General features: G+C 42.7%; 3 protein-coding genes across 8 annotated transcripts; 2 read left to right on the top strand and 1 right to left on the bottom strand.

Moving 5' to 3' along the window:
* Window positions 1-2,848: 2,848 nt before the first annotated feature.
* serpinh1a (serpin peptidase inhibitor, clade H (heat shock protein 47), member 1a) lies at window positions 2,849-8,492 on the bottom strand. The gene is made up of 5 exons (XM_083768688.1): window positions 8,306-8,492; window positions 6,445-7,067; window positions 5,829-5,927; window positions 4,333-4,565; window positions 2,849-4,158 (listed from the first exon to the last, which is right to left on the bottom strand). Exons 2-5 carry the CDS (start codon window positions 7,040-7,042, stop codon window positions 3,856-3,858), a joined length of 1,233 nt encoding a protein of 410 aa, XP_083624814.1. The 5' UTR covers window positions 7,043-7,067; window positions 8,306-8,492; the 3' UTR covers window positions 2,849-3,855.
* Window positions 8,493-12,055: 3,563 nt separating this feature from the next.
* gdpd5a (glycerophosphodiester phosphodiesterase domain containing 5a) lies at window positions 12,056-33,665 on the top strand. 3 transcript variants are annotated; one of them, XM_083767123.1, is made up of 16 exons: window positions 12,056-12,376; window positions 19,085-19,253; window positions 25,211-25,314; window positions 26,327-26,420; window positions 26,545-26,604; window positions 26,695-26,793; window positions 27,014-27,107; window positions 27,769-27,914; window positions 28,527-28,609; window positions 29,105-29,255; window positions 29,525-29,746; window positions 30,334-30,479; window positions 30,750-30,897; window positions 31,299-31,381; window positions 33,037-33,149; window positions 33,249-33,665. In XM_083767123.1, the coding sequence occupies exons 2-16, from the start codon at window positions 19,134-19,136 to the stop codon at window positions 33,335-33,337; spliced, it is 1,752 nt and encodes a 583-aa protein (XP_083623249.1). In that variant the 5' UTR covers window positions 12,056-12,376; window positions 19,085-19,133; the 3' UTR covers window positions 33,338-33,665. The 3 variants fall into 3 exon arrangements, with proteins under 3 accessions (XP_083623249.1, XP_083623250.1, XP_083623248.1); XM_083767124.1 differs by having other exon boundaries at window positions 29,525-29,755; window positions 30,750-30,873; XM_083767122.1 differs by having other exon boundaries at window positions 29,525-29,755.
* Window positions 33,666-47,358: 13,693 nt separating this feature from the next.
* Window positions 47,359-128,094, top strand: nrip1b (nuclear receptor interacting protein 1b). Of its 4 annotated transcripts, none has more exons than XM_083785582.1 (3): window positions 47,359-47,390; window positions 94,075-94,156; window positions 121,689-128,094. In XM_083785582.1, exon 3 carries the CDS (start codon window positions 122,160-122,162, stop codon window positions 125,805-125,807), a length of 3,648 nt encoding a protein of 1,215 aa, XP_083641708.1. In that variant the 5' UTR covers window positions 47,359-47,390; window positions 94,075-94,156; window positions 121,689-122,159; the 3' UTR covers window positions 125,808-128,094. The 4 variants fall into 4 exon arrangements, with proteins under 4 accessions (XP_083641708.1, XP_083641706.1, XP_083641707.1 ...); XM_083785580.1 differs by lacking the exon at window positions 47,359-47,390 and adding an exon at window positions 86,436-86,709; XM_083785581.1 differs by lacking the exons at window positions 47,359-47,390; window positions 94,075-94,156 and adding an exon at window positions 86,436-86,709.
* Window positions 128,095-135,562: the final 7,468 nt, after the last annotated feature.

Raw genomic sequence — 135,562 nt, 5'->3', positions numbered from 1 at the left:
AGAAGTCTGGCCCCATGAAGTGAACAGAGTTTGCGTAACTCTGTCTATAGGGTATGCGCGTGACATCATCATGCCACTCAGTAGGAATGCAAAAAACTTTCTGGCCTTGACAGTCCATGCATCCAAACAGAAAAGTCCTATCTGATTGCATTAAATAACGTTAAACAATGTTAAACCCACTTTGCCTATCCGAAAGCGTGGATATCTCGCCCAGAAGCGTGGATATCTAGCCCAGAAGTGTATATCTCGGCCCATATTTATTTTACCCTAGTTTTCATATTTTTACACACTAGTGGCGTATGTACAATAAGGCGAGGACGGACGGCTGCCTGTCCAAATCCATTTCTGCCTGCCCAAAATCCATACACTGAGAAAAAAATCACACCCGTGTGAACTGAGTGGTGCAACTCCCCTCTCCCCCTGCCTCTCTCTCTCTCTCTCTTTCTCTGTAATTAGCAGGCAACAGTGCAACACTATCTCTCTCTCTGTTTCTGGCACAACAGCGCCACTTTTGCCCCTATTGGTACTGTAAACATAGTCACATAGACTATAGTCACATAGGTTAGGACATAGTCACATAGGTTAGGGCGGACATTGCTGTTCCTTGGAGCAACACCACTCAAAAAGAGAACAAACACCAGACCTGAGAACTATTAGTGGGCGTGACCCTCAATCACCCATTGGAATGCAAATGCCTTTCAGCCTTTGTAGCTTCTTCTGTCCGCGCATGGAATCTTAGGTGTGCCCAGACCCTGTCTGTCTGTCTGTCTGTCTGTCTGTCTGTCTGTCAATACTTAAGTAAATGTACTTAGTTACTTTCCACCTCTGCTATCACAAGCATTGTGAGCTTGTAGATTATGGGCTACCAAGTATTTATCTATCTACTTTTTTGCTATTCTACTATGTCAACTTTGAAACCATTTATTTTACACTCGCAAGAGGTAAAGATCTATAAAGGTCCATTTGGTTACCAACTCTCCATCATTTAGCTGGGGACCAGCTGCTAAATGACCCCTCAAGGGTTAATAATCCGGTAAATATCTCCCTCCCTCTCCCTGCTGAAATCTGAAATTATCTTGTATACAGCCCTCTCCCTGCTGAAATCTGAAATTATCTTGTATACAGATTTATTTGATTGTATAGTAGCCTAGTCGACAAGTAAAACAACCCTCTACAAGCAACAGGCTGGTAAAGAGTTAATTTAACTGCACCCTGTCCCTGACCCTGGCTACCCAGATTGGGACCTGTACAGGATACACTGTGATTATTCCCCTGTCCAGGAGGGACGTAACACAAGCACGCCCACACTCGCTGATGGCCTATTAATGCAATATAACAATAATTATAATAATACACTGCTGGTGGACCGAAACTTTGCATGCATACACTCACAGTAGGCCAAGGAAGAACCCCCCCGGCCATCCCCCCAACAAAAAAAGAAGAAAAATAAAACATTCCCCAGGATTCCTTGGATCATGACTAACAAAACAGAACGCAACTCCCCATAGGCCATGCCCGTTTCCACCATTTTTTGCTACAGATTGTATTCAAAACTCACACAACTCTGTAGTAGTCATGTGATAAACATCATTCTGATTTTCCATATTCAATTCTGATAGGCTATATGCTATGGCTTCCAAAGGCCTAATTTTCAAAAAAGAATTACAGATCATGAACAGTGTCATGATTTGATGATTAGGCCAACATTTTGTTGGCCCTGAATCACACATTCAGGGCTATAACACATTTCTCTTCCACCCATGCCACAAGAAATGTCACTATTGCAGAAACATGTTATACAAATATACAAATATTTGTGTGTCACGATTGATATAATTATGACCACAACATCCAATCTACATTGGGTAGCAAGTACCCTTAAAGGCCAGTCCACACCAATGCAACTCGATCCTTGATCCTTCAACATGCAACTACAGTACTTATTGCAACCATTATCCGCAATGGCAGTTGCAAGGGCTTGCATTGGTGTGGACTGGCCTTAAACAGTGTTGTTGCAGTAAAATTAGCTTTTATTCTTTTTGTTTTAGCCACACCCAACACATATTTCTAGCAACTGCTAACAAGGGATAAACCCAAGGGATATTTGTCAAGCAGCTGATGTGTTGAAGGTTGGCTTGGAGAGAGAGAAAGTGGAAGAGAAAACAGCAGAATTCTTAATTTAGCACAATGATTAAGTATTGCATGTGTCCACTAGGTGGCAGTAGTCACTTAAAAAGTCCCTTGATTATAATGTGTGGAAAGATACAAGCATATTATGAGCTAGTTTCATCATACTGTTGTCACCTCAGCAATATGATGGTATTTGGAGTAACCTATTGTGCTGGAGGGGCATATGTCATGTAATATTCCACATTTATGCTATTTTGTAATTGCTGAAATCTAGAGCTGTCTGATGGTGAAAATATCTAAAACTTCATTACTTGCGCAAACAGAGAGTGCAAGTACTGCGATCAGCTGGGTATGTATGTATGTATATATGTATGTATGTATGTCGGTGTCCTCCACCAGCCAATAAGGGAACACCATTCTTGGTGACACTAAGGTACGTTTCAAGGTTGGTATAAGGTCAATAATGCTCTGCTTGCACACAAGTCTGTAGGCCATACATAGCCTACTTGTGTGCAAGGCGCAAGTTGGCATACAGAGTGCATTTCTAGTTTATACTGAAATTGTCTCGTCATTCCAAATTCCACAGGATAGTCTTGACTTGACCAACACTGCACAAGACTAATCAGTCTTGGTATAGCCTATCATCAAAGCAACATGAGGTGATTGTGTTAGGCTAAGACATTAGCACCAGATATAATGAATGACGATTCAATTATTTTCATACTTTTATTGTAAAAAGTGGTAACAGTCGTAAACAATTCCTCTAAAAATAATTGTTTGTGGAAAAATATTAGCAACACTGTGTGTAGACCAGAGGAAACATCTCATAACCTTTTAGTTTCTAGTGCAGCACAGTGATATCACTAACTCAAACAATGCAGACTATATCATTCTGGGAAATATTTTCTTTGTGTGTGAAAATACAGATTACTAAGGTCAGAAAAGTATACAATTTTATGGTGGTATGTGGTGGAAGAATACAGTATTTATTTCATGGCTCCACAGAAAGTATGCCATATGTAAAGTATGGTAAATTATTGTGTCACAGTCTAGAATTCTCTGTAGTTTCAAGTAACGGCAAATGAAAAGGTTAAATGAAAAATGAAATGTATTCTGGGAGTTTATACTTAATGTAAGTATTCTTCTACAATGTAGAACAAAAACACAATTATTAGTGCAATATGTTACACAGTGAGAGCAAAAACTTCTCCAAGGAAACTTGGCGGTTTTGGAGACTTTGCTCAATCAAACTAATATCTCAAAAATATCTTGAGTTGTGCATTGTGAATTTTCTTTTACAGCAGTAATTTCAGGGAATGTACTCACAGGATATCAAATTTACATTGCTCGCCTTACATTTATCTAGAAATGCACACACACACATACACACACTCCAGGCTCTAAAACTGCGGTACCACAACGGGCTGCGCCGGGCCGGGCCTTAACTCAACAGGCCCATATTTTGTGCCCATGCAGGGCTCTGACACGCACGCACGCACGCACACACACACACACACACACACACACACACACACACACACACACACACACACACACACACACACACACACACACACACACACACACACACACACACACACACACACACACACACACACACACACACACACACACACACACACACACACACACACACACACACAACACACACACACACACACACCAAGAAGAGCAAACATTTAACTTAGTAATATAAAAGCATGGTTATAATTCGTCTCTCATCTTATCTCCCTTAGGTCGAACCATCCTGCCAAGGAAGAGGATTGTGTTGGTCTTCTGGTCCTTCACTAGAAAAATGAATGGGTGGTCAGCATAGAAGAGCTTGGCGTTTTTCAGCTTATCTGTATTAAAGACACTGGGGTCAATGGGGTTTCCCTCAGTGCCCCATTCCATTGCAGAGGCATGAAACACATTAGACAGGTAGAGGTCCTTCTTCCCAGAGATGTTGGAGAAGTCAGCCTTGGTTTTGTCCACTGCCTCCGTCAAACCCAACTCCCCAAAATGTTTCTACACAGAGGGAGACAAGAGAAGGTCCAGTTTTGACTATGAGGGTCAGGAGGTTAACTATAAGCTCACAATGCATTGCATTGAGGGGGACACATGGGTTAATGTTGTTGACACAGAAATAAACATTCTTAATGGTCTGTAATGTTTTGTAACCTTGGTCCCTTTGTCGCTTACCTGCAGATTGTGGCTCACTTCCATGCTGACTTTGGGCAGGGATACGGCTACAGGGGTCTGTTCCAGCTTGCTCATCCAGATGTCCAGTTGCTCCTTGGTTAGCATCTTCTCCAGCCTATCTAGAGGCTCCACACTGGTGGACATGATCAACACTGCACTGGACATCTTATGGGCCAGAGGCATACTCAATACTGACAGCTTATTGGCTGTATCCTCATAGAAGCCATAGAGTCCTGTGATGAACAGAGTGCACGTTGTTAAAAACTAAACATGATATGAATATTGAGACTAGTTGTGTAAGCATTGTGTTAAGTGTCATTTCAAACTAAAAACTCCTTGATTCTCACCATTTTCAAGGCATTCACTTAGCTCTTCCTTGACCTACTGTACCTGTGGATTATATCAGGGACAGTCACAAGGGACTTGACTTTTCTTTCTTTTCTCTCCCTCATGCACATATCTCCCTAGTATACTTGCGAATTATACCAGTGTCAGTCTACTTTAGGATTATGCCATTGACACGCACCGACTTTTTGCACCTTAATAGAGGATATGCACTTGCATAAAGTGAATGGCAAATTGAGTGGCAAATTGAGTTTAATGCAATCAGGACTTTTCTGTTTGGATGTATGGGCTGTTAAGTCTAGAAAGTAGTTTTTTGCCACTCAGTAGAGTAGGCGTTCCCGCATAACTTCCGGCATACCCTCTATATCATGTACAACGCACTGACTTTTTTGGTGTGTTTCTCTAGCACCTTAACTAAGTACAGTATATCATGCACATTATATATCTGCTGCTATGCTCACGCACATTTATATCTTATCTCAAGTATCTCAATGTGTATATCTATAGATATTTTTGTTTCTTGTTTTCTTGTTTGAACAGGCCCGGCGCCACGGGGGGGGGGAAAGGGGGTGTTTGCCCCCCTAAATTAACCTCTTTGCCCCCTTAGATCAAATAGTTACAGACAAAACAATGGTACATTTCCAGGCATTGAAAGGAAGGAAGCCAACGAAATCGTGCGCCTCCGCCCTCTATAGATATGCAAATGTGGCGCATTGTCTTCATGTCCAATACCTGCCCCCGATTGCCCCCTCTGTCATTTCATCCTGGCGCCGGGCCTGTGTTTGAACAGTACAGTACAGTACAGTACAGTACAGTACAGTACAGTACAGTACAGTACAGTACAGTACAGTACAGTACAGTACAGTACAGTACAGTACAGTACAGACTATAGTACAGTACAGTATTGATCACAATACAAGTATAGTTGCACCGCTCAGTTCACACAGGTGTGATATTTCTATGGAAATAACGATACGATGGGAACTGTGCACGAAAATGAATTTCACCCACTTTTTTACCGTGTAAACCTGTGATCTGACAATAAAGCTGTTTCTGATTCTACAATGTCACAAATATTGACATATCACTTTTGTACCAAATAAAGCCTAAGCCTGGGCCTGGCATAGAGATTGAGTCAGAAAGACCTTTACCTGTACGATGCATCATTGGTACCGACACAGTGTGGCTACGGGATACCAAGAAGCCACGGTTGTCAACCATCTGATGATGGAACTGCTCATCCCAGTGGGCTGCATACATAGAGATTAGATAGATTAAAGGTGCAGCAAGTTATTCTCTTTAGTTAAAATATGTGTTTAAATGCATGGCTCTATATACTGATAGTAATCATTCAGTGGAGTAATCATTCACTAACGGAGGTCTCCTCATTCGCTACAGCTTTTTAGTAAACAGAAAAAACACTTTCAAGTCGAGAGACACATTTTATCCAATCAGGATATGGATATTTTTTTACTGGATACAGGATAAACAAGTGAAGTTGGAAGTGAAGACATCAAATGGAACATTTGAAGCAATTCTGATTGCTGAATTTGGCAACCCTTCTGAAAATGTATTTTCTGTTGGTTAAAAAGCTGGAGAGACTAGGAGAACCTGTTTTGATTTTTGAACCCTCATCATAGCAATGATTAGTATCAGAATATAGCTTTAACTTTTTAACAAAAACGTACAACAAAAAACTCTACCTTTAAGGAGATCATGAAAAGGTCAAGGATAAATGGTTAAAATAAAAGTTCCATATGAACTCACGTTTGAAGAACATTGCATTAATGATCATGGCTCCATCTGTTTTTTCCACATCCTTTGTTATTTCAGGAAGTTTGCCATCTGTGGACTTGGCTGCCCACTGGTTGATGGACTTTACAGCACTTTTCTTGTTTTTGAAGTTAATCTTGAATTGGTCACATTTGTAGTGCTTCTTGCTGCTCTTGATGAAATCATTTTGAAAGGTGATAGAGCTGGGCCCATACAGGCGGTTATTTATCTTCCAGGTGACATTGCGGGTCTTGGGATCGCTCACCTCAGTCAGCAGTTCGGCCAAGCCAGAGTGCAGCTGATCATCTTTAACTTTATCAGCGTTCAGCATGGTTTTTACCTGGGAGGCAGTGGAAGCCTTGCCCCCAAGAGCCACCAGACCTAGGGAGGAGGCGACCACCACTGGGGAAATGAGGATGTTCTCCAGGCTCTTGTCCTTAACCATGTTCTGGTAGAGACTAAAAGCCAGATTTGCACTGTTGTCAGCCAGGATGGTGGCAATGTTACTGAGGACTTGGTCGGCTGTGGCAGAGGTGGCAGCAGAGACTCCTGTGGCCATTAGCACCAGTGCCACTAAATTTGCGACCCACATAATTAGCACAGAAATGGATGAAAACCTATGAAGAGATAAAGAGATAATCATCACTTACAAACATTATTAATCATTTCTGATTCTCTAGTACGTTATGATGGTGTAAGTTCCCAAATCAATTCAAGCACCTCAGCCCCCACGACTTATCCCAGATCAGGATGGCCATGGTTTTTACTCTGCAGTACTTTAGATGATAGACTGATAGAACAGTGATAGCAATGACAATCAAGGACTCCTGCCACGTAGGAAGCTGCAGGATGCAACATTGGAGCCAAAAACATTGGCCAACTGAGCGTATGTGTCATTCTTTTGGCAATACTGGAGTTATAACTAAAGAATGAACAAACTCGCTTAGTGCATAATACAACCTAAACCTGGGACCTTGCTATGAACAAATGATAAGTTCCTACTCAGGGCCTTCATAACATTAGCGTGTAGCAACAGGCCCACTAAAGTCACGGTCTGAGCAAAAGATGAGATCTGATCTGACCTCAACATGCTTCAAATCAATGTCTTTTGAAGGATTAAAGTTATCCAGAAATATTTTAACCTATGGTATATGCTGAGTCTGACCTGCAATTTCATATGATTTTATATGATATATCATGTTATGTTAAGTAGCATATTTACTGTGTGCAATGAACAATGATGTTCACTCATACTCAATGTACAGCATCTTTATCATTTCAAACAATTTTAGTAAATTCCATGTCCTTGTAAGGTAAAACTGCTGTCATGTATGAAGTGATGTTCATTCATCTTATTGGACATGGGACTGGCCAACCAGAATTAACACAGTTGAAATGGTTAAGAATAAGTCTTTGTCAACGTTTTGTGTTGTATTTATTCCATGGATAGTGCATTGTGAATGCATTTTAGTTTGTTCTAGCTTTATTGTCAAGGAGTGTATCCCATCATAATAAAACTACGGTAGAAATTAAGTAAATGTTGCAAAAGCGAGCTATTGATGGGTGGGTCCCTTTACTACTGTAAAGGCTACAAAATGGCAGTCCTAGCAATGGTTTCACATGTCATTCTACCCATCTATGGGGAATTATAGCCATGCTCTTAATGTCTTAATTCTCATGTCCTGTATTTCCAATCATGTGATGGATTTTTGCACAGTTTTCACTGTACTTCAAGTACCACACTGCTGAAAAACTAAAATGCAACCTCACTACTGTATACTGTATGCAGAGGCAGATTTCGTAGACCAGAAACTTTCCACCATTAAATACACAGCTTTTCTCCTTTTGATCTTACCTTTTTAGGCTTGTTCAGTCATTTATCCTATAAGCTGCCCTCGCCCGTTAGCTGAGCTGATAGATGAATAGATCCTTCGTCAAATCTACAGTATAAATACAATAGATTGTTGTAGAAGTAGTAGGCCTAGGAGAGTGTTTGTGTGAGCTGCAGAGATTTCTATGCACACTGCAGTGGGCTGACTGGGCCCACCCTAGCCCCTAGGCCCACCCATGGTATCCAGTTACTTACCAGAGCTATGAAAGCGGAATTCCCCCCTCCAGGTCCTAAAGCCTAGGAGACTTTAGGACACATTGGTATTTGGGAGGCATTAGGCTCTTTACGGGTGCATTCTCAAATGCCACCGCATTTTAAGGTAAAGTTATACTGTTTGACTGCCATAGTAAGTGTACCCAGACTGTACCACAATCATCCTGTGTATTGGCAGAGATATATTTACATATTTTTTCCTTGGTGTTAAATAATGGTGTTTGTTGTTTTACAACTTGTTGTATTGTCCATTTCCTCCCCTCCCCCACCCTGCCACGTCTGCACTGCAGCTCTGCCTGTCTGAGCTGGTATGTGTCTGTTCTGTTGGTGATCCTATTCAGGGGGCCAGTAGCACTGCATGTGACGTTTATAATGTGACTTCACATTATCCATATTGATTTGGTTAAAACTAAAGTATACACTAGTAAAACAAACTACTCCTCTTATAGAAGGGTTGTTGTGCTAGTGGCAACAAAGTTAGTCTGTAAAATGCTTACTAAGCATGCCACAGAGATACACAGCATCCAGAGTTAATGTGACCTAATTACTAAATTAGGTCACATATAAGTCTTAGAATATGAACGCAATTAAGGAGACAGCAATATGCTCCATTGAAAGACAGAAATGAAATTAATAATATGTATGAATATGATATTATTTCATAATTCACTCCCAATGGTACTCTAAATTGCATGTCAGAAACATTTTACATGATTGAATCACGCCTTCTTGAACCATGGCACAAGCCTGTCTTTGAGTAGCCTGAGGGTAAAGATTACTCATTTTCTTAGGGAGATAAATGGTCCCAAACCATATGTCTTTGATGTTAGGATTTGAAAAGGTTAAATACTGTTTAAAGACAGGTCAGGTGATGAGACAGAGGAGGAGAGCAGAGAGGACACAACTGGCAGGTGAAGGTAGGATCGAAGCCTTACTAGGCTAAGATGCTACCTGCTTGACTTAATTCATAATCTTCTAATTTTAAGTATTCATCAGTCATCACCTTTTCCACAACACAAAACTCTATGTTTAGGAATTTAGCAGATGCTCTTATACACAGAGTGACACATAGCAGAGTTAAAAAACGATTACATGCTACAAAGTAACTAGGATAGCAAGTAAACATCAAACCATCTGTCTAAACAACATGCTATCTACTGTAAATAACATGGGGGGGGGCAGTAGGCCCAGGGGCCCCTGTGAGTCTTAATCCGTCCCTGACATCACCACTATTATACTATATGTTGTCAATTCATAGTTTCACACCAATATGAATTTACTATTTTAATCCAGAAAGTGGTTGTTTCAAATTAATACAATTAATAAATTAATAAAATGACATAGCACAATGATATCTAGCCAAATCCCTTTGACCTAAATTCATCGTGTATTTGATGCCATAGAAATCATATAGGCAATAGGTCCTTCAGTATAAAACGGCTGTTTATGAAACGAGAAGTTCAAGACATGTTTTCCCATGGTTCCTCCTTGCATTTTCTGTAAGGTCATGTGTATCCACCCACACCAGCTTACATCACTGCTCTACATTCTGAATTAGAAACGAACAGGCAGTGGAGCAGCAGGAAGTTAGTAACGGATGCATGTCCTGTCAACACTGTTACCATTATTTCTACATCTCTTCATTGTGCAGCTGTCGTCAACAAAACACAACACAACACAACAACACAACACAACACAACACAACACAACACAACACGACACAACACATTATATAAAGACAGTATTTAGTTAAAGATGAAGATTATGGTGATTACAAAGAAGGATACTAGTCAATGTTGTATTGTCTTCATATGACCTTTGTAGTTAATTTGATGTCTTTAACTGGTCCTAAGCAAAATAAACGATAGTTTGCTTGCTGTTAATTTAGCTTTATGAATAAAACAAATACATTTCATTGCTCTATTATTGTGATAGTGTTGTATTAAAAATAAAATAATGGCAATTTCTAAAGTTCTCGAGTCATATCATTGAATGAGTAAGAGTAGTAAAAGTGAGCTAGCTAGAGCAAGCAATGGCACCACCCAGTGGGTGAAATATAGAAATATAGAATTGTAGGTATAAAGCAATATTGCTGTGACCCTAGAGAGGATGACCATGACTCCCTGAGCAATGTTGAATGGAATGGAATCCTTAAGAGAACAGAACCAGAATGCAACATAAATAATTTATAAGAGGAACTCATTCATTATTTAATCGGCCAATGGTGGCAGAGAGAGGCAAGAGACAGACAAGCCACAAAGTGCAGGGAAGGAATGAAACACATGAGCCTGTCTTGTTTTTCCCTGGCACTTCAGGGGCTAGTCAGATTTCAGCTGGGACCAATGCCTCTTTGGTCTCCCCCTGGATCCGCCACTGCTGGCTGTAGTCTAAAGAACACCTGTCTGCAATTTGCATTTTGAATTTTTTAAGCTTAACACCAGAAATGAACCCCCCCAACTGTTTACTGTACATACGTTAAAGTGTATTGCTACTAGTGTTGATAATGTCTTGTATTATATTGTATGTGTCTTTAATTGTCTCAACGAATTGAATACACAATGGGAAACAAGCCCTTAGGGCTTTTTGTGTTATCCTTTAGCACCATTGTATACTATAATTGCACTGTACTCAGTGTACTGTACTATTTGCAATCAATCAATCAATCAATCAATCAGGCGCGCCCACACACACACACACACACACACACACACACACACACACACACACACACACACACACACACACACACACACACACACACACACACACACACACACACACACACACACACACACACACACACACACACACACACACACGTCAGTAGGTCAAACCGGTGTCAACTGTTCTGTCTGGCTCTCGGTGCAGGCAGCAGCACAACCTCTAGGGGCCGCTAGCGGGCTTTAATATTGTAGTCTTGTTACTTTTTGTTGCAGTCGGTTGCTTTAGGGCGCTTCAGTGAACATCAACAAACTTCCCTGCCTGGTATGATTTAAAAGTTTGCCTATTTTGTTTTCAAAGTTAAAAGTCAAAGTTTTCACCAGACCAGAGCATTGAGAAGATGCCCACGCCCCCACGGCCCCCATCTCAATGTAATCAGTGGTTCTCCTCAAAGTGGGGTGCACAACTGTCAACTGCACATTATATCTATGGGGGTGCAGGCCAGGGGTCATTGGGGAGTTCCAGGGACGCGTGGGTCCTCAGCAAAGTTATAGCATCCATTGATCCAAATCAGTTTAACAACAGCATCATGCCCTGCCTTGGCACAAACTATTTTCAGATGGGGGTCCGCGGACCGCGGCCAAATTCATATTAATTTGCGGTTCCATGACAGGACATGAAAAGGTTTGACAATGACATCCACTGCTGTAAATCAGTTAGCAAATAAAACATGTAAAGTACTCACAGGACAGGAGTCACAGCGGTGATGTATGCACATCGCCCTCTATCTACGGGAGGCAAAGGTGTCATTTACTCAACAGCTCCACCCACAACGTGTCAGACGGATTAGTTTCTCTTCGTCTATTAAGTATGAAACATGTAGGTGCGTCTAAATTGCACCACAATTTGTTGATATAACTTTAATTCGCCTTTGTATTAACGTTATGACTCGCCGGTCAATAATTTGTACAGTGTAGTGCAGGCTAATGTGTTCCACTGGATTGTACACCGCTCCTGAAACAAACTTTGAAGATTTTCTGCAACTCAGGACTGAAACTGAAGCTGAAAAGGCAATAATATTTCAACGTATATGGGGATATAATCGATTATTTGTGAGCCTTTACGTTTTTAACCTCATCCAGAAGATACACAGTCTTGTTGGTAAGTGATTATATTTTAAGTGTGATGTTTGTGTGCGTAGTTTATCGGATTATCCTCCTCCTAATCCCAGAAACTGTCAGCCGTCACCGTTTTGTTTAGCTGTCGTTTTGAGAGAAGTTCTGAGTGATCAAAGCAACTATCTCTTCTTGTTGGTAATAATTAAATTTAATAATTTATGGAGGTGTTTTTCCCAAGTGACATTAGCCTTAGTTTGATCCAAAACACAATTGATATTCTTTTCTGAGCACCTCCCATCATCATCATCATCATCATCATCATCATCATCATCATCATCATCATCATCATCATCATCATCATCAGATTCATCATCTATTACAGACTATTTGACACGTTAACTTGCTTATTAATTGGGTGCTGTACGGTACTTTAGCCATGATCTTTTTCTCATGTTAGTTTAACTTAGTTAACTGGATGCTTTAAAAAATATATCTAGTCGTCTGTATTTTACTGCATTTGCAATGGTACATTCAAGTAATCAGGCCTGCCTATATGGGAAAATTTTTGTTCATTTTTTCGTTTCTGGATCTCTGTAAACGTAGGTTTCTAGTCTACTTTAGGCTACTGTATCAGAAACATGGGTGTAGAATAAGAAATAATAACTGTTGGTGACTGACAAGGAAGTGAACCATGGCTAGGTCAGTGGTGGCCATTTTCTGGTTCCATCAATCCAGATCCCATTAATTTTTCCTATAGAGATTTAAACAAATATTTATATACATTGTTATTTATGTTATTTGATTCTGTGAAAAAGAAATAGAAATTTGAATTAGCCTACATGATAATATACTATATAAATAACCTTTTGTTTTTTCACAGAATCAAATCTTTTGTGGTCATGATTCACCAGGAAATAAAAACGTCTGGGTTTCCGAGGCTACCAGGATCCTTAATGTTTGATTCTAGAATTAAAATAATTTGATATTGATGAATATTTTTCAAAATCTCCATGGGAAAAATGAATGGGGTCTGGATCGATGGAACCATTCATATATTGTCTTTGTTAGGATGTTATCCATGTAGCTTGTCTTCTTACCACCATGTGGAGTGTATTCTTACCACCACCTGTTGAAGACTTATATAGGGTTTGGGAGATAACATCTCCCACAGTAGGCCAGGCTTAAAACTCTCCAGTGATACCAGACTTTACTGTGTATGTCCTCAGATCCTGGACCCTAACTTTTGGGGATTGATAGGCAAATAGCGTTAATGAAAACTCTATTTTTGGCTAAATCCTCTGGAAGATCAGGGGTGTTATTTATTCATGCACATATATTTCATGTTCGAATGAATGTTGGAGGGAGTCCAGAAAGAGGCAGATAAAGGTCTAGCTATTACTATAGTAGACAGACATAGCAGAGATAGACTCATACTACATGGGCCAGACCAGAAGTGAGGGACACATAAGGTGGCAAAATCTCTTTGCTACCATTTTGTTTGTCAAAAACAAAAAGTGTGAAAGATTGGGAATAATTTGGAAAGAAGATAAAATAGAAATCATGGCACAAAATCTTTGCAGCCCTAATTTGGGTGTCCTTGGCATGAAAACACAGAACCACTGCCATGGAAGTGTGACAGTCAGACAGATGTTTCTACTGGCTTTTGTGTTGCTATAATCTATTTGTTCAGTGATGAGGACATGGGACCAGTCTTGAGGAAGGTTGTCAGGAAAAAAAAATTGTCCTTAACTGACAGCATTTACTGTTACTCTGCCATCAAAAAGACAAATGAATAGATTCAGGCATTACTCAGCAGAATTGTGCAGAATTTGTGCAAGTCTTACAGATTTCCAATATATTACCATCCAATTTTATTCCACTCAGCGTGCACTTAATGCTGAATTAAATGGAAACCTTGAATTGAATGCATACTTTGCAATTTGGCCTTCAGATAACTAGATTTTGATGGAAGCCTACATTTTATTTTAAAGTTGTCCGTTAAGCCGTTAACACATCAAATGCGTGAAACGTATCCATACGCTTTTTATATCTCGATCACGGTATGCGCATAGCGTATCTATACGTTTTTATGTTTTTTTTAATGATTACTGTACTTCATCTTTATACGCGCCCGGACAACATAGAAAGTAACACCGATCGGCTCTACAAAGATCCGGTATGTGATCCGGGAGTTAAAAGCCCCCCCCTCCTGAAAAGAGGTCTGGTCTATGCGGTCAGGCCGCATCCATTACGACGTAATGGAGGCGGCCTGCACGGCATAGACCAACGCAGATGTCAGGGGATCTAAAATGGACGTACCCATGCTCTAGTGTGTGTGAATACACTCGATTCCCCCTCCCCTCCTGTTTCTACATGGTTTCTCCCGAGGAAGCATTGTGGGGGAGGTCTCTTTGTCTCGGATTGCATTGGCAGTTTGAGTTCCCCCCCCCCCACTGCCACTGTGCCTTGCGATCGCCTTGCACCTCTCTCATTCTCGGAAAAAGATATAACGCACGCAGCCGTGTAAGCATCGATTTGCCCTCTGCCCGTATATAAACCAAGAATAATCTGCAACGATCGGCATTTCATAACGTTTTCCACACACACGGAGTCATGGACAGATGCACGAAACGAATGACATTATCGAGGGACCGCCATGATCAACTGGCCGCTTTACATGTCTTTTGTTGGAGATCGCCATTAGCCATAGCGTCTTCGCCAGCCAATGCAGCCATCACTATCCGTTGTGTGATTGTAACCTTTTTATTCATTATAATTGCAGTGATAAGACCGCAATGAAGGCGTCTGGGAAGTCATCGACCCGTTTGTAATGTATAACGAATACACATGTCTCATCCTAAACTGCGGAAGCCAGAGTTGTCATTTTGTCGATCACAGCCGGGCTTAGCGTCTCTCATACCGTGGATGAAGCTCCTTTCCATCGCTGATCGCTCCTATACGTGTTTCTGTGCTTCTTTGCCCAAACATGTCCAGACATGTCAACCACTAACCTCACCGATCCAGTAACAAGTCTCACCGTTATACTATCGTTCTGAAACGATCGGTGGAAGGTAGCCTACACTGATCAAGACTTTTGTTGCCCCCCCTGTTACTGCGATTGAGACAATGATCAGATATGTGCGCATAATCATCATCATCATCATCATGAAGTTATCATCATAGCGAGTTATAAAGGTTTAAAGTCACAGAGATTGACAGGCAGATATAAAAATAAACATAAATTAATTATTATCATATACATACTACACACTGAATGAAAGCCCTAAATGTCTACTTTTAGGAGGAAAACAAATACACATTGATCCCATGTACAGTTTGTCAGTAGGCTATTGAATGCAGTTGAATCCATGGCTTGTCTAAACTTCTCTTTTTCAGAGAGAACTATAGAAGGCATGGACCTGAAGAACTATTATTCACAAAATAAGGCCTATAGCGACATGTACATACTATATACCGTATGAAACAGAAGACTCTCTGCTTTCATAAGAAAAAAACTAATACTGTAATAATAATAAAAATCACACCCCTGTGAAGTGAGCAGTGCAATGTTGTGAAGTGAGCAGTGCAACATTGCACTGCTCACTTCACAGGGGTGTGTGTACATTACAATCTAAAAAAACAACCATGTATGCTCATAAAATGTAATATGCTCCGATAATCGGCCAGCAATCGGTGATCGGCCATATCGGCCGATATTCACTCTGATCGGTAATCTGCATTTACCCTATCTGGAGAAACTGATCTTTTACACCATTTAAGTGGTATTAATGTCAATCAGATCATTTTGCATTTTTGTGACAGAGTTAAACATTCTCCCCTGCATAGGAAAATGAGCTGCAGACTTCAATTTCAGACGAGCTCTGGGACAGCCTTGAAGAAATTTATGCATGCTCTATCAACTCCAGACATTGCCTTATCCAGTTTCGAGTCATACATAGACTACATTATTCCAAATTAAAATTACATAACATATTCCCAGATATTTCTTCGCACTGTGACAAATGTAATGCAATAGATGCAAATCTTCTTCACAGCTTCGCCCTCTGATACAAAGATATTGGATGAAGTTATTTGAGACGCTCTCTGATATTTGTATTTTTTCTTTCATTTTTTTGTTTTCTATAAAAGAAAAATGTATTTCATATCATAATGTTTGTGTAACAATTCATAATCTGTTCAATAAAAACCTATTTGACAAAAAAAAACATTCTCCCCTTCCTCCCCACACACAGTTTTGATGTGGGTTTTGACATATAATCATTTTGAAAATCTTAAAATTTGCAACATTTTACAAGATCGGCCGATACAGTAGGATAATGATTGAATGAAGGCCTAAAGGGACAATTTATTGAATATGCTCATTTCTCTATGAGAGCAATGAGCATTGAAAAGGAAATGTCAAATAGAAGATAAATTCTTTTGTTTCTCTAGTCTAAACCATCTTCCTCATGCTGAGCTCATAAAATTGTAAAAGCTATATTGCAAATGCATGAAATTACAGGTTTACATACAGGTTGTTGCCATTAACATCATGCAACAAGTCTAAAAGTTCCACTAGTGGTTCCTAGAGGCAGTGCTGCCCTTACACCAGCCAGACCAAATGAGCTTAAACTAGATAAAGTGCCCCTTGGGGCACAGGTCTCCACCAGGGCAGGTCAGATTGTGGCCTCCTGGTGGCGCTATAATAGGCCAATGTGAAAAGGGTGCCATTTCTTCTTACGCCTTGGGTGGCAATTGGATGATTTGAGGCATTTTTTTTCCAAAAATGTGTTTTGCAAACCTGTTGGTGGTGGCGCTATAACAGTCCAATGTGAAAAGGGTGGGATATATTCCTCAGCCTAGTAGGAAAGTTTTCGTGTAAATTGCACGCTGCATTCATGATTTGAGGCTTTTTGTTCAAAACGGGCCAATCCTGCAAACTTTGAAAGCCAATGTTAGCCAATTAGGATGGAATATGAAATATTGGACAGACCCGGCTTGAACACATGACTATAGAGATAGTGTGTAACGATTTGCAGGATCTTTGGACAGAATCTGGAGGAGTAATATCAACAAATGTGTTTTTCAAAAGTCGGCCTCCTGGTGGCGCTATAACAGGCCGTTCTCGAAAATTTGGGGCAGAGAGTCATTAACAGTGCCGGAGATTAGCTGTACACAGACGGGGACACGGATGGAGTGCAAAACATACTCTCTCCCCATGCCGGCCTGGTGGAGACAACTAAGTGTCCATACTTAAAAATACAATTAAGCAGGTGTATTTTGTTTTGTTGTTGTTAAATTCACACAGATTTATTCAGCATCTTTAAAAGACAACTTTAGTTTTTTTTCAACCACGGTTCATGTTTTAGGTTGTTATTAGAAGAATTGTAAGAAAGGTGATGGGTCGCATGCACTCCAAGACTGCATTTTAGTTTTTATTCTTTATAACATAACTTCATCAGACACTGATGAAGGCTAGATATTTATGTTATAAAGAATAAAAACTAAAATTCAGTCTTGGTGTGTGTGACCCATCGCCTTTCTTACAATGTTGAAAGGTGATGGGTAACGGGTAACGCACCATAAGTCAGAGCGCGGTGGTCACAAAAAAAAAAAAAAAATGTTATCAGTAAAAGATGAGTGTTCTTTTTTCATTTGCTGCTTTCTTTTGTTTAAGCGATTTCAGCTATTTTTGACAGGGGGGCGGGGGCATTCGGACTGTCGGACAAGTGGCTTTACAACATTTTGCTGTATTGTTATTTACTATAGTGCTACTAGACCCCAGGAAATTACATCTGGCCACAAAAGATCATGGGATCGACTGAATTTGAAGGGGGATACTACTGCTATACTGTGTGTCGTAGGCCCAATATGACAGTTTGTTACCTCCCCCTTCACATTCAATAGATCCCGTGATCTTTTGTGGTCAGATGTAATTTCCTGGGGTCCAGTTACTTCAGTAGGACTATAGTAAATAATAATAAAGAAATCGCCGCAAAAGTTTGTAAAAAGAAAAGACATATATAGACACAAATGCCCCTCCGTCCCCTCTGTCAAAAATAGCTAAAATCGTTCAAACGAAGAAAGCAGCAAATGAAAAAGATATAACACTCATCTTTTGCTTTCTCTAATAACATACTAAAACATGAACCTTGGTTGAAAAACCCCCGAAAGTTGTCCCTTAATTTGAGATATATCAAACCTGTCAAATCAGTTATAAGAACAGAAATAATATAAAACTGGTCAAACAAACTAGGTCAAAACCTCTTTGAGAATGAGAAAGAGAATGACTCTTGTTGCCATCTCTACCAAAACAATTCTTTGTGCCAAGACATTTCCTAAAGACACTAAGGCAACGAACATTTTTCTCTCAAAGTTAAAAGCAAGTGTCAGAGCATCATGCTGTGCCTGTCGGCTTTTGAAAGGCATGTTGCCAAGTGCACAAATCCATGGATATCTAAGTTTTCAATGACAGTAAATCATACTAGTCCACTTGCCAGAATGTGAACCCAGGCATGTTGAGTACACCAAAGTTTTATGTCTTCCACAATATTTAACTTTAACTTTGTAATGGAATTGAAAGGCAGGGGAATCAGGCTGAAACATACCTTTCTTCGGATTCATACTTTGAGACCCACATGCTTAGATTATTTATTTCTCATTAAATGCATCTGATAAGAGTTTGAATTGCCTGTATGTATGAAATGAGCTGTACAAATAAACTTGTCTTGCCTCCCCTTGCCTTGCCTAGGGTTCCCTATCGTGTGTGGGATGTTAACAGACTGGTGGCGCGTTGAGGCATGGTGAAACACCAACCCTTGCAGCAGGTCTATGAGAAGCAGGTGTTTGTGTCCTTTGTCACTGGGATCTATGGTTGCCGCTGGAAACGCTACCAACGTTGCCATGAAGACACCTCTTTGGTAAGAAAGTAATTGTTACAACCAAACATGACATGTACAATAAGAATGAGTGTTTGTGTCGTCCTGCAGGATTATTCAGCTAAAAAATGGCTTTTTGAGTGGTGCAACCACTCCTACAACCAGCAATGTCCGTGCGTATTTATGTATACGCGTATGTATCAGTGGTCATGAGCACGAGTATGTGACTTATTAGTACCAGTAGGGGGCGCCAGAAACGGAGAGAGGTATAGTGCTGTGCCTGCTGCCTGCTAATGAGAGAGAGAGAGAGAGAGGGGTGTGTGTGGGGGGGGGGGATTGCACTTTTTGGAGATCTATCAGCCAATCTGTAATCAATTAGGGTTTTTGACTTCTTTTTTTTTTTACACAACCAACGGCCAGTGACCCGCCCGTCAGAACACAATAGAGTAGGCATATAGATGTTCTGATGAATTGAAAATTGAGGACCCCCTGATGTAAACAAGTCTTAGTGCATTTTCTGGTTTTATCCTCGTAGAAGTCAGATTTTGTATTGACCTGTACTTTTGTTTGAACTGTACCCATTCTACAAACTGTGAATACAATAAAATTTCCAATCAGTCAATATAACAGCATTTGCAGCAGCAGTTTCCACAGGGACCCGCCAGCCGTAAGAACACACTACAGTAGGCATTTGCAGTTCAGTTGGCACAGCGGCCCAACTGATAATATTACAGTATAACATTAGATACTGTATAAAATAAAGTATAACAAGTTAAGTTATAGGGACCCACTGCACTGGCCCATCATCAGAACAGTACGCAATGCTAATAAATACCTGTGCGTTGTTGTTGTTGTCCTCCTCTTCCTCCTCCTCCTTCTCCTCTGATGACAACTCGATAACCTCATCAACGCTACTACATTCATGAATCCACTTGCTGACCGGCTGTCACTATTGGGCAATCTCTTTATAGGGGTTTCTTGTGACCCTACCATTAACATCCTATGGCAGGCAAAAATGTCAAACTTTTCTTTTGCTTTAAGTAGCATGTGACATGTCAAACTAAGGGGGTTTCATGATTCTGAATCCATTCCAAGCATTAGTTTTGCACAAAATGCACTCCTTTGGCTAAAAACGTCATGACAAATGTGATGAGGCCAGCACATTTTGGGCACATTTGGGCAAGTGGCTATGGCTGCTTTTAGCCCAAAAAATCGGGACAAGTTGTTTGGGTTGTTGTGCTCTGAAAATAGCAGATCTACAAGCTAAGCTAAGGGAGCCTGTGGTGGTCAGTGGACACATAGGCAGCCAGAACTGGCCCAACAGCATTGGCCCTGGCCCGGAAAATACCTTTGATGATCTGAAAAACAAAATATATTTTTCTTTTCTTTTGTCGTTTAACAACATCACACTGGCAGTCCCATACTCCCATATGCTTTAATGTCTAAATTGAGCCCCACTTGATTCATTGTATTGAATCAATGCCAGGCACAGACAATCACGAGTCAGGCAGTGGGGAGCACTGACCGCCTCATAGTGCAATCACATGTGTGTTTTATAAGGAGTTCTCTCACAAGTTTCAGATCCCTGGCACAGTCTCTAGTATGGCTCCACCAATCACATGAGCAACATTTCTTCCATATTAATTATGTACTGGTCTGCCATCTAATGACCTGAAGAAAATGTCCAGAGGCCAATTTACGTATACATTGTCTGACACCTGTCCTATACTGTCAAAGTTAAGACTGAGCTGTTCCTTGGAGACCCGTTCACGTTCATCGTACTTTTAGGGTTATTATGAGTGAATCTGTGCAATATCTGTTGGCAAACTGCCATGGACTTTACCACTGTGGAGAAATGGATTGAGAACTTTGTAAATGACTGATGTTGCTATACCAGGGGATCCCTCTCGTTTGGACTGTAGTGTACAATGTTTTCAAAACATTGTACTGTACTGCCCAAGATGATCTGAAACTAAAATAATAAAAACAGATTGAACTGTTCAATAGAAAACCAAATCACTGCTTCCAAAGTGAAATACGGCTGATTTAAATGAAACCCTTAAAGTTGTAACCCATCCTGAACCCCAAAGAATTATTTTGACTTGACCATACAGTAGAAACTCTGGGAAAGAATCTGGGGTCTAAAAATGACCACTGACCATCTCTTACAGAGCTACAACGTAAAAAGCTAGTGATAGTCAGTGTGGTGTTGAGATCCTTTGCTCAGAGTCAGAGCCATTTCAGCCAGACACCCAGCTGTGTTTGACACTAACTGTGAGCCCAGAGCCAAAACTAGATCAGTCCTGTTAGTACAAAGAGTGGGCCAACCATAAATTTGTCCATTTACGGGATGTGTGAACTGGGAATGGTGTGCTTACCAAGGGGACAAATATCCAAGCACAAAGCTGTGTCTCTCCCCTTCTTTCCCTATTTACAAAGCATTAAGTAGTTGGCCACTAGTAATCATGTACTGAAATGTTGTTTGTTTGGACCCAAGTTCTATTTGTCATAACTTGCCCTGAAGTGTTAAGAAACATGATGTATAAATTTATGTGCAGAGCAATTGAGTCATAAAATGACATCATTACTGCTGTGACCCTGTATACAGTTCGTATAGATTCTCTTCCAAATTGTGGAAGCACTGGTGGACCTGTCTGCATGTTAGACACTGAAAACCTGTTTTTCTACTGTACTGCATGTGATTTATACTGTGTTGTATGTTTTCTATTCATCTGTATTATGGATCTCCCTGGGTCTGAAATAAAGCATTGATTGATTGATTGATTATGCAGCCTACTGACGTTATTGAGGACAATATTCCTTTCTTTCTGAACTGGTCGTGTTTACGCTCAGTGCTTCCCTGTTCTTGTTGACCTCAGTAAAACTATACCTAACCCTAAACCTAACCTCAAGAAAACTATACCTAAACCTAACCTTAACCTTAGTAAACTTAACTTGCCCGGGGGCGTGTTTATAAACACAAACCGTGTAGGAATTAGTATGTAGCGACAAGGAGCAGACTATTCGATTTCGAACAGTTAGTCAGGCCTCTATGCAGCTCATGGGTTAGGATGGGCAACTGTGGTGGTGCTGTTCAATTTGGGGATACAATTTTCAGAAATGTGATACCAATTTAATATTTAGGCATTAAACGTAGGGTAAGTGATTTTCTTTGGTCATAATAAGTGTTATATAGCTCAATATGCTGATAATAATCATTGCTATAGAGCAGTGGTTTTCAACATTTTTCATATCGTCCATTATTTATCAGTTATTTGAGCCACGGACCACCATGACATTTACCCTCTCAAAGATTTTGTCCACAATTCCATGCTGTGTTGATGTAGTACCATAGGAAAGGCAAACAATAATTAAAAAAAAAAAGTACATTATCTATTGTAGTCTATTGTGTAGACTTCTTGTAAATTAACAGTAATTCAGATGTTTAACATTAATTTGGTTTCATGTTATGCTCTCAAGAGTTAAAGATCTATAAGAATCCATTTGGTTACCAACTTTCCATCATTTAGCAGGGGATCACCTGTAACCCCCTCAAGGACCACTGGTGGTCACCGGGCCACTGGTTGAAAACCATTAAAGTCTTTGTTCAGTACTATGGAGTCTCCTCTCCATGTCTCTCCAGCTCTTTATTAAACAGAAAATAGATTTTCAGATCAGAATACCAATTTCATCTAATCAGGATATAGAACGCAGTCAGTTTGGATACAGATTAAACAAGTTTGATTTGAAAAATTGAAATTGGAAGTGACACAAAGAAATTAGAAAGACAAAATTGGATCTGGAACACTATAAATGGGTAAATTGGTACCCTCTACTGATTAGCTGAACTGTCAAATACCTGAACACGTATTTTCTGTTTATTAAAGAGCTGGAGAGATGGGGAGACTCCTGTTACTGAACACATTTTATTACTATAAATCAGAAAATAGTGCATTAAACTTTTAACAAAAAACATTTTTGTTTTAACTAAAATATATCACTTACCCTACCTTTAACTCTGTCTCTCTCCAGAGTGACATACAAAGTGCAGGATTTAAGTAAAATGCCTGCAGTTTAGATTAAATTGTCTGTCTGTTTGGCAAAATAAGGGAGTTAGGGTTTGTGATGGTCTATGTCTCTATGGGGAAAACATTTTAAATTTTACTACTTCATGTTGAAGTCGGCATGCTGACTAATGTTCAATTGATGTTCTGCTGCGCAAATCCTCACTCCCAACCAGCGGTGTCAGCACTGAGAGCAGTGTTGTGGAGTGAAGAAATGCACTATTCGCCAACTTGGATTTTAGTTGTATTTTCGACCCTGTACACATAATGTCTCTAACTGACTTGTTTGGCTAGTTGGACTAACACTACTATTTATACTACAATGTTTTGGCTTGCAGCGAGCCCACATTGTTTCTTCAGGAACAATTTCTATAGTTATTAACATGATCTTAGTTAATAGTTATAGATACATTCTCAGATACGTTTCTCAGCATGCCCCGTGATTTCAGTTGAGTGAGGTGAGATTCACGATGTCACTCTAGTCTAGCCAGTTGCCTCATAGATTCACCAGACCTTTTCTAAACCATTTAAAAACACCCCCTATTTGTTGTCATAGAGATTATAGTATTTGTAAACAGCCTTATTTGTTGTCATAGAGAGTATAGTATTTGTAATCACATTATGTCCTCAATCCATCATTCTGTTCAGTAGCTGCATTAATTGCAGATCACTGGTTCGCAGCGTGGTATCCGGAGACCCCCTGGAATCATTGAGGGGGTTCCAGGGAACCACTTTTTGAGGGTATATTATGGAACCCCCTCAACTAGTTAGGAACGAAATAGGCCATTATGGGTGTAATTTGTACACATTTATTACAATGTAGATTGGGGTCCCAGAGATAAATGTACTGTATGTTTATTAATATAGCATTTTTTTGCAAAAAAGTGATTTACAATGTGCATTACATTCACCCATTGACACACACATATATGAGTGGTGTAGGAAACCATGTCGGCACAGACCTGCTCATCTGGAGCAGTTAGGACTAACAGTTAAATGTCTTGCTCAAGGACACTATCACAAAGCCAGGAATTTAACCGGGAACTCTACCTCCAGAGCCACTGCCGCTCCAGATAAAGATAGTATCAAATGTTACTGTTTTCGATGATGTCTACAGCCTCACCAAGTTTATTTTCTAAATTCTTTACAATACCTTCCTTTTACGAAACCTATCTGCTATGAGCAGTTCATTATCGTCCTGCCTCTAATATTAGCCGAGGTGTGGTTAGCTGAGGAGTGGTGTGGTGCAAAGCTGATCAGAGCTCAACAGAGATTTTAGCCTCTCACTGGTTCCCACCTTCCCATGTGGCGTTAACCTCTAATCCTGTTAATTACTGAAGGAAAAGTATCCGTGTACAGTGCACACTCTCTCCTCAAAACCTTTGCCCCACATGTCATGTCAGAGGACAGATGAGGGGTTAAAAGGCTTAGTTAATGAGCAAAGCGAAGAGAAACTCTTAAGTCATCTATTTGAGATACCAATGTCAACACTTGTAGCGTAAATTTACATTGGATGTTACTGTCTGTGTACATTAGTGCAAATACTAACATGTATATTCGAGCAGGGTGACATTTGTGGAAGCATCTTCAGCTCAAGTCACACATAATGCGTGTTAATCATCCACCATTGTCCTGTACTCCTCTGTTGGACGTTGGTCGTCATTCACTGTGTGGTTTCCGTTGCATGTGGCTGTGTTAGTGGACGGAGGAATTAATTCCCGCTTTTTGGATCAATCAAATATTTCTACTGTACAGTAATGCCCTACAAAGCCAAAGAGCAGTAACTACAGTCAATGTGTCCCAAAATATAGTTAGTGCACTTTCGCTTTGTAGTTGTCCAGAAGAAACTGCTCATTCATTGTGAGTGCATGAAGTCGGGTAAAAAGCTAAATGCCCATTGCCTAGCATGTACAAATTGTGTGTTTTGCTCCACAGTGGGAGTGTGCATGGTTCTCTATCCTGTGCAGCTCTTTCCTCCTGCTGCTGTTCTGGGTCTACTTCTGGTTGGTGGCCCAAAACGATTACAATGAGTTCAACTGGTAAGTCAGTCATCTAACTACAAATTAAAGGAGAAGGGGATTTCTTCTTGTAAATGAAATTAGAAAACATTGAGTGTGAATTCATCTCACATATATACTGTATCCTATTATAACTAAGCAAAATTCTGTCTGTCTGATAGCCCACTGCTCCTCACTGGCTTGCAGTTGATTTTGCTGTGTTTGCCACATATTTATGCGAGTCCCAGGAATACACCGCCCCACCCCCCCAGGGAATGCTTCCCAGACCACATTTTTGCAATTTATCTAAAACGATACAGATGCTTTCCCGGTTTTAACAGGTTATAGGGACGCACGCAACTTTCATGTTTTTTTTGTTGTAGGGCTAATGTTCGATTAGCAGACATAAAACTGAGCAGTCTTCCACGTGTCTCTGAAATGCCATGGAGGTTAAGCTGAAAACTACACCCCATACTTTCTGGTCTTTAGTCACTAACCTTGGTGGCTTTGTTTGCTTTGTCTACGGCAAAATAGTGGTCTGTACTGATAATATGATGCATGTCGACGCTGTCGGCAGAAACCATGTATCTCCATATAACCTTTTACGCCTTTTTTTCCTTCTCATAAATTAATGCCGCAATAACAGCAATAATGAATGAATAATTGAACCAATATTTAATTAAGTCATTAATAAAAGTAATTAATTTAAGCTTGTGACTAAATAATAACTACATTGGATCCCAGCTGGAACACAGGTTCTTTTTTTTTCCTGAAAAGTAGCCGTCTTGGACATGCAAGGTTTTCACCTGACAGCAACTATATGATGCTGATGATGGCATGATGAGTTTGATGCAGTGACGTTTATAGACAATATGGGCATGTCACTGGACTACATCATGAGACTTGTAGGAACAGTGGAACACGTGAACAATTAACTGAAATGCACAGCATGTATGTCCCTCCCTTTAAATCAGGCCTCATTGTTGAGGTAAAAGTAGCATCTCATGAGATATTGTTTTAGCATTCATCAAATCATCCCTGTCTGATATTGCAGGTTATTGTACAACCGGTCTGGAGAATGGAGGGATGAGACTGTCCCCATCGTTGTTTCCACCGCTGTTGGATTCAGTTACATTACATTCTTAATGGTAGGTGGGTTTTCCTAAATGTGTGTGTGTGTGTGTGTGTGTGTGTGTGTGTGTGTGTGTGTGTGTGTGTGTGTGTGTGTGTTAATGGATAAAATAAGCTATTCTGTTGTTCTTAACATTGCAGATTTTGGCACTTTTTCATATTTCACTGGGGCAGCAGCTAAACCTCTATTGGGTTCACAAGGTACATTCAATCATATTTCCCTTCTATGCTTTTATATTGCTCCGCAAAACAATTCTCAGGTAACAAAGCATTTGTGTCTTGTCACTTCAGATTGGAGTGCTGGCCACTCTGCTAACCACTATCTCAGGTGTGGTGTCCATCGATGATATTTGGGGCGATGAGTGGGACATCGTCCTTATATCTCTACAGGTTGGTCTTTAAACACAAAATAATTTCCTGTAAGAATTTGACTGTGTATAATCATTAAACAAATTATGCTGGATTTATAACGTGTATGTGTATCTGCCAGGTACACAGTTTTTCCATTGTTGTGGGGGCCAGCATGGGAAGACCCATGCTTGTTAAACTTGAATTTCTCACATTTCCTAATTACTATTTTCCTCTTTCAATGAATGTGTTTTATGTGCAGTTCACTGCACCTTTCCTGCACATAGGAGCCCTAGTAGCTGTCACAGCTATGGGCTGGTTGGTGGCTGGATATGTGGTCCATAAGAGCAGCTCCAGTAAGTCTATTTCAATTATATCTCAAACCAATGGGTCAGTCCCTTGGCAGCACCTTTTTTCTTTCTTTGCGTCTTTCACCCCCTATTTTATAGAGGGACAGACAGTAGGCTGACAGGAAATAGGGGAAAGAGATGGGGAATGACATGCAGTAAGGGCCGTCGGGATCGGGAGTCGAACCCGCGGCACACTGCCTGCAGACTCTGACTGCCGGCCAAGGTGCCTGGACCGCTGAGCCACGGCCCAGGCCGGCAGCACCTTTAATGCACTAGTACTAGGTCACTTTCAGGGTATGATGCAGACCTGATTCAGAACAGGGCAATGTTTCCATTAAAAACACTGAAAACTACCGGTAGTCTGAAAAGAAGGACAGGCGTGCCACTTGAAACAAGGGTGAAGCTCGCTTCTGCTGACTCAACGCAGTCCAAGTTGCATACTGATAGGGATCGGTTTTGATCTGTTATTGTTAACTTGATATGGGAAATGGCATAGTCAGCATCGGACACGAAAGGTCCCTGACGAAGCATTGAAATATGATGAGCTGGGAGGGAGAATGCATTGGCAACAAAACCTAATACCTGTCTAATATATCCCCAAAACTGGGCTACATAATATAACCCTGTTTACGTGTGGATCTAACTGTGAGGTCCTCCTCCCTGTTAGGTTTTCAAGTGGCTGTGGTGCTGGTCTACATAGCCATCCTCCTAGTGGTCTGTTTAGCACCGCTCACCTTCAACTGCCCCTGCATCATGGAACGTGACAGCCTCAAACCTCAGCCTGAGGTCATTGGAAGACGGGGAGCACCTATGGTGAGATCTGACTCCCTGTTTTGTTTTAAAATGTTGAAAACAACATGGTTCTATAGATGGCCTTATAAGAAGTACTTGTTGTGGAGTTAAAATGGTGTATTCTGCATAACTTGATGTACAGTATATGTATATAATTATGCCATCAGACCAGCCACATAAGACCACTGTATTAAGAATTTAGGATTTTAGACTAGAAAGTAAACGCACCGAACTGCTGCTTCACAGCCAGCCAGCCAGATAAGCAAATACTGTTCCACTTCACTACATGTACTGTAGACAAACAAACACTCTCTCTGTCTCTCTTCCCCCCCCCTCTCCCCCTCTCTCTGTCTGACACACACTCTCTCTCTCTCTCTCTCTCTCTCTCTCTCTCTCGCTCTCTTTTCTTTTTATATGAATATGATTGTATAGTATGTAGACCGAAAATGTATTTTCTGTTTATGAAAGAGCTTGAGAGACCCTCTTACTGAATAAACAAACACTATAGCACTGATTACTATCAGAGCATAGAGCTTTAACGTTTTTAACAGAAAAGCTTTTATTTTAACAAAAGTTTGTATATGTCTCACCTCACCTGTGACTTCCACTCTCGTCTCTGTATGTCTGCGGCAGCTGGCTCCAGAGAATACTCTCTTGTCTTTCAACAGAGCTCTACAGCAGGGGGCAAGCTCCCTCGAGGCAGATGTCGCTATCAGGTTATTAACTATACATATCAGGTTATTAACTATACATAAATAATATAATAATCTTGTAATATTTAACACTTAGTTGAGTTTGTACTCTAATGACTTCACATTATGTCTTGGTGTTCGGTCACAAAGAAAGTCATAATGTTCTTAACATAAAAAAGTTGACTATTCAAACCACCTCACAAAATGCACATAGATAGAATAAAGTTGGATGGTCTTTACTTTGATATAAGTACGCAAACGATTTCCATTGTTTCATGTTGTTTGTGTTTATGCATATGTTGGTTTTAAATGGACCCCAGGAAGAATAGCTGCTACTTCTAGTAGCTACTAATGGTGATCCAAATATACAAATAAGTAAACACATTATAGGTCAATTAATTCCTTCTTACATTATATTACTCGATAAAAGGAGAACCTACTAAACAACAAGTGAGATACCTACAGTAATTACTCCAACTTTAGTCTAAATGTTGTAATACGTTTGTTCCCTTCTCCCAGTGTGGATGGGGTTCCCTTCTTGATGCGGGACCGTACCTTGAGGAGAACCACTGATGTCATAAAGGTCTTTCCAGCCAGGCAGTATGACGACGCTTCGCTCTTCAACTGGACTGAGATACGGTCTCTAAATGCGGGCCAGTGGTTTTTGAAGGTATTTGAACTTGCCTCACCTTTCCCCTATTACAAATAGTATGACAGCACTTCATCATTATCTAGTTGCTGATGGGGCCCTTAGCCCTTTCATGTCTTCATCTCCTTTTCCATGGCTCTGTCTGTGAGTCTGTCTTTTCTCCCATCTATCCACACACATGCGCACGCACGTGCACGCGCACACACACACACACACACACACACACACACACACACACACACACACACACACACTCCTGCCTCACAGTCCATTTCCCTTCCTGCCTTCAGAGTGACCCGTACTGGACAGTCCATTCCCTGACACAGAGGGATCGAAACAGAATAGGGAACCAAACGGTATGCAGTTTGGTGGAGATGCTGCGTGTGGCATCCAGGGCCAACCGCTCGGCTCTTCTCACTATCCGCAGTCCCCCCCCTGAGCACCCGCGCCAGAGCAACTGGTTCATGGACACACTGTGGGCCATCCAGAGGGCAGGCATCTCCCCGACGAGGGTGAGAACTGTAGGTGTCTCCAATGGTGCATTCACATCCTTTAATTCAGTGGTTCTCAAATTGGGTCCTTGGTGGGGTTCCAGGGAGTCTCCCCAGCTACATTAGCTAATTTAGTTTAAATCGGTTTAATTTCTTTAATCCTATACACATCGGTTATTTGAAAATAGCCGATCTACAAGCTCGCCATTGAAAACAATTTCTGAATAATTTGAACATTTTGGATCATGGGGGTCCCTGGCAAAAACATGTTTTCAGATGGGGGTCAATTTGGGGGTCCTTGACAAGAACATATTTGAAACCACTGCTTTAATTGACCACTTTCACACAATAGGCATTTTGCTTTTACTTGAATCTCGGTATGTGGAACGAGGGTCCCCCTCCCAACCTCCTGAGTTTAAAGTAAGAGCAAAATGAATATGGCCAATACATTTATTTATATATATATATATATATATATATATATATATATATATATATATATATATATATAAAACATTTCCATTGCTTTATAATTTGTTCAGTTTTATGGTTCAATTACTAAAAAAGAACATGCCCTTTAAAGAGTAACAGTGCATATTATCTCCTAGGCAACTTGGAATCCTGACACGGATAGGGGGAGAGTCCGTGGGCTGCAGCAGACCAGCAATGAAAAGCTGTCAATGGAGGAGATAAAACAGAGGGGCATCACTAGCCTCACCCTTCACTACAGCAAAACCAGCCACAAAGACATAGAGTAAGCACCAACACCAGCTGTTAGGTGTCATTGTCTTCTTCTACTTCAATGTGAAAAAGGGAGAAGGGGAAAAAAGGATTAAAATGATGTATGGTTATGGTATGATTTAAGCGGGTGCTTGTGTGTTGTAGCTTTATCATAGTAAGAATGCATGGGTTGATCACTGTTTTTGAAGCTACACATGGGTACAGAGTTGGTTAGGTGCTACAATGCTATTATTATAAATGCTGATGGGACAGTCATGATGTTACACTATTTTTCTTCCCTCAGGGCGTATCTGGCCAATAATGTGAGCGTGACTGTGTACCCAGTCAATGAACCCTGGCTCTACTCCATTCTGTGGTGCAGTGGGGTGCCTTCCGTCTCCTCCGATGCCCCTCAAGTCCTCCGAAAGGTGCCTTACCCCATCTGGCTCATGGTAAACAGTGCCTCCCTCTTTCTTTTCCTCTGACACTGCCGTAATAAAGACAAGGGCACGCAGAAAGACAGCATACAGTACAGCAGGAGAGAGGGCAGAGAGTGACGAGGGCACAGCGAGACTCGAGGGCGAGGGCACAGAAATATGTGAGGCAGCCCAGCGGCAGGCTGCAGCGCAGCGTGGTGCTGAAGGAGTGCAACGGGACACTGGGACACAGTCACACACACTTCACAGCATGGGACAAGGACACACAACTCAGGCTAGAAAGCAGCTGTCCCACATCCTCATTCATAGTCTGTAGTGCCCTGTGCTGGGCTCACAAGTACAGGATGTGGGAATAGTGTCCTCTAGTGGTGTGCATGGTAATACTCAACCTTTCTCTTTCCCCCTCTATGTTGCAGAGCCAGCAAGCATACAAGTTTATCTGGATTGCATCAGACCTCGTCTCCATCGCCATAATCCTAGTAATATCCGTTTTTAAAAAGTAAGTTGTCGTTTTGTTGGGACAGTGAGTGTTCAGACATAAATATGCACATTGAACATCTATGGCACATGTGCAATTGTAATAGCACAGTTTTGTTTTGTCTAGTTGTTCTACAAGCTATGTAACTGTTTGTGTGAGACTAGATTCACAATTGATTCATAATTAAATCAATTTATACAATACCATTTTCACCTTTAAAAACAGGAACAGAACTAAAAACTGAGGTACAAACTAAACCCTGTAAAACGACGAGTGAACCTCATATTCAAAATCATGTTCCCTCAATTTAGTGATGGAAAGAAAACATTTCATTTTAGGTAGGCTATAATGTGCACAAGCCACATACAGTAATGAATTTTAACATTCAGAATTTAAGATATATTATCTTAGCTCTTTCCATCGAGTTCTATAATTGTCCCAGTGCTGCAACTCAATCTAGGGGTCACTCACCATCTCCAGCTATTCATCAGTGAGGATAGTTCATTTGCTAGCTTGGAGCAGATGGTTTTTTCATGGAGAGTTGACTTGAGATATCTTTAAAAACATCTTGAAGCATGGTGACTATTTCAGTTTTAGCACTGCCTCACGCGACAACTGCAGCTCTGGTCTTGTTATAGAAAAGAGAGAGCTTCTTCTTTGCCGCCCACCATATTGGAGATTCAGTCACAGGCTTGTTCAAGGGGCTGACTCATTCCAAATTGTATAATGTTTAAGATGATTGCACAGAAATGTGGTTCTTAAAATAAATTATTTGGTCTAGATTAATGTGATTCATTAATTCAAGTTAGACATAGCATTGCACACATTGTGTCTACTCCATCGTAGCGGATGCTATTTTTATAGGTATTCTCCAAATTTGCAATGCCATAAGTTGGATTTGCTGAAAGCCTGACTTTGCAGCACAATGTGTTTTATAGGTATTTTGGCCGTACAACATAATACCGAAGAAGTATGGAGTCTGCTGTCTCTCTATATTGACTGTCATGCTTTCTTTGCGGTTTCTCTCTCACTACCCCACATTTCTCTTTCTTGACCTTACTGCCTTTTGTCCTCTCGTTTCTATAATCTTTTCTATTTTTTTGTTGCACATTCGTACGCTCTCACTCTCATCCTCTCTCTCGCTGTCTCTCTCTCTCTTTCTCTCACGCCCTTCTCCCCTTTCATCCTACTTTGTCCTCTGCTCTGCCTGATCTGCATGCAACCTCTTTCTGCTGCCCCTGGCATCTGTCAGCTATCATATGATCAGGTAACTGGTGGGACTGGCCTTGGCCTTGGTTTGCTGCCTCCTTGTTCGTCCTCCTTGTGCTCATTCTGCCCGAACGCCCCAGTGTCAACGTGCACAGTTCCCTCATATGTTTTATTTTGGTGACCATTCTTTTTGGCACTGGGTCACCGTCACACTGTGTTGTGTATTTCATCCATGGTAGTTTTCAGAATCTGGCAATCTTTGTGTTTGTCAAATCCTTTGTTCATTGAATTATATTTGTACACTTTGTACAAAAATAGTACACTCTTAGGATACAAATAGTGTACAAATAGAACACTCTTACTCCTAAGAGTGTACATATAGAATTAAATGAAAACTCAGAATTGTACTGTGCAGCTTGACGTGTGTGTGTGTGTGTGTGTGTGTGTGTGTGTGTGTGTTCTGACAGGTGGAAAATGAGCGACCTACAGAGCTACAACCCGGAGCAGATCATGCTGAGCACGGTGGTGCGCAGGTCCAGCCGCGATATCAACATTATGAAGGAAAAGCTCATATTCTCAGGTGTGAACGCAGAGACGTTTTGTGGAATACCATTGTTTTCTATTAAATAAACGTTTTGAGTGTTAATGAATTGTCCTTTTCTATTTGCCTTCGTCACAGAAATTGACAACGGGCAGTGCAGTTCTGAAGAGCTGTCTCTCTATCCAGGGAATGGTTATGCTACTTACCACTGCAGCCTCAGCCACTGAATCTACAGTAGCACTCGTCTGGAAAATATATATAATCTAGTCCTTACCCATTCTGAATATCTGAACAGCAGATGATGTTCACCAGATGGGGCAGTAGAGAGCAGTAGAGAGTACTCTGTACTGCCCCATCTGGCGGAGTCAGGTTAATATAAGGAAGTGTAGGCTACAGACAGAAAGAGTGACAGACATTTTTCGGTGCTAATATAAAATAATTAACGTACATCAAATCAAGTAAAGTCTATAGACCAGATGAAATCCTGAATGTTAATTTAACTCAGAAAGTGAACAAATCTGGTCCATTTGGGTCCCATTTGTACACTTTGAATTAACACTCAAATTCTTTACTGTGCAAGGTTTGGTTTTTGCCACATGCAAATTGTAGCTAATGCTAAAACGGAATAGGAGTAATTGTGCGTATCCACAACATCATCCATCAAATCGGTCTACTTCTACAGATCTCTGTATGCGTGTATGTCTGTCTTTGCATATCTCAAGAACCAAGACCAAGTCAGACCAGGCTAAATATTGCAAGAATACACTAACCCTTTAGCCTGCTCGCTTCAGTGTCCTTTTCTAGACTTAAAGTTTTTCCCTTGATACTTTGCTATTGTTTTTTAAATGAGGACAAGTGTGCCCTACTGTGTGTGTGTGTGTGTGTGTGTGTGTGTGTGTGTGTGTGTGTGTGTACAGTATATACTGTAGATATTCTGCTTATACGGTATAAGTTGTTTTACATATATTTTCCCCTCTGAGAGGAATTTCATGATATGGACTTGTTTGATATTTTATGGTTGCATTTATTCTCTTGCCATGAACTGTGTGAAACCAGATTTGTTGAGTAGTCTCCTATTGTCTTGAATTATGGTTTCATGGTTTTCATATTTGATAGTCATGATGGCATTGTGTTCCACATTCCAGTCTTTGTATTTCTGCCTCTTCTGCCTCTCTGTTATGCCACATTTACTTAAGTACTGTACTTAAAAAATCTTTATCTGTACCTTACTTCAGTACCATTTGGATTTTGGATACACTACATTTCAAAGGCATATATTGTACTTTTGGACATTTCTAGGAAGGGAAAAAGTACTATTAATTTGAATTAATAGCTTCTAATTCAAATATAGTGAAAATAGCCGATCTACAAGCTCACATGAGGCTGTAGATGTGCTATTTTCCCTTGATATTTTTCAAAACTTTCTGAAAACGTATACATATTTTTGTATGTATAAATTTATATACAGCAGTGGATTGATATTAAAAAGAAAATGCACTTTGTAATTTATACTTTTGAAGCTCAGCCAATTTTTTGTTGCTATACTAGCTGAGTAATATTTGAGCAGGAGTTTCTATAGCCTACTTTGGCTTAAGTACTGGAGTTGAGTACTATGTCCACCATTGGGTTAGCTATACTATAACTTTCACGTGGCTGCCTTTTAGTACAGCACAAGAATCATGAGGATATTTAAAGGTGTGTCATTAAATAATAAAGTACAATTTAGAAGACCTATTTTAGTAGCCTACTGAGAAAGTTTGAAATAAAACTGGTATAACCTTTCGAATAGGTGTGGGTGGGCTTGTTTGTTATTTGTTCAATAAAAAGAAAAGCTTGTACTGCATCACATAAAATTCTCAATCAAATTCAATTACTATTTCTATGCATTTGATGTACCTTGCTTTATGTAAATCGCTCTGGATTAAGGGTGTCCTAAATTGATTTATTTTATTTGGCATGCAGTAGGCCTACAAATTAAATTTACATTGGCTACCTTTTATTCCCTATTTTGTCATGCTACAGTATGTGGGGAAAACGTTTGAATGAATATGGTTGTTCAGGGTTTTTTCTTTATGATTTCTATACTACCTGTGTATATCAAGTCTCAGATTCTTCAAGTTCTTTGCTGCTCGCACTCACCCCACGGCTCCCGACTTAAAGGTGCTACATATATTTCAGAACTATAGGCATCATTACAAATCTAACAGGCATTTATTTTATGACATTTGTTTTGACTATATCTTCAAGAAATCTGCTACATTGGTTGTTGTAATGTAACCAATGCCATATTATGTAATTAAATACTAGAATCCACTTGTTTATTCTCACTCAAGTTGACTCAACTCTGAGACTGAAGTCTAGTCAACAGTGGACTGTGCAGCCAATCAGCTTTACAATTAAATGGTCGCTTCCGCTCGTTTTTAAAGATGGTGTGAGAAAGGGACCACCACAGCTGTCATGATGATGAAAACGTGACGAATGCATTAGGCCTACAGGCAAAAAGGTAAGAACCGAATGTTCAATTTCAATGTGTCGGTGTACAATTTGGTTAATAATTAGGCTAGGCTATAGCCTACTAGGAAAGGTAATTTGTTCTTTGATCATTTAGCATAAAAAGTATTCAACTTGAGATTTGACACAGCTGGCTCAAAGTATAACCTCGCATCACAGACTAGGCTCCGCTCGAAGGAACATATTTACGGTATGACAATGTTAGGCGGCTAGGCCTGAAAGCCTGGCATTAAAAGTTACAGCTCAAATCGAATTTTCCTTGCAAAGCTAATGCTAAGCTGCCAAGACATTTTATATTGGTGTCTTAAGTTATTAGCCATGGTTCATGACTCGTATTGTCATGATAATTATCATGGCAGTCATGTTTCAGGGCTAGTGTCAGTGTCTTATGTTCCTGATGGCTTCATTGGTCTGCGATATATTTTGATTACAGGACCAATCAGTAAACATATCACAGCAAGCACGGTCAGGACCTGGAAACCAAGACTAGTCACATCTGATTTCAACCAACATAAATTCTGCTCACCAGACACTAGATCGAGGCACTAGTCATATCTGGCCCAGAATAAGTTTTATTATTTATTTCTGGTGAAAATAACGTATTAAAAATAGATATAAATTGTGGATCATGTTAAATTCAGGGGCTGAAAGTTGGAGTACCATTAAAAACCTATAAGGCAAACTATCTAATTTTAATTATACTTAAGAAGCATGTAATGTGTCAAACTCGACAGTTTTCATGATTCTGAATCCATTCCAAGCATTCGTTTTGCACGAAAAACACTCCTTGGGCTACAAACGGCCATAGCCACTTGCCCATTATATGCCCAAATGAGTGAGGAGGTCAGCACATTTGGGCAACTGGCTATGTATGGCCTAATTTAGCCCAATGAGCGTTTTTCGTGCAATACTAATGCTTGGAATGGATTTTGCCTTATCGGTTTTTAATGGTAGCCTACTCCAACTTTCAACCCCTGAATTGACCATATGATCCACAATTGATATAATACTCTATTTGTAATGTTATTTGGATGAACCATAAGGATCATAAACCTTGAACGATTACTTTTGCAATTTCTTTTGGGTCAGGCCCTTTTTTAGCTTGCCGTAATATGGGCTGTGAACCATAGAGTAGGCCTAAGACAGAGTTACGACAACTCCGTTCACTTCATGGAGCCAGTCCAATGGACAACTCCGTTCACTTCATGGAGCCAGTCCAATGGACAACTCCGTTCACTTCATGGAGCCAGTCCAATGGACAACTCCGTTCACTTCATGGAGCCAGTCCAATGGACAACTCCGTTCACTTCATGGAGCCAGTCCAATGGACAACTCCGTTCACTTCATGGAGCCAGTCCAATGGACAACTCCGTTCACTTCATGGAGCCAGTCCAATGGACAACTCCGTTCACTTCATGGAGCCAGTCCAATGGACAACTCCGTTCACTTCATGGAGCCAGTCCAATGGCGGCTCTTCTACATAGCCAACAGTGACAAAGTCCTGGACCGGAAGTTGGCAGAATGCACTGGACTCAGGCAACAGCCCAGCTTTAATGATCTTGTATCCCTTTATTTTAGACCGTTTTTTAGTAATAGTACAACATAAACATTACAGAGATTTAGTTGTCACTGTACAATACTTTAAAACAGTTGTCATGTTGCACACATGCCTAAAATAGATCTTATTTGCGCCGCCCTCGTTGAAAACAATGTATTTCAAACTCCAGCTTGTCACTGTCAAGGCTGCATGAACAGCGCTCGAGCGCTCAGTTTTCTGCCCCCTCAATGTCGTAACTCTGTCGACATCATCATGACGTAATTTGGCTTGCTGGGGGGATGTATCTCCCCTGTTCTCTGACTGACAACACTGGACAACATCTTTGAGGGGCGATATCCCTTCCTATGTCCAGCTTTTAGTGTGTGTGCTAACACACACTCTTGGACTTTATCCTAACACAAACATTAAATGCCATTGACAATGAATGGTCAATTTTGAGTGTTTGTGTAAACACAAACCTTGCGTAACGCAAACATTGAAGACGAAGGTGAGGACGCAAATTCTGATTGGCCGGAATGAGATGATGTATGATGATATACGATGATAAGAGTGCCCCTCACTTCACACGGGTGTGATTATTTTTAATGTATATATGTTGTAATGTATACATTATACATATATATATATATATACAGAAAAATATACAGAAAAATATACAATTTCCTTAAATGAGTTAACATTTCTGAGTTTCTGTTCTGAAGACACACATTCACTTGTATTTTGCTGTAGTATCCTGCTGAAAACCAAATCAGTGAAGGTACAATTTAAGGAGCAATGGGATTAAAGGCTTAGAATAGGGTCTTTACCCTACATCGTTAGCGATCTCACTGGTGCAGGAAATAAGCTGTCTGCCTCCAGTGTACAAGTTGCATGTAAAACAGCAGCTGTGTCCAACAAGGGCAATGCAAAGTCTTGAAAGAATTGATTGTTATCAAGTTGCTCTTGTCTCAGCCAGGGCAAATTGGGTAGAAGGAAAGTGGAATTCTGTGTCTTCTTTGCCATTATCAGAGCAGTCAGATGGTACGTGGCAGCCAGAGTCTCTTGAGTGGTTGTTCGTGTTGGCCTTGATGGGCTCAGTAGGGCTGTCTGGCTTCAGTTTAGTCACATTCTCCCATGGACATCCAGCTATAATGCACAAAAGTAAAGTTGGGCCAGTCAGTCGTGCATACTATATTGCAGTGACATAGATGAATCATGTTGAGCTATTACTCCTTGGTATTAAGAATGACCTGGCTATATCTGTTGAAGATGTCCTTGTGCATCCCCTCATCCCTACACTATTCTCAGACTCTCTGGCATTATCCTGTTATCCCTAACCTTTTTATCTGTGGCCCCTATACCACAAAACTTCCTTCATCCCTTCACAACCTTATCTTATCTGCTTGAGATGTAAAACCTGTGGTCTCGGATACTCATGCATCTTACTCAGATATTCTTGGTACAACACGCAAAGCAGAATGTCCATCACACTGCAAAATCCTGAGTTTTAGTTGAACTGGAAGTGCAAAAATAGCTATTTTTACTCTCTCAGAGTTAAAGCAACGCTCAATATTTTGCTGCATTCATGGCGGTGTCCTAGGATCATCTTTACTCACATCGCAGTGCACGGAGGGACTCGACAGCCGTTGGCATGCATTGCATGTGCTCTAGATGCGTCACATTCATCTCTCTCAGCAGCCTCATCAGGTCATCTACTGTTTGGTAACGACTCAGCTTTATAGCGGAGGCACACCTCTGCCAAACCAAGAGAAGCAACACTTGATAATGATATGCACAGTCAACCCAAAAGTAACTGAGATTTTACTTGATAAATCGAGTGTGGTTTTGCCATTGGATGTTCAAACATAATATCTGTGTCTAAATAGCAATAATAATATAATACCTGTAAACCTGGGTGCTCTAATGGTTCCTGATGCGCTTTTGTGGTAGATCTCTGGCTCATTCTATGCATTCGCATGTTCTTACATGGATCAGATCCTTTGTCTCCCAAAACATCCACATAGATGAATTTGAAGTTTCCTATTTTGTTGTTCAGCATGCCTGTCCATATTCCCATCGGGGGCCTGGCTATTATGTTAATAATGTCTCCCACCTGAATAAATAATAGTTGTTGTTTAATATAGTGTCCATATAGCTTACAGCTAAGCATAACCCTAACACACTATATATTGATAGCTCAATCCAATTTGGTATTCAAACTTGTTTACCTTTAGTGTAAGGGATTCTGTGTCATATGGACTAGGTACAAAGTCTGTGTGGACTCGTGCTCTTCCACAAAACTGTTGTGTTGTAAACGTGACGTCTTCCATCAGCCTTAGGCTGCTTCTGTTACTGGTGCAGCCTGACCCACTGGTGACTCCACCTGGGGAGTAGCGCATAAACAATACGGTTCAGTGAGGGGTGAATGACTGAGTTTGTTGACTTCTGCCCCATTCTGTGTGGATTGTTCAGGTCAATAAGAATATAACGAGTCTATGTAAACAGTAAAATGAGCCCTGCGAGTAGCATAAAAAAATAAATCAGTAAACATGTTAAATGGTGAAGACAGATCTTAAATAATAAAGACTGAAGGTGATCCCCAAAGTACTTCATATGGAATGGACGGGAAAGGATTGCATAACTCGCAGTGCAAGGATGTGGATGGCACATGTTGGCTCTGTGCCAAACCGTGCTTACTTGAGGAGCTTTGTCCACTGCTGAGACTGTAAAGGCTTTCCATGGAGTTACTGCTTCTTCTATGTCCTTCAGTAAATGAACGTCCACAACTGTTGTTGGCTTTCTCTGTCTCTTCACTCTGTGCAGTGGAAAAAAGTAATAATCTGCTATGCAGCAAAATCCCAGCAAAAGTGTAAAAGTGTACCCAAATTAGGTTCATTTGGGGGGGTTTTTGGGAACATAAATGAACACTGGGGATTATACTACCGGTATTCAAAATCTTCTTCCTCTGTCACAACCTATCTCCATCATCTACCACATGCATGGACGAGGAACAAAAGGAACAAGCAAGCCAACCAGAAACTTGTGTCAGGGCCCCTAGGCTTATGCACTGCCACTGTTTTTGTGTGATGAAACGACTCAGTATCCTAGTTGATGCAAGGGCACAGAGATCCTCTGCCAAGCAAAGACCTTAATCCAGCAAGAGTTGACTTGCTTTTTATAGCCAACCTAGAAGAAAGAGTGCTCTACATAATCCCCCTATACCTGCTCTCAGCTTTGGAGTTGTTTCTGTAAAGGGACTTTCCGGAATGCACCTATACATCTGTATCTCAACCTGCAAGTCCTATCTTTTACTTTTAGGATGAAATAACTGGGCATATAATGAGAACTCTGATGAAATGTGATGCAGATGGGGCATGCGCTGTATCCATCTAAATGTCTATTGCACATACTATGCAAAGATGCAAATGAAATGGAGTTTAAAAAAAGTAATAAATTCCAGTATTATGCTCTCAGTGTCACTATCTAGGACAGTTGTAGCCGTGACACACAGACACTTAATGTTATTTACTGTTGCTACTGAAATATCTCTTGAGTACTGGTCTGTCATCCTGGATTATCCCTTTGGTGCAGTGTGTTTTTCTATGTCAACAGTAGTGTGCTTCAAGGAAGAGAGAGAACATCCGCACACTAGTTTGTAGAGCAACAAATTGCAACAAATTGCAACTTTTCGACCTACTAGGTCTTCATCAGCCTCCTTGATGTTTGCCTTGATGCCTGACATCCAGCACCTGGCCTAAATATAGGCATTGAGATGTACACAAAATCTTCTCTGTGAACTCCCTTGTGTGCTCCCTTTTTGCAATAGAACATGCCCCAGCCCACAGGTTGAGAATCGCTGCATTACATGATGTGTGGGCCCTGTACAGCGCATGACACCAGATGAGTCTGATTCTCACCAGTTCTTTTGGCACGACCTCTACATGGTTCATGCCTGCTCTGGTGCACGTCATTTGTGTGGCGATCATCTCCTTCCCTAAAAATACACTTGATTTGATGGGGTGACCTCTCTCCATTTGCAATCCCTGTGAAACAAAACACAACATGTATGCTGCCCTCTTGGCAGCAGCAAACCACTGGCACACAAGAATACAATAATATGTTACTATATTATATTATACAGTATGTCAAAATACAGGCCTTGTGATTTGTGAATGCACATTCCAGAATTCTAGACTATATGTTCCTAATACATCAACAGAGTGCAAGGGATGTTTTTCTTACCAGAGGCCTTACGTTATCCTGCGGTTCCATGAGAGAGTAGTGGTGTTTCAGTGCATCAAATCTGGGTGACCACTGAGGACATTGAGAGATTAATTGTGTGTTGGTACTGTGACAGATGGGTACATTATCGGTTTACAACCATGTTTATAATTATCGCATAGCAACAAAACACAAACATGTCTCGTCTGTGTTCAGTTATCTGATGTCACGTGTGCTATGAAAGTTGGTTAGTTAGCATATATATATATATATATATATATATATATATATATATACACTAGAATTTCGCGGCCGCTTTGTGGCCGCTCATCCCAGAGTTACGTTGCCGCGCACTATGGGAAGAAGGAAATTGCGGGAGTTGACTCCACAATCCACATGTAGTAACGGATGGGTTATTAGTTATTATTATGTGTCCTTATTAGTGTAGTGTAGTGTAGTCAACACGTTATGGCTCATACACACTGCCCGGTATTTGCTCCGATTATGCTGTCGGGGAGCATTTTTGGCGCTGGCCGACAAAACCGCTGATCTGACGTTAAGCGGTGCCCAAAAGGTAGATCAGGATCTACCAGTATAGATCACAAAGGTTAGACCACATGTCATGGCCCTAAAAATATATATAATTTTAATATAAAAAACGATTTTTGCATCTGCCGCTTGAGATGACCTGAGATGACTTGATTGATTGACATCAAAAAGGGCCTGTCAGCTCAAACACACAATGCAGTACTTGTTGTTGGGTACAATCATCAGTAGCATAGTCAAATACCAAAAATAAAAACCCTACCATTTCCATTTCCCCCCCTCTATTTCCCATTCCATGTGCGTTTGTCTTATAGTTCTCTGGCCTCTGTACTACTGCCACCTACCGTCCATTTATTGTATTACACAGTGGGTGAAAGAAACACACCCCTTAAGACTAAACCCCACCCATCAGAGGTGTGGCGTCCAGAGGTACCTTTGACATGACATTTTGTGTGTGTGTGTGTGTGTGTGTGTGTGTGTGTGTGTGTGTGTGTTTCGATGTGCAGGGCGTTGCTGAAAATGAGCACCTGTGCTCATTTGAAAGGTACCTTTCAAAACCTATAGAAGTCAGCCTTGTACAGACGAACGGGACACCACTGTATGTAGCTTATGAAAGGCTCCTCAATTACATTTTGTAACTATTTTCAGCAATGGGATGATAGCTTTATGAGCTGGTCGTTTTAAGTAAAGTAAAAAAAAGTGTGGGCAGCCCTGGTATAGATGTTTATATATATATTCATTCCGTGGGTAAATCCCTGTAGGCTACCCACATACTGTATTGGTAGCCTATATTAGCCCAATATTGGCGTTACGCATTTCACTTGAATAATGTTGTGTGCGCACGTGCGCGTGCGGAGAAAGACAGTTATTTAATGAAACTCAAGATGATAACGTCCTGTCTCGCTGCCGCCGTGTATAGGCTGCACAGCTATTCCTGTGTGTGTGTGTGTGTGTGTGCGTGGCGTGGCGAGAGAGAGAGAGATCGTGGCTTCCAGGCGTGCGTGTGTGTGTGCGCAATGAAATGTACTCGGCAGTATGGCTGGCAGGCGAAATGGCGAATTCGAACGGTGTAATTGTAATAGTTTGGAACAAACCAAAATCTGTCAAAGAACAATGTTGATGTAACTAAGAGATTAGCTGAGAGAGCGATATTTTATATACAGAGATTTAGAAGGAATAAGCAAAATCGTGAGGCGAAAATTCCTCTCCTTCCTCGTTTTTTTCTCCTGCGGGCTGCGGAGTCCGGACAGTGGACAGGACTGTCAGGGAGACTCGGAGATCAGAGCAGGCTGAGAGGCAGAGCTAGTAGCCAATGAAAAGACGGAGTAGTAGTTGCCAGGTTCGCGAATTGTAAGCGAGTCGTAGTGTGTGTTGAATGGCATTTGAATGGCATTTGTGGGCTTGTGAATGAATTTTCTCACATGTAATTTGTGCTCACTTGCATAGACCTGGCGAATTTAGCGTGGTGAAAGGGCAACAGTGTTCCGGGGGTGTGGGAGCTTCGGGCGATAATATTTGTAGTAAACAAATGCATTGCCGCCGTGAGTGTGGACGGGAGGCATCTTTGGTGGCACTGCAATGATCATTTTTTGGCGGGTGGTGTCGAGTGTTGGCGTTAGGCGCGATAGGAGGAGATAGGTCCCGAACACTGCGAAGGTAAGTGTGTGACGTCACTGCCGTGTGAGTGTGTGTGGGTGTAGTGTGTAAGATGGTGTTGTGGGTGTTGCAATAGCGACGTAGCTGTTGTGGCTTTGGGTTTCTTGCCATGTGTTGGGTACAAGTTCTCTAATGTTATAATATATATATATATATATATATGGTATAAATTAATTCTATATCATTTAAGTTTTAAAACATGCAGCATAACCCTGAAAGAATACTTGAGACCTCATTGGATGTATAATCTTTGCCTCTTGTGTTATGTACTGTAGATATACTGTACGGACTTGTATTATGGATATATCATAATCATTGCAGCCTCTATATTATCCCATATCGATAAACTTGTCTCTTCACTGATCAGAAGTTCAGAACAATTATCATTGTATAAGATAATAAACTGTACAAGCATCATTAACCCCTTTTGAGTGGGAACCCCTTTTGGTGGTTACATGCATGCGTTATAATTTAGCTATTGAAAAATAGCAGATCTACAAGCTCATGAACTTGTAGGTCTGCTATTTTTGAAAAATCGTTAAAATGTGCCTCAAATATTTCAGAAAATTGTCATGATTTAGAAAACTTTTTTGGCGGGGGAGGGACAACAAAAAACATCCAGTGGTGGCTAATCTATATGGAAAGACATTCAGGTTTTTTACTCTAAGGAACGGTCAGCGACTGCCATTTTGGTGTCTTTTGCAACACAGAATGATGATTAGCATAGCTTACTGTAGATTTTGAGAAGTCTAAATCTGTGATGGAGCGAAGTGGTGGTGAGAGGTCACACTGTTTGGCATCCAGTTCGTGTACCAAGCTTTCAAAATTATCCCATTTTGTGGTCCGTGGACCAAGGGTGAAGTCATAGTCACAGACCCACGGCTCATTTGGAGGCAGACGACACGTGTGGTATGGTGAATTCTGGGGGCATTCTGAAGGACTCCAGTGATGTTCAGGATTCCATCCTAGCTGTTCTATGTCAGTGAGTTGACTGAGTTCTTTATGCTGCTGTTGCTTGTGTGCTAGGGGACTGTTGGGTGGCTTCTCTGCAGATCTACCCAGCCCCATGCACGTTAAGGACGAGGGCTTGTCTTCACTGAACACAGCGTCTGCCAAGTGACATGAAAATGAGCATGAATGAATATTGAGTTATGGATATATTATCCAATTTACCACTTTAACCCCAGCATCCGTATTGTAGGGGACGCTTTCGCTGAAAATAGCTGATCAGCGTTCGTTCTGAGCTTGTCAATCGGCTATTTTCAGAAAAAGCTTTCCCCACAATAATCATAATGGAATAATAAGCCCTGAGGGACTGTGCTCAACCATATAGGTTTAATGTGGTTAAGCCCTACTGTATGTACTTTGTCACATGATGAATAGCGAGAATAGCTCATCTGAACATCTTTGAAAATCTTTGCCTTTAATGAAGATGACATGACCAAAATAGAGGTTAAAGGACCGTACATACCGGTGTCTGTGTCAATAGCAGCTTCAGCCATATGATACGATATGATCATCTCTGGTACAGTATACACCGCAGGCCCTTGAGAAACATCATGCTCAGTAACTCACCATTATTCTCCCATACGCTGTTCGTATTCCCTCTTTTCTTGACATGCACCAGCCTCTGAAGCCTCTTCAGTGTCCCTCGGGGTGTTGTCTCAGCCCTCTGGAACAGGGAAAAGTTATGTTACATGTACTGGAGTGCTCTGCACACATTAAGCTGTCTGCCAAGCTCTGAGACACTATTAAAAGTCAAAGTGAGGTGTGCAAGTTCTTTTCATTCTCACAGTAGTTGTTGAGCCATAACATCTAATCTTATTAATACAGTTTATATATTTTGCATCTCATAAATATACTGTATCGTATGTAGGTAGGTAGGTAGTTGTTTATTTTGGTCATAAAAAAGGAACATTAAATGTATTAATTTCATCTTTTTTCACAACAAATGGATTTGACCAATTTTGTAGAGTAGACTGAAGCCAATGACTTATTTTGCCTTTCCTTTTCACAACAAAGGGAAACTTAAAGAAAAAACGAGGGAGAAAAAAATGAAAAGGAAAAAAACACATAAATGAAGAGAAAAAGACAACAGAAATAAGACAAATGTGATCACTCAGAATTGCTCAGGAAAAAAACGACGTAATATATTGAGTAAATGATGTCTTTATCATAATCAATTATTCTTCATAAGATATGATTAATAGTTTTACCCTGGTAATTCATATTAATGTATTATGTTCTATGTTCTAATTTGTTGATATTATATATAAATATTCCTGTGTGTGTGTGTGTGTGTGTGTGTGTGTGTGTGTGTGTGTGTGTGTGTGTGTGTGTGTGTGTGTGTGTGTGTGTGTGTGTGTGTGTGTGTGTGTGTGTGTGTGTGTGTGTGTGTGTGTGTGTGTGTGTGTGTGTGTGTGTACCTTTGTTACCTATACATTTTCCTGCACCCCATAGTCAAGGGTCAAACACAGCAACCTAAAGTAATGAATGGTATTTCATATAGCCTACAAGTAATTTCATCTAGTTTTGCCTAATGCTGAATTCAACATTCTGGTACATTCTGGGAATGTGGCCAGGTTGAATGCAAAGTCTGCAGAGGGGCGACTGCCGCTTTCCCCACTGCATTGCGGGTTCGAGCCAGCAAAAAGTGAATACGTTTGCTGGTTTGAGACAAAGCGTTGTAGGTGGGAAAACAAAAATCAAGATGAAGCCATCACACCATGGCCTATTTCGTACGTAAAATGTGTAAATCCAAATAATCTGCCAGAGATGTGCATCGAGTATCTGCACTCCTCCGGCCTGCATGTCGGTGTCTGCTCCCCAGCCCGGTGCTGCTGCTTTGATCCCCTCGCTCCACCGGAGCTCTCACTGGAGCACAACCTGCTTATTTACGAGGGTGTCACTCTTAACCTTGGACAGACTTACGCAATGTTCACACTGAGAAGCGTCTACACTGCTGGTGTGAAATCCTTTTTGTTGACCCATTTGTAAGCAGAAATCGACCTGACCAGACCGCTACTAGTATGCAATACTAGTAGCGGTCTGGTCAGGTCCAGACCGCTACTTGATTGCTCTTCCCCACCCAGTCATGATTGTCTGATCCCCATTAGGTGCCTCTTTGTTGTTGCCTGGCCTATAGACCAACGTTTCACTGCCAGCAGGACGAAACGTCAATAAATTAAAAAGAGCTTCATACAAAGCCAGGGTATGCAACACTTGTTTCTTCTTTCTTAGGCCTGGCCTACACCTATATGGATCTTTTTCAAAACGGATATTTTTGTCCTCCGTTTAAAAAAACCCTGCCCAAGTGCCCATACAACAAAGATATCTGTGTCCACACACAAACACAGAAACGCATTGATCACAGGAGACGATCACTGCAGTAGTAGGTTTCAATTGATGAAGGCTGGATAGCCGAAACGGTTGTCCCTGTTCAAAAATGAAATAAATGCAGTTGGTGTGTGTGACCCACTACCGTTATTTATTTGATATGTTTTGAACGAGTAACGCACCTAAAGTCAGAGCGTGGTGGTCACATGAAGAGTAACAGAATGATTGTTAACATTTGTTTTTGTTGACAGTTGATTTTAAATACATTTGATTTGACTTAATCCAATTCTACGTGGAGAAACGTAACTAGGTAATAATGCATTCTATTAGTAGTATGTAATACACTCTTTCCCTTTTACAGGAGGAATGCAGGATGGAAGCAAAACTGCCATTTTCCTCACGTGCAAATCCGCGTGCACATATGTCCAGGTACTTCAGGGGTCAAGCCTGCGAGACACTGACCGGCCATGTGGGTAAGGGATTACTTAGGCAATGTTCTGCCATCTGTACTGCTGTTGTTGTTATAAATGTGATTGGCGCCAAAAATACTACAAGCTTAAACTACAGTTATTTACTCTGTATGTCACACAGGCATAACGGTCCGAAGTAATGGAAATCTGACTGATAGGTCATAGCATTAAGTGTCACTTCACTGTATCACCAAAATGACAAGCCATTGAAATATAAAGATCTAAAGACAGTGGTTCCACTGATTGAGTTGATATTTTGGGTACTGAGTGAAGCCTTAGCCATTTTACAATAGTGTTGGTTTGCCCTTTACTGATATGTGACTTGCACACGTTTGCCCTCCCGCCAAATGTTTTGTGTTATTAACTTTTCTGCACCTAAATGCCGAAATATGACTTTTTGTCCACCTAGCAGTGAAATACCAAGTCAGACTTATTTTGGTTGCTTGTTAGTATGAGTTATATGAGAACACTGATCCTCCTGTCTTTTTGATAAGTAGGTAGATTCAACACACAACAAACGTATAGCTAAAGGTCAAAAAGAGCAGTGCATTAGCTGAAAATGCATAGAGCTGACAAAAGGAAGGTGACCGTTGTGTGCTTATAGATTTTACCTGAGTTGGCAGGTCTTTTTTTCCACTTTCATAGTTCAGTTCCTCCGTTCTGTTGTTCCTCACTAACATGGAGCTCTGCCAAGGACTGTCACACATCTCTGAAGAGTTATTTTACATGTGTTAACCGTTAGTTAACTGATAAATGGCCCGTTTCTATATTTCAGTTCATGCACAAGAATGTGATATAGTGCTTTTCAGCAACTATAGAATGTACGGCGTATTTGCATCAATATCACAATCAAAAGTTATCTTTCAAAAAGTATAAATCAGGCTTAATAAATAGCACCCTTTTAGTCTTTGCTCATGTAGACATGTTTTCTTACCTGTGGTCTGAGCAGTCATTTGATGAGTGGTGTCGCTAGATGATATCCAGAATGTGTCATTCCTGTCTTTGTTGTCTGTAACAGACAGATTGGGGAGGACAAGACCATGACAAGGTGTAGAATTTTAACTCCATGCAAAATGACACAATCGGAAAATACACAATCCCTTTAGCTCTTTAACATTACAAACATGATGTTTGGATAGTTTGAATTGAAACCAACCAAATGTTTCTCTGGCAGATTTTGATAGCGGTATGTGTGACCTGCAAAGACAAAGAGTGTTATTCCAAAGTTAATTATCTTTTTTTCTGAAAGTAGATCAATGTAAATGATATGACAAATGAGTTCATTCTGTGGACCAGGTGGAAATAGAACGCCTAGATTGCTACTGTTTTAACTGTCATTCAAACTTCAACGATCATTAGCTGAGACTCAAGCCATAAATCTTGGTTTCATATATGAATGTATGCTATTCTCCCATTCTAAATAATAAGCCTTGTATACTATTTGCACTTAACCACTGTATTTTAGCACCTATTTACAAAAATGTGCTGCATCTACCTTCTGTACTTCCATTTAAATTTTGGCGAGTGGGTCTTAGGTGCCTCCTGTAGGAAACCAGTAAATGAATCAGTTGTTAGTTTCTTCACATTAATTTCAAGTTACAACCTTTGTCTGAAAGTGGGATGTAGTAGGCCTACTGTACGGATGATAGATAATGGATGGATTTATTGTTTAACATCTAACAAAAACAGTTTTAGTCTTTCATGTCCTTTTAAGAATAAGTGATTAACCCCAGCGTCATATTCTGGGGTGAACATTATATTAGCCACAAATAGCAGTTCTACAAACTCACAATGCTCGGCTATTTTCGGCTGAAGAGATTTGGTGTAAACGGAAAAAGTGGTCTATGTACAGTTGTAACTCAAGTCCAGTTCTCCAAGACTACAGTTTAAATGGTTAAATGAAATGAAGCCAAAACACGCTTACCAATCTATGGATACACGGATCAGAGCCCCCGAGCCCTGACTCATGCCTCAGGAGAGAAGACCTGTATGGGCAATGTGGAATGGCTTCATGGAAGCTCTTGCTGTATGCAGGTTCATTTAAGCTGTCTGTAGAACTCTCCTAGGCAAGAAAAAGAAAATGCTGAACTGGATTTACTGTATATTCATTTTTTTAGGATTAGAGCCTGAACTAAACCCGTGATTACAGATATTTTGTCCAAAATAAAAATTCTAAGCAATTTGAAAAACGTAGATAAAATGTTCTATTTGAGAACATTTAGCTCAAATTTATTTTACCTACTCCCTATAAAAGGAAATGTCAAAAATAGCCGATCTACAAGCTCATAATGCTTCGCAACGTGTTTTTAAAACTGAACATTTTCACCAAGAATGACATGCCCAAAATATAGGGACGTATCAATCTCGATATATCAGCTGTCTATAACGGTATTATCCAAAAAGTCAGATAATGACCAACATATCGGCCACACCAATATATAATATTGGTCAAACTCTAATTGTCTCCACCAGGCCGAAGGCATGTGGGGAGAGTATGTTTTGCACTCCGTCCGTCCGCGTGTCCGTCCGTGTGTGTGTCCGTGTGTCCGTGTGTGTGTCCGTGTGTCCGTGTGTCCGTGAACAGCTAATCTCGGCCACCGTTAACCCGGTCGATGCCATATTTTGCACACACACTCCCTGGATGCCAACCATGAACCTCTGCCCCAAACTTTCCAGAACGGCCTGTTATAGCGCCACCAGGAGGCCGCTTTGTGTAAAACAAGTTTTTGCACAGTACACCTACAGATTTTGTCCAAACATCACGCAAATTGGTACACAGTCTCTCTAGAGCCATTCAACGAAACGGGTCTTTCAGATTTAGCAGACTCCATCCTGATTGGTTAAGATTGGCTTCCAAAGTTCACAAGAGTGCTCAGTTTCAAACAAAATGCTGCAAATCATGAACACATCGCGTGATTTCCCTGAAATTGTGCACCCACATTCCCACTAGGCCGAGGACAAAATGCCACATGAACAATTTCAACTCAGCCTCAAGGTGGCGCTATAACTGGCCGAAAAGTGTTTTTACCTCTAACTGCACGGATCTGTGGATAACCTGGTGGAGACCTGTGCCCGGAAGGGCACTTTTTCTAGTTAGGATCTCTAATTGAAGTTATGCTTGTGTCATAATTATAATTAGTATGTAATTCGGACCATTCAAACCATTTCAAAGTCTAATAAAATTATATCCAATACATGATTACACGTTTTATTTGTCAAGGTCATAAAGTTTGGCCTCTGCCACAAAATAGTCATACTGTAGGAGAGAGTTATGCTTTCCACCACAAAGCTACAGTATGTGGTGTAACCCTCTCTCTCTCTCTCTCTCTCTCTCTGTTTGGACATTTGAATAACACTGAAGGTTAAAGAAAACATCTGAGATTTAGTTTCAATACCATGTCGCTTTAAAAGCTATTTATATTTGATAATATAATTTCAAATTTGGATCACAACTTAAATTAATCTCTCGACCTCCACTGATGGAATACAAATTTGAATCATGAAGATATATTGTACAGTATAAACTATAAACACTTATATAAATATAAATTAGGCTCAACTGACACTGATCCTTGATTAAGGTGTACGTGTACACCATATGTATAGTACAGTATAAACAATCATTATTACAAACCAACAAATCACAAAATAGTCAACACAATTCACAGGTTTAAAAATAATAGAGACCAAAACAGTACATGCACTCTTCTAGGGAACTTTATAAAGCCTTGAAAGTTGTATGTGTTTTGTCTCTTCACAAGAGTCCATTGCAGATGCATGTCATCAGCAATAATATCAAAAGACTAACTCTCCCCAGACTCTTACAAAACAATGACCTCCTCTGACAGAATCTAAACAAGTCTCCTTGATAGACAAACTCAGATAAGAGACAATATCAGATAACAGTCTTACCAGAGTGAAGCAGAGGAGGTTCATGTTTTAGGCGCTTTGTCGCAAACCAGCCTCAGACAATGGTGAAGAGGTGAGCTGGTGTGGCCTCCAGTATACTCTAAATACACATTCACATGACCACACACCCACACACATACACCACTGTGCACCCTTAAATGCCCAAGTACACACAGCCCCCTTGTTGTCTACAGTCCCGTAGCTTAATCCTAGTTTCAAATCCCTCCCATAATCCAATAGAGGCAGTGAGCCATCACTGTGTATCCATCGGGAGGCACCAGTAGGATCCATGCCACCCGTTGTAATAACAGCATAACAACATAACAGACGAGAAACAAAACAAACTGCTACTGGTCTTTGTTTGGGTTGTGCCTACCAGTGGAGGAGCATTGCACAGTGGGATATGAAAAACCTAATTTTACAGTTACAATATCCTTTAAAAATGAATGACAGCAGAAACATCGTTGTAATTAATGTAACACCGTATAATTTTAACCAATTATACGGTATATTGAATTGACCGGTGTCCTCCAGGGGTCTATACTCTCTAGTCTATACTATACCATTTTCCCTCTAAATCAAATAATCGCAGATCTACAAGCTCACAACGTGATGTGTTGTGATGCATTGGGAGCTTCTAGATTTGATACTTTTTGCCAAATGTTCACCTACTGTATTTTCTGTATGCTGCATTGGATTGATTATTGAGTCGCACAGAGACGATAGCCAATCTACTAGTTCACAACGTGTTGCAATGAAACGTGTTGTTAGCTTGTAGCTCGGCCATTTTAGCTCATTTTGAAATATATTTTGTTCACAAAATGAAGGTCATTTCATATGATCAGTACAGTATTATGAGCCTTTATGTCTAGACACAGATATTAAATCCATCCATAGCACTGTGTAATCTCTCATCTACCCAGAAGAGCTTTCGGGATCCAAAATGACACTGCTTTTGTCGATTAATTGAGTCATCCTTTTAGCAGACCTTGTATTGTACTGTACTTCCCAGTGCTTGTCCATGCAAACTGTTAATAAGGTAATCAATCAATCAATTGACTCAAATGCAGCATTTCAAAAATGACAATTCAAATATACATCCAAATGAAGAAGAGTCAGTCATAACAGTCATCATGGCACCATTTTATTTCCACACATTTAAATACTTCAAGCATATACAGTATGCTCTTCTCTATAGTGTTTTTGCCTTTCATGCAGAGATATACTGCACAAGACCTTTCATGTACTGTACTGTATTTACAGTTGGGCTGCTGCTGAAAGATTGGGTCATCTGTGTGAGAAATAGGTCATTATTTTTCAGTCAATAGCAAACAAAGATGGTGCTTATTACGGTATTTTTTTCAGTGGAAAATCAAGAATCTTATTTTCACAACTATATTCATTTGATCATTATTATTTCTTCTTCTTCTTCTTCTTCTAAAAGTGGTCTATTGCCTATTAGTAAGAAGTGTGCAATGTTGTAATGACTGAATGTTACAGTTACATGAAGTTACATGCAGAATACAGATTCTTACCCATTTCAAGTTAGACTGAAATTTGATCACATTTGTACACCCTTAGGTTAATGAACACTGAGGGATTACTGTGTAGTGCACATACCTGTAACAGTGTGAGTGTGAAGCGGAGCATTGCTGTGAGCCATCTGCACTCTTCTCCGGATTAAATAATGGTTTGAAAAAGTCCAACTCCAACGATCTAAAGGTGCAAATGCAATGTAGGCATTTAGCAGGTTCTCTTATTCAGAGCGACTTACAAATTGTCATGTGCTATGTAAGTGCCATGAACAATTTGTTCTGAACAAGGCAAGTGGCCATGCATTAGTCTGGCAGTGGTTTTCTGGAGTCATTCAGTGTGCTCCAGAAGATCCCCATGCAGCCAAATGTGGAGCAGTTTAATTGAACTATAATTCAATTCATGTGAAATTACAATACAAACACATTTGTGTTAGTGACTAACAATATGTTTAAATATATTTACCACAATGTATTATGCCTCTGCCGGCAACAGCCGTGGCCAGAGGCATTATGTTTTCGGGTTGTCCATCTGTCGTATGCCCCATTGAACTTAATATCTTGGATACGCCATTATTATTTGCTGGTCAAAGTTCAAGGACACTGACTTCACAAAAATTACTTATAGGATAAAATGATGAAGTGAAGGTTTTGGTGGGTCTCTGTGACTGTCTGTCCCATTCTCATGAACACGATATCAAAGGAATGCCTGGAGGGAATTTCATTACATCTGGCAGTTATGAAGTTATGCTTTTTCTCACCCTTTTATTTATTTAGAACTCATTTATTTTAGTACTGTTATTATTATGAATTATTTGCTTTTGTTAAAAGAAATGCCTTATTCAAAATAAACATACAAATAAAAGTGACCTTACAAAGCATCATTTGAGCCACAATTCAATCTATTATATATTAGAGAACTTGTACCCAACACATGGCAAGAAACCCAAAGCCACAACGGCTACGTCGCTATTGCAACACCCACAACACCATCTTACACACTACACCCACACACACTCACACGGCAGTGACGTCATACACTTAACTTCGCAGTGTCCGGGACCTATCTCCTCCTATCGCGCCCAACGCCAACACTCGACACCACCCGCCAAAAAATGATCATTGCAGTGCCACCAAAGATGCCTCCCGTCCACACTCACGGCGGCAATGCATTTGTTTACTACAAACATTATCGCCCGAAGCACCCACACCCCCGGAACACTGTTGCCCTTTCACCACGCTAAATTCGCCAGGTCTATGCAAGTGAGCACAAATTACATGTGAGAAAATTCATTCACAAGCCCACAAATGCCATTCAAATGCCATTCAACACACACTACGACTCGCTTACAATTCGCAAACCTGGCAACACTGCCCTGTCTTCTAATAGGCCCACACTAGCTCTCAGAATCTCATTCTGATCTCCCGCAGGAGAAGAGAAACGAGGAAGGGGAGAGGAATTTTCGCCTCACGATTTTGCTTATTCCTTCTAAATCTCTGTATTTAAAATATCGCTCTCTCAGCGAATCTCTTAGTTCCATCAACATTGTACTTTGTCTGTAGTTTGTTTGTGCCTACATATTACGATTACACAGAACGCTTTGGCTATTTTCGCCTGCCAGCCAACTGCCGAGTACACACGCCTGCACACACACGCACACGCACGCCTGGCTTGCACACACACACACGCACGCCTGGAAGCCACGATCTCTCTCTCTCTCTCGCCACGCCTCTCTCTCTCTCTCGCCACGTCCCACACACACACACAGGCTATACACGCACGGCGGCGCCACGGCAGCAAGACAGGACGTTATAATCTTGAGTTTCATTAAATAACTGTCTTTCTCCGCACGTGCACGTGCGCACACAACATTATTCAAGTGAAATGCGTAACGGCAATATTGGGCTAATATAGGCTACCAATACAGGACGTTATAATCTTCACTTTCATTAAATAACTGTCTTTCTCCACACACGCACGTGCGCACACAACATTATTCAAGTGAAATGCATAACGCCAATATTGGGCTAATATAGGCTACCAATAAACAACCAGCTCATATACCCACCAAATAAAACTATCATCCCATTGCAGAAAATAGTTACAAAATGTAATTGAGGCTACATACAGTGGTGTCCCCTTCGTCTGTACCAGGCTGACTTCTATAGGTTTTGAAAGGTACCTTTCTTTTTTTTTTTTTACCCAGGGAAGTAGCTGAGCACAGGTGCTCATTTTCAGCAACGCCCTGCACATCGAAACACACACACACACACACACACACACACACACACACACACACACACAAAATGTCATGTCAAAGGTACCTCTGGAAGCCACACCTCTGATTGGTTGGGTTTAGTCTTAAGGGGTGTGTTTTTTTCACCCACTGTGTAATACAATGAATGGACGGTAGGTGGCAGTAGTACAGAGGCCAGAGAAACTATAAGACAAACGCACATGGAATGGGAAATAGAGGGGGGAAAATGGAAATGGTAGGGTTTTTATTTTTGGTATTTGACTTTGCTACTGATGATTGTACGCAACAACTATTGCATTGTGTGTTTGAGCTGACAGGCCCTTTTTTATGTCAATCAATCAAGTCATCTCAGGTCATCTCAAGCGGCAGATGCAAAAATAGTTTTTTATATTAAAATTATATATATTTGTAGGGCCATGTAATGTGCTCTACCTGCAAAGCCTTTGTGATCTATAACTTTTGGGCACCGCTTAACGTCAGATCAGGGGTTTTGTCGGCCAGCGCCAAAAATGCTCCCCGACAGCATAATCGGAGCAAATACCGGGCAGTGTGTATGAGCCATAACGTGTTTACTACACTACACTACACTACGGCCGCGAAATTCTAGTAATTCATAATGCTAATTATGACACAATTTCACACAAATGTGTAATGGGATAAACATGATGAAGTATAACATAAAGGGTCAAAGGACAACTTCATTGTGACATAATGTTCTGCAAAAACACTTTTTTGGCCATTATTTTAATGCCATAACTCAGGAACAGAAGGGGAGATTGTGTCCATATTTCACATTTGGTTGTATAGTGAATTGGTGACACTAATCGAGGGTACCCACCTTGAAGCTGTGGCGATTGTATAGATCTTCTGAGCTGGCAGGTTGAAGATGTGCGTGTGAACTAGTATCAACGTTTTATAATTTGTAGTGCCTGGATTCTGGCATCAGTGCCAACAGAATGCACAAAAAAGCAGTGAGGAAGACTCCGCGATTTGCTCTTGTGAAGTAGTAATCGGCCATTTTCGAGTCAGAGTCGTGGCTGTGATTTAGCGATAGAAACGCTAATATGCTAACCGGTCGAGGTCGTATTAATGTTTTATTAAGCTCTATCGTCCTTTACCTCAATCTGAGCCCTAAAGCCACTAAAGACTGCGTGTGCGCGAGTGTGCATGGAGTTTTGGGTTTAGATGATGTCACCCCATCTAAAAAGAATACTCTTATCAAATCTCGTGTTTGGCACAGGAGGGTTTTTATTAGCTAAAAACGTGATATCTCGTGGTTGGCATAGATTGTGTATACACAATAGACATACAGCAGAACAAGAACAACAAAGCAAATGTTACACAATGTAACGGTAACAATGTCAAGTAATGACAGCATGTTTGTAACAGAGAACTACTCACTTGAGTACATATTATGTATGACATGAATAGATGTCATGATGTTAATATAGTGATAACTTACATTCCCCCAAAAACAATATACACTGACTAAATACATTTTTATTAAATTCCCTCAAAATGTTCACTGTTCAACTGTGATGCAGCATTCGTAGTTTATTTCTTATTTATAATTGAGGTATCATTTAGTTGAAGTCGGTCGGCCAAATGGTTCTCCAGATACACCTAGTACAGACATACTGTACGTACAGAGATTTGTTGCATTTATTGTAACATACACAGTATTTCTTCAGGGTCTATTGACCATAACCATGTTGTCCATGGCATAAATTATCTATGTCATAAATCTATGACATGAGAAAGATTTGTTTGAAGATTGAATATTTGACGAAAAGCAATAGCAGACAGAAAAACAGTAGCCCAAGTCGAACGTTGAAGACTCAGTCATGGATTCTGCAGTCCTGACCACATGAGTGATGTCATTCCATAGCCACGTTTTTGTAGTGAAGGGAGAGTTACATATTGTTGTTGATTGCAGTGTGCAGGTCAGGATATAGTCTGTAATGTAGGTAGGGGCGTGCCATAATAACCTTGGATATCTTGTTGGTTATCACTGGGGATTTTGAATGCAAACGGGCACCGGTAGCTAGTGACTGAGTGGTACTGTACTGTACCGTACCGGGGTGTGTGTGTGTGTGTGTGTGTGTGTGTGTGTGTGTGTGTGTGTGTGTGTGTGTGTGTGTGATGCTCAACAGTGCCATCCATTGGTATTGGAGTGGAGAGACTTGCGAACATGTGTGGAGATTGATTAGCATCCACACTTTCACGATAAGAAATGGTTTCATACCATGTATTGTAAACCCCAAATCATATATTGTAAAATGTTCTTGTATTGATGTCTTAACAATAGTTATAATGTATTTGATTTAAGCTGAGCAGTGAGCACCCACTGCCTGCCCTAAACCAAGGGCAACATCCAGAGGAAGCACACCTGTATTTCTTTCTTAATGTAGTTTCTTAATGTAGTTTGTAAATATATCCCATAACTATCAAGCTGTTTGCATTGTTGCATATTTTATATGTTAGTATGTAGTCCATTATTAGTAGTCCAATATTGTTATAAAATTCATCCCATCCATTTCCATTTCTGGCAGAACTTTGCCTACATCATTACGATTGTGTTACTGTGGCAGTCCAATTCTAATTAGCTATGTTGCATGCATTGCAACATATTCAGGTGTCAGTATGTCAAATGAATGGAACAAATTCTAATTCTACACACACTTAACAGTGTTTGGACGTGTCAATACAGCGCCCTCTTCTGACTTTGGGCAGGAACACAATCTCATTAGTTCACATTAACTTGGCTGCAGTGCACGACACGTGTCCTGTCTCTAGCAGACGTGTTTGCTCTACTGCACTTGAATGATGAAACGTAAATGTCAGCCACCCAAAATAGTCTTGGTGTTAGCAGCTTTTCTGTCCAGATAACGGTTAAGCAGATATAAGGAATGTGGCTTTCAAAGTGTAGTATCAAAATGCAATGTGACAATTACTATATATCAGGGACTCTGATTCTGTAATTATATATACTACTTTAAAAATTCTATACTGTTACACATAACTCTAAGCCAGAATGGTTTCCACAACACACAGCTGCTAGTTAGATAAATAATGCCGTCTGTAGAATTAATTAACATTATTGCCTTGTTGTAAAGTATCACATACTTGGTTTAATTTAATTATGGATTTTGGATATTTGTACAATTATAATTTACAGGCTCTTTTATGACACTCCTCAAGATGGCAGTGTCTCACCTAGCTCGGTGCCTCTAAGCTATTATAGGTGAGACATGCTGAAGTCAAATTGCAGCCAAATGCTACACAGGTAAAGATCTGAATCATTTTATTTGGCGGTGTTATGAATGTGTCTGAGGAAACAATAGTTATTTGGGTGGTTAGACTGGTTACAGTCAACCATGTATTTCTTTATTACATTGGACATCCATCCTACTGACTGCCGTATGTATGACTGCTGGCAGTGGTTACCTGTTTTACGTATGCAATTTTTATTATGACGGTCTTGAAACAACAGATCAGCGATGCATTGTCCAGTTACTTCTGTAATTGAGGGATTTCACGTTGCTGTACTGTAATTCTAACTCCAGTCTTAACAAAATATAGTTTTCTTTGAACGCGTTGGTTCATTGGGGGATGGAGACTGCACCTTCGACCCTGCTCCCAACCTCCCCTTTACCCAGCATTCCTGCCATGACCTCTGACCCCTGGGTGCTCAGAATTTGAGCCCAGGGGTCACGCCCTTGTGCCCTTTGTTGTGACCTTTTGAATGTTTGACACACCCCATCAAAAAGTGAAACTGTTTGTCCCCTTGGAATGAACGACCTCTAGTCCCCTTGTCCCACAAAGGTATGCGAGTATGTTGACCCCGTTCAACCTTTCATTAGCGCTTCCTTTTATTACGCTGCTTCCTGCCTACTGCCTCGTCAGCACGACAGCGCGAGAGAGAGACAGAGGGGGAGGGGGGGGGGGGGGGGGTGAGGAGTCTGAGGACAGAACAGAAGGAGAAGAATGAGGAGAAATATACAGAGAGAAGACAGCCTCAAAAAGAAGGACGGAGAAAGGGAAGGAGAGAGCACATGAGGAAAATAGGGAGGTACTGTAAAGTGTAGAGGGTGAGGAATGTAAAAAGAAAAAAAAATGGCCAGGAGGATAGAGCAGAGAAAAGATAGATTGGCAGCATCTGCTGCATTGACTGAAATGTCACCTTTAAATGGCTTCTCTGTCCTTGATGATGCCGGACCTCCATATCTGATCTCCGGTCTCCTTGGGAGTTGTAGTTCTGATGACTTATGTAGGACACAAAACAAATCTGTTATAAAATATAGCCCCAGTTCAAGATAAGCTTTCAACAGGGGTAAAAACAATTTCTCATGGTCACTGTACTTCTCAGAGCTGTACTGGAATTGACCATTTGAATGTTATGTCAAAGGTCACAGTGGCATGTATGAATAAGGTAATTGGATTTTGTGATCTGCTGATATGTTGAGATGTTACTTGGTGTTGAAGCTTGAAGCTTGTGTGTGTGTGTGTGTGTGTGTGTGTGTGTGTGTGTGTGTGTGTGTGTGTGTGTGTGTGTGTGTGTGTGTGTGTGTGTGTGTGTGTGTGTGTGTGTGTGTGTGTGTGTGTGTGTGTGTGTGTGTGTGTGTGTGTGTGTGTGTGTGTGTGTGTGTGTGTGTGTGTTTTGCCTGGATATAACTCGCCATTTTCTTGTACATTACTGGAATGTGAGGCACCCTTCTGGTCATACACACTCATCAGACATGCACAGAATCCCACACTTCAATGCATGGTTTGTTTTAATTATCCAATTATCAAAATAACCATAAGAATAAGTACAGCAAATAAAAAGTATGAATTGTCCATAAAATAAATATGTAGATATATCTATATACTGTGTGTGTGTGTATTATATATATATATATATATATATATATATATATATATATATAGAAGGAGCTGGGCAATTCTATTGATATTGTGATATGAGACTCCAGATCGCTTCAAATTTTGAAACATATAATATTAAATTACAAATATTTTTTTATTATTATTTATAATTATCGTCACAATACCATAGTATCGTCACAATATCAATCTCGAGTTATTTGGTCATAACATTGTGATTGTGTCCTTATCGCCTAGCCCTACACTGTAGCTACTGCAGAATGAGGCATCTACATCTGGAAGTTGGCGGTTCTTGTTAAGAGTCGCTTAGCGTGAGCCGTGGTCGACACGTGTAACGGATATGTGCACGTGTGCGTACGAGTGAACGGTTGGATGTGTGTGTTGGATCCGCAGCTTTTCAGAGCCAAGTCTGATCACACTGACATTGCTTCCATGCGGTGCTTTGCTGCAGGGCACAGCAGTGCCACACTTGATGTCATTTCTATCTTAAATGTCACTCTCAGTCCGCCCATCACCATCTACTTGAATGTCCCCAGGGCCACATTCACCCTTCCCAACCTTACAGTAATACAGCAAAGAGGAGAGGGCAGCCAGACCTCGTCCCTGGGTCTCTAAGGCTGCTGTTTACTCCTCCTTTACATAATCTATCGTGTCACTGCAGGTCAGTAAACTCTGCGAGACATTGAAAAATATAATGAGGTTCGCCAGTTCTGTAGGAGCTGCATATGTGAGTGCATATGTGCACGTGTGCATGCTGATGTGTGCGGCTGTGCGCTCTCCACCAGACTTACCGCTGGCCCTGGGGTGACCTTTGATCCCGCATGACCCAGGGGTCACGAGGTGCCCTTTCATTCCCACTGGTGTGGTGACAGCCGGGCTAATTGCCCACACAGTGCGCCTGTGAGTGCTGTAAAAATGGGGCTTATGGGTTAGGATGACAAAGCACTGTATGCATGCTAGTGTTCTTTCAGTAGTGCTCTAAGTCCTGTTGTCTCCATTATTCATTAACTACTCAAACCATCTCTATACTTATTACTTGGTAATGCTTAGTTGACTGGGGTTGGCTCTGTACTTGGTCAACCTCTTAAGTTATTTTCCCTCTACTTCGAATCTCTTCGTCAAAATTTACTGCAAAATGTACATTCTCACAACACGTCGCAATAGTCTAGGGTTCAAGAGGTTAAAGGTGTGTGTATCCATCTGTGCAATGAACGTGTGGAGCCTCCAGTGGAAAGCATTTGCATGAATTCATGCCGTTTTTTTGTCTCTGAAAACTCTGGGTACATTTAGTAAAATAATGGAGTTGAGAGTGGACTGAATACCTTGCTAATTAGAAATTCAGCCCTAGCCCAGTTTTCCACAGCCAATTCTTGATTATGTCCAATGTGAAGATGTTCTCATTCTATGACTTAAAGCTAAAGTATGCACTGAAGCAGAACACCACAGCCAATACCTTCTCAAAGACAGAATACTGAAATGCATCCTTACTCCATCTAAAAATAGAAAATGGAGAGTGAAAGTGGTGTCAGAAAAAACAAACAAATGCAGAAAAGATAATCCATTTGTGACCCATTTCTGTCCCAGTGTGAGTTCCCTTTGTTTGTAATAATCAAAAAATAAATTCTATTTCCCCAGGCACATAAATATCTACAAAGCCGTCATCATTGACAAAGGGTTTGTCACTTTGGGACCAACGGGAAATTAGGACTCTTGAACAAGAGGGTTATACGACACCCAGTTCCCTCGTAAAAATAAATAAATAAATAATTTAAAACGAAAAGAGTGTCGCTTGTTATGCCACCAGTGTGATCCCAGTTCTAATTTTGAGATCCCCACCCCTGTGTGTGCACTCGTGTGTGCACTGTAAAATCCTCAGTGTTCAGTGGACCCCTAGGCCTACGGGTCCATTTGTAAACTGGCAGAGTTGAATGAACACTCTGGATTTTACTGTGTGTGAAGCTGAGAGTATTAGTGCTGCTTCTCTGATCGCACACTGGCAGAGGAAGGACATTGTCACCATGTATGTTTTAATAGGATAGCAAAATAAACCTGTTTTCTGGTCAACAATTATCCATTCTTCTGGCTTGGTGTAAATTAGGAAAAGCTGCAGAAAAGAGGCTTTGAAAGCTAAGGGGGAGGGGAGAGCATAGACAGGGTCTCAAATTAAGGCCTGCTTTCCTTTTTATTATGGTGACACATATACTGTAGCATTGCCTGCACTGTGTCAACTCGCCCAACCCCCTTCGCTCTGTATTGCAGCCACCGATGTTCTGTACACGCCAGCCTCAGTCTCGCTCATTCTCAGTTTCTGCTTTGGCTTTCATACATTTAAATTCATCACTGTATCCCATGTCGTGCTGTATTTTTTTCAAATATGTTTGCTGTCTGAATATTTTCCAAAAGTGGTTATGTTTGTTGGCTGCTGATGAAATCAAATACCCCTCGTTCATGGCAAACCACAGAACACAGGAAATACCTCCAGTTCTAAGCCACAGTGCTGACTGTCAGGAGAATTCACAAAGAAATACAGGGTAACAGTCACTGGCATGCATTATTATTTCACCATTAGATATTTTTGTGATGGAATTCAAAGAGGTCTTCATATTTGTTTCTACGGCCACGTAAGAATCACAAACAACTTTATTGTAACATCACATCATTACAGATGTAAAAGAGTGGGTGGAATTGTTTTGGTGCAAGCTCTTAACATTTACAGGAAGATTTAGACTAGGAAAACCGGAGAATAGAGAAGAAAGGAACACAGAACAAGTCAAATAATAGGAAGGGCACAGACAAATAAAATATACAAAGTCCAATATGCATAAGGTGCACGATTAAAATAAATAGCAATGGAATGCGTTCCACACCACCACAGGGAGTGCCCGGTGTCAAGTCCGTCGGATCGCCGGTTGTCCAGAACCAGCACAAAAGCCTCTCTGCCCAGGCTCCGGACATGGCCCAAATCCAGATCATGTCTAGATCTCCATATATGGAGCTATGGTTCTGACATCACATTGATGCGCAACCTCGCCCTTTATTAGCCAATTTCGGCACTGATCACCCCTAGATCTCCATATATGGAGCTGGCCTGTTCTAAAGGCTCTTTAGATTCTCACCTGTAGAATCCATGACGTCACATTGAGATTATGCAACACACTTCATATTTGGGCATGATTGACACAGAACTTCATATATAGAGGGTATGCGCGTGACATCATCATCAAACCAGGAAGTTATGCAGGAACGCCTACTGAGTGGCAAAAAACTACTTTCTGGCCTTGACAGTCCATACATCCAAACAGAAAAGTCCTATCTGATGGCATTAAACAACGTTAAACAATGTTAAACTCACTTTGCATGTTGCTTTGCCACTCGATTTGCCACTCGATGTGCCATTCACTTTAAGCATGCGCATACCCTCTATAGGAATAAAGGGACACAGAGAGATGGGTGGAACGGGTACTCTGACACGGGTACGTACAGGTGTCGGGTATTGCATAGCTGGGTGGGGAATGGATCTCCAATTTCCAAAGTTACCGCCTCGGTGCTCTACAGCTGGGCACCGGACTAGTTATTTTTATTTAAAATTACATGGTTAAAGAAATTAACAACGGAACGAAGTATAAAAATCATAAAATAGCAGCAGGTATTTTTGGTCATGTGCATGGTTAAAGAAAAACATAGCAATATAAAGCAGCGCATCTACTGCGTCACCATCTCTTGCGCATGATACCGACTGTAAGTTAAGGCTAGTTAAGCTTTATTTATTGTCCTATTGCAGTGGTTTTCCATTGTTCAAAGGCACCCTATATGGGACAGAAGGGCATAAAGTATTTACCTTCCAAAGTGTGTGCGTGGCCAACTGGCCATGCAGTAGAGGTTGTTTATAACACTGAAGGCCAGCGGTACATAAGGAGGCCACCAGGCCAGGTGATGTGCTGTTTTGATGCCGCCTGACATCTTCCTCAGAGGTGTTACAGCCAACAAATAGTAGGTCTGTCTGCTGTCAGCCTGCAGGGGCCACCTAGGGGGCGGGGGGTGGGGGTGGGGGGGTCAGGTCTGACACTCTAAGCTGTGACAGGACATGCACCCCCCCCCCCCCCCCCCCCAGTCAAGGGCCAGGCTGGGACTCCCATAATGCACTGGGAGCCGTCACAGCCGATGAGGAGTGACGCTGGCGAGGAGGAAGAAAAATCCCTTTTTCCTTAAGGTGCAATGAAAGGTCAGGAGGCAGTATCACTGGGAAAATTACTCACCCTGCTTCCTACCTTGACATGAGCAGGAGGGTCTGGGGAAGGAGTGGTGGGGTGAGAGAACAGGTGGGGGCGGGCTGGAGGAGTGACGAGAGATGGGTGCTCAGTGTGATTTATACGTAGTTGTCGGTGTCGCGCAGATAACAGCAGATCTACAAGCTCACGTGCTGTGAGCTTGTACAAGCTCACCGTCTGCTGTCTTCAGTGCACGACACCGTGCAACTAGATATAACGCCGCGTTAATGACTTGGGGGGCTGGGTGCGAGTGACTGACAGGGTTAGGGGATGCAGGTTGAGGTAATGGGCTTTGGGGACTGTACCTGTGTGCGTGCGTGCATGCGTGCGTGCGTGCGTGCGTACGTACGTGCGTGTTTGTGTGTGGTGGTGGGGGGGTCATTGAAGACGTCTTGCCCTTCCAGCACTTCATCACATTGCGTTTTTTCATCCACGCTTCCTGAACTTCCACTGCCTTTTCCGCTCCAGTTGGCTCACAGCGGACAATGTGATCGGAGTGTCCCTGCATCCGCATTGTGCAAGCGTGTTCCGCTCTTTAGTTAAGATGTCAATGGTGCATGCGCCTCCCCAAGGTCAATACTCTAATGAGAAAATCGCCAGGGACCACAGTAATTATCAAATAACAACGTAATGCAAGGCCAGGGAAAATAAGATAATTATTCTTGAGCACATAGTAGATAACAGCTTTCATTGCAGAGACATAAAATGCTTGAAAGGGATTCCTGACACACACGCGTGCGTTTGAGCACACGCACAAACGCTCCTCCATAGCTTCTTGTGTAATAATAATAATAATAATGATAATACCTGTCAATCTCTGCAGTAGCGTTACATTTGATTGCTGGAACCATCTGGTGGTTCATATTTCCTATCTAATAATCTTCCTTTTTAATTCTGGGCTGTCTTCAATATCTTGAAATACTGCAGCAATGCACAAGTCAATACTCAACGCACTACTGAGTACCTCAGCAGGAACACTCTCATGACCTACTGATACATATCAAGATTTTGAGTGCCTGAGCACCAGGTATTCCGATGCTCAGAATAGCACAGAGGGGGAGCTGAGTTGAGGACTGAGATTGATCAGCAGTGGGACAGTGGCTGTGCCTCTCGCTGAGCGTTTCTGATTTTTAAGGTCACCCTCAGTAGAGCCAAAAGGGCACATCAATTTTAGAGCCCTCTTGAGGAGCAACATGTCTCCTCCTCAATCGCTCAGCAGCCCCCTCCCACCCACACCCCCATGGAGAAACGACATTTGAAGGTGCGCTTGATTTGTGTAAAAAAGAAAAACTTAGTAGCAGCCTTGATTGGAATGAAAAATAAGGAGACAAGACTTGAGTAAACAGTGAACTCTACACTGAAGCACATTTTGATGGAAGGCTGTTGATAACAGGTAAATACTGTTAGGCAAATGACAGGTGATTACTTGTCAGTAAAAACATTACCTTATGTGTGGTGTGCTGCAGCCATAATAGTTCTATAACTATGCATGTATGTAGTAACAATGACCAGGTTACCTAGCCTAGATGCGGCCTAGTTCATGTTTTAATTTAATTTTCAAGTTTCATGTTATTCAGTCGTCATGCTGTACTTCCGGTATGCACATTTAGGTGTTCGTTTTGCTAGAGACTGAAAACACCTTCTGAATTGGGTGGGAAAGTATTAAATAGAAATAAAATACATTTTGAAATTGCATAATGTACAGTAATTTGTTGACAATGTTAGTTTGATGCGTTCTCCTCTGAAAGGAACGGGTTAGGTGGAGTGCGAACTGTTTAACACCCCAACCAGTCACGTAGTTCTGGAAAGCAATGCAAGGACAAAAACAATGAGGCGTTCATCTCCAAGACAGCTTCAGAGAACAGCAGTGAGTGGGAGGAGAGTGAAAAGATAACATCACAAAAAAACACAGACAAGGAGAGGAGAGGAGAATGAGGGAGGAGGAGGAGTACAGTCATCACAGATCAGGGTGACCCTGCGCCACTCGGGAACACATTCTGCCTATAAGCCAAGGAGGGGATGGGAGGGGGGGGCGGGGGGACTAGAGATTGCCGTTGAGTTATCTCACCACTGTTGACGTCCCTGGGTCTTGGCCTTGAGGCCGACGGTGTTCGGGAGAGCGCCTGACAGCGTTGGCAGCATGTTGTGGCGTATTGTTCAGTCAAGTTGCTCCGTGCTGACAGCAGCAGACATGCGGCGGCGCAGCATAGATGCTCACCTGTCCTGTCCTCGTCGTCAGGGTCCACAGGCTGAAGAACTCCTCAGCCACTTTCAGCCAGACGTCCCTTATAATTGTGAACATTGATCTACTACATGACAAGTGTGACCATGTTACGCGTTGTGGAAAACAAAACAACATGCTTATTGCTTATTATGGCTTATATAATGGCAATGCATATTGCCAGCATACATTCAGAATCTCGCCGTATTGATTTGATTGCAATTATATCCACAAGAGAAAGAGCAGAATAGAAAAACAATAACAGCCAACTTTGAAAACTGGCCAAATTGACAGATAAAACAATTTAAAAAGTACAACTGACAGATAAAACAATTAAAAAGGTTCAACACCCATAAAAAATCCAGTCAGCCATACAAACTTTACTCAACACAGTTTATTAGCCCTGCTCCTTAGAGGTATCATAGCACCTGACTATGCACCACACATTATTTCCAAAACAGCCGTGTAAAGCACCATGGTAAGCACAACATTTCACCAGTGCGAAACAGAGCCCAGAATGCTCTTACCTCACCTATTATAGAAGTTGATTCTGTACTGATCAAAAGTTGATTCTGTTCTATGGTTAAAATAATTAGTTCTCACAATCTGCTATCTTTGACATAATGTGCAAAAAATAAATAATCTACTTGAATGTGAACAATACATGAACAAATCACAACACATGATGCATAGACTGTGGAAGACCTCTAGATTGTTATATTAGGCCCCTTCATTTTCTCCCTAACTTTTCACTGAAATTAGAGGATAGACAAGCTCGCACCACATTACATGTATTTCATGTGTTGTGGTACATGCATTACACGTAGATCTGCTATTTTTGACAAATGTTGCTGGTGACCCCCTGGAATCCCCTCAAGGACCCCTGGGAGGTCCCTGGACCCCACCTTGAGAACCCCTGCTTTAAAACTCTGACTTATCCTGGTTCTTTGTTGATACAGCAGTACTTAAGTGCAAGTGATTTGCATTTTATTATTAAATAAATACTCATCCGTGATTCCTCCTCTGCCACCCACTGTGACCCTCCACCCACTGTCTTCTCAACTCAGCCAAAGGTATTGGTTGCCCCATGGTGTGTTAACAAAAGGGGGAACTCCTCCAAATGTCAATGACAGCAGGGCCAGATGTTGAGCAACCCCTGTGCTGCGTATGAGGAAAACACAGGGAAAAAAGGAGGTATATTAATTGAATTTGTGCTACAGTGTCACAGATTTACCAGAGCGTGATGAACTGAATGTGTGATGACTCATTTCACGTGGAGCCATTTTGTTTAATTTATTAAATGGATCACTGCACCATTTTGTAGACAGAGCAGTAAAACCATTGCATTATTGAACACAAGCCGTATGGACTCGGCATGACATAGTCCCATGTACATTAGCTGATGATGTCAGCAGCCAGAGAGCGAGAGAGACTGAGGAGGCTGGTGTGTGCAATAGCTTGATGTTTTGGAGACGTGGCACGGCTGGTCCAGTCAGGGTGTGCGTGTGTAGGACTGGTCCAGTCAGGGGCGTGTGTAGGACTGGTCCAGTCAGGGGCGTGTGTAGGACTGGTCCAGTCAGGGGCGTGCGTGTGTAGGACTGGTCCAGTCAGGGGCGTGTGTAGGACTGGTCCAGTCAGGGGCGTGTGTGTGTAGGACTGGTCCAGTCAGGGGCGTGTGTAGGACTGGTCCAGTCAGGGGCATGTGTAGGACTGGTCCAGTCAGGGGCGTGTGTAGGACTGGTCCAGTCAGGGGCGTGTGTAGGACTAGTCCAGTCAGGGGCGTGTGTAGGACTGGTCCAGTCAGGGGCGTGTGTAGGACTAGTCCAGTCAGGGGCGTGTGTAGGACTGGTCCAGTCAGGGGCGTGTGTAGGACTAGTCCAGTCAGGGGCGTGTGTAGGACTGGTCCAGTCAGGGGCGTGTGTAGGACTGGTCCAGTCAGGGGCGTGTGTAGGACTGGTCCAGTCAGGGGCGTGTGTAGGACTGGTCCAGTCAGGGGCGTGTGTAGGACTGGTCCAGTCAGGGGCGTGTGTAGGACTGGTCCAGTCAGGGGCGTGCGTGTGTAGGACTGGTCCAGTCAGGGGCGTGTGTAGGACTGGTCCAGTCAGGGGCGTGTGTAGGACTGGTCCAGTCAGGGGCGTGTGTAGGACTGGTCCAGTCAGGGGCGTGTGTGTGTAGGACTGGTCCAGTCAGGGGCGTGTGTAGGACTGGTCCAGTCAGGGGCGTGTGTAGGACTGGTCCAGTCAGGGGCGTGTGTAGGACTGGTCCAGTCAGGGGCGTGTGTAGGACTGGTCCAGTCAGGGGCGTGTGTGTGTAGGACTGGTCCAGTCAGGGGCGTGTGTAGGACTGGTCCAGTCAGGGGCGTGTGTAGGACTAGTCCAGTCAGGGGCGTGTGTAGGACTGGTCCAGTCAGGGGCGTGTGTAGGACTAGTCCAGTCAGGGGCGTGTGTAGGACTGGTCCAGTCAGGGGCGTGTGTAGGACTGGTCCAGTCAGGGGCGTGTGTAGGACTGGTCCAGTCAGGGGCGTGTGTAGGACTGGTCCAGTCAGGGGCGTGTGTAGGACTGCGGATCGATAGCGGGCCGGTGGGTAGACAGTGGTGCTGGTGTGCTGCAGTGTAATCGAGGAGTTTCCTCTGGGGAGGAATAGGTCACAGAGGTATGGAGCGTCAGGCTGCTTGTGTTGCTTAAGATGGAAGTACAGGGTGGTACTGTGTGTTTGTGTTGCAGCTGCTGATGCGTGAAATGGAACTCAGGTAGCCAGGCGGGCCTCAGGCCTCCCCTGTATCTTCCGCCAAGTGATTACTTTACTCCATTGATTTTCCTCCCTCCTCCACTGATCTGAGAAGATCACTGAATGGAGAGAGAGAGAGGAGACCCATTGATTGACCTAGTACCAGGCTTCAGCGATTGACAAGGCCTAGAGTTGCAATGCTCTTACCCTATTAATCTACGACCAAGATCCCTTGCACATTCTAGAAGCACTCTTCTAAGAATACCTTCACAGAGGCCAAATCTTGTTTTATCCAAACATTATGTGGCGTTCATAAAAAAGGAGCTCAAGCAGTGAAACAAAAGGATGAAGAAAGACCACTGCCGTCATGTGGAATATGCCGTAAGGGAACATCTTATGCATGCCTAATACATTGCCTTATTAAGGAATATGTTCTGCTCAATGCACTTTATGGCTGGTTGTGCATGCGGTTGCGGTGTGTTTGTATGTTCTATGGTCTTATCAAGGTCTGGTGACCTGGCGGAGCTGAGTAAATATATTCATGAGATTTGGATGGCTTCTTTTCATAATGCAGTACGTATTTCAGACAGCATGACATTTCTCTGATTTAAAAGAGGGGGAAAAAACACTTTTCACCTCCAGGGCAAAAATAACACAATTGTGTATACAAGAGATATGTCATTACCATGGTCGACCGTCAACCGTGGTTCTGGATTTGCAGCTGCTAAGTGTCAGGTGAAGGATAATTTGTTTGTTTTTATTTTGATTACCATGTCTTTGCTGCTTAGAATGCATTATTCTAAGTCATTGGTACCTCCGGGCTGCTACGTCTTGTCAAGACGCCAAGACGGTGAGGTGAAGGGACATATCAACAACCCAAAACAAGACGGTGAGGTGAAGGGACATATCAACAACCCAAAACAAGACGGTGAGGTGAAGGGACATATCAACAACCCAAAACAAGACGGTGAGGTGAGGTGAGGTGGAGGGACATCTCAGCCAAAACAAGGCTGAGATGTGTAACAAACACCATTGTTTGTGACCGTCTGTCAATGTAAAATCTATCCATCACAGCTTTACATAAAGGTGACATAAAAGAGTAACTATAACTAATGAGCATGCTTTAAATTTAAGCATGACTCAGTCTTGTTCAATATCAAAGATATTCAATATCCTATTGAACCGTAAACATTGAGTGCAGAAGATGATCCCATACTTCCTTCTCCAAAACGCCAATAGGGAAGGTCAAACGTGGCAGTATTATTGGAGCATCATTAGGCCAGGAACCATGTAAAGGCCACTGTCGTAATTAAGACCTGAGAACTGCGCTTAACATTGGCACACTCTGGGTCTGGAGAGTGATAAGTGCTTGATCCTGATCAATAAGTTGCACAGCCTCGTTGCCACTTGCAAAATCAATATTGTTTTATTTGCTGTTACAATAGGCTTGTCTGGTTGCAAATGAGCTCTGAGCTGCCGAGTTACTTTGGAAGTGGAGACCTTACCCTAGAGTTGTGCTGGAGTCCACCTTAATGAATAGTGTCTGCACCGGTGACCTCTCCATCCTTCTGGAAAGGACCCCTGTAGGTGACCTCTCCATCCTTCTGGCAAGGGCCTCGTAGGCGAGGCCTCCACAGCTGCATGCACATGCAAATGTTACACACACACACACACACACACACACACACACACACACACACACACACACACACACACACACACACACATGTTTACAATGTGGCATACTGTACTCGTGTAAATGTTTACTCAATCCTTCAATGTAGCACTGCTGGTGACACGCTGATAGGGGAAAGGGCGATTGCCAGCAAAGACGGCTAATCGGCTATAGTAGTAATGTTGCCTTATTCTTTTTTTGTGTCGGGGTCAATAAAAGTGCAATCTCTCTAAAAGCTTATAGCCATGAGCGTTAGAAGTATCTGCAGCGACTCCTACTAATGTTAATACTGCCCGACACGAAAGACAGTCCCAAATAATTTATAATGGAGCGCATTGTATTCATTAATCCCCTTCACCTATTCTATAGATACAGCGGTAGTGTGAGTTAATCTGGATTTAGCAAACATGAATTCTAGTATTGAGCCTAATTGTCACGATAGAGAAAAGATGGAACAGGAACAATGATTTATAGATAAGAATCAGCCAGGTTATGGATGGTGGGTAGTTCAGATAATAGAGAAAAAGGTCTAGAATAGAAGGTCATTAATAGACTCAACAAATCTATTCATTTAATGAAAATGTACTGTGTCCTTCCAGAGTGGAATCATAGATCATGCTAATGCTCTGGCAGATTCCACCTCCCATCTTACAGTACCTCTGTCCTCTGTTTAATTTGGGATGATGTCAGCTTTATCAGTAACCACTGACGCACTCTAATATGAACTTATTCCTACAAGGATTCTTAGGCGTTGCATGCAGGTGGCTGTTTGGCCTGAGAGTAAGTTCATTAATTACATTATCTTTCTATCTCTCTCTCTCTGTCTCTCTTTTATAATTAATGTCAAGACATTTCTATACATACTGTATATTCCATATGACATGATATGACCATGATCAGAGTAATGCTGCCGGGTGGATGACATTTACCACGTTAATCATTGTGTCCTTTTTTTGGGCATGTAATTTATTATAGGTGAAAATGTTCATAAAATTGAAAAATAAATTTCAAAATAGAAATTGCATTGTGAGCTTGTAGACCTTGCTATTTTGGTTCATGTTATCTTCTGTTGTGTTGACTATATATGAGTGTCAGACTCACCTTGCAATGACCTCCTCATGCAAACTAGTCCAGTGAGTGAGAGGACAAACAGGAGAGGAGACAGCTCCTCACTGCAGCAGCTCCTGCACTATACTGTACTCTGTACTGTACTGCATGATGATCTGTATGTCTGTCTGTCATTGCCGGGCTTCATACAGTATATCCTCTATTATCACCAGCCTTCATACAATCAAATCAATAATGCAGCACTTAAGTTCTAAGATTTAAAGCCTCCTTCACTGGCCTCTCTATCCCCACAAACTTAATTACTACACTGTACCGCAAAATATTTGCTACCGCTGCCATAATACATTTTGCCTTACTCCCATAATTCATCCGGCCATTGCTATAAGGCACTATTTTGTAGTGGCCAAATGGCAGTGCTAATAAGGTGCTATATCTCTTCCTGATTATTATCAGTGACGGCTCGGACAGGAAGCAGTGTCCCTCTGCTGCCCCCTGTGTGCATCGGTTGCAGTGCCCTCTTGCCCCGGTGGCGCCGCCATCTCACCCCGCTCTGCCCCTTCTGACACACCTCCAGTACCGCGGGGCAGGGGCTGCTGAGCTGTTGTCAGGGCCCGACGCCTACCCACGTTGCTGCTGCCTGCCTCGCCACGGCGAGGCAGAGCCCCCCTCCAAGGCCCCTTAGGCTGTTCTGTCTGTTCAGCATCTCCCTTTAACCTTCATCTGGGAAACAATAAAACAAGAACAGAGAAGGAGGAGGAGGAGGAGGGAGAAAGAGAGGGTGTGAATTTGTGTGTGCGCGTCTTGTGCGAGTGTGTGTGTGTCATTGTGCACGCATATCTGTGTGTGTGTGTGTGTGTGTGTGTGCGTGCGTGTGTGTGTGTGTGTGTGTGTGTGTGTGAGAGAGAGAGAGAGAGAGACAGAGATGCCTGATTTGTACTTGGCTGCGTGCCGGTGTTGCGTGCCAAAAATAGCAGATCTACAAGCTCACAACTTGTCGCTGGTGCGACACGTTGTGGGCTTGTAGATCTGCTGTTTTAGGCGCTCAACGCCGGCACGCAGCTACATATAAATCAGTGCCGTACAGAGAGAGTTTGCTGTAGACATTTGACACATCTCCTTAAGCCAATGTCTACTTTATTATCTTTGGCAGTCCTTATTGGTTGCACTAATCAAGTGGAAGGGAGTAGCGCTGCGTCGGGGGCTAACACGCTGCGTGTGACAAATATATTATTAACTGGAGGGAGACGGGTGACCTTGCCCATGTCACCTGAGGACCCCGCCGGCGCTCGCTCTGCCAGCAGGAAACGACCTTCATATTAAATCCCCGCAGAGGTCAATAAACTAAATAATTCACAAAGGTTACGCGGGTTTGTGCTGAAACCTGGGGAAAAAAATATATATGAAAGGGAAAGAGAACGAGAGAGAAAGGGAGAGAGAGAAGAGAGAGAAGATAGCAAATCTTTGAACTTGCGAGTGGCTAAACGAGTGCTCGGTGTCCTTGTCGGAGTAGTCTCTTTATCATGGGGGCGTTTATATGAGCGTGTCAGAGGACGATGTAAATCCTGAATCTCTCCATTTCCCCACCGCTGTCACTCTTCAATCGATCCGTCATCCTGGCAGAGCCAGTGCAGTGGAGGGTGGAGAGGGGGGGGGGGGGTGCGTGTGCTAATAACGGGATAGCCTTCCTTAACATAACAGCAGACACTGCTCTATTTGTGTCTAACGTCACTGTCAACCCGTAGTAATCAACGTCGCATACTAGCCTTTAGCTAGCATACAGTATAGCCCTAGAGAACTGTGTTGCCGTCACATCTGTGGTATCCTTTTTGTGTGTGATATCGTATACCGTACAACACATTCTCCATTAGTAGTAATACATATTCCTCACTGATATCCCCCCCCTCTCTTGTCTTACATTTCAGCATGATGGATGCATTTGGCAGTATAGTGCACAGCTCACACAGGGCTATTCGGCTAAAGGTCATGGGGTTAGAAAAAGAAACCTGTGCTCTGGAGTCATGGCAGGCTCAGGGACACTGGGCCTGATGCAAGTCATTTACTCTAAGATAAAGTCACTACTCACTAGTGTAAATTACCAATTTCAGGAAATCTGCAATGGACATTTTGAACGTGTGGCGCGCTGTCAGTGCAGGTGTCCGGGGCTTTGAAAATAACCGCGTTGTGTTTGCAACCAACATCTGTCACATCTCTCTCAGGCGCAAGGCAGCTGAAGTAATATCTGCTTACTACGCATTGCAACTGTATCTAATACCTGTATCTAGGTTTGTTTGTGTAAACAGTACGCCCCATTAAGCGTGTTAATATTCCACGGTGATGCAGAGATTAACCTCTGACTGACTTCCTCACCCCGGTTAACCCCAGATGCTTTGTTAAATCCTCTGGTAGTGTATGTATGTTTGCCCCTCGTGTGAACCAGGGTCTCGGTGGAAAGCACCAATCATATAGCGGGTGACTGGTGTGAGCTGCTGCTGCGGCAGCTCAGCTACAGTGGTAGATTAGTGACAATGACAACACCATCCAGATCCACAGCAGTTGGCTGACTCTATCACTACACAGTACACACACCACGCACACACACACACACACACACACACACACACACACACACACACACACACACACGCACATGCACACACACACACACACGCACACACACACACACACACACACACACACACACACACACACACACACACACACACACACACACACACACACACACAACAAACATGCACATGCACTAGTGGTGGAAGAAGTAAGTACTCCGCAATAAAACAAAGGCAAACAATAACACAGTCACAGGCACACAAATAAATGTTCAAACACAACCCAACTGATGTACGCAGACGTACACACGTGCCGGCCTTCAAACGCAGTGCCACATTAATCCATTTCCTGAATCTCCAAGGAGTTGACACATAAAAGTGCACATGTGCACAAACAGAACACGCGCATATATATGCGCGCCACCAACAACACACAGCATTGTGTTGTACCTTGCTGTAATTAGACATTGCATAACTGACATCTGGAACTTGCTGACACACTTGTAATTTTCAGTGAATGCAGCAGCTCTGGAGACATCCTATACATCAAGGGGGTAGCCTGCTCTCACCTGGCAACATGCTTTGGTTACATTCTTTAGCGTCAAACGCTTCATAGCTCAAAGAGTGGTGGTGTGTGTGGGTGTGGGACCGTGTGTGTGCGTATTACTATACTATGCGTCCCCGGCATGTATAGTAGTATTAAGGAAATAGACATTGTGAGGACCATTTTCCTGGTCCTCAAAAGATAAATGGTTGTTTTTTGGCTTTCAGATTTAGGCCTTCAATCAGAAAAAGATACATTCAAATCGGGTTTAGGATTTCATTTAGAGCTTAGGTTTAGGCTGATTAGCCTGATTTATACCAAGTTGTGTGCCGGTGTCGTCCACCGGAAGATAACAGATCTACAAGCTCACACGCTTGTTGTGATCTTGCAGATCCGATAATTTTCGGCTTATAGGCTTTAGGCTTGCGGTTAAAAATGACGATGTCCTCACAGGTATAGTAATGCATGAATGCATGCGTGAGTGTGTGTGTGTTGGGGGGGGGGGGCTTGATGTGACAGTATAGACACTGCCTGCTGCTGCGTTTGTGTGTGTTCGTCTGCCTTTGAGGACGCGCAGGTGGATCAGGCACATCAGTGCTGTCACAGCTTGTCGCAGCGAACAATCATGTCTTTTAATAACACAAACGGACGCGTTCAAAGAGCAGACGCAAAAAAGACGGCATGGTGTAGGTAGACTTCTTCCTCTCCTTTTTTTGACATCTCAGAAAGGAAAACAACATGCTTTTTATTTGTTCTGGGTTTTTTGCGGGGGGAGAAAAATAAAGACATTTAATGAGAAGGCGACTGTTAAGAGTAGAGGAAGGGAGTGAGACAGACAGAGAGAGAGAGAGAGAGATAGAGAGAGAGAGAGAGAGAGAGAGAGGGAAATAGATGAGGAAGCAGACTGAGAAAGGCAGAGGGAGGGGGAGAGAGAGAGAGAGAGAGAGATGTGGATAGACAGAGAGGGATGAGGGAGGGGGTGGGGTGGGGGGATGAGAAGGATAGACTTTAACTGTCTGAAGGACAAAGCTACTGACCCGCGGATCATTCAGAGGATTGCCTTTCAGTTTCAGTGCAAGGTCAGGCTGCTTATTTTACCTCAGTGTTTTCACTAATCTGTTTTTTGTGTGACACAAACAAACACTCGGGCCACGTTCACGTACACACACGCATGCTGGAAACTAAGCCTGCACATATTGCCTTGAAATAATAACAGCCTATGTAGGCTTTGCTATCAATAAACATTAGATGTACAGGCTTTGTGTCTCTACACGAGTATCGTACTACATGGCACCTGTCATGAATTTCAATGACTGGAACCCACCATCAGCGTCTCCCCATGCCCACACTGCCCTCTAAAGTCTTTGGAACCCACCATCAGCGTCTCCCCATGCCCACACTGCCCTCTAAAGTCTTACTGGAACCCACCATCAGCGTCTCCCCATGCCCACACTGCCCTCTAAAGTCTTACTGGAACCCACCATCAGCGTCTCCCCATGCCCACACTGCCCTCTAAAGTCTTACTGGAACCCACCATCAGCGTCTCCCCATGCCCACACTGCCCTCTAAAGTCTTACTGGAACCCACCATCAGTGTCTCCCCATGCCCACACTGCCCTCTAAAGTCTTACTGGAACCCACCATCAGCGTCTCCCCATGCCCACACTGCCCTCTAAAGTCTTTCACATTGTGTCCCCAGGCATGCCCTGCTCAGTGTTACATTTGTTAAAAAAACGAACTTGTGGGCCGTGTTTGTTTTTAACCAAGTCCTATACAGTAGTATAGCCTACTTTGTCAAAATGTCAAATAGTGTAAATAGTGATACAATAATAATAATTATAATAATCTTTCTATAGTGTGATATTATCAGATATATCAAACATATAAAACTAAGGAAAGACATCTGTTTATGTTTAAGCCAGTCTGACCAGAAGAACGGATAAAAAAAAAATACCCCCAATGGCAATGGAAATAAATGACCAGAGGGGTGGTATCAAAGGTGGAGGAATGGACCCCCTCAAAAGAACGTACAGTATATTGTTTCTTACCAACACAGTGTAATGAGTTAAAAATCACCCTGCACTCATATTGACAGGCCTTACGGAAACAGACGGTGGTTTTGCTGTCTGGCAGCTCATTAGTAGCCACACTGCATTTATGTCAACACGTTTACTGACAATCGCTGGAGTTGCTGCTTAGCAGCGGTGGTCCCCTGGGAGCTGCCAGCCAGCATCTGTGGAGGAGAAGATGGTACCTGGTGTAAAAACACAACACTGACTGATCACTGGAGCAAGCATAGTGTCCTACTGGGAGGTGCTGGGAGATGGAGGGGGAGGAGGAGGAGGAGGTGGTATCACTATGAAGCACTAGGCAAAAATGATGTCTGAGAGTGAGAACAGAGGTATCGCCTGTGTGTGTGACTGTGTGTGACTGTGTGTGTGTGCACGCGCACGTGTGAATGTATGTTTTCTTACAGATGCTTGTGTGCATGTGTGTGTGCGTGCATGCGTGTGTGCGTGTGTAGAGCGGGTTAAAGTGCCCCAGTGTGTTCCATGCTGATCTGATAATGAGTGAGCAGGGTCAATAGAATGTTAACGGCCCCGTGGGAACGGCTGCTGGTGGATGGGTGGAGGAAGGACGAGGGCCCAGGGACACTGAGCTGTGTTTTCACTGTGTCCTATCCTCACTCTACCACTGCGTGTGTGTGTGTGTGTGTGTGTGTGTGTGTGTGTGTGTGTGTGTGTGTGTGTGTGTGTGTGTGACTGTGTGTGTGTGTGTGTGTGTGTGTGTGTGTGTGTGTGTGTGTGTGTGTGTGTGTGTGTGTGTGTGTGTGTGTGTGTGTGTGTGTGCGTGCGACCGTGCGTGCGCGCGTGCGACCGTGCGTGCGTGTGCGTGCGCGTGTGTGTGTTTGTGTTTGTATTAGAGAGAGAGTGTGCAGCAGCAATGGTAAGGTGCCTCTGTCCCTGATATTTGACTCTTTAGCTCAGCCCCCACTGTGTCCTCCCATCAGACCCACAGTCAAACAAAGCAGCATGTACATAATGTAAAACAGCCAGCAAAAAAAGGTAGCTTCTTACACAGTAAAATCCTCCAATGCTCATATAACTAGATGATAATAATAGTAATAGAGATACGGAGAGTTACAAATGGACATATTTTACTGTGTACCCAGACTTATACCAGAATTTTCACCCAGGAAGATATAGTTTATATTAATATAGCATTATTACTACTGCTGTATCGGAAACTGATGATGCTAGCTTCCAGGACAATGCTGCTAAAATGCTGCTTATCCATACATACGTTTCAGTCTCAGACACTAGTAACATCATCCATAGGTGTTTTACAGCATAATGCACTGATGGTCTATCTGGCTCATTATACTTGCAAATGGCCAATACCCATAGTGACTGAGTGAGTGGGTTGGAGGAGTCATAAACCACAAGGTGAAAGAGTAATTGGATCACCCAAACATAAGTAATAAAACCTCACACAAGAAGACTGCGTGTCATTGATAAAACACCTCTTCTATGTGTAATCTGATATACCAGTATCAATAGGGCTGGAAAGGGGTACAATGCTATACATGTGACCGGCACCATGTGGGAGGAAATTCCTTGAACCTCATCTATTTTTGTGTGCAACCATGTTGCATGCTGCGAGTCCTTGATTTTCAACCAAAATAATTCATATTTGCAGAACTAGGACAGCTAGTGTTTCTCTACACACACTGTCCCGGAGAAACTTCTCACTGTCAGGAGACTTCATGTGTATCGTTGGAGACATGTGCACTACACACTCTCCTATGACCAACTGTAGTGATTATAGTCGACTCGTGACAGGATCTATATGTAAAAGGGAAAACTGGGAATTGGTAAAAACGACTAAATTGGGAGAAAAAGGTGAAAATAAAATGGGGGGGGGGATTAATATTAGACACCATTCAACGACACAAGTAAAGGCCACAGAGACAATGATGCAGATTCACAAACCTGCGCACACACATGTATACGCAGGGTAAAATTATGTGTCACGTGTTTTGCCACGCTTTGAATCAATATCAAACCTGAGATGGGAAGTTGTGGGGAGAAAAAAAAAAGATGTCTGCCTTTTAAGTCTAACAAATACAGTAGGTGAAAGAGGACATGTCTGATAGAGTAGGTGTTGAAATGACAAGACAAGGGCTTGTTCTCGCGAAAGACCATGAGCAGGAGAATAGGGAGCAATGCAGGAGGGTGGGGTGAAAGAGGATTGTTTAGAGAGAGAGAGAAAGAGGGAGAGAGATAGAGAGAGAGAGAGAAGGGAGGGGAGGGGAGAAAAGCACTAAAAAAACATTGCGTGTTGTGTTGGCAGGCGTTCCAGTCAAATCCCTTGGCAGCTCAAAGATGTTTTTTCTGGAAGCCCCGCCTTTGCCATCTGATATTCAAATGCAGAGGAAACTGGAGAGGAGCTCCTCCCAGACCACCCGCAGAATGGTCGGGGATTAGTCAAAGCATCAAGTAGGTCAACAAGATGCAGGGCCAGTGCATGTAGAGGGGACATGAGGCAGCTCGCCCACACAGCAGCCAGCCTAGGCCTGCTTGAGTTACTATTCACACGACGCACGCACTCACGAACACCGTAGGCTACATCGGTCTAAACAAATACTCCGACGCGCCAACATAATTAGGCAGTGACCTGTTTTTTCTTTGACAGTTATCCCAAAACAACTCCAATATTCCACTTGATTTTCTGCTTTCGGGAGCGCATGTGGGCTATTAAGCAGGGGATATGAGGACAGGCTCCGGGAGATTTAAACATTCCCTCTGCTGTCAGCAGCCGAACAATCGATTTCACAGACAGAATCCTTGCTTTGCCGAGTAAAGTGCAAAGATGTGGATGAAACGGACAGTGTTGATAACTGAAGTCTTTGTATTAGCATCCTGGTTCTGCTGGTCTACTTTTGATTGTTTCCCAGAGTTTTACAGGTTGCGTGCAGTTGGAAGTGATGATGTACACAGTACACACACATGTATTGTCCAGTAGTTCTGTAAACAACTTCATATGGGAAGAGGGCCTTGGTGCATTTTTTGTTTTTGTTTGTGTGAGTTTTTCTTTTTCTTTTTTTTGTAAAAAGGTCTTTATGAAGCTTGTTCTTTTTCCATGCCAGTACCAGAGGGAAGGAACTGTTCAATGGGAAAGCAGACACCATCTCTATTGTGAGCCCAACATCATGATATCCCCTCACAGAGCACATGGCTAAGCATGGAGCCTTTCCGTCAGATCATTAACACTCTAGAGAAACACAACACGGCGAAACAAAACAGAGAGCACTGCTGTAGAAAATAAGACTGACATACCTGGACACTGACCACGGTATCATCTGTCAGAAGCTCTGTTCCTCAGAAAACTGAGTTCTGTGCATCACATCATGACCTCATTCAAGACTGCCGTTGCTTCTCAGTGATGTAGTAGTCTAGATATTGTTAATGTTTTACATGTAGTAGAATTTGAGAAATAGACATTGTGAGGACAATTTTCCTGGCTCTTGGTTGCTTTCAAGGTTACAAACTAGAGTTAGTCTTTTAGTCAATTAGGAAAAGATTCGGGTTGGGATTTGTTGTAGTATACAACTATGCTGTGTACTTGTACAATGTACTTGTACGTGAATATACAATATACTTGATATAAAGTATGTTACAGTTCAGGCAGTACACACTACATATCAAGTATATTGTATATTCACGTACAAGTACATAGTACACAGCATAGTTGTATACTACAACAGGATTTACGGTTGAGTTATGCTGATTCATAGTTAGTTTGGCCACTCGTGTCATGTTCTCAAACTAGCTGATCTACAAGCCCACAACGCTTTGCAACAAAACATGTTGTGAGCTTGTAGATCAGCTATTTTAGTGTGCGACATCAGCGCACAATTAGCATAACTGAGACTTTAGGGTTAAATTGGCAAAAATGCATTTTCTGTATATAATAATGCTGTCCTAACATGTGTTATGTGAACACAATTACAGTAATTCCAACGCGTGCGTGTCTTTGTGTGTTAGGGTCATATTATACAGAGACAATACCATGTCAGGAGTAACTTTACTGCAGTCACAATGATATTCTTCATCTCTCTACACACACTCACACAGTACCTCATTATGCTGTGATGATTCTCACTGAAAATGTCTATCACAGATACAAGTTCATCTATATGAATCATTTATACTTCAAGGACAAAGTGGCTTATTTAATGAGACTACTGAGATGGCTTTTGAGTAGGCCTACTGTACGTGTCTTTGTCCAGTGTTATATCATTCTTGTTTATTTTGAACAGAGGTCAAACCTTCTCTTTCCTGCTCTCCATTTGTTGCACCAATAAAAAAGTTAATGAGTAATCCACTCATCACAAGGCCTTGTTGGGTGTGACAAAAGATGGCACTTTATTGGGTTTACTGCACAGATACAGTAGGCTAGGCCATTTTTTATTTGTCAAAATCTAGTTGAATTATTAAAAAATAAGACGTAAGTGTGGATTTAATTGCAATTTTGTCATTGGGCTTATCAACTTAATAGGGCTTAACAACAACAACAAAATAGAGAAAAAAGACGATCTGCACCCCCACGACATGTCGGAACGTGTCACGATGTGACATGTCGTGAGCTTGTAGTTGAGCGGCTATTTTGTATGTAAATACAAATGTGTTGTGATTTATTTAAATTACAATTCATTTTTCTTTAATGACATGCTCAAAATAGGGACAGTAGGTTGAAAGTGGTTAAATAAGTGGCCCTAGCACACTGTTTCCCAAAGAGTGGGTTGGGACCCATTTGTGGGTCACGGACCAATTTTTATGGGTGACAATTCAAGTACAAATTCCATTTTATTTTCTTACATTTAAAAAACATATATATTTCAAAAGATATACACAAATGAACAAATCTAAGAAATTCCATGAATTAAAGGTATATTCAGTGATTTCACTCAAAAAACCGTAGGTTTCATTTTTGGCTGGGACCTAAGCCTTTCTTTCATCCAATCAGGTTAGAGAGTCAAAAACGAAACCTAAGGTTTTTTGACCCCCAGGGGTTAACTGGGGACAGGGAGGAACTCCTTATATGGTCAGCACACTCTATAGTAGAGAGGATTATCACAACAAAACAAAAAAATAAGTGATATTTGAATTAAGTGAAATCACTGAATATACCTTTAACAAATTATAATAATTAAGAAGTAGTGAAAATAGCCGAACTACAAGCTTGCAACGAGGCGCAACGCTGCGCATTGTGAGCTGCTATTTTCACCAGTTTGGGTCCCGGGCAAACGACTAATCTCTCAATCTTTTGGGTCTCGACCTGAAAAGTTTGGGAACCACTGCTCCAGCAGGCACACGTGTTATTACCGGTACTTATTTTTGTCCAAATATAAATATTATAGTTCCATTCATTGTTTATTGTTTTGCAGCTAAGCTTGCTGTGTCATAATGATTATGTTGGTAAACCCTTAACCAACGCTCTACATAATGGAGAATGTCACAGCCAATCCAGTTCAAAGGTTACAGTATGGTGTGACTTCCAACAGTCCCTCCTATCACAGTTTACACCTGCCCCCACCCCCACCTTCAAACCTTGGGACACAGTGTGGCTGGAATTGGGACGGAAAGGTCAAAGGTGGAGGGTTAATGTCTGCTGACACTCTGGCTCCCTCCCTCTGAGACAATCAGGCGTCTGAATCTAAACTCTCCTCTGTTTGCACTGCTCGGCTGAGAGACTGACGCAGCAGAGCTGACCCTTGCCCTGGCATTCATATGTTTTGTATGTATGTATGTATTCCTTACCCTAAAATCTTCCATTGAATGAAACTGCATAAAATGCTATTTTAGGGATGGCTGGCTGGGGTTAGATTACTTAATTCCTGGGTGGATAAAAAAAAACAATCAAATCTCCTGCATTTCCCATCCAAAGATTGAGAAGATAATCTGGCCTAGTAACCGTCCACTGAACTCGTTCGGATATGAAAGGTGAATCACAGTTTCTAGCATTATGTGGATGAAAGAGTCTCAGACTGAGCTTGAAAATAGCTGTGCTTGTTAACTATTTGGCTTTTTTTTCCCTTTTTCCCCGCTTTTGCCTTTATTGATAGGGTACAGTAATGTTTGGACAGGAAAGGGGGAGAGAGATGGGGGAAGACACACGGCAAAGGCCGACGGGCTCGAGACTCGAACCCGCGACATGCCACCAGGCTGGATTACTGGCCCAAGTGCCTGCAGCCAGGCCACTATTTGTCATTTTGACATTGGTTTTCTAACGTCATATTCACCTGTACGTCTCTGATGTTGTATGCTATTTGACAAGTTTGTTATTGTTATTATTATTAGTTATTGGAGGAAATACAAATCTAATTGAGTATATGAATTACTTTGTTGTTGTTTTTTTGTCTTTAAAACCATGTCATTAAACAATCTTTATTTTATTTGTTCTTGTATCTTTGTCTCAGCGATAATGTGAGGATGTCACACTCAAAAACGCCAATCTACCATTATTTTACCTTGTTTAATAAGGCACTTTGTTAACAGGATTGTAAAAGCTCTGCCTTGTAAAATATCAAAGTGCAATTACAAATGACTTTTAAATGCTTGTTAACATGCCCTTTTAAATGTGCCACACTTTCTTCTTCTTTCACCCTGTCTTTTATGCTAGCCCTGCCCCTGTGACACCATGCAGCCACCAACTCAGTTTGACACCATTGACAATAGAAAATATATAAAGTAATACATTCTTCAAAACACAGTTCTTACAAACAGTTGTAAAGGAGACAGACTTTATTTCTTTACCCTAGAGAAAAGAGCCACAATCTGTCCATACTTAGGTCAAAGGTCAGAGTTCTCTGAACCACATTTCTGTGAAAAGCTTGGGGGCAAAGTTCAGGGTTTTCTGGTTGGGGGAGGAATGAATGGGAGGATATTGTATCTCCATTTATGTGGCATTAGAGGTCAAAGTTCAGAGATGAAAGGTCATTGCAGTTCAGAGGTTACAAGGTGAGATGCCATTTAAATCGCCTGTATGTCTGTCTAACTTAAGGCCGATGGTAATGCAAAAGATTCAAGATTTGTATTGTTATACAATATACATCATCATCGAAATCCATAACTTTTCAGGAAATGAAAAAATGTGTTACAAATGGATCCATTTATGTTTGGTCACAAGCTATACTTTTCATTGTTTCAATATTTATAAAAACCAACAGACAAACTTTACCACTTTCATTTTGACTTTTAAAAACTCTCAAAAGTAGTGAAAATAGCTGATCTACAAGCTCACATGCAACATGTTGTGAACTTTATGATTGCCTACTCTTGTATGAAGAAGTAGGGCATTTGTTTAAAACAAACAAACAAAAAAAACGTTTAAAGATGGATATATAATATATTATATTTGAGTGTCAGTCTTCATATGCAAAGTGTGATGTACCAGCGTGTGTGTGCATGGTATGTGTTTAAATGTTGAGGTAGGTGTGTGAGGGGGCGTGGAAACAAAATAATTAAATTGTAAAAATTGTACATGACATCAATACAGTAAATGCTGCAATGCATAATCAACAATAGAAGCTGTAAAAAAAAACTATTATATGAATGTCACTTCGGTATATGGACTTTGGTCAGACCCATATTTTGACTGCTGTAAGGCTAAATTAAGTTCATGTCCTGTTGTGAACGTTAACCTTGTAAAGTGCTCTCCACTTGTTGATGAACTAAATTACTGTTTAACCACTTAAGCCCTATTTTACACTGTGTTGCAAGGAGAAATTAGCCAATCTACAAGTTCACAACGCATCATGAGCTTGTAGATCTGCTATTTTCACAATTCATGTCCATTTTTGCCTATTAACAACATTCTCGAAGTAGGGACGCCACATTGAATGTGGTTAAACACAGTGGCTGAAACACCTTGGCAGGGTTACGGCAGATTAGAAGACAGTTTTCACAGAGCTGAATACGAGTAGCCAATAACACCACATGATTTGGTAGTGTGTGTGTGTGTGTGTGTGTGTGTGTGTGTGTGTGTGCGTGTGCGTGTGCGTGTGCATGCGTGCATGCATGCGTGGGGGGGGGGGGGGGGTGCTCTATTCCAAAAGGAAAACAGAGAGGGACAGGGCAGAAGTAGGTTATGTTGTTGTGTTCTTCTTATTCATGAGAAGACTTTATGTTCCCCGTGGTCCTCAGAGACAGTTTGTTCAAGGCCATTTTAAGATTAAGGGCTGCAGGCCATACGGTTGTAATATCACAGATTGAGATGAGATGTTCAAAAACATAGCAAGTCAGAGAGAGTATCAGTTCATAAACTGTGTAGTTTAGACTGCACAGACTAGACCCTATAAAGTCTAATTTAAATATTGTCATTTTACAAAAAAGGCTTTAGTTTACAAGATGATATGAGTGCACTAGCAATTTTCAGGAGTTACAGAAATTCAAAGATACCAGTTTAAGGACTTTGAAGGACACAATTTCTCTGGATGTTAAATTAGTACTGTGTAAATTGACAAGCAACCTCGCTCTTCTTTTTTACAGTACCCAGTTTCATATGTATTTAGTTACAGACATCTGGGAAGTAGCCTACTTAGTATACAGTAAATAAATTGGCTATATAATATTCTTTATTGCTGGACCCTAGCTGTGCTAATCCAGACTAGAGGGGGTACAGTGCCTTGTTCAAGGGCACTACAGAGATTTCGCTCCCCCTGCTGTTTCACTGTTATACTGAAATCAGCTGAATTTTGAAAATTGTACTTTTGTTTCATTTATGGAAATTATGGTTGACTGCATGCCCAGTGCAGTCATGAAGTTAATTCACATTTTCTGCTATCATAAAATCTGCCTAAGTATTAACTATTCAAGTACAGTTTACCACTTTCACCTTCATTGAATGAGAACATCTTCCTCTTTGCTGTACGTTTAAAGTAAACTGTTCATTTTGGTATTATACACTGGTCAATACAGCCTAATCTCATCTCAATAATCTCAATAATCTCACAAGGCAAAAAAGGAAGAAAAAAACAATAATAATAAATACATTTAAAAACGTTGGTTATCTTAAGTAGGCCTACATTTGCATTAATTTCTTACTGTACGAATTGTGTAGGGTAGGGCTATCAATCAATCATCAATCATATAAACTGTTATTTTATTTTATTTTAGATTCGGGCTACATTTTCCAGGATAAGTGTAGGGGCCTATATTACACTTGTATTATGTAAAGTTATACGCGTGTTAATTAATGTTATTAATCTATTCCTATGACAGCTCCCTTCATGTGAAAGTAGCCCAGGATATGAAGGATTGTTCCTTTAAGGGTGGTGTCAGCGACACAGAGAGGAGGAGTGTTGCCTCTGCTGAGTTCTCCACTGCGAGGGGATTCCGAGAATAAACAATTCCGATAGACTCGACTACAGGTCGTGGATCCTGATCACCTCGATCATATAGTCGAACATCCGATGCGTATTGGACTAATTTTTAATTTTTTTTAAAGAAACGAATAGCCTCGCCATTTTTGTATCAAGCCCACGAGACAAATGCGACCTTTTTGTATTGAGACTAACCGTGGAATAGCCTCCTCTCGACTCGAATAATGATGCGCCTCTCCGGTTGACTGGGGTCTGCCGCCTGCCAGCGGGGTAGACAACGCAGGTAGGCTACGTGCCCAGATACATGTACATGTCAATGACATTATTACGAGCGGGTAAAATACACGGGAGACCATAAGGGACGATCTTGGCAAGGATTATACTGGAGATCATAGCGTGTTTTAGGGGGATACATGGATGTTGTGTAGTGTGTCGAGTAGAGCCAGGCGCATATGGATAGCGGTGAAAACGCTGCATAAAGAAGTCGGTATAAATCACCGAGGCTGTGACATGATGGCTTCTATTAAAAAAAAAAAAAAAAAAAAAGCATTGCAAAGTCATTTTGTAATACACCGTCTTTCTCCAAAGCACAATCCTATATCCAGCCAATTAGCTATATATCCCTACATTATGTTCATCTTTAAAACACATTCGCTATGATTCATGTGATACAGTTCGACTCGCCGTTCTATCGATGGACCGCTAGCATACTATATCCATGTCTTGAATGAAATATATAACAAGCCTGATAATGTTGTAAACGGGCTATTGTCGTACACTCCTTTAGTCCTTACCTTTTTAACAATGTGAACACGCACAGAAGACATCAGTTATTCCTGTTTAAAATAACGCAGTGTGTTTATAAACATTGCATGTATGGCCGTCATGTCAGCAGTTAAAATGTGGTACGATGATATTGGCTACAGTATTTAGCCTAACAATGTACAATAGAGTAACATGCAGTAGTGTTTGGGATAAATACAGTGCCCTGGGTCTTTAACGTTGCATTAGCATGAAGTATAGTACAGTGCGTTGTGTTAGGCTGGAAACACCGCCTTTGTTACATATTGTAGCCTATTCAGGATACAGCGACATTAACCCCTCATAACTATGGATTAATGTAAACGTTGGTGAGAAACACGAATTGTTAGATTGCTTGTTGCTCACTCTTACCCACTCCAACTAGAAGCCTATGCTTAGCTCGTTATTAATCTGGTTTCATTGATGCCTCATTAATACACACAGCATTTAACTTGTTTTTTAGGGCTTGTCCCACAAGTTCAACTTATGCAACACCAATCCAATGGAATGCCATAAACCCCCTGTACAAAATTGTGAACGTTTGGGGAGTGGTGATGTTTCAGAGTATAGACCATAATGTGGTTGGTTGAAGTTGTTTTGTCTGACAAGTTGTCACCCTTTCTGATATGGTTTCATTGTTCAGACTTCAAAGCTTCCTGTAGCCGAATGACTAAAGGGGCAGGCTCTTTAAAGACCTTTTTGTAGGCACCAGGTTATCATGTCCTGTTGCTTAATTTGATCCTGCATGGGTCAGTGTAGAGGAGAAAGGTCAGGGGCCAAAGTTTTCAAGGAGTTATGGGGGAGTGGGACAACTGTTGGTTCATGTGCAGTTTGTGCACACAGTCTGCATTGTAATGCATTATGTTTCAGAGAACCGTAGAGAAAAGTCAAACTTCTATAAATTCTGTTATACAAAAATACTGCCTGCCTTTTAGCCTTTCTTTTGTTGAGTGTTTAAGCTGCTTAATTATTTGCCCTGAACTTGCACAAGATGTTCAAGGTAGCTCAGCACGTTCTCTGTTGCCATAGATAACTAAAACTTCCACATCATGCATAGCTCAGCCATGATGTTGCACTTGAAAAGCACCTTTGTGCTAGCGCCCTGGCTAACCTACTGTACTCTCTACTCCAGTCCAGTGAGCTTCTGTATTGGATGAGGCTTGACTTGTCTGAGCCATCTGCAATTATCTAGGGAGCTGCTGGTGAGTGATGTGCAGTAGCCTGCAACAGAATCAGAGGACATTCAAATGGCCAAATGCAAATGATGCCGTGTCTGCTGAATAGTCACAGGACTGGACTCTGTACTCCCCTCTCCTATCCACTGGCTACATTTTCATAACAACAAATCTTATCTGCCAACCAAACAGCATTGCAGCTATATGAAAATGAGTGTGTGTGTGTGTGTGTGTGTGTGTGTGTGTGTGTGTGTGTGTGTGTGTGTGTGTGTGTGTGTGTGTGTGTGTGTGTGTGTGTGTGTGTGTGTGTGTGTGTGTGTGTGTGTGTGTGTGTGTGTGTGTGTGTGTGTGTGTGTGTGTGTGTGTGTGTGTTTTCCATGTTGGTTTAGTCCAGATGCTTCTTGGTTGAGTATATTTAGACTATTTACACACCTGTACCATTTACACACATATTTTCACCAGAGAAAAGTATTTGATCAAAATGCAATTGTTTATTTTCTACTTGTGATTAATTATGTTAATTATGTACAGGGAATGGGGATTACCACCACTATGTTAGCCTAGCAAAACAGGACAGCAGGTTTCATCATAAATTGAGCAATGAAGAGAATTATGACAGAATCACATTTCTGCCCATGGATCTTCATCCTGTAACTCAGATCAGGGACCTTCTTGCCACAAGGTTGTCTTTGTGATTGTTTTATGTTTCTGGTACATATAGTATACAGTACTAGTCCTATAAGCATTTATTATACATCCACAAAGCAATTCAGTGACCAGACTCTATAGTTATTTTGTACAGACAAGTCACCTATACATGTATACCATGATATAGTCAGGGTGAAGCTCAAACAACAATGACTAGACAGAAATAAATATCTTTGTATAGGGTGGTCCAAGGCAAGCAGCAGAGCTGCTGGAACCGTATTCTTTCTTTTTCTCAGAAACCATACCAGCTACAGTTCCCAAACTTGGCAGAAATGTTGATAATCTCACCCACTCTCCAAACCCTTTTTCCCCTCTCTGGCCCTATAACGACAAACTTTACGTCTTGGCCTCTAACCTTTGAGTCATAAGGGCAGCAATGTTTAAAATTTTGAACTTTGAACTTTGAATATTGAACAAATGTTAAACATTTAACTTTAAACACAATTTTTTCCCCTTTTTCATTTCTTCGTCATCTTCATATTCTTCTGAAAGTCATCTTTAGTAAATGTTAATTTAACTAATAGTGTAAAATATTGACTGGCATTGTCTGATTTATACAGGTATTTAAATGGTTGCACATTTCATTCAGAATACGCTCACAATGGGTCACTCTGCGACGTGTATTTTAATCATGTGACGTTGCACACAACTCAAAATAAACAACAAATCAAGACTAAAATGACAGTTAGCTGTGCTATACTTGGGGCATAGCTGAATGTATAGGCACATACCATGTCTCTTTCCACTGTCACTGACACACTGTCAATAAAGGCAGAATTAACCAAACTTATCTTTAAAAAAAAGTTCTATTCTAAACTTAAGTAATTGCTAGAGTTAAACTAATCAAAGCCAATTCTGAATGGGTTAACTGCAAACAGAGAGAATGTGAAATTTCATTTCACTATTTCTTTGGCACTTTAAATATGCTTCGTTTGTTTTATTTAATTAAACAAAGCACAAGCACAAGACCAAATAGCTTTTTTTGTGAAATATCATTCCTATTTCCTACATAATCTGTATACAAGTTAGTTGACAAAGTAATCTGACACATCAGTGTCTCCACTAAGACTATTAGACCAGTACATCTGTCATGAACAGGAGGCAACCAAAGTCAATGAGACTCATTTTGATGACAAAGCAGGAATGACAGAATGCATCATTACAGCTATTGCTCCTCGATGCAAGTTGGAATGACGGAATGGAAGGATCCTTCCAAGATGGATATCATGCCTCCATGGCAGTGTCCGAGCTGCTGGCCAGGTCTCATCTGGGGTTGGTTGCATGACCCCCCCCCCCCCCCACCACCACCTTCACCCTCACTTCAGACGTCACTCTCCTCCCTCCCGACCTCACGCTTCACCTTGGCCTTGGTTTGCAATGACAGGCCCTTCAATTATCACCTGTGATAGATCGTCACTGATTGCAATTGCTGTGAATTATTTGAAGACTTAGCAGAAATCACTCACAAATTGACAGAGCAAGCAAGAAAATGATAGAGGGGGGTGTTGCAGGCCAGATAAATTGCACGAATGAGAGTCACCCACACAAAGCATCATCCAAAACAACAGCTGTGAGGCCTAACTGTGCCGATCAATGGAGCACAGCGCCACCTTGTACTAAGACGCAGACCTACCAGTCCGACTGTTCATTCTCTCCTCTTGATGTGTTAAGTAACGGCTAAGGAGATGTGCTGTGGTGGATGCATTTGGCCTCCCGGGTGATGAGCGAGGAGGTGACTGTCCTCCTGGCTGGGTTGTGGTCACAGACAGAGGAGAGGAGTGGAACTGACTCCCTTCCACTCATCTCCATCCTCTTTCTCACTCTGGCTCTGTCCTGTTGCAGAGCTGCTGCCCCCAGGCTGTAGAGGTGCAGTAGGAAGGGTTCTTGGCCATTGTGGCGAGTGTGCTGCCAGGTTGCTGCAGTTGAGACGAGTGGAAGCTCTCTGCCTCACCACAAGCAGGCCAATGTCAGTGAGTGACAGTAGGGGCGTACTGCAAAAGGAACAAGGACAGACTGTATATGCCAGACTCGGCCTGTATTATTTTGGGAGTGTGGGAGTCTGACCAGGTGTATTGACCATATTCACACCGTGGCCATTTTTCTCTTACGTCATACCCACCCCACCGAGTATTGCATAAGAGCAAAATAGATTGGCCGTGTGAATCATAAAAATGTGCTAAATGCGGGGGTGGCAGACCAGCATGCACGTTGAAGCCGCCGGCCCTACTGGTCAAAGCTGGAGTAAACCCTCAGGGTTTAACATTGAGCGCTTGTTATAGTACAGCGGCTAACAGCCATATTGTGAGAGAACCTTTCACTTGGTGATACAAGCGTGAAATTTGGCATGAACATGCCTCTGGGTCACCTCTTTAACTTTTTTAACCGAGCCAGCGAAAAATCCAATATGGCGGTCATTTTTCAAGATGGCCGCCAAATAAAAAAGGCCTTTTGTGGCGGTTCTGGACAACCATGGGTGCGGCCGACTCGAGACCGGGCACTGCACTCCCTGTGGGTGTGTGGAACGTGTGTGTCGAATTTGAAGTCGGTGGGGCGAACGGTTCTCGGGTTACGTGGATTACAGAAGTACACACGCACACAAAATTCGTGCAATATAGCAGATCATTGGAACGGTTGTTCGCTTGGTGATACAAGCGTGAAATTTGGCATGAACATGCCTCTGGTTCACCTCTTTAACTTTTTTAACCGAGCCATCCAAGAATCCAATATGGCGGTGCTATTTCAAGATGGCCGCCATATCTAAATGTTAGCCTATGTCTACATTTCTTACGAATTTTAGGAAAAAATTCACCATTATAGATGATAGATGATAGATTTTTTTTTTAATTATTATTATTTTATATATTTATTTTATTCTTTATATTTATTTTTTATTTTTTTGTCATTATTTTTAGTTTTCATACTGAAAATGGTAGCATGCTAATGCTACCATTTTCTAATGCTAATTAGCATGTTAGCATTATCATGTTAGCATGCTATGTTAGCATGCTAGCATATTACCATGTTAGCATTATTATGTTAGCATTAGCATGCTACCATGTTAGCATTAAGTTAGCATTAGCATGCTACCATGAAAACAGAAAATAATAACAAAAAAATAATATATATATATATATAAAGAATATAAAAAAATAATAATAATAATAAATAAATAAACTATCTATCTATAATGGTGAAACTTTTCCTAAAATTTGTAAGAAATGTAGACATAGGCTAACAATTAGATGTGGCGGCCATCTTGAAATAGCACCGCCATATTGGATTCTTGGATGGCTCGGTTAAAAAAGTTAAAGAGTTGACCCAAAGGAAGGTTCATGACAAATGTCACGCTTGTATCACCAAGCGAACAACCGTTCCAATGATCTGCTATATTGCACGAATTTTGTGTGCTTGTGTACATCTGTAATCCACGTAACTCGAGAACCGTTCGCCCCACCGACTTCATGTTCATGCCAAATGTCACGCTTGTATCACCAAGTGAAAGATCGTTCCTATTATCTGCTGTACTATTAGCACTTCCGCATTTTGACCACCCACTGTTGGTGGTCAAATAGAAAGAAATCACACCCGTGTGAAGTGAGGGGCGCTCTTATCATTATACATCATCATACATCATCTCATGAACAACTGAATTTATGTGATTGGTTGCCCATTTGCTCGTCTACATATGACGTACATTTTCCCTTCAGTGTCATTTCATGTTTGTGTTGCCACAAATGTACGTCATATTTGACAGACATTGGACCTAATTTCTCCTTTCTTTGTCAATGGAAAATATGAGACGTGTGTAGACAAAGGCTGTATATAGGAGGGGCTAGCGCCCCTCAAAAATGCGGAAGAAGAGGCTGAGCGTTCTTCCGGGTGCTTCAAAACACCACTGAGCAACTTCCATTGAAATGAATAGCTGGGGGCAGGGCTGTCGCTCCCTCTAGATTATATACAACTTTATGGGGTGGTCGGACGGACGGACCTCTGATGTCACGCTGACTCAGCCGGACCTCTGATGTCACTCTGACTCAGCCGGACCTCTGATGTCACTCTGACTCAGCCATAACTAGTTCAGATACAGAGATCCGGTTGTACAGAGCCACCGATCCAACCGATATGCCATATAGCGTATGGGACCGACCAACTTCAAACTCGGCCGACACAGTGGCAAGGACTAAAGGGAGTGCAGTGCGCCACAGAAAGTAGTTCGGATTCAGATGTCCAGTTGTCCCGAAATGCCGATCCAAACAATATGCCCATATATGGCTATTCAAATATATGGGCATATTCTGTTGACATCAGGGTCCTCCATATATGGGAATAAAAGGGACAGGTACAGACGGGTACTCTGACAAAGCCCCAGACTATATGACTCAGACATATTGGTCGGATCGGCTGTGCAATGTAGGTGTGAGTGCCGCGTAGCAGTAGCTGCCCTCTAGTATGGTAAATTGGGCTCCATAGAAATGCACAAGGTTTCCAATGAGTTTTCACTTTATTTGTGGACTGTGGAGCTGTTAATTGGCTGTTAATTAATATTATGTGACATGGACATTACAATTACTCTTGATGCATTGTTTGGGTATTATAGCAGTGCTAATTTTCAACACCTGTGCTGTCACCTGTTCAGGCGATGTACATAACTAGGACTAAGATAATGCAGTCATTCAGCCCGGGGAGGATCATTGTAAACATGGATTCGTATGAAGTTACATTATGCCTCGCTCAGACAAAGGTACAGAGATTAGTCGTGTGTGATGGGCTTCGGTAACGTGTACTTGTGTGTGTGGTCCCTAACTCCTACGTATTTTCTTCTAGTCTCCCTAGCATAGCCTGAGAAGTCTAAAGGTTGAGGGTTAGGACAGCAGGTCACAAAGTCCAATTAGAATGCCTGAACTGCAGTAGGATATCTGGAGAGAGAGGTTGACTGTTACTCAACTGTGTCTTATTTTAACCAGGTTATGTGGCGGGAGCGCAAGGGAGACGCGGGGGCTAAGTGAAAATGCCACTCATTCCTGAAGAGTCCCTGGCCTCGTCAAGGTTAGTGGCTTGTCTTTGTAAGTTGAGGGATTGATGCATGAGCCTGTCTGGTGGTGAATTCAAAGTCCAAGGCTGTCACACAGGCAGCAGCCCCCCTCCCCTCTGCAGCCTATCACAGGGCCCCGTCCTTCCCAACTTCTTAGCAGCCTGTCCTTTTTGGAACCTTGAGCAGCCCAGGCAAGGACACAGCGTCTGGTGCAGTAAGCCTGTGCAGAGGGGGGAGGCTTTACGTAACATTCTGCTTTAAACATGGGCGGATGACTTCCCTGACACAGAGCAGTGCAGTGCAGAGCAGCACATGTCCCCTTGGCCCCTCCTGGCCAAGGGGGGCGGGGGGGAGCAGAGAGAGATCCCAGCAACTTAATTATATCTTTCTCTTTTAAAAGCTTTCGTTTGAAATTAAAATTTTCCAAGGCAATTAACTAAAGAGGACTTTTCAGAATTTATGAATGAATGATGGATATATTGCACAGGAAGAGGACAGCAGAGGGAGGGGGCAAGGGATGCATACGCTATACCGGTATACTATACAGTATGTGCTGTGAGATTGTGTCCCTGAGATTTATTTGCTTCCCAAGAAGGGTTGTGTTCGGGAAAAAATAAATGTCATAAAACGTTGTCCCGCGGACTTGCTCTGGAACGCCCTGGCCCAGAGTTCATAGTGCACTCTTTAGCAGTCAATCTTTGGGTTATTGTTTGTGTAACCGTACGGACACACACACACACACACACACACGCACACACACACACACACACACACACACACACACACACACACACACCTAACTCATGAAATGAGACTCGTATGTGTATGTTGGAGAGGTGAAAAAACAACATTTTGACCATTGTCAACGGAAAGATCATGTCTGCACCACAGGTTGGAGTTTCCCTATTTATTCTTTTGATACTCATCGTTTGAAAACGCTATGCTGAGTGCTGTTATGCTGCACGCCCCAAATCCTTTCAGTTTGAACTGTAATTGTGTTACTTTTTGGCTTCTAGTGATGAGCTGAATTGTTGCTGGGCAACAGGGGACCTGTGCGGGTGGCAGTGGAGAATAGGAGCTGCATGAGTTCCAGGAGATGTTCGGTACATTAGCCTAGTTTCCAGTGCAGGGCCAAACAGGGCTAAGGCTAGGCACTTAGTACAACTCTGTTCCCTCTAAAAACAGCAAGTCTCTTAATTGTTTTTGCATGTTGACCTGCACAGTGCACACAGGTGACTTGTCAACATGGGAATAGATTGTCATGTGAAGTAATCATCTATTTGTTCCTGTGATCTGAATAGGCAAGAGAAGACCACACATTTTCCACAGCTGTTACGTTATGGACTCCACTTATAAATCTCCCGCTCATGTTCAGCTTTAAATGCATGTTATCAATAATTCATTAAATGAGTTGCGTTTTGGATAAATGTGACAGTACCCTGTCATAACTGTCAGATCTCTACAATCAATTGTGAATGCCACTATTGTCAAGAGTGGGGGAAGTTTGGCATATAACCCCAAGCGGTCTCTACAATTTCTGAAACACGTCCTATTGTGAATTTCCGGCCCACTTATAAATCCATTAGTGAGGTGGTGTTATTCAGTGCATCCTCAAGAGAGCTTGATAAACTGACTGAAAGGCTGTGCCTGGGAACCCGGGCTCTCTCACAACTGCTATAAGGCACCCAATGGTATTGAGGCCGTTTGAGAGGAGACGAAGAGCAGTGTATGGGCAGATGACTGGAGGCGGCCATATGACCTCTTACTTACTTAAGGGAAATGGACTGGTGACCAGAAGATTGCTGGCTCATGCACTGCTCACCCTCTACCCTTGAGCAAAGGCAATTAACCTGAATTCCACCGGTAAATATCCAGCTGTAGAAGTGGAAAGAGATGTGCAAGAGTGATAATCGCATAAGTGACTTTGAATAAAAGTGTCCACTAAGCAGGGAGATTAATACAGTTATTTCAGAATGACAGCTAGTGTTTTCAAGTTATCTCTGACCCAGGACTGCTGAATGTACAGTAGCCCAGTATTGAACCAGTCCTCATCCCACTTATCTCTCACTTTCCAACACCCCCCCCCCTCCCCCACAACACAATCTCTCTTTCCCTTTGGCACTAAGATCAGTGTATGACCTTGACCTGATTGCTGAGGAGGCTTTTTAAGTAACTCTCCAGAAGGGGATCTAATCATGTGACAGTGACACCCTTCACCCCACGTCACCCCACCCTTCCTCCCAACCCTGTATGACTAAGAGGGCATCGTGTGTGTGTGTGTGTGTGTGTGTGTGTGTGTGTGTGTGTGTGTGTGTGTGTGTGTGTGTGTGTGTGTGTGTGTGTGTGTGTGTGTGTGTGTGTGTGTGTGTGTGTGTGTGTGTGTGTGTGTGTGTGTGTGTGTGTGGTGTGTGTGTGTGCGCGCTCTCCAATTGGGTAATCACTCTCAAGGTGGAACCGGGTTGAGGTCATGTCAAATAGAGTCACATGGCCTCTCTGCCCTTATTTGAATTTGGGGACAACAGACCTTAAGTTCCTCCCTGGTGTCATGTTAGTGGTGAAATGAGCATGTTTAGTCATCATCTCAACTCTCAATCACTGATACCAGCAATATCAGTGAAAGGTCAGTTCATGACCAGAGTGATTCATGTCCAAACTGAGCTGGCGGCTTAGATTCATGTTATGCCAGTTGCCTGCATTCACGTTCCGACTGCTGACCCTCAGTTAAAACCACTCCACAGTTAACACTTCTGATGCCTTGGATGTCCACACATGTCTTAAATAAAACGGTGGTTTGCCCAGGACGTGTGGGCACATCTTAAGGTCTTTTTTTTAAATCAACATCGGCCGTTGCTGGCAATGCCTTGCGCAACCCTTCCCGACCTGTTTGGGTGCGCCCATCCACCCGTGCACACATCCACTTTTGTGTTTACGGCCCAACAAAAAACTGAATCTATGCTGCATCCGCGCAGATTGATCATAATGCGGATGTTCTGGTCTAATTTCTGACTTCATGATGCATCGCAGTTACAATATCAACACTTCTAAAGAGAGATCAGACTTACTAGGAAATGGAAGATTTTGCTGCACCAGAAGTGTCAAGAGACTTGAGTATTTTTAAGCAAGCATGTAAAAATCTCTTTCCCCTTGATATGTTCACCACATGGGTGGATAAATAAAGGAACTTGATGGATAATAAACGGAAGTTGATGTCTTTGCCAACTGCATATCGACACATTGCAAACTACAGTGTTTCCACAAAGTATGATGATTAGATTAAGGTGTGAATTATTTCTCACTTATAATGATGGGGAATATCTCCTTCGCTGCCTTTTTCTCCTCTCTTAATTATCTCCGCCCGGCCGGGAGGTGGAGATGCCCATGTTTTCTCCCCTGTTTGTGTGTAGTATGACTGTGTGGGCGGGGTTAGCGTCAAATGTTCCCTGCACAGTGCACACTGCCATCGACCATCAAAGACACACCACCCCATAATTAATCCATTTTTTAATGCATATATATATTATCATTAAAATCTTAATGTTTTGCCGATGATTTGGGGACCCATTGGCAATACCCTTGTGGCCCACCGACTCATAGCTTGGGAATTGCTGTCATACTCTCCTTGTTATTAGCTTCCAAAAATAGTGGGAGGGACCTATCCTTTATTAAATTTGGCTAATGGGAGGGTAGGTTGGGCAGGCCGGCCGGCAGGCGGGCCATAGCCACGTCACCCTGACTCAGACTTGACCATAAACAACCCCAATACGCATATATAGGCATGTCAGGATGACTCAGACATAACCATAAAGAAGTCCGATACGCCCCTATATATATATATATATACGCCCATATATAGACATCCGGTTGTGTTGAGCCACAGATCCGACTGTTATGCCCATATAGTCACATGCATAAATGGGACCAACACAGACTTCAAACTTGGCACGTGCATCAGCAAGGACTCGAGGGAGCCCACCGTCGAACATACACATACAGAGTATCTTTCCAGCTAACTCAAGTCTCGTCAGCTGCAACACAAGATTTACACAGCCCTGGCTAGGCAACCCAGCCTGGCGTAGATTTGTGCTTCACAGAGTATCCTTTTCTACTTTATTTTGAGACTGGGATAGTCAAAGGGAGTCAGTGTTTCCTTTAGGCCCTTAGGTTATTCGTGGAGATGGCAATTGAGATTTGGGCAACGGATGTGAATGGCACAGTCCAGCAATGTAAGAACTTAGAAGTTAGAAGCACTGTTACCTTATCAGTCAGACTGATCTGTTTGCGGTGAGAATGTCAGATATTGTTGTTGGCAACAACAGAAACACTGGGAGGCTATAGCTTGGATCCAACACTGGTAATAGCCTATATGGGGAAATTAAGCCTTGATTTAAAGTAAATCCTGGGCTCATCCCTCATAAACTCCAGAAGACACAAGTGGCATTGCTGTGGTTTATCAGAATTTAACTAGAGACTGTGAGCGCTTTTCCCATAAGCCATACATTGAGTAGATAATCATAATCATAATAATAGGCATGTATTGTATAATAGAAAACTACTGTATGAGTTGAGCTAAACTTTCTTTGGGGGAAATTAGAAATAATTTAGAAATTAAAAAGTATAAAAATCATATAGTCAATCAACAGTGACAGCTGTAACTTGTCACACACATACGCGCACACACACACACACACACACACACACACACACACACACACACACACACACACACACACACAATGTGCACACAATGGCACACAATGGCACACAAATGGCACAATGCTCACAATCACCATGAAGTGTATACGTGCATTTGGAGATGAGATTTGGTACATACTGTAATAGTGTATACATACTGTAATAGTGTATATATACACTGTAAACACTTAGTCTTGTACAGAATTGCAGAATAATTGTATACCTATATTTATACCTGTATTTTTCTAGGTTTTGACATTTTGCCCTCCTGATTGCACCCTTGGCTTATACAGAGACATTTGATAGACGCTATCAAAAATATACCATTTTGTACAATTCTGTTTTCACATCAAGGTTCAACATTAGCTCAGCTCTCTTGTACAACTATGTTAAAGTTTGAATGTGAAGCTACCAGCAAAAGTACAACCAACTCATGTTAAGTATTTAAACTAAGTCTACTGTGGGGTTTCAAAAGTACTTATTAGGGATGTTACTAATTGTGAAGAAAGAAAAGTGATGGCTAGAGGCAGTGGTGGAAAAAGTACTCAAAATATGTATCAGTACTGCAATGCAGAAATACTCTGTTACAAGGAAAAGTCCAGAATTCAAAATGTACCTGAGAAAAAGCACACAATGGCATAATAATTACTCATGCAGAATGCCCCATTTCAAGTTTTAAAATGTATACAAATCTTTTGAAAATAGCAGATCTCACAATCTCACAATGCGCCACACCGCAACACATTGTGAGCTTGTAGATCTGTTATTTTCAAATGGCCAAAATGTGTATAGGGGTTAATGAATGTTTTGTAATAATAATCAAAATCTACAAAGTAACTAGTAACTAAAGTTTTCGAATAATTGTAGTGGAGTAAAAGTACAATATTTGCCTCTGAAATGTAGTGTAGAGTAGAAATAAAAGTTTTGATAGGCATCCTGGCAGAGGTTTTAGTTCTCTGAGTGAGTCACAGACATTTGTCCAGTTTAACTAGTGTATTTTAATCTTTACCGGTCAGATATTTTAGGAGGGTTACTTACTAGTCATGATATATTTTCCAAATAGTTTTTCCCTAAATGTAATAAATTCGAATGCAAAAGCTTGTATAAACTGGTGTTATCACTTCACACGTGTATTTGTGCGCGCACACACACACACACACACACACACACACACACACACACACACACACACACACACACACACACACACACACACACACACACACACACACACACTCGTGCACACACATGCACACACCAGGGTTACCGTAAGGGAGGTGTGTGCTTGTGTAACTTTGTTTACGTGCCTGAGACTGGCACTGGCACAAGAGCCAGACAAATGTGGTTTATCCAGGGCCTCATTCTATCTAAGCCACCTGCCCTTCCATTCAGGGTTGACCTTGGTGCTTACGAGGAGACAGGGCTTGACCTACATAACCCTTAACAGGAACTAAAACCTTCCCCAGCCTCGGCCAAATAAAGAGATCTGACACTGCTATTCTACCTCGCCAAATGGGTCCTTCTTTCTTTCTTTCTTTCTTTCTTTCTTGCTTTCTTTCTTTCTTTCTTTTTTCCCCACTCTTCTATTTGGCCATATTTTCATCCTCACACCTTCATGGTGACAATATGGAATGGATTCCTCTTTTTGAAGGGTGTCTGGCAGCAGAGAAAAGTGGAGCAGCAGGCTTCATGACTCGTCTCTGAGGCACCAACATGTCTGTTGCACTGGGTCAACATTAACACGCAGAGGCTTAGCACTCACTGCTGAGAGTTTTAGCAGTAGGTCAGCCCTACCCTGTTTTTTAAAGGGGAGTGTCAAGCAATGGCTAATGCAAATCAGCACTCATGCAACCACACCGTGCAAGCTAGCATCTGGTCTAACTAATGTGCCTGTGTGGTCACACGCTAACAAAAGCTACAGCACAGCTACAGTAACTCAAATCTGAACCCGTCAGAGGAGCATTTTGACAATCTATCCATGAATACTTTTACCGAGAGGTGTACAATTCAGATTCACACATGGTTGGGTGGAGGTGGTTGAGGTGAGCACAACTCAGGGAAGGAGGAGAGTCGTGTAGTAAATGTAGGGAAGGATTACAGTACCAACGGATGAGTGAATGCAGCTTAATGAGAAGCGGTTTGCATGGGAGCTGTGTGTGTGTGATCAGAGATATCATGAGTTGTCCTCTCCCACCATTCACTGGGTATAGTCAATGTTATGCTATGCTTGCTAGCTAGCTCCTCTAGGCTTGCTTGGCTCTTAATGTCTCACTTGCCTGGAAAAGGCTCATAATTATGCTGACCAGATAGCATGTCATGACTTTGTGTGTGTTTAAATGACTGCATGAAGCTCTGCCTGTTTTAAAGACTGGCAGAGGTTTTCCTTGTTCGCCGTTGGGGTGTAAATGATGAAGTAATGCTCACCTCAGAGGTGGGGCGGGGTGACAGCAGTAGATGGGTGTTTAACCCCCGGGAGCAGGCCGTTTGTATTAAGTGTGGGAGGATTTATACTATACAGCCCCACTGATAAGAATGATCCCAAAATACCGGGGCTCATAGGGGTAATCTAGTTTTTTTTCTCTCTCTCCCTCTCTCAGCCCCCCTCTCACTCTCTTGTTTTCTCTCTTTTTTAACATTTATTTTCTTTCTTCCATCTGCTCTTGTCTTTCCCCCCGTTGTCTCCCTCTTTTCTCTCTCTGTCTCCCTCCATCACGCTCTGCAGAACTCCTCGCACGATCGTAGGGAGAGAGGGGAAGAAAAGTGGGTCAGGGTGACCTATTTTTTCTCTTTCCCCCACAGTTCACAGAGGCAGAGGGTGGCGAGGAGTTATCGTCAGTTAGACTGGGAGCGGGGCCTGATGGGGAGGCAGGGCCCTGTCGCGAGACGCAGCCACTCAGAACTGGGTCAGAGGCAGAGGGCTACGTCTTGTAAACGGCTTGTCATACTGGGGAGAAAAGCTGCAAATGAACCATAGATTATACGCCCCAAGCTGAGCACTGAGGTCTCTCCTTACTCCCAAGTCCCACACATCAAAACACATGCACACGCACGCACGCACAACACATCAAAAACACACACATACACACACACACGCTCTACACTCTGAAGCAGTGTGGCACCTCCTACACTGCAAAATCAAAGTGTCAATTCAACTCTCTCTGAGGTTGTAAACATGGATAATTCTTTTACACTGTCAAGAGTGAAATTAACTCTTAGGATTTGACTGTGTATAAGACCCCCCTCCAGACTGGCATTTGATTACTGCAGTCAGACCTGACAGGCTCAAAGCCCAAAGCCACATAAGCTTTTTAAATAAAAGATCCTTTCCCATTTCTCTTTCTTTGACATGCACGTTGCTATTTTCCAAATATAACCCACTCTCCCAGATTTACTCCCGCTTTATTCAGGTCAGGTTATTTACTGCACCGACCGAGTTCAACCCTGGTTTGGAAATGAGCGACGCAGATGCTTATTCAGCTGCCTTTATCACTTTACATGCCAGATGTAAATGAACGGATAGTTGGCTAGTATGGCCCTGTTATGTGATATGAAGCGTCTGTCTGTTATGTGATATTGAAAAATATGGTCTAAAGAAATATGCACAAATTGAAAAGACAAAACTGTGTGAGACCAGCTTTAGTTTTTGAATGATGACCTTTCTTGTGTCATATACATTGAGACTATGTGCTGTCTGTACATTGATTTGACATATAGGCAATCCCAATTTTCAGTTTTCAGTAGACTTCAGATTTAAGTTAAAAATATATAAAATTCCAGTGCGAAACTTGACCCATAACATTTTCTTTTGACATTTTACCACTACGCCCCAGGAAAGAACTGATCCACAGTGACTACGTATATATGTTTTGCTATTGATTTCATATGGCCTGGTGCTGTTGCTGTTTAAAATCCTTTTGTGTCTTCCAGCATGTTTCTATGAAAGATAAAACGCTCGCTGCAGGGTTTGATCCCTTCCTCGCAAATAATTGCTGTGGTTGGTGTTGGGAGCTATAGGGCCTTGGAAGTGAAAATCGGGGCTTAGTTTGGTATCGGGTATGCTTATGGAGCAATGCAATTTTGGACTGTGGAGCTCACTCATATTTCACTATGTGGAATAAATCTGCCTGTAATGAATCTCGCAGGACATTGTGGTGCCTTCCATACCGAGTAAGCTTCTCCTTGGTTCTGCAGGGCTCGCTCTCCTGAGAGAGCAGATTTTGGCAGATCCCCTCCTCTCCAATGTGAAAATGGCCCTCACTGACGGCCGGGGAAGCATCTTACCGTGAATAAACACTAGCGCTTGTTAGCGGCCGGGCTTGCTCTTTTTTCCCTGTGTCAGACTTGCCTAATGTTAATCAGATTGGTTTTGCTCTCTATAAAAGCAACCCTATTAGCCAAGGTGTTACACTAACAAACATAATATAATATCCCGAGGTGGGGCTTTACATGGCGGGGGGCTGGATTAGAATCAAGACTCTAGTTAGCATACACCCTGGACTCTCCATAGTGCTGAAGCCTTGCCACTCTCAGACCTTCGCTAATGTTATTCTTAGCCCCAGAACTTTATGTCTCTGTGTGAAAGCCCCTTATGCTAATTGAAGAGTCTGCTCACAACAGTCCCTTTTTGGAGGGGGTTCACTATTGCTGTTTTTACATGCATGTGAAGGAGAGGCATGCTGGGTTGTAACCAGTCAGAACCAGTATTCGGCGTCTTTGGCCAGTGCTTTTTTTTTTCCTCGTTCGTTTTTTGTTGGGGTGGTGGGTGTTTGTGTGTGTGTGTGTGTGTGTGTGTGTGTGTGTGTGGCTGCCACCACAGTGCCTCTAGCAGATGGTTTCAAGCAGGGCTGCATATGACATGTGATAATATTACCGTGCTGAAAGGTCAGGCATGAAGAGGACTGGCAGGGGGTTATGCCTGTCTTCGTTTCCTCCGACATGCACTCACGCACGCACACACACACACACACACACACACACACACGCACACATACTGCATTGTCGTCTTATGTGTAGCATGTAAAGAAAAGGTTCACAGTAAGAACAACATTGGTGATAGTGAAATGGAAATATTTACGATCCTACTTGAAACTCTGCGGCACAAACCGCAGCCAGTGGGCGGGAACTGCAGTGTTTGCATGCTGATAAAACTATCTTTGTGCTTTTACTGTAGAACTTGTGTTCAGGCCTCATGCAAGAGAGCAGCATTTGGCAGCAGAGGGCTTAGACTTTGGACTATGGACTGTGTTGTTTACATAGGTAAATCAGAGCTCTGCATCAAGGCCCGGCAGTCCCTCGCCAGCTTGTCAAAACACTGGTTCTGCGAGGCTCCTCCCCGCCCTCCGTGTGTCACACAGTCGTCGCTCCCCCAACCCAACAGAAATAAGGATATTTGCTTTTGGAGCTTCGGATCACCCTGTGCCAATGAGAGAAGAGTGGCTTGGAATTCCATGTCCGTAAACAACACCTCTGGAGTGGGCGCGGTGCACGCGGCTGGCCAGCTCACAGCACAGGTGTATTCCAAAAGCTCCCCCTCTCCCAAAATGTCATGGGAGAGGGGTGGAGTGAGGGTTTTGGGGGGCGGCGGGTGGGGGGGTTGGGGGCGGGGGGTTGCTTGACCACAGACGAGGGGGTGGTTGGGGGTTAAAAATAAATCCATGCTGGCCGGTCAGACATTTTGAAATTCCGTCTCTATCTTGGGCCTGATAGAGAGGTTAAAGATACAGCATCCTGATAAATCTCTTCCCACTCGGGGGAACAGATAAGAAGCAACGTAGATTGAATAAAAGAGTTGGGGAGAAAGAGTCAGGAAGGGAGGATAGGAGGGGGTAGTGGGGACTGAGGAGAGAGAGAGGGGGGGGGGGGGGGGGGGGGGCTGAGATGTCTATCAGGCCGCGTGAAGGTTTTTTTTTTTGTTGTCTTGCAGATCCAGTTCAAGGGCGCCCGCGGGCGAGGCAGCTCTCGCGCTTGCCATGCCAACACTGCTGCTCAAGGTCATATGAGCCAGCCCTGTGACATTAAAGAGGAACAGGAAGGGGGGGGGGGGGGGGGGAGGGTTGCAGAAAACCATCAACCACACAGACAAGCGCACACACACACACACACACACACACGTACACCAGCAGCAGCAGCAGCACACAGAATTTAGTTGTAGGAGGAAAAAAGAGTAACCTTTAACTTTGAATCTTTCCCTTGACTTTCTGTGCTGCCGTCTGGGTCTACAGTGGACTTTGTAAGGGCAGAGCTTTTTAAGAGCAGTAATGAGAGTGTCTTATTCTCTCTGCACAGAGCCAAGAGATGCTTGCTTAACTGCTTTGTAGTTGGCAGACACATAGTGTGTGTGTGTGTGTGTGTGTGTGTGTGTGTGTGTGTGTGTGTGTGTGTGTGTGTGTGTGTGTGTGTGTGTGTGTGTGTGTGTGTGTGTGTGTGTGTGTGTGTGTGTGTGTGTGTACGCCTGTGTGTGCACGCCTGTGTGTGTGTGTCCGTGCATGCAAGGGAAAGAGGAGAGAGAGAAGACAGAGCCACAGTGTGATAAACCTCAGGGGAGGGAGGTAGAGAAGAGAGAAAAAAGGTCTTAAAGTTATTTAAAGGGACAGTGAACTAATGGCAGCCTCCAAATGTTCCTCACTTTGCTTTTGGAGTGAAAGTGAAGACGTATTTGACGTGGGACACTCTTGACGGACCACACCACAGTTCAGCAAGATGTCACAATATAATGCATCAGGTCTTGATGTTAATCGTGGTGTTATGCTGTATGGATGCGTTGGACGCCTAAGCGTTGGCTGTTGGCTCTCCACAGATGGTGCCGAGAAGATTGTTCATGCGCCAGCGTGAGAAGCAGGCCTACGGCATTACCTTGAAGTTCTTGTTCAGTTTTATTCCAAAAAAAATGATGTCCTGTCTCCCATCTGTCTGGCAAACCCTGGCCTGGGTTTGCCAGTGCACCCTCATGGATAAGGGCATGTCACATCGGTGGCCTGATTTACTGCAGTCGGGCACATCATGCACGCAAACACATTTTTAACCCCATGAATCCCGGCATCCCTGTAATAGGCGAATATTCTGCAAAAGTAACTTCTTCAAGCTCACAACACATCCCATTGCAAGGCATTGTGAGCTTGAAGATCTGTTATTTAAAAGAATATTCGCCTATTTCAGGGATGCTACTTTGAAGTACAAGAAATTATGCAGGGCTATCTAACCTTTGTTTGTCTTCTCTGAATATTCCAGTAAATAGGGCAGATTACACACTGACTGCCCCAAAACCTGTTTAGCAAAAAGCGGCCTTGTTTCAGTGACATCTGACTGATTTGCATATTGGTTGCAGGTTGCATATTGTATGGAATAACTGTGCTGATAAGTATTTCAACGTGATAAAATCTAAATCTATTATATGACTACTATTCCATTCTAACAAAGTCAAGCTGATTTCACTTTCCCCCCCCCATTCACGAGTTACACAAGTTAATTGATTGCAGAAAATGTAAATACCACATTGCGATTGCATGCCTCCAGCAACCAGTTGCGGTTTGCATCCACGTCTGTCCAGACTCCTATAATATATGTGGTGAAGACTGAAGGAATTTAATGAGCGTGTTCTATGAGTTCACCATGACCTTGACCCTTGGCCACAGGTCTATAGTCCACTCTTGAGTTCAAGAGGACATTTGGCACAAATGTCATGAAATTCACTCAAGACATTCCTGGCGTATCGCATTCACAATAATGGCATGGATATGAGGTTACAGTGACCGTGACCTCTGACCTTTAACCGCCTACTTCTAATCAATTCATCCATGAGTCCAAGTGCACATATTGTGCCAAATGTCATGGAATTCCCTCACAGCATTCCTGAGATATTTGCGTTCACGCGAATCGGGAGAGAAATGAGTTCAGCATGACCTTGACCTTTGACCACCTACTTCTAATCAGTTCATCCTTGAGTCCAAGTGGATGTTTGTGCTAAATGTCATGAAATTCCCTCAAGGATAGATATCCCGTTCGTGAGCTTGGGACGGACGGACGGAAGGACTGACAACCTGAAAACATAATGCCTCCGGGGCCCGGGCCATGGCTGTCTGCTGCCGAGGCATAATAACATTACATTCCGGCGCAGTCAAAGTTTGTCATTAATATATGTAGCCTTAACAAATTAACTGTGGAATTTTATTAAATGATTGATTATGATATATATATTTTTTACAATTGATTAAATCGATTGGTTTGATTAGCACCCCTTAAACCGTACCCAATGAGTGACCTGAATTGATATTGTTACAGTCCTATCCAATGGGCTTCCTTGTTCTCCCACTTATTGTTTACATTGTAGTTATTGTAGTGTCCATTGGTCAATCATGGGTATCGACTTGCAGTTCTTGTTACACTACTGTATGGCTGCACCATCATGACATTGGCTTATAGCCTATGACGGGCGGCACACAGCTATAGTAAATGTGCATACCATTGAACTATACTGTCTGGATACGGCTTGTTTACTACTGGAAAACGTGGAGAGGAGGACGTCAAACCTTAAATTGGATAAATATATTAGAGTACAGTGTACATTCAGTCCCCATTTCCATTTAAAAGAGTTGTAGCTGGCCAGCCTGGGTCTCTTCATCAGGGATGAATTCTTGCAAGCACATAATAGAACAATGGTTTGCCTGGCTGCTGTAGGAGCTGAAAACACAGAGGTTACATACATAGGCCTATTGAACTAGAGTGTGTTTATACAGATTAGCTATTTGAAAGAGTCTGAAACAGCACTGAAAGGGGTTAAGTCATTTGCACACAATGTGTTCTTCCTGTATTACAATAACAAATGCGTGCTTTAGAACCATGCTGGAGCGTACAGATTGGCTGGAAATATATTTATTTTTATTGCATTGCATTTGCAGTGCCAGTCTGCCTGCACTGCCTGTGTGTCAGTCGAGAGTGGGCTAGTGAAATGTTAGGCCTGATTTATTCTTAGTTATGCACCAGTGTGACGTGTCACACACTGAAAATAGACAATCTACAAGCTCACCACATGTAGCAGTGCAACACATTGTGAGCTTATAGTTCGGCTATTTTGGGTGCACGACTCCTGCATTCAAGTAAGTATAACTCAGGTTTACTGGTTTAAAAGGGCACCAGCCTCAAACCCATAGATACATGCACAAATCTGTTATATTGTAAGACCGTTATCTAATAAAGCAACCCTGTTGAAACGAACATTAGACTACTGAGATGTAATCTGCCCCCAACTGGCAAGCTAACATTAGCATCATTCTTCACTGATGAACAAACAACAATAATAACAATGGGTGTCAGTTTCTCTGAAAACTGAGGAAAGTTATTTTTGAGATAATCTTTCACTGGCATAATTTTCACAATATCCATTCCACATAATTGTGTTAGTGACAACTTGTCTAAACGTTATTAAAACACTATCTTTATTTGTCTGCTTCCGACATTCCAAAATATCATGGGCCGCTGCAGCATTCATTTCTGAGCGTTCCTTCCCTATAGACAAATGCTGTAATGACAACCTGGCCAGTGGCTACGAGGTGTTGCCAAAATATAATACTAAAATGAATGTTGCACAGTATGATTTTAACATGTTTTTTTAATGTCCTAAAAGGGGGTGTAGGCGACTAAAATTGATTTCCGTTAAAATCACAGATAAAAGAACAAGGAGTCAAGGACACCCAGGTTGTCCAGCGCACTCGTAAAATAAATGATAGGCCTAAATTGGTTTACACATTATTACAAAATGCAGATGTTATTTTAGAGGCTGGCTGTAGAACACAGAAAATAATTAATAAAGTAAATAATAAATTGGCACTCAAATTGCTGCACAGTGCGTCTATTGGCAGTGCAATTTACAAGTTAAGACTTCATCCTGTTCTAATTATACCAATGGACATTAACTGGACAGTTCTGCACTGCCAGCAACATTTGCTATTCCTTATGACTATCATTCTAGCTTAAGAACAAAGGCACCTGTGGATGAGTGCAAAGCATTCCCCTAGCTCAGTGATTCTCAACCCTTTTCACTTGGACCCCCATTTGAAACCCCAATCTACGCTGTAAAATCCACAGTGTTAATTTAACTATTTTTTTATTTTTGGTTAATTCATTTAGCCGGGGAGACCCTCTTTGGGTCCCCGGGCCGTTCGTTGACAACCAGTACCAATATAAATGTACAAGCTCACAAGACGCACGCAGAAGCCACATAGTCGGAATGGCAGTGCGTCGTAATCTGTTCCCCACAAGATTGTGAGCATGTAGATCTTCTATTTTTGAAGCTTGAAAGTGGTTCATTTTGTTACTTTTCTTCTCAATGTGTAGCGGCAGTGGCTCAGGGGTAGAGTAGCTGGTAGAACAATAGGATGGGAAAACTGTGAGGTTCCCAGTTCGAACTCGGGCTCCCCCAGAGTTAGTGTCGAAGTGTCCTTGAGCAAGAACAAGAAGCTGAACCCCTAACTGCTCCTGATATGTACAGTAGGTTGGTGCATTGCATGGTTTCCTCTGCCATCGGTGTGTGAATGGATGGATGTAATGCACAATCTATGTAAAGCGCTTTGGATAAAAGTGCTATATAAATGCACCATTTACATGTGGGAGTTAATCTACCTTAAGTTAAAAAGTCCAGTTCTTCCTGAAACCATCCCCCTGCCTAAATATCAATCAGACCTTGTCGCTTTTGTGACTCTTCTGGCAAGACGTCTTATTCTGATCCACTGGAAAAAAAGTCCCTCACATTCACGTTGGATCCCTGATGTACTATACTTTTTAAAATTGGAAAAAAAATAATATACACTGCGTGGTTCCATCAACAAATTAGTAAAGTATGGCAGTTTCTATCGCATGTTGACCGCCTTACACTCGTACCCTCGACTGAACATGATTAGCTGTTACCTGACTAGCCTGCCTGTATTGCCTGGATGATGTTTGTGACCATGAGCTGATTTGTATATTGATTGTATTGGAGGTTTTGTGTTGTTTTCTTCTTGCGTGTGTGTGTTGTTTTTTCTTTGTAATTTTTTTTGTTACTCTTTATTCTTCTCAGCCTGTTTCTTTGTTTATTATATAAAACTAAAACTAAAATGTAATAAACAGAACGAAAAAAAAAAAAAAAAAAAAAAAAATCCCACAGACCCCAGGCTTGAAACTAAAATGCTGAATGCGAAATTCTCCTCTGGACAGAGGCTACGTGTATCACGGCCGGTATGACATGGCTGGTATCTATTTTAAGTCCCTCTATGAACTGTACTTTCTACTCAGACAGGCTTTACCGGATAAGTGTCCCTCACTCTTGTGACGCAATCCGTGTGAACACTATAACCACTCAAAGCTGGTTTTGAAAGCTCCACCGAACTTTGATGCGCAAGGCAAGAAAAAGGAAAAACTTTGTTTTCACATGAAGTGGACAGAGACTCCACCCCGGGGTCATTCCATCACACCTGTTCCACTCTCCTAACTGGCACAGCACCATTTTGACTCTTTGGCGTGATTAAATGAAAAACCATTTAGACTAAACAATCAATAAGCCCAGGCGTGAGTCCTGATTCACTCCAGCATAAATCTTCCCCAGGCTGGCGTGGAGTCTTCTCTGTATCATTTCTGCTGATTAGTTTTCCCATTACTCAAAGCAGATGTGTTTGGAAATGATGAATGATCCAATTATGGGATATTTGTCACCCACTTGATATGTGCTGTAGTCTGGGGCACCAATGAGTTTCAGTCTTGTTGGTATATTCAGTCTGGTCCATTTTTACTCTCTAAAGGGCCGTCCATACCTAGCACTATAACGATAACTACTGTAGTGTACAGTATATCTATATAATTCATCACTGTTGACCTTATCGTTGTGGTGTGTGGACTCTCTGCCATCCATTTGAGTTATAATGATTTTGAAAACAATGTACTGTATGGTGCTTAATGTGGACTGTACGGCCCTTCAGAAGTGGTGCAAGTACAGAGCCAACTCAGGTCCAGTTTAATAAGTCTAGGTTAGGATGGTTAACACGTCGACGGTATACAAATGTAACGGATCAATTTGACTTCATTTGTATGGATACATTTGAGGATTTTACTGTAGTTATCAACAGAGCACTCAGGCGACTTGTCACTTGTCCCAATCTGCCTGGAAAAGCCACACCAGTAGGTGTGCTGTAATAAAACTCTGCTTTCATTTACTAAGTAGCTACTAAATTCCTTACTCCCCAGATCTCTTGGTGACATACTAGCGTGCCTAAAATAGCAGTCATACATGGCTAAACTGTAGTTGCCCCCTCCGTGCACTCCCAAACAATACACAGACACACACACAGCTGAAAGGGTTCATGTATGCCCCCCCCTCGTCTGTGGACAGTAGGCTTGATTCTGCAGCCTTCCTCTCGCTCTCTCTGTGTGTCTCTCTCTCTCTCTCGCTCTCTCGCTCTCTCTCTTTCACTCACTCACTCTCTATCACTCTCTCTCTCTCTCTCTCTCTCTCTCTCTCTCTCTCTCTCTCCCCCCCCTGCTCTGCTCTGCTTTGCTGTGTGTGTGTGTGTGTGTGTGTGTGTGTGTGTGTGTGTGTGTGTGTGTGTGTGTGTGACGTGTGTGTGTGTGTGTGTGTGTGTGTGTGTGTGTGTGTGTGTGTGTGTGTGTGTGTGTGTGTGTGTGTGTGTGTGTGTGACAGCTGCCTAATTGGGCATTCTCCCCTCGTCGGAGCGCCTGCCTCTCCTCTCTCTCTGCTCTCTCTCTCTCCTCCAGCCTGAGCTGGGGCTGCTGACGAATGGCAGCGGATTACAGATGAGGACACACTGACCCGCCTGACCTTGCTGCACAGCCGCGGGGGGAGGGAAGGGAGGGGAGGGAGACAGAGCAGTAGAAGAGGGAGGGGGGGGGCTTTAGGACTGCAGAGAGGTGGAGGGGGGTGAGCGGGGTTGAGTGGAGTTAGGTGGAGGAGGAGGGGGGGCTGGGCGCTGGCGGGCCAAGCAGCATCAGGTCACCGGAGGATGAGGTCATGCGAAGGTGGGCGTGAGATGGAGGGGTGGGGGTGGTGGGGTTAGGGCGAATCTGCCAGGTGGCCAGGCGGGCGGGCGGATGACAAGAGTGTCACGTGACAGTGGCCCCCCGTGTCAGCATGTCAAGGGCATAGGCCCCTGATGGTGTCGCCACTGCGGCATTTTTCGACTTTTAATTTATATATTTATTTCCTCACTTTCCTCTGCTCCTTTTGGGGCTTTTTATTTTTTCTTCTCTTGTGTGTGTGTGTGTGTGTGTGTGTGTGTGTGTCTATCGGTGTACGGGGCGGGCGCGGCACAGAGCAGCATGCCGCTCAGGGGCAGGGATGTGGTCGGTCAGAGGGAGGTGCCAGAGATACTTGAGTGTGGTGAATTTTAATTTCAATGCCCATATAGACATTTTTATGCCCCTCCTCTCTCCTCCTAACCCCACCCACCCCCCCGCTGTGCGTGTGTGAGACTGCCAAGGTGAGGTTGTGTCCTCTTGTTAAGAGCGATTAATGGCACTCGTTATGTACATAATGAAATATCCCTGCTGATGCATAGGGTGGCGTTCGGCTCTCTCTCTCTCTCCCCCCCACACTCCTATCTCTGCCCCATGGCTGCGCGTGTGTGCGTGTGTGCGTGCGTGTGCGTGTGTGTGTGTGTGTGTGTGTGTGTGTGTGTGTGTGTGTGTGTGTGTGTGTGTGTGTGCTACAGCCTCCAGGCAACTTGGGTATGTTTGATATGGTGTTAGACACCCTCCCTTGTAAGCCATCACTCCAAATGAAAAACGAACAGGAATTAAGGTCCTGTCAGCTCACAGTTGAGTTTGTTCCTCTTTTCCCTTTGGATGCACAAAGCACAGCGTGCTCTGTGCGTGACATGTGTTCTGAGAGACGGAGATGTGTGCCTCATTTTGACTGCAGAAATGCATTTAGATCTAATCTCCTCGCGCGGGCGTGTGTGTGTTCTTTTATAGCCAAAGAATGTTCTTTCTCACATCAGCTTTTATGTGACCTTGTTGTGAATTTGCTCATCTGTGGCTTGTGTGTATGTCTTTCTGGGGCGAGACACTGCTGGGTTGCTGTAGGCTTTTTATTTTGACCTCGTGTGTGTGTGTGTGTGTTGTGTTGTGTGTGTGTGTGTGTGTGTGTGTGTTTGTGTGTGTGTGCACGTACGCTATTCAGTGCCTGAGTCAAGCTGTGCAAGCTCTTTTAATCCCACGCCCCGGTGCACGTAGGCTTGATTAGTGGCAGCAGTTATCTGTGCAGAAGACAGCCCGCCCTCCTTTAGCGTTTGGTCAGGTCTGGGGCACGGGGTGGGGGTGCGCAGGGGGGCTGGGTGTCAAGTCATGAGAAAGGTGAACAAGGAAGGAGAAAGGGAGCAGGTGGGTGGGTGTGGGGTTGTGGAGGCCTGATTAGTATTCTAAAGGAACCCTACTGCCGGTAGAGCAAATTGATTACTGCACTTTACCTGTATCAGCCTCCACAGCTAAGGATGACAAGGTACGGGCGCATGATGTGTCTCAGCGTTCGCCTCACGAACACGGCAGAATTCATGTTTGGCTTAGCCGAGAGTTTAGTTTAGTTTTTTCTTTCTTAATTCCTGTTAGCTGTGTTAGCTCTGTTTACTGCTGGACACTTCCCCCCTCATTCTCCTTCATTACTGAAAATATAATAGGGCTGCTGGTTGTAGTTCGCTCCTGGCCTCGTCTCCCTCCATCTCATTTAATGGTCAATGACTGACTGAGGGTGAGACAGATTCATTTCCCACAAGGTACGGCCCAGCAGTTGTGACTTCAGCAGTGATGAGACAAACCATAGTACAATTAGTTCAAATGGAAACAACCGCAGGACAATTTAGAAGAAATGTTAAAGCCATATTAAAATCAGTTTGTGAATGTTTCTGTAGGTGTATAACTTTGTTCAACAGACTAGGTATTTAAAAGTGAATGCAAAACGAGACAGCTTCCATTATGATATTGTTTTCATAAGAGAGCTGTTTTCTGTATGAATTACTGTATATCTAACTAACAGCAAATAGCCTTGTATCTAATAAAAGGAGGATTTGATAATGAAAACTTACAAGACCAGACACAAATCAATATCCCTGTGTCTGCAAACAATACATTAGAGGTTGCTTTGTTTTGTGGTTTATTTCCCACAAAAAACCCATTACACTATCTGCCCATAACAGCTAGGCTAGGTTCAAGATTTTTTATCTTCATGATTTCTTTTCTTTCAGAAGCTATCGGAAATATCCTAAACATCTCTGCTGTACAGTTTAAATAACATCAGTGATGTCTCATTTCAACTATAATTATTCATCTGTGTCCTCTGCGTTACGGACAGGAAGTTTGTATTCAACTCTTGCCCTTGTTCTGGCTTCAACCATGAATCCATATGTAATCCATTGAAGGCATATTTTCATCCACTGAAGAGTGAACTACATAACAGTAGCTGCACTAAAAGCTGCACTAAAACTGCATGAACTAGGTGTGCTAACCACAATGTTGTAGTGTTAAGTTGTTACTCCACTGCAATACAGACTATGAAATAAATATGCCTGCCTGGTGAACAACCCCCTCAAAGCACGAGCTCTACTGTGTAGACTGTGAAGCCAAATAGACAAGGCAGGGGCTTACTTTCTGATATAACTCAACAGGTTAGGGTCGGGAGGATGCTTTACTTGATCCCAAACAGGCTGCCTGTTAAAGTAATATGATTCATTTAGAGCTGTACAGAGGGATCTCTTAACCCCCCAACTGTCAGTTCAGTGTTGAGTTGATTCACAACAATGTGTTGACAAATTGCCCAGGTCTTTAATGAGTTCCTGACAAGGGCAGTTGTGGACAACAAACGTAGCCTCCACACATCTTCCCTTCACCTTTAGTGTAAGACCTTGCTGTAGCAAGGGGAACAGTCTGTACTATGGGCCCTGTAGATGTAGTAGCCAAAAACGGCTTGTGAGGAGGCAGATTACAGGTGAGGTAGACTGGTAGAGAGGCCAGTGGGAATGAGTGGATTTTGTTGTAGAATCTAGCCTCCATGATTGAAGTTGAGATCACGGTGATCTTGGCTTACACCAATAAATCATATATTGCATGTCTTAGCCATGCAGTTCGTAATAGAGAATGATTATGTAAACTAAAGCTTTTCTTTATACTGATTCTATATACAATTTAGAATTACAATGTTGGCATTTAGAAGACACAACAATGTCAACTAAGCATGAACCCAAGTCAGTCAACAACAGGGTAATTAAGCGGTTGAGCTAAGAAAAAGTGCTACAAAGTAACTGGAATAGCAGTGATCACATTCAACAAACCATAGCATCTGTCTAAATAACATTCTGTTTAAGTAACAGAATGTTTGCCATATGTGGACAAGCAAACAACATAAATCTATCTACGGTAATACTGTAAGTTACATTTCATATCTATCTTACTGTTTCCCCATGACAATTCTGAAGCCTGAGGCACTGACACTCTCCTAAATTGACAGGACACAATGGATTGCAACTTGTGTCATGTTATAGCTCAGTTAATGGACTCTTATGCGCACACCGCTTGTACACATTGCATGTCGATAAAAATATATATATTTTAACAGCACATATTATTGACACATGCAGCACAATGAAAATAAGACTACAGTAGTTGTATTATCACAGGCCCATGATAAATTGTATGTTTTATGGCTATCTCACAATTTGAATGGCCCAAAAAAAAATCATAATAGTCTGAGCTCTTCCGCTGTCACGTCTACAAATGTGAATGCCTACATTAGAAATTGTAATCTAATCCTATTAACCCTGATTATAAATGTTCAAGCAAATATACAAATGAGTAATTATCTATCAGTGTTGTCTTACTATGCAATGCGTGTATGAGGTAAGGCTAGTTTCTATTAGCCATCTGATCCATTCTGTGGGATTATATTCCATGACAGTTGCAATCAGCTTTTTCCAAAAAATTGAGTTTGTGCATGTGAGGCCTCATTCACACGTATCAAACACCGATCAAGCAAATGTTTGGTGGTTTTTCTGTTTGTTTGGCCACCAGCCCACCACAATGCTTTTCCAATGGGAGTCGCATGGTTTGACCAAACTTTTTTGTTTGATGGGGGAGGGCAGAACACCACCAGCAATCAGCAATCAAACACAAATGTTTGGTCAAACCACGTGACTCCCATTGTAAAAGCATTGTGGTGGCCTAAAAAAACAAACAAAAAACAAACATTCGTGTGATGGTATTTGATACATGTGAATGATGCCTTATTAGCTGTATTTGTATGATTCTATGATCTATATTTAGTCTGAACATTTCCAAACAGTTCATACTCATCAAAGGTAATCAATTCCATTTCTGTCGATTCAAATTCTGAGAATAACCGAAATATCATAGAGCCAGGTGAATGTGGGCTATATAGCTTATTTATGGACAGCAGATTTGCATTTACATCGCAGAAGAGTTGGTACTATGAATATGTATTGTCTTTGCTAAATATATGAATAATTTCATTGAAATGTCCTGTTCATTGGCATAATACTCGTGGCCTGCCAGCTTGATTGGCTTTTTTCCAAAAGGTTAACGTTGAATCATTTTAGACTTTAGTAGGCTAAGTGTAGCGTGCCTAATTGATTAAAAAGAATAATTTAATTGTAGTATGCTTACTTATGCTAGAGAAGAAAACAGTGAAGAAATGTCTTTGGATGAATGTAATGAAATGACTCGTCACCATGTATTGTTCCTAGCAATGCCATTCTCTGAGAAAGGTTTATGATGATTTAAAACAAACATGAAAATTAGGTCGATGGGAGCATTATGAAAGGCAAAATGACTTCACACATCAGGTCACAGGCCTTCCTGCGCCAAACCGCCTATTGCTCACAGTCACAATCAGGTAAATTCATTTTTAACCCGATAAAGACAGACCTTGCTGACTCACGGCGATGGCCGCTTAGAATTGATGCCAGGGATATTATGGAAATGATTCATTAAAGGCCAAGGTTTTTAGCTGAGCCCATCCAGTGTTTAGGGCAGCCTGACACTGGGACATTTGATCTCAATAGCACAATGGGCCATTTCCCTCAAACACTGCCACCACAACCTGCTTCAAAGGCCCAGTGCTTTTGGCATGCTGGCCATGGGGCAATCTGCTGTGCTGCCGTGTTTACAAATGGAAAATGTGTGCTGCTGTGGGGGGAACTGGGTAGCATTTTGCATAGACGATATAAGTGCAAGATTACCTCAGAGCCCAATAGAAACAAATCGTGTATGGATTGATAGTGGCCACGGCTCATTAAGAAGGAATGTGTGTGTTTTAATCAATGTACTAATTCCAGGCCACTCAGGAAATAGCCCTTGGGTGGGTCTTCCAAATGGCACACAAATATTTACCATGGACACAAACATTGTTTGTGCGCATGTCTGTGCCACCCTGGGCAAGGTAAGGGAAAGACAGCCTTGCCCAGGTGCTTGGCTGTCAGGCTGTAAGGACTAGCAATTCAATTCAATTCAATTCAAAGGGCTTTATTGGCATGAGAAAACATACGTTTACATTGCCAAAGCAGAAAGAACAGTACAACAATACAGCAATACAATCAAAACAAAAACAAAAATTATGTACTTTGTCAGATTCTTCAATAGATCAACTTCTATGTTCAAGATCACAACCCGGGAACTCTTTGTACCGATGACTACATAAGTTAGCCTAAATTCCTCTCGCCACCATTTTTGTCCAAGGCTCAAGCCTGATTTATACGTATAGTTGCCAGTGTTGCACTCTGAAAATAGCAGATCTGCAAGCTCACAGCGTGTCGCAGCGCAATGCTTGTGATTGTGAGCTTGTAGGTCTGTTATTTCCTATGCATAACCCGAAGCGCAACCAAGTATATGTCAGGCATCATGCCAGCGAGCTGCGGGAATCTGGTCATGTTTTGCCTGATACTGAAATGTTAGCACTCTGTCATCATGTGACGTTTCCTTACGTTCACGTGTTGAGTGAAGAATCCCCCTCCCCCTCCCAGGATGTTCTGGGCTACTTAATACAAGAGGTGTGACTTTTCAGACTTAATGTATCGCATGTCATTTATGTCGGGTAGGTCCACGGGTTTGTGTGTGCACATGTGGGCGTGTATGGACTATGCATGACTTGTTTGGTCAATGTATCCTTAGAAGTGGGTCAGAGTGCCCTAGTTCCCATTCTATCTCTCTCTCTCTCTCTATCTCTCTCTCTCTCTCTCTCTCACACACTTTCTCTGTGTGCATCTACTGTATATTTCAGAATTATTTTGCCCTGATTGACTTGTCCATTAAAATAAATTATTGTTCCATGCCCTGCTGTTTGGTAGCATGTTGTTCTCTTGTTTACCTCTCTCAAGGTGAAGGAGGAGGGGGCTTTGTAGTTTGACTTTCCTGTTGTGCACAAACATGCACAACAGAGAGTGCTTTTGAACAACTACATTTGGTCAGGTAGCTTATGTTTGGTCTTATTTAATCATGTCAGGACCATATCGAATTTACAAATAGCGGTCACGCTGCATGTGTAAGTGAGCTACCCTGTTGAGTATGTGCAGCAGGGCTGGGCTGCAGATTACATGATATAATAGTGTTTAGGCATCGCCTCTCCTTTTTAAATTCCTTTAACCTTGACTCCCCCTTTAATGCAGGGAGAACACATCTGCCAGGCTGGTGTCAGACATTAGTAATACACACCACTCGGGCAGCATTGTCACTTTTTATTAACGCCCAGAGCTTCGCATGGACACCAGCTGTTGCATCAAGTGAAAAGCCTTGGCGGCATGGATGACCTTGACTTTAACTGCGGCTCCTGTGGCTCTTCTTCGCCTTTTTAATTCTTTTGTTTGGTCTCATACATTTTAAATGGCTTAAATGGATTACCATTCCTGACAATGAAGGTCATTTAGGAACTCTCATTTTAAAAAGGGGGCTGGGGTGGGGTTGCGGGGTTCTGCGTGCATGTGTGTGCCGGTTGCGGTGGGGTTGCGGGTTAATCTAGAAGCCAATGGGAAATGAAGGTCAGACTTCTGAGATCTAATCCGTGACATATGCATTGTGCCATTTTTTTTTGCTGGTAATGCCACACAGGAAATGGTTGCGAGCACGGTGACCTTCTTCTTCCAGGTGTCTCCTAACGCGAGAGACGCAGAGAAATGGATGGAGAAAAGAACAGCCGGGGATCAGGGATCTCTCACCCCCATCACTTGCCCTCCCTCTCGCATGTGGCCCGCTGTAGTAAAAATCACTTTAGAATGTGCCTGCTCTGTCATTGGCTGACATTGTCAAAGATAATGGATAATCACCACGGTAACCGTAGAGCAGCTCATTGGCGCTCCGGTGTCCCGTGGTGGAGGAGGGAGGGGTCAGGCTTTTGGGGTGCCACCACCAATGAGATGACATGTTAACAGATGTGTAAGGTCATTTTCAATGTATACACCAGGGGAGATAATGTAATAGTAATACACACATCACACGTCCTGAAAGGGGAAAGGAGGGGCTGTATGCTTTAGGGGCTCTATAGAGGACAGCTCCTATATTAAGGTCATTTGTTTGTTCACAGAGCACTTTCGGTATGGAGAGCATATTTCTCTTGCCCTTGCTATTGCAGGGCTTTTTTGACATCAGCTCTGTCATTAGACGTGTCTTTCAAGAGCTTGAAGGTCTCCACTGCCTTTGTAAAGGCTGACTCATACTTTATGCGATATAGTGGATATGGTAGCTTTGTTTTGTATATAGGCTGCATTATTATGGAGTGTTGTGCTGGCCACGTGCAGGCCGGGCTGTTCTGTGGTCTTTGTTTTTAAGTTTTGTCAGGGAAACAAGGTTAGTTTTAATTCCCAAAGTTCATTGCCAGTAGTAAAGAGATTAACAGGATTTCAAATGCTGAAACCATGTCTGTCTCTTCCTCATTGGTATTACATTTCTTTGATTCATCAAATCAAGGTGTTTTTAATTTGTGTCTGAAGTAGCCTAAGTAGTAAACGTGTGTGTGTGTGTGTGTGTGTGTGTGTGTGTGTGTGTGTGTGAGACGTGTGTCTATGCTGATAAACATTCCATTTTAATTGTGTTAAGCTCACTGGCGGGAAAATAGCTCTAATCCTGCCATCTAAGATTAGCAGGACAGCAGACGTCAGATGGCCCAGTGTGACCAGGTTGGCTTTTGTTGTCAGATTTAGGTCAACAGCTTATGCCTGGCCTTGAACTGTAATTGATGCTGATGGGCCAATCTAAATGAAGTAATTATTCATTTATGTTGACCAAACACATTCAAAACGTATAGAAATAAAGGGTCTCAAACAACCTGTTGAGCTGCAGTTGAAGACAACTTGAAATGGCCAACCGTGTTCTTTTCTTGTCTGTTATTGGACGCTGATCAAATCTAATCCAGTCTATAATCCATGCTCATTTTCAAGGTGGCATTAATAGTGCCAGTGCCACCTCATTGCCCTTTTAGCTGTGCCAACCTGTGGGCAAAGTCCACAGGTTAGAGGATGGATTTCAGATGGATTATTATGGGCCTGCTTCCCTTGTTGTGTTTGATTTTGTTGCCTCACCTTGTGAAATATTTAGGCTAGAGGAGGCATGGCTATCATGGCCTTTTGTCATAATCAAGGACTGCTGTCCTGTGGTGTGACCTGCTATGTTAGTCCACTCAGCGGACACCAGAGGTGAGGACAGCGTCAGGGAAGGACATGGGCAGCAGCTGAGGCGAAGTGGAAACTCTGTATTAATTAACCTTTATGGGATACAGCCGGGACTGTCGGAGGTGTCCTGTATCCACGGAGACCACGCTGACAGGGTTCAGAGCAGAGGTCTCCCAGGGCACCGTCAGTGACACTGTCATGGCTACTGGCACAGCACTCACCCCAGTGTCAGTGGCTCTGCCCTCCTGACAGTGGCATGGTGTGACAGGTGCACCTGATTCTTATCCCCCCACCCAACACATGCACACACAGACACACACACACACACACACACACGCACACACACACACACACACACACACTTTTGCTTTTGATCGTCTGGCCAAGACTGCCTGTCTGTTAGCTTGATCCATGCTGTGATCTGGGGTTTCCTTTGTACTGCGGCTGGAGACGAGACTCCATATCGCGAGTCGATTCAGTTCATGTTTTGTGACCGTCTTCGAATTTCAAAGCCATGCAGGCTCAGATCACAGAGGACTGGTGGTGAGGGATTTAACCGGGCAGGTGTTGATAACACTAGTATCCTGGAAAGATACCGCGACCACAACTCTCTTTCACTTGGACTACTCTCTGAAGTGTGTGTCCGTCTGTCTGTACTTTGTGTAAATGTTGATGTATATGTGATTGTGTGTATGCATGTTTGTGTGTGAGTTCAGACACAATAGTTGTATGCTAGCATGTACTGTAGGTTGGTAGGTAGAAGCTGCTGTGTGCAGAGCCATAGTTGTGTCATGGTGAGATGCTGCTTAAATGCGTAAGGAGTGGGTGGATGGTGGGTGGTTTGGGGGGGGGGGGGGGGGGGATAATCCACTGAAATGACAGGCGGTATAAAAAATTATTCACAGCACTCACAGACCCTTCACTTTTGAAAGACACGTATACACATCCCACTGAGGGGGCTTACAGCTCAAGACCTGAATGTTTGGAAGGCAGTGGGCTTGCATCTTCAATTTGGTTCCAATCAAGCCTAATCTGCATTTGTAGTCAGATGCGAGGGAAAGCAGGGAGGGAGACGGAGAGCGATGTGCATTCAGTCTGAAATGTTGCTAAGTAACGGAGGCGGCAGACAAGGTGTTGAGATGAATGTGATGTAGTGTCTTGCAAATCCCTGCTTCTAAATTTCTCCCTCTCTTTCTCTCTCATCTCCACATAGGTCCCCCGTGTGAGGGCAGGAAAGCAGATAGAAGCCACCGAGAGAGCCACCTCTGGGGCCTGGAGACAGACACCTCTGGGGCCTGGAGACAGACGGGTCCCCCGTGTGAGGGCAGGAAAGCAGATAGAATCCACCAAGAGAGTCACCTCTGGGGCCTGGAGACAGACATTCCAGACCATTCCAGACCACCACGGAATGCGTCAACATCTCTGTGGTGAACTTCTGCTGACTCCCTGCTTCCTACTCACTCAGCCGGGAGCCAGCCTGTAGGCACACCAGAATGCCAGGGAGGGTCGCCACCCGTCCCGGAATGGCTCCATCCGTGTCCACCGTTGCACTGTTTTGCTGAGTGTCCCCCCCACCCTCTTCTTGGTGGTTTGGAAATACGTGCCACTGTCAATCAAATGACCTTGAGGACGTTTGATTCCCAGTAGCAGCGCTGAACCATACGAGGGGATCCTAGTATTGAACATGACTCATGGGGAGGAGCCTGGCCCTGAGACACACAAGGATTCAGCTGTTCTAACTTATCTGGAAGGTTTACTGATGCATCCAGTGGTGGCCGGGCCTGGGGCCACGGCAAGCAGGAGGTCTGAGGCTGCCCACAGCAATCAGGAGCAGGCCGACAAGGGCGGCCACCCTTTCCAGCTGCCAAACCATGGCCCTGCTGCCCCCAAGGCTGGCAGCGCCAACGGGCCCTCGCTAGGTGCCTCGCAGCACCTGAAGAAGGCCCGCCTTTTACGCCTGGGCACCTGGAGTGAGCCGGGGAGCCAAAGACTAAGCTCGCCCGCAGCGGAGCTTAACGGTCAAGGGGGGAGCATGCAGAACGGAGCCCTGGAGGCGTCTCCTCACGGTGGGGAGAGCACCCTATTGGCCTCTCTGCTTCAGTCCTTCAGCTCAAGGCTGCAGAGTGTGGCTCTGTCACAGCAGCCCAACAAGCCTCCCAGCGAACGCTCTCCTCCATCTAAGACTCCGCCTGCGGACAAAGAGCCACTTCCCGTGTATGGGACGGCATCCAGCCGTCTGAAGGGTCTAATGAGGAAAAACAAACTGCAGAACCACAGCAACACGCCTTACAGCCGCCGGGGTCAGTGTCAGGACAGACCCCCAGAATCTCCGCGCTCCACACACAGCGCCACGCCTCCCTCTGCTCCCGCTGCCACTGACTCTGTGTCCTGTGCAGACCGCCTGAAGGCAGTGGCCAATATGGTGAAGATCCGCTCCAGCCCGGCGCCCTCCCCTAAGCCCAGTGTGGCCTGTAGTCAGTTGGCCCTGCTGCTGTCCAGCGAGGCCCACCTGCAGCAGTACTCCCGGGAGCATGCGCTCAAAGCCCAGCTCTCGGGTCGCTCTGCCAGTGAACGACTCGCTGCCATGGCAACCCAGCAGCAGGGCCAAGACCAAAGGCCACCCAGTGTTGAAGAATCTCTGCCCAGAGCCCCGGGCACGCTGAGCCCCTTAAACACCCAGAACGGGACGACGTCTACAGCCACGGTCACGACAACACTCCCCCGAATGACCCTCCCCAGCCCACGGAGCCCTTCCCTGCTGCGGAGCCACAGTCAGAGCTCTCCCACCCCTCCGCCGCCTCACACCCCGAGTCACACTCAGAGCCAGCCGCCGAGAGAGAAGCGAGGCTTTGATTCGCGTCCTACACGCCCGCCCCAGACCTGCAGTAGTCTACTGCTGCTGCTCCTCAACAACCACAACAACCAGAAGCAACTGACAAAGAACGGGCACCTGGAGGACAACTGCAGCATCCTGCCGCCCAGCCGAGCTTCTTCGGTCACTTCGGACAGCGAATGCTCCACCCAGGAGAGGAGCCTGGCAAAGGACAGTAGCGATGCAGAGAGCTCATATTCAAGCTGCTCTCCCATTGACCTCTCCATGAGGAACCGAAACAAGACCCAAGACACTAGGCCCAAAACCTCTTCTTCCACTACTCTCTGCTCCTCCTCCTCTTCGGCCTCTTCCTTCTCCTCCCCCTCAACAATGTTTTCTCCCCACAACTGCTTTCTCACCGCCCTCTGTTCACTCCGCTGCCTTTTCCTCTCCTCCTCTGCTGCTGCCTCCTCTGCTCCTGCTACTCTTTCCTCCTCTTCGTCCACCGCCTTCACCTCCTCACTGGATAAATTGACAGAGTCAATGATAAACAAGTGGAAACCGGAGCCTTGTGGGCCAAAGATCTCCAAGGGCAAAGAGATTGAAACGAGCCCAGATCTTAAATCCCACCCTAAGGTCACTCTCATGCAGCTCCTCCTGGAGCGCAGAAATAATGAGAAAGTAAACACAAGTGTCACTAATCCAGATTTGCCACTTGACGTAACCATGGCCAGTATGTCTCAGGGCCATCCAAAAGGAGCAGCACCCTGGGAGGAGGCCAGGACAAAGAGCCCCATGGACCAGCCTGGAGCCGCAGCCCAGCCCCTATGCTCGCGTAGTCGAGATACCAGCAGTGCACTGTCCCCCTTCTCCTACCCATCCCCCCACGTCCAGTCCAGCCCATTGGACCTGTGTAAGTCGAAAGCCTTCCCTGCCGAGAAGGCTTCGGAGCCTGCATTTAGTGCCAGTAAACTGTTACAGAACCTGGCCCAGTGTGGCACAGCATCGCCCTCTCCACCGGCCCCATCCGGCAAAGGGCTGAGCCATGAGGTGGATGCGGGTAGGCCCATGGCACTATTAGAGAGGCTCAGTGCCCCCATCCACAGGAATGTGGCCACTCCACTCTCTGACGGGCCCTCCGGTAGCAGCACGCCGTTCAGCCGGAGGGAGCCTTCGCCCCCGTCCTCCCAGATCGAGAACCTTCTGGAGAGGCGCACGGTGCTCCAGCTCCTGCTGGGGACGGGCCCGTCTGCTGCCACGGGCGGCCGCAAAGACAGGCTCACTGGGAGCGGCAGGAGGAGCGTGGAGGCAGCAGGTGGCTGCTTTGAAAAGACACCTGGCACCTCTGTCATCACCTGTGACAGCTCCAATGGGCCCTCGGTGGCCGTGAAGGTCAAAACGGAACTTGTGGAAGAGATGGGGCCGTCCTCGGCCCCGTCTGAGGAAATGGGCAGCAGAAAGAGGCAGGGTGGCTACGAGAGGTATAGTCCCGTGTGCGAACCCCAGCAGGACTTCAAAGCGGAGCAGCCACGGCCTGCCGAGGTAATAGCGAAATATGGCCTTCTGAGCCAACTCCTAAAACAGCAGACTGCTACCTACTATACCAGTGCAGCTGTGCAGGCCGACTCACAGCCCAGGGAGATTAAGGAGGAACAGAGGGAATACCAGGGGCCCAGCCCCAAAAAGAGACGCCTTTGTTCCGATCAAGTTGACAGCCTGAACAGTGGAAGCACTGCCAGGGCATTGGACAGTGGAGAGAATAACAGCCTGACCTCAGCTATTCGGGACGAGCCTGGCCAGCAGAGGAGTCCCAAGGAGGAGGCCCCAGCCAGGAGCCCCCCAGGTGAATCTATGAGCAGAGAGAGCCGGGGCTTCAACGTGCTCAAACAGCTGCTGTTGTCCGATAACTGCTTGAAGGAGCTTTCCCAGCAGCCTCGGGGTGCACGCAGCCCTTCTCTACTGCAGGCCAATGGAAAGGCCAATGGTAGCGTTATTGGGCAACCAGTTCACAATCCCAGCTTCCTCCACAATATGCCCTGGCACCCCCACGGTTCCCTCAGCTCAGGGCTTCCTGGAAATCTCAGACCCCTGCCGACCCCCCCGACAGTTGAAGCCACCCTTCACTCCCCGTGGGGCCGCCACCCAGCAGCAGCAGCAGCGGCACAGTGGCCAACTTCGCAAAAACGGGATCCACCAACTCTAGTCAAACAAGAGCCACAGAGCCCGGTGCGATGGACTGGGCAGGAGGAAGGGGAGGACGGCTGTGACTCTGACCCGGACTCTCCGCGGCTGACCCGATCAAACCCCATATTATACTACATGCTGCAGAGGGGCAGCGCTCAGCTGAGGAAGGAGGTGAGGGACCAGGCGGAGGGGAGTCAGCCTGTGGTCCGAGTTAAGGAGGAGCCCATCAGTGATGTGCATGCTTATGAACACAGCCTGAGCTCCGCCCCACACTCACCTTCTCACAATGACAAGCACAGCCACCAGAGCCAGAGGCTGAGCCAATCATCTGAATAGACGTTTGTCAACTAAAGAAAAAAAAAGTGAAATGGGGGAAATTATTATACAGTGATTCTTTTGTAACTGACTTGCCAAATTGGTTTTGCAGTTTGATGAGAAGAAATATTAAGAATGCAAAAAGAAAAAAAGACAATTTTGAACCGGAGGAATTATGCTAATTCAAGTTAAAAAACATGGTTTCATTATTTTCTCAATTTTAAATGTTGTGGTTATTGAATGAAACAAAATAGGTGTTATCTCAGCAGAATGTGTAATTGATTTCACCAAATTTGAAAAATTGTCAAATTTTACTTGGACCATTGCTATAACCATGCAGTATGTATTTCAAATTATGAATCAGAAAGACCTACTTTAAAAGTTAGTCTGGTTTTACTCCCATAATTAGTGTCTGAATTATACACATATCACTATGCTGTGTCCTCTTTGTTGCCTGCCATAAAACATTTAGGAAAAACATTTCAAGCATTTCAAGCAACATTTATTATTGATGAATCCAAAAAAATTAGCTCTCAGTTCAGTGAACATTTATTTATTCCCCCATCAGAACCTTTTCCTGACAGACAGAGACCTATCAATTTTATATCAGATTCTAAATAAAGACATTCTCAAACAAGCACAGCAGTCTATTACAAAAACATGCAAGGTAGAGACATTCAAAGAAGGACCTTGAAAATAATATTCACAATGCAATAGTTTCAGATGGGGTCCTTCTGTGATGAATGCTTTATGTAGCATTTCCTCAAGAATCTTGGTAAGGTAGAACTACAAGTGAGTTGACTATTTGTCAACTGGGGATTGGTCACAATTCATTGTATTTTCCTTTGATCGGAAACAAATTAGACTGACAATGGACAGTGCAAACTCAAGATTTTCCGTGCTAGTTTTGAGTAGTTACTACGGGTCAAAAGGCTGTATGTGGCGCATGCGGTTTAGCAAAGTGTAAGCAAGCATCAATTGTTTTGGACAGGTTTCTAGAGCAACAGTTAGACTGCTGGATCTGTTATCTTTGCATCCTCACTAAACCACCACATTTTCTCCCCGTACGAGCCTAGATATTGAGTTTTTAATAAATACCTCTGCTCCTACATGAAAGTGTAGCTTGTGGAGTTTGCACTGTTGATTCTCAGTCATTGTTGTCCTTTGAAGCATAAGTTAATGGCATGTAATGAAAAATGTCAGTATTGTTATCCGTTGAGACAGTTTGTAAACTTTTTTCTTTTTTTTAAATATAATTTCTTGACTCTTGTGCTTTATGGACACCTGTTATTTTTGTGAGTTTCTTTACACAAAAAAAGTCAAAAGAATTGCATGAAAATAAAGACAAAACTATACAGGTACATTTTCTTCAGTGCATCTGGATGTGTGTACCTGCCCCCAATAATCACCCAGACATGTTGCCGTCTTGAGGGATATCTGGTATCTAGCTCCTTATTTTGATTGTACTGTATTTTTTTCAGTATCAGTTTTAGTTCCGCACATTGCGTTATCCATTTAGTCTTGTGATCTTTTTAATACATATACCTATGAAGTATGTTTCTTCTATTATTAATACATTTTCACAATGGTTAAATATATTTGTGTAAATAGTACTTTCATTATGAAAGATGACTATTTTGTATTGTTGAAGAAAAATATATTACCCTAGTTTTTAATGCCCTGATATGTAAATATTATAATGCGTAATAGTGTACATAAAAGGCAGAAGATGTTATGCCCATCTTTTCTTTTCTTTTTTTTTTCTTTTTTTTGGTTTGTTCTTTGCATGTGTCTCTATGTGGTAAATGATAATCTATCCTGCGCTGTGTTGTGTAATAATGTCTGACTCTCCTCACTGCTGCCTGTTGCATGCAGACGCATGGGAACTACCTGTGTATCCCTATTGGTGATGGGGGAAATGTCAAGTCTTAAAATAGGTCTTTTTATTATCACAGAGAGAGGTTCATTTAGAACATGAACAGTCCCTAAATAACTACAGACTGTTGAGCAAGTTGATAAAAATGTGTGAAAATAACCGTGCATCGAATATTTTTGTGATTTTATTTTTCTTCTGGTTAACAAGCTCGGTGAAAAGAGCTCTGGGCTATAGAGGAGGATTGACGTACAATCATAGACCTGCATTGTGCATCTGAGAAATAACATTTGTAGCAACAAATGGAAAAAACAAAAAAGATGTTTCATTTTCCATGTGAAGACCTAAAATATTATTTCTTTTTTTTATGTTTTCATTTTTGGTGTTCATTTGCACTGATATCTCAAAAAATAAAGTACTAAAATGCATGACCTAGTATGAATGTGTTTCCTTTTTTTCAAGGCTTTTCCATTTCTAAATCTAAATAAATTGTTGTTCTTCTTCACTTTTCACTTCTCTTCAACAACTGATATGGAGTTGTCACATGATATACCTTTATATTTCTCAGTTTAAGACTGAAAAAGGTAGCCGTTGATAATAACGGCACTGCCTTTTTATATTATTGTTAATGATTGCTCGTAGTTCGTGTGATTTTGGAGATTTCAGATCGTGTCTAAATAAAACCTGATTCAAAAGCTCCTTTGAGAAACCAAAGACCATGGCCATTATAGTTGAGTCAGAGGATGTCCTGTATTTTCCCCAAAACTTTTGCTTCTGAGTTGGCTGCTGTTCATTATAATGTGAAGTGAAGTCTTAACAAAGGCAGGAAAGGCATTGAGGGGAGGGAGGACACCTGGAGGTCAACAGATGTGCCCTGAATCCACAAGGGTGTTCCTTAGAAAATGGAACATGCAACTTTTATTTAAACCCCAATATAGATAGCATTCAGCTTAATTCATATAATGTGTCCCTTGATGGAAATATGATTTTAAGCTAAAAAACATGACTCGTCTATTTTGGTTAAGGGACATAGTCGCGCAACAATGAAGAAAGCCCTTATGCAGTCATTTGAACACCTGAACCGCTGTGTTCTCTCTCCATGATTATCCAATATATAATTATCTGCTTGGATAGAGTAAAACAGCCTGTGGTAAGAGACTATGCAAAGGTGAAGAGGAGTTCACGCCAAACTTTCCTTGCCCTGGGTTTGGATATGAAGTCCAGCGGGTGAACAGTTGGCTTTTTGTCTGCAGTGCACTTTTGAAATCCAGCAGTTCCTCAGTCCAGGCTTCCTTTTTATTTAATCCTCCCCATGACTGACTGCGCTCTCTTTAAACTCCCTGTAACCTTTCCCCTCAGCGAACTTCTCCATTTCAAGATTCTTATCAAGGCTGAACCGCCAATAACCCCTTGATTTCCTCCAACTGCTAAAGCAGCGGCAAACATAAAGGAGGGAGTCACAAGTTTAAGCCGAGGTCAAGGTATAAAACTTGACAATCGGCTGTTTGTCTGTGGTTTCTCTCTTTGATTTCCTGACCTCAGCATGGGGCCAAAAGGATGTGAACGTTGCACAGCAGGCCACCAATGACTGAAATTAAGGCCAAGGACTCTGAAAGCAGAGGACTGGCATTTCATAGTCACAAGGTCTCAGAAACAATTTCCTGGCATTAAACATGTTAATCGCAGACAACAACATCCTGGCTGGAAGCTTGTATTATTTGGCCATTGATGAAGAGTCAATAGCCTTATTGTAAGTAGAGTTAAGAGTCACACTCTAGTCTAGACTCTGCTGTTTGTGTGTGTATGCAGTCTTTAGCATTAGTGAGAAAATGTTTTCTGGTTATAGGTGCGACACTTTGTTTATTCACATTGAGGCCATAGAGAGCTGACACTTGTCATTGGTTGTCATGGTGACCGGTGTGATGGATGTGCTCACAGATGTTCAATCACCTGGGCCAATACAAGTGTTTGAACCTTGAACACATGGTCTGACCTTAGATGTTATGCAAACACACACACACGCACATGCATGTACACGTCGGTGTGAATGCACACACGCACGCACGCACGCGCACGCACGCACACACACAAACACACACACACACACACACACACACACACACACACACATTATATATCATTTGAGTTTTATGGGTCAGAAGACCATATATAGTATCATTCAGGTAGAGGATCATTTGTTTTATGAGTTTAGTTCCTGCCAAGTAACGTAAGTGTAATATCTCCAGTCAGACAACAGGAAGGAGGTTAAACACCTGGGGAAACTCCTGCACAGAGAAAAGAGGTCAAATTAGTTTATTTTCCCCACAACTCCAGTTCCCCAGTGGGCCTATAGCTTTTGAAGATGTACCTCTTTGTGAAGTCTGTTCTTTACCCCCTGGGGTCATGACCTCTTGTCATCCCTTGCCCTGACCTGGCTGATCTTGCTTCCTGGCACAGGATCAACTGTTGGCCTGCAGCTGTGACATAGCCCCCCCCCCCCCCCCCCCCCATCATCTTATATATACCCCCACCCGGCCATTCTCATAACATGACAACTGGCAGCATGGCTTTAGGACTGAGAGCAAATTCTACAAATCTCTTCTAAAACAGTTTTCTGATAAACCTATATATCAGTGGTTTGTCAAGGACCCCAAAAAGTCTGTATTTAATGTATATACCGGTATGTATATATAAAGTATATGTATTTGGCCACCGACCCCCATCTGAAAATATGTTGTTCCAGGGACACCCCAGAAGCAAAGTTATGAGTTAAAAACGTCCACTGTGAAAGAATATATATTCCATGAATTGATCACATTTTCACGACTTTTCAAAAATAGCAGATCTACAAGCTCATAGCGTGGCACTCGGTGCCGCGCTATGAGCTTGTAGATCTGCAATTTTTCAACAGTTAAAAGTTTTCAAATAATGGTTAAAGTGGTTACTTAAAATTTAAGGTGACACAGATGCGTTCCAGTCCTTAATGGGTTTTTAATCACACTTTACCCTGTTTTCGCTCCAAAGCCTCCTTGTCAGCTTGAATAAATATTGGGATAATTATTCATAAATAATGAATCATCCTGATGTGATGAGCCTTAAGTATGAGGCGGCTGAGGCCAGTTTATAAATATGGTCAGCCAGGCCACAGACAGAGTGAGAAGTCCATTCACTATGTCGACTAAGATATTGAATTCACAGGCTGTAAAAAAAGAAAAGGAAAAAAAAGATCAAGACTAAGGGCAAGGGTTCACCAGTTTCCATTATTGATAAGGTCAAAGATAGGCATTTTGTTCTGCCTGCATATTGATGGTCAACTGAATGCATGTAAACAGAATGAATGAAATATTGATGATGAGTGAAAGTCCCTGCAGTCCACAGCGCAGCCTGTCGGCTTGAGGGATCTTAGCTGACATTGAAAGAACATGGCTGACATTTGCTATATCGGGTAAGTACAACGGTAAATGTTTTACAAACTGGCCACAGGGAGAACTGCCGATGTCAGTCTCCAATGTCTTATTCCTCCTACATGGATCTCTACATTAAATAAAAAATAAATCACACCCGTATGTAGGACAAAAATACTAAGTTGCTTGTCCACATATGTCAATTCTCCATTCATTGTCAATGGGAATTTAATGTTTGTGTAAGACTAATCTCTATACACTAATAGCTGGATATGAGGGGCTAGCACCCCTCAAAAATCACACTTGTGAAGTGAGGTAGCTCTTATCATCATACATCATCACATTCCGGCCAATCAAAATTGGCGTACTCAATTTCTGTAGTTCTGACCAATCACAATTGTTGTCTTTAATTTTTCTGAGGTGAAGAAAATGCCAGCACTCATTGTATGTCCTTTTACATGATAACGTACGCGTTTTGGCCTGTATGGCCTTCCTCAACAGGCCAAAACGTGTACTTTTCTCTCTGTCTTTAATTTTCTGCCTTCAACTTTTTATCCTCAATATGTACTTTGCTCAGCCAATCAAATAATCGCTATGGGGTGATCAGCCAATCAAATCATCGCTAGAACTCACAAGCAACGGTGCACACACAAAGCTGGGCATAGGAGGGGCTAGCTCCCTTGTTAACCCTTTTTCTGTATCACTATAGTGAATGATGTTCTTCTGTGACCTCACTGATCTGATTAACCTAATTCTTTTTCCCTGTGTCAACAATAATTTAACCAGTTTCAGCCTCTTAAATGTTCTGGTGTTCAAAATCTTCAGGAAATGTATTTGTGCATGCTCTGTCACACACCATGACATTGTGGTAGATCTGTGAGGTCATGAACTTTCCAAGTAAACATTTTTCAGAATCCCCGGTAGAATGAGAAAGGGCAGTTCAGTGTCAACCAGTCTAGCTAAGACCAGCTTGAGATGTGAACTTTGTGCTGTGGGGGCTAAGGGCCATTTAGGGGGGAGAATGCCAAATTTAACTCTGTTGAATTTGTGCTCTAATGTTCCACGAAGGCGGACAGAACAAACATCTGGCATTCAGTATAGGGGTTTGGTTAGATCCCAAAATGAATGTAGCATGAATATTTATAAGCCATTAAAAGTTGGACAGTGGGAAATTCAGAGAGGCAGCCTAACTGTAAGGGAAATGGGATAAGGGACATGAATACGGTATATCAGTTTGTTCTGGATAAAGAGTGGGTTGGGTGAGTTCAGTATTGTGTACTTGGGGCCAGAAGAGAATGCTGCTCAACCACAGCACTAAAGCACCTGTGCTGTTTGTAATTTCATCATAACATGTTCTGGATAAAGAGTGGGTTGGGTGAGTTCAGTATTGTGTACTTTGGGTTGAAGAGAATGCTGCTCAACCACAGCACTAAAGCACCTGTGCTGTATGCAATTACATCATAACATCAAAAACATTCAACAAAATATAGTTGAAATATAATTGAACTCAGAAAGGTTCAAAATGGACAGGTCTATTTTTACACCACTAGGGGGACTCAAACTCCATGATGCTGATAGTAGGTGTTGGGTGAAATCAGCCCTCACCATTCTAGCCCTGACTATTAAAGGAGTTATTAACATCCTATTTTCCACTCGAAATTAGGTAAATAGCTGATCTACAAGCTCACAACATGGCGGGTTTTCAACCTGTGGGTCATATAACACAGTATGCCCATATAAAACTTGCCCACACAATATCAAATCAAAACACTTGCAAGGAATTGAACATTGCATTATTTATTATTTTGTATTATATATTATTTAGGCCATTGTTTTGCAGAGTAGCCTATGTCAGGCAATATGTTGCTTGGAAATAAGTCTACCGTAGTAAAAAAATCTATATAGGATTTGGTGTGATAACCAAAATGACTGAATCATTTTATAGATTGATTGATTGATTGATTGATTGATTGATTGATTTACCTACAGTAAAGCTATAATGAACGATATTGATCTATAGGTTGTGCCACTGGCTGTCAGAGCTGTATGTGTATAGGGGCAACGAGTCAAGTAGGAACTGTTTCAAGGAACCCTGAGTTCAAACAGTTGCTGCCATCAAGTAGCCTACAGCAGTGGTTCTCAAAGTGGGGTCCGGGGACCCTAAGGTGTCCTTGAGGGGTTCCATGGGGGTCCCCGTAAAATTGGATAACATAGCCTCAAAATATTTTTTTATTTTTTGAGGGGTGCTAGCCCCTCCTACATCCAGCTTCTAGTTACCGTCCACAAACTTAACCCTAAACAAACATTAAATTCCCATTGGTCCGGAGAGCACTTGCCTGGAATGCCTTGCATGGGCTGAGGAGAGTGTGGAAATCAGACATACAGCAGTACTGATTCCACAGTATAGCTATGAACAGCCGCCTCTTAAGTAACCTCGCGTGACGCGTCACCAGGCTTTCCACCACCTAGTTCTCCACAGAGCAGAAACCCACCGGTCATTAGCCTACATGGGAGTCAGAAGAATGATGACATTAGAGCACCACCAGTGTCCTTCAGCATCTCGGACAGTTTTTCAGGGAAGAGGCCAACATAGAGTGAGTATAGGATGCTAGTGAGTAGACGCGCTCCACCTGGATGCTGGATGATACTGGGTACTGCAGAAAATGCCTCTCCAAACTTAAAGGCAGTGACAACTCCACAATGGGAATGGCTGACATATAGACAGACCCCAGAGTTCTACACCACCAGGGACATACTAAATGAGTATTCCTCCACCCTGCCAATTACTGACTTTCCTCAGGCCTCACTGCTTGACATCCCACGATGCTGAAATGAGAGATACAAGAAATCACCTACACCATACTGTATGTGCAGACTCTTAAATCATAGTTCTGTGTCAGGCATGCCCAAATATGCAGTGTTGGGATGTCAGAACACCAACTTGACACTGGGCACTGCACTCCCTGAATGGTTCTCGAGTTACGTGCATTACAGACATACCGTACACACTTACAGACATACAGAGACGTGGTGCATTTATACATAGATTAGATTTTAACTACAAATATTAGTTTCTGAACTTTTGCTTTATTGAGATTGAAGTTTTATATTGTAATAGGCAAACCGGCTACACGGAATCAATCTGTGAGGAGTTTGAGTGCCATTACCGTTAGTACTTGGAGGGACTTAGACCGCAAGCACCACTAGTAGCTGTTTATCAGGGAAATGACACAGGAGCAGAGGATGAGAGCAGCGACAGGCCCACACCACCTGATGACAGCCCAGCACACACCAATTGAAGGACAACAACGTTGTCCTAAATCGCGTCCGGAGCTAGGTTGAAGCAGGTCAAGGCCCTGAATGATCTGAGCAAACACACAAGCCAATGAGGCCATACTATTCACAGTGCGCCAGCCTTTGCTGCTCTCAACAGTGTGCAGATTATGGCATGCACCTGAGGGTGAGACACTGCAGCTCCTGCTGCCCTGTGGCCTCCGCAAAAGGTTGCTCCAGGTGGTTGGTGGGGACAGGTTCTGATTCTACTGGCCGACAATTCCAAGTGCTTGTCAGGTTGGGGGGTCTCTAGTTCAAATGTGATTATTTTGGGGGGTTGCAGCCTGAAAAGGTTGAGAACCACTGGTCTACTGGATACCAATGGTAGTGGGCCAGAAGGGGGTTCTACACCAAGACCAGCTGGCTACCTACTGGCTTCTAGTCACAGGGAGAAAGGCCTAGTGAAGGAGGACAGAACCTCCACATTAGCGTTAGCGACACAAGAGCCCTTGAGTCGAGGTATAAGGACGCATATGCCTCAGCACCTCCGGGACTTTGTGTTGGGTGTATGGGTCACTGCAGACAGACCCCTGAGGTGGGGGCTATGTACTATCCTGGACTGTACATTCGACAGGGGTGACTTCCTGGCATGCCTCGGGGGCGCAAGGCGCATACTGTAAATTATTGTTCTATTATTGTTATTCTGTTATTATTTTCTATGGGAATGTGTTGTAGTGAATCGTTATAAATTTAATTGGTTTGAAACCATAATCAATAAGGGTAACAACTGAGAGCACTCCCCTCTGCTTCTGTGCGCTTGCATAAGTTGGTGGGAGACACATTTCTCTGAGTTAAGAATAAAAGTATTGTTCTCATGACAATGTCCTCAGAGCAGAAACCTACTGGGAATTATATTTTGTGGAGGCACAAACTAACATAAATACATTCAGGTCTGTAGTCAGTTAACCAACCAGGAGCAAAAGAAAACAGTGTGTACCATTAAGCATTTATCTTGGAATTCAGGCCTAAATATAACTTTAGAGATTCACAGTGATCATGGACCAGTCTGATAATAGAAGATCATATCATTTGACACATTATGAGAGTTGGGGCATTTATCCAATGAGATAATGTGTCACATGTATGCATCATTGTACTTAAATTAATGTGAAGTAGTACTGAACTCATAGTACTGAACCCATATCCTGACTAGTATTGACTCTTTG

The sequence above is a fragment of the Protomyctophum parallelum genome (genome assembly GCF_964188405.1).
Source record: "Protomyctophum parallelum genome assembly, chromosome: 1".
NCBI classification, from domain to species: Eukaryota; Metazoa; Chordata; class Actinopteri; order Myctophiformes; family Myctophidae; genus Protomyctophum; species Protomyctophum parallelum.
The sequence above is the reverse complement of the archived record's forward strand: the minus strand, read 5'-3'. Positions and strand labels throughout refer to the sequence as shown.

Coding starts and splice junctions, on each gene's coding strand:
- serpinh1a (XM_083768688.1), bottom strand. CDS start 7,042: ATGTGGGTCGCAAATTTAGTGGCACTGGTGCTAATGGCCACAGGAGTC. Junction 5,928..6,444: donor TAATGCAATGTTCTTCAAAC/GTGAGTTCATAT, acceptor CTATGTATGCAG/CCCACTGGGATGAGCAGTTC. Junction 4,566..5,828: donor ACCAATGATGCATCGTACAG/GTAAAGGTCTTT, acceptor TGTTCATCACAG/GACTCTATGGCTTCTATGAG.
- gdpd5a (XM_083767122.1), top strand. CDS start 19,134: ATGGTGAAACACCAACCCTTGCAGCAGGTCTATGAGAAGCAGGTGTTT. Junction 28,610..29,104: donor GAGGCAGATGTCGCTATCAG/GTTATTAACTAT, acceptor CCCTTCTCCCAG/TGTGGATGGGGTTCCCTTCT. Junction 31,382..33,036: donor GTAATATCCGTTTTTAAAAA/GTAAGTTGTCGT, acceptor GTGTTCTGACAG/GTGGAAAATGAGCGACCTAC.
- nrip1b (XM_083785582.1), top strand. CDS start 122,160: ATGACTCATGGGGAGGAGCCTGGCCCTGAGACACACAAGGATTCAGCT.